Consider the following 140,308-nt stretch of genomic DNA (forward strand, 5'->3'; position numbering starts at 1 on the left):
GATAACACGCTGTTTTTCAGTTTATGCTAATTAGCGGGAAATATTCCCAGAAGACTTTTTATGGTCCCAGAGGCTTTTTTGTAGAGCACCCTAGCATACACCTGTGTGAGAAATTTCAAGTCAATCGGAGTTACGGCGTGCGGGGCGTGGCCTCTCAAAGTTCTTTCAGTCGGGACTTCATTACAGCGCCCCCTAGCGGAAATTCAAAAAACTGTATAATAGCACACCCCGTGGGGTGGGGACGCACGTTGTGCGAAATTTTTGCATGTCTGCGTGTAACGGTGTGGGAGGAGAAGCAGCTAGAAAATGTGAGGAAGAATAAGAAGTCAGAAGAAGAAGAAGAAGAACTAGAAATCCCGCGGAGATTTGGAAAGTACGGGCCGCCCCCGCGCGAATCGGGGAAGGGAAAAAATCGCGGCCGACCCCCGCGGTCCCAGAGGCTTTACCGTAGAGCGACGCGAGCCGCGCGCGTCCGACGAACGACGAGTCGATCGGAGTCGGGGGGAAAGGGGCGTGGCCCGGCAAACATTGCGTCGGCGAATGACGGTTTTCGCATTCGTGGCGCCCCCCGCGGGTTGACCTCGACGAGCTTAGAGGGCCACGCCACCGCACGTCTTCCGCACGTATCCTGCGAGTTTCACGACGATAGGACCTACGGCCAACGAGTTATGGCCAATTTGTAATTAAGCCCCGCCCCATGCGTAAACGTTTTAGTCAATGGCGGCCATGTTTTCCAAGCTATCCTACTGATATTTTTCGGAGACGTGCGTCACAGTCCCCCGGGGCTTCGTGAGACGTTTGGTGTCGATAGAGTAAATCTGGAAAAAGTAGTGGTTAAAACCCTGTATTTCAGTTTATGCTAATTAGCCGAAAATATTTCCAGGTTGACTTTTATGGTCCAAGAGGCTTTTTTTTAGAGCACCCTATCATACAGCTGTGTGAGAAATTTCAAGTCAATCGGACTTACGGCGTGCGGGGCGCGGCCTCTCAAACTTTTTCAGTCGGGGCTTAATAACAGCGCCCCCTAGCGGAATTTCAAAAAACTGTATAATAGCACACCCCGCGGGGTAGGGGCGCACGTTCAGTGAAAATTTTGAATGTCTAAGTGAAACGGTGTGGGAGGAGAAGGAGCTAGAAACTTTCTTCAGTCAGGGATTAAGAACAGCGCCCCCTAGCGGAAATTAAAAAAAAATTCCTCGGAGCGAAATTGTAGAGCACCATGAGCTGTACATGTGTAATCAATTTCAAGTCAATCGGAGTCGGGTGACTTTTGTGGCGCCCCCTATGGGTTAATCGCGATAAGCTTCGAGGGACATATTACCACATGACTTCTGCACACACCCAGCAAGTTTGATGATGATAGGACCTATGGTTAAGGAGTTATGGCCAATTTGTGGATAGGCCCCGCCCCTGTGGCGCCCCCTACGGGTTAATCGCGATAAGCTTCGAGGGACATGCTACCACATGACTTCTGCACATACCCAGCAAGTTTGATGATGATAGGACCTATGGTTAAGGAGTTATGGCCAACGTGTTATTATGCCCCGCCCATTTGTGGCGCCCCCTTTGGGTTAATCTCGATAAGCTTCGATGGTCATGCTACCACATGACTTCTGCACATACCCAGCAAGTTTCATGATGATAGGACCTATGGTTAAGGAGTTAGGGCCAACGTGTTATTAAGCCCCGCCCATTGGTGGCGCCCCCTATGGGTTGATCTCGATAAGCTTCGATGGACATGCAACCACATGACTTCTGCACATACCCAGCAAGTTTGATGATGATAGGACCTACGGTTAAGGAGTTATGGCCAACGTGTTATTAAGCCCCACCCATTTGTGGCGCCCCCTTTGGGTTAATCTCGATATGTTTCGATGGACATGCTACCACATGACTTCTGCACATACCCAGCAAGTTTCATGATGATAGGACGTATGGTTAAGGAGTTATGGCCAACGTGTTATTATGCCCCGCCCCTGCGTAAACGTTTTGGTCAATGGCGGCCATGTTTTTCAAGTTGTCCTACTAATCTTTTACGGGTATGTTTATTGTAGTCCCCCGGGGCTTCACGAGAAATTTGGTGTTGATACAGTCAAATTTCCGAAAGTTGTGGATAACACGCTGTTTTTCAGTTTATGCTAATTAGCCGAAAATATTCCCAGAACACTTTTTATGGTCCAAGAGGCTTTTTTGTAGAGCACCCTAACATACACCTGTGTGAGAAATTTCAAGTCAATCGGAGTTACGGTGTGCGGGGCGTGGCCTCTCAAACTTTTTTCAGTCGGGACTTCATAACAGCGCCCCCTAGCGGAAATTCAAAAAACTGTATAATAGCACACCCCGGGGGGTGGGGACGCACGTTGTGCGAAATTTTGGCATGTCTGCGTGTAACGGTGTGGGAGGAGAAGCAGCTAGAAATTTGGGGAAGAATAAGAAGTCAGAAGAAGAACTAGAAATCCCGCGGAGATTTGGAAAGTACGGGCCGCCCCCGCGCGAATCGGGGAAGGGAAAAAATCGCGGCCGACCCCCGCGGTCCCAGAGGCTTTACCGTAGAGCGACGCGGGCCGCGCGCGTCCGACAAACGACGAGTCGATCGGAGTCGGGGGGAAAGGGGCGTGGCCCGGCAAACATTGCGTCGGCGAATGACGGTTTTCGCATTCGTGGCGCCCCCTGTGGGTTAACCTCGACGAGCTTAGAGGGACATGCTACCGCGTGTCTTCCGCACGTATCCTGCGAGTTTCGCGACGATAGGACCTACGGGCAACGAGTTACGGCCAATTTGTAATTAAGCCCCGCCCCTGCGTAAACGTTTTAGTCAATGACGGCCATGTTTTCCAAGCTATCCTACTGATATTTTTCGCAGACGTGCGTCACAGTCCCCCGGGCCTTCGTGAGAAATTTGGTGTCGATAGAGTAAAACTGGAAAAAGTTGTGGTTAAAACCCTGTTTTTCAGTGTATGCTAATTAGCCGAAAATATTTCCAGGTTGACTTTTATGGTCCAAGAGGCTTTTTTGTAGATCACCGTAACATACACCTGTGTGAGAAATTTCAAGTCAATCGGACTTACGGTGTGCGGGGCGTGGCCTCTCAAACTTTCTTCAGTCTGGGTTTAATTATAGCGCCCCCTAGCGGAAATTACAAAAAAATTCTGAGAGGCTATATTGTAGAGCACCATGACCTGTACATGTGCAATCAATTTCAAGTCAATCGGAGTCGGGTGACTTTTGTGGCGCCCCCTATGGGTTAATCGCGATAAGCTTCAAGGGACATGCTACTACATGACTTCTGCACATACCCAGCAAGTTTAATGATGATATGACCTATGGTTAAGGAGTTATGGCCAATTTGTGGATAGGCCCCGCCCCTGTGGCGCCCCCTATGGGTTAATCGCGATAAGCTTCGAGGGACATGCTACCACATGACTTCTGCACACACCCAGCGAGTTTGATGATGATAGGACCTACGGTTAAGGAGTTATGGCCAATTTGTGGATAGGCCCCGCCCCTGTGGCGCCCCCTATGGGTAAATCGCGATAAGCTTTGAAGGACATGCTACCACATGACTTCTGCACATACCCAGCAAGTTTCATGATGATAGGACCTATGGTTAAGGAGTTATGGCCAACGTGTTATTAAGCCCCGCCCATTTGTGGCGCCCCCTATGGGTTGATGTCGATAAGCTTCGATGGACATGCAACCACATGACTTCTGCACATACCCAGCAAGTTTGATGATGATAGGACCTACGGTTAAGGAGTTATGGCCAACGTGTTATTAAGCCCCGCCCATTTGTGGCGCCCCCTTTGGGTTAATCTCGATATGCTTCGATGGACATGCTACCACATGACTTCTGCACATACCCAGCAAGTTTCATGATGATAGGACCTATGGTTAAGGAGTTATGGCCAACGTGTTATTATGCCCCGCCCCTGCGTAAACGTTTTGGTCAATGGCGGCCATGTTTTTCAAGTTGTACTACTAATCTTTTACGGGTATGTTTATTGTAGTCCCCCGGGGCTTCACGAGAAATTTGGTGTCGATACAGTCAAATTGCAGAAAGTTGTGGATAACACCCTGTTTTTCACTTTATGCTAATTAGCGGGAAATATTTCCGAAGAATTTTTATGGTCCCAGAGGCTTTTTTGTAGAGCACCCTAACATACACCTGTGTGAGAAATTTCAAGTCAATCGGACTTACGGTGTGCGGGGCGTGGCCTCTCAAAGTTCTTTCAGTCGGGACTTCATTACAGCGCCCCCTAGCGGAAATCGGAAAAACTGTATAATAGCACACCCCGTGGGGTGGGGACGCACGTTGTGTGAAATTTTTGCGTTTCTACGTGCAACGGTGTGGGAGGAGAAGCAGCTAGAAATGTGAGGAAGAATAAAAAGAAGTAAAAAGAAGTAAGAATAAGTATGGTGGAGAGTAATAATTACGGGTCCCCTGTAAACAGTGGACCCGTACTTAACTAGAAATCCCGCGGAGATTTGGAAAGTACGGGCCGCCCCCGCGCGAATCGGGGAAGGAAAAAAATCACGGCCGACCCCCGCGGTCCCAGAGGCTTTACCGTAGAGCGACGCGGGCCGCGCACGTCCGACAAACGACGAGTCGATCGGAGTCGGGGGGAAAGGGGCGTGGCCCGGCAAACATCGCATCGGCGAATGACGGTTTTCGCATTTGTGGCGCCCCCTGTGGGTTAACCTCGACGAGCTTAGAGGGACACGCTACCACATGTCTTCCGCACGTATCCTGCGAGTTTCACGACGATAGGACCTACGGGCAACGAGTTATGGCCAATTTGTAATTAAGCCCCGCCCCTGCGTAAACGTTTTAGTCAATGGCGGCCATGTTTTCCAAGCTATCCTACTGATATTTTTCGCAGACGTGCGTCACAGTCCCCCGGGCCTTCGTGAGAAATTTGGTGTCGATAGAGTAAAACTGGAAAAAGTTGTGGTTAAAACCCTGTTTTTCAGTGTATGCTAATTAGCCGAAAATATTTCCAGGTTGACTTTTATGGTCCAAGAGGCTTTTTTGTAGATCACCGTAACATACACCTGTGTGAGAAATTTCAAGTCAATCGGACTTACGGTGTGCGGGGCGTGGCCTCTCAAACTTTCTTCAGTCTGGGTTTAATTATAGCGCCCCCTAGCGGAAATTACAAAAAAATTCTGAGAGGCTATATTGTAGAGCACCATGAGCTGTACATGTGCAATCAATTTCAAGTCAATCGGAGTCGGGTGACTTTTGTGGCGCCCCCTATGGGTTAATCGCGATAAGCTTCAAGGGACATGCTACTACATGACTTCTGCACATACCCAGCAAGTTTCATGATGATAGGACCTATGGTTAAGGAGTTATGGCCAATTTGTGGATAGGCCCCGCCCCTGTGGCGCCCCCTACGGGTTAATCGCGATAAGCTTCGAGGGACATGCTACCACATGACTTCTGCACTCACCCAGCAAGTTTGATGATGATAGAACCTATTGTTAAGGAGTTATAGCCAATTTGTGGATAGGCCCCGCCCCTGTGGCGCCCCCTATGGTTAAATCGCGATAAACTTAGAATGACATACTACTACATGACTTCTGCACATACCCAGCAAGTTTGATGATGATAGGACCTACGGTTAAGGAGTTATGGCCATCGTGTTATTAAGCCCCGCCCATTGGTGGCGCCCCCTATGGGTTGATCTCGAAAAGCTTCGATGGACATGCAACCACATGACTTCTGCACATACCCAGCAAGTTTGATGATGATAGGACCTACGGTTAAGGAGTTATGGCCAACGTGTTATGAAGCCCCGCCCATTTGTGGCGCCCCCTTTGGGTTAATCTCGATATACTTCGATGGACATGCTACCACATGACTTCTGCACATACCCAGCAAGTTTCATGATGATAGGACCTATGGTTAAGGAGTTATGGCCAACGTGTTATTATGCCCCGCCCCTGCATAAACGTTTTGGTCAATGGCGGCCATGTTTTTCAAGTTGTCCTACTAATCTTTTACGGGTATGTTTATTGTAGTCCCCCGGGGCTTCACAAGAAATTTGGTGTTGATACAGTGAAATTGCAGAAAGTTCTGGATAACACGCTGTTTTTCACTTTATGCTAATTAGCGGGAAATATTCCCTGAAGAATTTTTATGGTCCCAGAGGCTTTTTTGTAGAGCACCCTAACATACACCTGTGTGAGAAATTTCAAGTCAATCGGAGTTACGGCGTGCGGGGCGTGGCCTCTCAAAGTTCTTTCAGTCGGGACTTCATTACAGCGCCCCCTAGCGGAATTCGGAAAAACTGTATAATAGCTCACCCCGGGGGGTGGGGACGCACGTTGTGTGAAATTTTTGCATGTCTGCGTGTAACGGTGTAGGAGGAGAAGCAGCTAGAAATTTGAGGCAGAATAAGAAGTCAGAAGTCAGAAGTCAGAAGAAGAATAAGTATGGTGGAGAGTAATAATTACGGATCCCCAGTTACACTGGGGACCCGTACTTAATAAGTATGGTGGAGAGTAATAATTACGGGCCCTCAATGCTTGAGTGCCCGTACTTAATAAGTATGGTGGAGAGTAATAATTACGGGCCCTCAATGCTTGAGTGCCCGTACTTAATAAGTATGGTGGAGAGTAATAATTACGGATCCCCAGTTACACTGGGGACCCGTACTTAATAATAATATAACATAATATAATACACTTTCTTCTGCAGGCCTGTGATGATTCCAAGATTGCTTGGAGAACTCAAACGTTGCCATACACTTGGTAATCCTGTAACATGTTTGAAGAAAATTGGGATTGATTAGTATCTAAAATGATTCTCTTTTGCTGTCCATCTTTTACAAGAACAAATATATTCAGCAGGCCTTTGGTTCAGTAACAGCAATTTCATGTTGTTAATAACGGAAGATGGAGACATAATTTGGTTAATTTAGCAGCCTTGCTATGTTTGTAAACTTTGTGTGTGTTACGTATTGCCATGTGTTTTGTCTGTGTGCACTGATGAGCTCAGGTGTGCTGAGCCACTCAATTGAAGTCAGTGTCAGTGAGTCAGGGGCTGTGTCTTGATTCAGGGGTTGCGGTCTTGGAACCGGCCTCGTAGGCTGCATTTAAAGACCGATTGCGTCATAGCGGCGCGCAAAGGCTGTCCCGTTTGCAAGGCTCCTTGCAAGGCTCCTCATATGCGGTCGTGAAATGCAGCCTTCGTTTCACGGTTTTGAAGCAGTTTTGAAGGCTGCATCAGATGTATCCTTCGTGGCCCAACATATCCCATGATTCATTGCGTTTTTTTCAGAGATTGCATAAAATAAAATAAGAAATAACAAAACAGCAACGTGTTGCTCCATCTTCTTAACTTTTATCTTCCTTTCTTTTTTTCTTGTACTTTTTTTTCTTTTCGTCTGGTAGACAACTTATTTTTCTTTTTTCCTCCGCTGACAGGGCTGTCTCCGTTGGCAGCAATCAGGGTTGCTAGGCAGCACAGGAGCGGCGAGTCGTCACGCAAGGTAACGGCTTGTTACGTAAACCGGAAATGCTCGTAAACGGAGACCTGCGGAGACCGTCTCGTTTAACAAGGCTCGTTGGCCTTAAAACCGGCCTTAAAATCGGCCTTCATAGGCTATAGCCTTCATAGACCGCGAGACTGCGTCCTACCAAGTGCGTGGTCTCTGAATCAAGACACAGCCAGAGTGTCAGTGTCACACCCCCTGCATTAGTGCAATCACTTTAGGCAGCTGGTTAATGTCATAAGATACCATTAAGTATTCAAACAATTGTTTCCCATTCTTCCTTCAATCCACATGACATCAATTGATACTCCCAGGTCCACATCGGGACGAAACAGTGTGCTCTAATCTTTTGAACGCATCACATTAGAAGAGCTCAGAACAAAGTTACATGTGTATCGTATGCAGAGGGTGATATCCCTTTAGCTGGAATTTGATTATTTATTGCTCGTCCCCCCCCCCCCTTATTCACATATTCATCAACATAATTGGGAAACATGAGATAACCTACTCTTTTCCAGAGTGGACATTCAATGGCAAAAGTCTTCAATTTACATCTGATTTGGGCCTTACCACTCAGCACAGCACTACTAACCTCGGGCCTGACAGATAGAGGAGGTCTCCGGTTACTACATCAAACAATATGGAAAAGAATCCGATAAGTAATGTAAATGAAACACAACTGTTTGTCAACACATCATTGTTGGTAAAACTTACTTCTTCGGGGATGGAAAGCGTTGTTTGTCGATTTGGGTGTTTGACCACTTTACGGCAGTGGTGTTGTTTCTGTAGGTGGAGGGTATCACATAATATAATTTATTTATACTTAATATACAAGTGTGATAGAGGAATATGGACAAGCACTAAAAATAGCCAACACTGAGGTTTGCAGTAATGACTTGGTTTTTGCAATGGTAAAGGGTATTATAATAATTGATAGTTTTAAATGGCGTCTGGCATTACTTCCCATGATACCTTGAAAATATGAATCTGAAAAGTAAACAAGAGGCTCTTAATCTTGAGATTGAAAGTAAATGTTTACTCCTGGGTTTTCTTACCGGGATAACCTGTTCCAAATGGACCTCCTGAATAGAAAGCACAGTGTTACTATGACAGTATGTCTTCTGTATTTTTCCAGTTTGTAAAACAGGCAGTCAGCTGACATACCGTTTTTCCGGCCTCGGGGGTCCCTCCATGTCGCGCTGGTGTCTCCTGGACATTTGAATGAAGATATATTATTTTAAGTACCGTAAAACAAGGTTAAAGGGCTGTACACACATTATAGCTCATCATTGATCTCATCTTGTATGAAATGAGATGAGAGCAACTACAGAAAATGAGTCAGTTTTTAGTTAAGCTTACCTGGACAATCTATCCCATAGTGATCTCCTGTGAAAGTGGATTAGAAATGTACAATCATATCCATTCAAGTGTACTGCGCAAAAAAATAATCTCACTTTCCGTAGAAATAGTCTGCTGATACATCACATCCCCCTTCACCACTTTGACCTTCTCCCTGTTGTGTGCCATTTTTACTATTGCTGATTTATGTATTTAATGTCCATGACATTTTTTAAGGGGGGGATTAGTTCTCCCATCCTGATCCTCCATGCTCTTTGGTTTTTATGGAACTCCTTCAAGGAGCAGGGGTTTGACCGCTTCATCTAAGTGCATACAGACACCATTTTTTTAAATATAATTTCCTTGATTTAAGTGCCTTCATTACTTGCATACCTTTTCTCTGGTCGAGGTGGTGGTCTCAGGGAGTCGTCGGAAGAGTGCTTCCTATATTTAAGGAAATAAATGTAAACATTGGCTACTTAACATTCTACTATAAACAACTAATAGAATTGACAGTAATTGCCCATTTTGAATTGACATGCATTTACTCCACCTTCTCCTAATGATGACCACTCCAAACACGGCAGCTAGGATGACTACAACCAGGACTGCGACTGGAATGACGACTGGGAGAGAGCTTCTCAGCTGGTACATCCAGGATCCTGGTGATGTAGGAACAAATGAGGCTCATGCTAACTATACAAAACTCTTTACATGACATGATTGCAAGACAGATACAGAACAGATCAGTTTGAGCGCTAACCCTTCACAGTCAGCTGGACTGTGCTGGCTTGTTGCTTGCCACGCCAGGAAATGGCAGTGCAGGTTAGACTTCTGACCCCGTCTCCTTTAGCGACCATGAAAGTGATGGCGGAGGTTGTTTCCCAGATGCCTTTTGGTGTCCAGGTGTACGAGACATTACTGGTGACTATAGGTACACTCCATGAGAACACCGGAGGATGTGATGAACATGTGTGCATTACGGAACAGGAGACAGAAATCGTTGAGCCGGCATCAACTTCCGCTGGAACTGTTGTCATCACTGGTTTTTCTGGGGATGCTGAAAAACACAAATCATAATAGTTGTGTTGATAAGAAAGAAAACTGCTAGTGGGCCTTTAGTGTGTAACACATATTTGAGTATTGTTGCCACACCTTTCATAACAATAAATATGCAGCTATTGTTGAATCTGTATTTTTCTTTTCCTTTCTCTGCATGGAAACAGAAGGGTCCATTGTCGAAGGGCTTGATGCCGTCAATCTCTAGAGAGCAGTTTCCCTCATTCAGATCGCCTACTATTCTGGTGCGGTCCTTGAAATGGTCAAGTACATGGCTCCGGCCATTATGGTAGATAACACCACCCTTTTTTTTGGACCAGATGCCACGTGTGAGAGGCACATCGCCCTGATACTGGAAGCTGCAAGGAAGCACCACACAGGAGCCGGTCAGGGCGTTGAATCTGAAAGGGACCTCAGCTGCCAGAACATTGAACGCTGTAAAAAGAGAAACAAGTCATGATGGGTTGCCTGTAGGCTTTATGTACGCATATGTGTTAACCTGTGACAAAACATGGCAGCAAGATGAGATTTGGGAGAAATTAAAAAAGTACACCCACTGTCGTTCTCATGTGGATCGATTGGTTTTTCATATTCTGGAGAAAAAAAATTCAAAAGGTGATTACAAAATAAATATTTTTCAAATGCTGTCTCAGCAATAAAGGCCTATTTTATTTCTGTCTGATGAGAATTATATTAGAAGGTTGAATCAACCTTCTTATATTGATACAATGAAACCACTTTCATATTTGTCCAAGGTAAAGCCAACAGCTTGGTAGTGTAGATTAGTTTAGCACAAACACTGGAATGAGTCATGAAAAGCTAGCCTGGGGCTTTTTTTCACTTGTATTTAAAATTACCTAGCATCTAAAACTCACTAGCTTACACGTTAGGCCTATATCCTGTCCCTTTAATCCACTTAAACAAATGTCTAAAAACAGCCATTTAAAATGTTTTGTGCTGGGCTTTTCCTTGGCTCTGGGCAATTGCCAGGCAACCAGTTGAGACTCCAGGAAGTTATTCGTGTTAGAAATATTACAGTGACCCCCAGTTAAATTGTTGTTTTTGCACTATACATGATAATGAGTGAGCTATAGAGGTATCAGAAGGCAGATTTTGTTAGCTAGATCCAGGCTAACTGTTTCCTTTATGTTTTCAGTCTCTGTGCTAAGCTAAGCGAACCAGCTGCTCTCTCTAGCCTTACATTGATGCGACAGAAATGAGAGTGGTATCGATCATTCTTTCTTACTGTCTTCAAGGGATATGGGGAAATTTCTCCTTTGAGTGACATGAACTCACTTTGAATATGAAGGGTTTCAAAGTCTGAGGTCTCCCCAGTGAGAAATTGAGCAGTGCAGGTCAAAGATTTTCCGTCATCCTCAAGAGACCCAATAAAGGTTAGATTTGACACTGTGTTATAGGTATCTGTGACAATCATTTGGGTGTGTAATGAGTGCTGCATGTCTTTGTAGTTCCACACAAAGGTTGGTACATTTTTCTTGCACTTGTAGGAAACGGAGCAGATGACACTCTGTGCAACACCCTCTGTTGCCTGGTCTGGTCGCTTAGTCATCTTGATATCTTCATTCGGACCTATGAGCAACAATCGGATACACAGTAAATTTTGAAGTGTTAAAACAACACTAAAAGAGTTAAATTTAACACCATTTCCGAGTGTATTTGGTCCCACTCAGAATTGGAGTTAAATTAACTCTCTTCAAAGTGTTACAATTTTAGAGTTAAATTAACTCAAAATAGAGTTAAAAATACACTGTATTGTGTTATTTAAAGCCTTATAGAGTACTTTCTACACCCCGTCTTTTAACTACCGAAATTGACACCAACACTAGGAGGCATTCTACTCCAGCTGTTGTTATATTAACTCAGATAGAGTTAATGGAGTTTGACACTGCATATTTAACACTGGGGAATTTACTGTGTAGTGAGGCTCGAATCCAAGCAGGAGGCTTAACACAGTTTCACATTTTACTCACATTCAACATTCAGCCTGAGCTCTCTTGTGGCTTTCTGACCCCCATGGTAGCTTACAGAACACTTCACAATCTGGTCCTCCTCTTTTACAGTCCAAGTTCGCTCTACTCTCCTTTCCCAAATCCCATCAGATACCAGAGTGTCAATAATGTTGTCTTTTCCAGGTATACCGTCTAGGGTCAGGATTGGCGGAAGAGAGATACATGTGTGCTGCACATTGCAGGACACTGTGCTCTGCTCTCCCACCCTGGGGATAACAATGATGTCCATTTTCGGTTCCTGTGCATGGTCTATGAAATCAAAGCAAGAATAATAATTTAGTAATACATTTTTGGCAGTTGGGTTGAATTGATAAAAAAGGGGAGTGAATACAACTAGGTACATACCTAAAACAATAAGTTGAGAGGTTTTATCATAAAACGAGTGACCGAAGGTGTGGTAGGAGGCAATAGGATTCTCATCTATCCATGGGTACAGTCTGTCCTGGTTGTGCGACATCTCCAGCCTCTCGATTTTAAGACTACAGTTCATGTCCCTGACAGATCCAATCCTCCTAGTTATCCCATTAAACTTGCTAACAACTGTCTGCCTTTCGTCAAATACAGGTGGGTATCCATTGCTCTGGAACAAGTACCATATAACACGAAGGTAAGCAGGCTGAGGTTTACTGTAGGTGAATTGGCAAGGAATGATGATACATGAGCCTCTCATGCCTGTAATGCTGCTAGGGGTGGTGAAGGACCAACCACGAGAGAGCATATTCCCTGTGAAAAGAAGACACATTTCAATCAAAGTTGCTGACCATTTCAAACAGTAGTCCTTATCCTTTCTGGCTCATGAGCCTGTAAATGTCTACTTTATCAAAAAGAAGCAATGTCTACTTGTGAAACCAGGTTATCCCCTTGCATTTGCAATGACAGAGGGCCAATTTGGGGTAGCGCTAACAGATTGTGAACACAACACAGCCTTTATTCAATTCATTTGAGCAATTTTCAAATCTCTTTTGACAGTATAATGGGTTTTTGAAACTGTTTTGCTGAAAACGATTTAAGAGTAACTTGGAAATAGGAAGTAGTGGTACCTTGCACAAAAAACAGAAGTGAGAAAAGACACTGCAGTACCAACAGAGGGTTGAAAAAAGGGTCAGAAACAAAACTGACATCAATTATATATATTATTTGTTTTCTCCAGTTATGCAAAATAGGATTGTAAAGTAGATGAAGGGCACATTCAGTTCTGGCATATGACTGTTCTAGCCGCTTTCCCACCAAAATAGAGTAGGGTGGTTATTTGTTATATGAATATTATTATTATCTCTACTCACTCTTTACACGTAGGGTAATGCTCACTTCCTGTCTCTGTCCCCCAGTGAATCGTGCATAGCATGTCAGAGATTGTCCATGGTCATTAGCAGATGCTGTGAAGGTCAACGTGGAGTCAGTCCTCCATTGAGCATTTCCATTCTTGTTGGTATTACTGGAGGATGGCATGCTACCATAGTTCCATGTGAGGGTTGGTATATGTTGTGAGCATGTGTATGAGGCAGTGCAGGTTACTTGGCTTGCCTGCCCCTCAAGGAATTCGATTGATGTAGGTCGGATAGCCAAGGGTAAAAAGGAGCCTGGGACATACAGTAAATCATATTTGTTAACATTTCTAGGTCAGCCAAAAAGAAAAAAACTTATTTTCTTTCTTGCATCACGTACATTCTGCATTGAAGCTTTTAGAGGCTTTTGCAGTAAGACCCCCATGGTGTCGGACGGAGCACTCCACGGTTTGTTGGTCTCTCACTATGTTCAATGTGGTCGTCAAGGTGGTCTTGGATGTGCCATCATACATTGAGCCATGAGTTAGACTGTGGCTTTGCAGTGGGATGTTGAGGCTCAGAGTGGGCGCTTGGGTGGGACAGGTGTGATAAACAGTGCATTGCACTGTCACGGACTTTCCAACCTTCATGTTTCCAGAGATCATAATATCTGGTTCCTCTGCCTTGTCTTCACAAAGGAAATGTGAAGAATTATGAATATGAATATTCATCCATCTAAAAATGTGTCCTTTTTAGACTAACCCTGATGACTTACCCACTACTTCAATTGTTACAGTTTTATCATAGAATTTGTAGGTGCTTTTTCCAACATTCTCTGGATCTACCCAGGGGTAAATCCTCTGTCTGTGGTGAGACCACATCAATGGGTAGATTTGAAGACTGCAGTCTTTGCCGTATTGAGAAGTGGGTCTATATCTGCGTGTTTTCCCTTTAAATATGTCAATGACCCAATCTGAGTGCCAGTTGTCATAAACCAAAGGATATCCTTTGTTCACATACTGGTACCAAACCACACGATCTGGTCTGGTCGGTGGATACTGATAGTAGTCAAAACGGCAAGGGATGACAAGGCAGGAGCCCACCAAACCTTTAATATTGCTTGGCATCTCTACATGCCAAGCTCTGGAACTGCAGAAAATGTATCCTGCAAGAGGACCAATATAGAAAAAAAAGGTCAAAATGTGGAATGGAAAAGAAGAAGAAAATGCTAGGTCAGTGTATAATGTTTGATTAACAAAGATTGAGTGGTACAAACTTGCAGTACCTAGAATACAGAAGTTCCGTAGAAAATGGTTAAATCCAAACATCTTGTAGATGGTATCACATCCCTAAAATATATGTGAAATGAACATCCAAGTATATTACATTGAAATGTACACCCATACATAAAATAAAAACCTAACACATCTGTAATTTCTCATAATTTTTTCATATTTATCAGACATCAGACACTCTATAAAATTCAAATTCTCCCATGAACAGTCTTAAAAAAACAGATTTATTTGATTTGCACATTTTAAGGTTAAAGGATCAAGCAATATCATTTCCATAAAGTTGGGGTACTAACTTATAGTTTAGATTTAAAGACTCACCAAAAAAAAAGGGTGAAGCAGCAGAGGCCAACACTTTCTCTCTTGTATGTTTTAAGACTGAAAAGGTCACCTTTCCAGGCTCCTGAGGGTTAATGCCTTATCTATTCGGGTGGACTATCGCTAGAGCAGGGGTTTTCAAAGTGTGAGAGAGTGAGCCCCCCCTCAGAGAACAAATTTCAGCTGTACCCCCCCCCCCCCCCCAAAAAAAGTTCTAAACCCCTGTGTGTTTTGAAAAATCTTTTAATTATTTTACACATTTTAAACAACTTTGTTCCTATTTTACACATTTTAAACACATTCTGTGTTTTGCTTTTTTTTAAATACATTTGAACATCTTAATCAATTAGTTTAATCCTGCTTCCTTTAAGCATGGATAGTAGTGACTGAGTGTGCACCGGAGTGAGAAAGATAGGCAGACAGGCTTGCCCAAATGATTGACTATTGTTAAATGTCCTTCACACACCCAGTGTTTTTTTGCTAGTGCCTCCAATGCCTCCAACAAATAGAAGCTATTGAAGAAAGACAAAGAATTTTCCATAAAAATATTAATTTAAAATAAAATATTATGCAGGGTCCTCTGGGTTGGGCTTGGAGCTCTATTTCTTTAACGAGACATATTTCTCTGTAATATAGTGAATGCATTTAAATGCAGTGAGAGGAACGAAGCAGAAGAACTCTTGTCCAGCTATCTTTATTTCCACAGACAAGGCTGAAATAGGCTATCTGATTCAATTATTGGGCTATTAACTATCTAGACCAAAAACATTGTATTACTTTTTTTGTATGATCACTTACATTTGCTTAGTATGATGTTAATATCAAAAACACAAACTGCATTTTTCACATATTAATCCGGGCCCCCCCTGCCATAACTACGCGCCCCACAGTTTGAAGACCACTGCTTTAGAGGCCTCACCCATATTTGAAGTCTTCTTGTTGAATAGTCAACCAGAACACCAAAGCCTTTTTGTAAAGAAGCAGTCCAAATATCATGTTATTTTATATATACTGATTAAAAATGACTAACAAACAAAATAACAGTGTCTTTCTGCTTCATGTTGTGAAAAAAATTTCATTTTGAATCTTTTATGTAATTGTATATTTTTTATTAAACCTAAATTTAGAAACACTGGCAGAAAAGGAAGTGAAACAATCATATGCATGCTAACAATACCAAACATAATACGAACAGACTTCATAATGAAATACATGATACATTTCAAGAAATAAATCCCAGAAATGTCAGATGTCAAGACAACCTAAGCACTTTTCTAAACAAACAGCATTATGTTGTTCCTAGAAGGCTAAACAGCTCAACTAAAGATTTGAATATTCTAAACCAACACAGATATTTAAGCAACATGCACAAGCTGTTTTCTGAACTTAAAAATGTCTACACTGTTTCAGATTTCTGATAAAAAATTTGTCATTTGAAGAAAAAAAACATGACATGACAAAGATACATTCATCTTTTTCTTAATTAATTAATTTTAGTTTAAGTATATAAACTAAGTATTAAAACAATGTATTTATAGATCAGAATGGCTTACCCATATAGCGTTGAATCTGTATGAGTTATTTATCAGCTTTGAAGAAAGTCACTCAACGCACATCTTTTTCAGAAACTTCCCCTTAAAATTTGGGCGGGGGGTGGAATTTACCACCCTCCAACGAACATTGACCTTCAGACCAAATTATTCTTAAAATACATCAAATCTACAATAAAATCAACAGACTTTATAATGGGTTTATACATATTGCTAACAAATAGACCACATGCAAGTTTACAAATACCCCTGGGGGAAAGTCTCATTTACAGGAGTAGCCTATACCATGTCTTTGGTTTTTCAGCTGTAGGCTTTTACCATTATAAAGACATTTGTTTATTTTTCTGTGAACAATACTGTGCAACTCTACGGTGGTGGCGCTGAGCATTCACCAAAAAAAAAAAAAAAAAAAATGTCACCGCTAATGTAGCCGTTAGCACACTCAGGATCTCGTAATTACGAGAAAAGATCTTGTAATTACGAGAAAAGATCTCGTAATTATGAGATAAGGATCAAATTTACAAGGGCAGAACCAAATATATTTTGCTAGATGAATAGAGCCTGACCATGGTCATGCATAGCAAAACTGCAATCATCAGGTGCACCTTATAGGCAACAAATGAACATTAAGAGGGTGATTAGATTTGTGGTTTGGCTTTGATGGATGTCTATTTGGAAGGTAGGCTTATGTTCTTTTTCATAGGTTTCCATAGATGCTGAGGTCCGCAGTGTTTGTGTAAACACAGTCCTCATAGTCCTGTGGGGGATAAAGGTCGTTATTGTCACATATGTTGATAGTGCATGTGTACTGTATGCAATAAGTTATTGGCAATTCAATAAATACCTCTTTGAAATTGCTGGATTTAGGCTGGCTAGAAAAAAATAATTGACATAATATAATGAATGTAATACTATTTAGTACTATAATATAGTATATTTTATATATATTGGCTGGGCAGGTTCAAGAAGAACAAGCCAATTACCTCTTGGGAGATGGAAAACGAGGCTTAGAGATTTTCTGGTGGGCACCGGATTCTGAATGCGCATTATTGGGCCTGTGAATTAAAAGTCATGTCACTTCACATGTGGGAAGACAATAATTAGCTACTTAAAGCTGGGGTATATGATTTGGGGAGAAAATAGCAGTTGGGATAGAGATTCGAATCCAAATACCTCAACCGATACACTTGTTCTCTTTGGTCCCTCCCCTAAGGTCCCTCCCTGACACGCTCTACACCAACAATGTCGGTGCCAAAGTGAATGAACAGTCCCAACAGCCAATAAGAACGGAGAATCGTAGCCTCGCTCTGATTGGTCAAAGTGTACAGCTCATGTACACTTTGACCAATCAGAAATCATATACCCCAGCTTTAAAGGTGCAGGCAGTCAGGCTGGTTCTAGACAGTTAGATTAGGGTGGGCGGGTAGAAATTTAAGGTGGGCACACTGGGCAAAGAGACCGAATAATTTTTTTGCGTAGAATTGTGTAGAACACAATATGCAAATAAACTTTGAGTGTTGCTGTGTGGGAGATTTGATTCTTGCATGTTTTTTTTCCAAAATGTTTATGAATAACATATAATATACATTATATACAACATAATGTATATATTTTTTTTAATCGCAGTATTAACTGTAGGCAGCCTGAGCTGATAGAAGAGAAAACTTTGGGACTGGGCAACCTGGATTTTTTTTTCTGTAATATAATGAATTCATTTAAATGCTGTGAGAGGAACGAAGCAGAAGAACTCTGTTGTCCAGTTATCTTTTTTTCCACGGACGAGGCTGAAATAGCCTATAGACTATACACAGTGCATGGGCAACTGAGGGCAGCCCCATTTTCAAATATTTTTAAATAAACTCAATACACACTGTGCATGCCATGGACTTGAACTTGAACGTGACGTGATCAGTTAACCTCGGATTACCTCCCAGATTAACTGATTCAATCATTAAGCTATTAACTATCTACTAAAACATTGTATTCCTTTTATTGCATGATAATTTACATTTACATAATATGATGTTGATATCAAACACACAAACTAAAAAAATAACTAAATAAAAAAAAAAATTGGGGGGGCCCCCTGGCAGTCGGGACCCTAAGCAACCGCTCATTTCGCTTATGCCTCGGGCCGGCTCTGCTGACCAGTGAGCACTATAAGCGGGTGGGTAACTTGGAGGCACCCAATAATACAATTAGAAGCAATGCATGGTAATGGTATATTCTTTAGTATTAATTAATTGTCTGAATTTCATTTGACATTTTCTTGGACAGCGAATGAACAGGTCCGTCCGATAGTGGGTCTGGACTTCCACCTAAAAAAAAAATAGTAAAAAATGTAATTGGGTGGGCACGGCCCACCCTGGCCCCTTGCTACCGCCGGCCCTGCAGTCAGTGATTCTGGAGAATGCTTGTTGTTGAAATCACTTTTTTTGTTCTGCTACCTGTCCGTACCCTTCTGTTATGGAGAAATAGTATATCATGTAAACAAATCATTAACATTCTCAAATGTTGAATTTGATATGAAGACCAAACTGTGTTTGACCTGTGAGAACAACCAGATAATGAAAATACTTGGAACGCTTATAGCTATAAATGTTTTTCATGTCTTACTTCGAAAATCTGCTCCAAATAGACCTTCTGTGCAGAAAAGAAGAACAGAAACTATGCAAATGTTGTGAGGCATATAAATAAATACATTCACCATGCATATACATGGAACATTTTCATCTCCATTTAGTGATCTATGCAAAGCTGCAGTAAGGAGAGTTAGAGTTAAAACCCTCAAAATGCCTCTTACCTTTCAGCAGAATGAGATGGCTGTGGGGGGCCGTCAGAACGAATCCTGAAAATTACAGAGATTAAATTATCAGTAAAATTAAAAGCTACTACGATAACTAAGTTAATAGGTATTCTTGCCAACTGTCCACAATGAGACAGAAACAATTCAAATAACGTTTCTCACCTCCGTGACAGCCTGGACAGGCGGTTCCACATGCTAAAGATTAAAGAGAATTGCAATATGTTAATGAAGGACAACATTTTAATCATACGATATCAGTGCAGCGATATGAAATAAATCAGCTTTCAAAAACAATTTTACCTGCCATCCCCACTTTGGAGTTCTGCGATGCGTCTCCTTCAGCAGATAGAAAACAATGTTGTTTTATTGAGGAGCACATGCATTGCACACGTGTTCAAAAATGGTGCAAGAAAACATGTTTTTTTATGCTCACGATTGTTACAACTTGTCTGTTGTGCTGTGTCGATCAGTTAACGTCATCATACTGAGTTACTCACTTGTATTTTTTCACCATGAAAATGCAGAAAACGGCAAAGATCAAAGCGGTGCCAATCCCCACCACTGTGGGAATGATAATGTGGCTATAGTCTTCTGTACCTGCAAATTATAATGCACGAACACTATTGATATATTTCAAAATAAAGGACATCCTCAAAATTCAACACTAAAGTTTGAAGATCTCACGTTTTACATAGAGTGTCATTGTATTAGAAGACTTCTTCTGTCCATTAAATTGTGATGCGCAGGTGACGTCGGTGTGGTCATCCTTAGCCGTGGGAATCAGTGTCAGGATGGACTGTACCTCCCAGTTTCCAGGGTGAATTTCTCTGCGGACCTCAGTGATCTCTTCCGCTGTGCCCCTACTCCATGTCAGTGTAGGCACATGGGTTGGGCAGGTATGGGTGACTGAACAGGTGACAATGAAGGGACGTCCTTCATTGGCTGTTTTTAGGTGAGTCATTTCAGGATTCGGAGGATCAGCTATAATTGAAAGAAGGCCAACAGAAAGTAGGTAAAAAGGCAAGTCATTTAATGTAAAGAATTGGAATAGATTTATGAAATCTTGGTAAATGTGTGACATACGGAGCATTTTCAGCTCTACGCAATCCTCGACGAAGGAGAACTTGTCAGCGGTGGATGTGTCAGTCTCTGTACGTGCTAGTTCAATCCGGAAACAGAAAGGGCCATTGTCATGATCTTTAATTTCAGTGATTTCTAAGGTGCAGTTGTTCTGACCCAGAAGTCCCAACAGGCGTGTGCGGCCCCTAAAGCTTTCCAAGACCCTCGTTTGGTCCTCGTAATAGATGAGTTGATCCCTGTCATTTGAACGATGCCACATCCCTCGGAGTCTGGAGGTGGGCAGGGTTTCTTTAGGATGGCTGAATGAGCAGGGTAACACAACACAGGAAGTAACCAGGGCGTCAAGGCTCTTTACCACATTGGCTTTCCATTCTCCACCAAACACAGGGCTGCTAATACCTGCAAGAGGAACGTGTAAGAGGCAACGAAAGAAATGAATACTCTCTGATTGGTTTAAAATAAAAGATTAACTAGGATGTAGTTAATGATACAGGAAACAAAGATGTGATTTTATTACCTGTCAAAAGTAGACAGAATACCATCATCTTCCCGTCTTTTCCCATTTTTTTCTGAGGTTTTGTTGTTCAAATACACTGGGATGTTCAAGTGAAGCTAATTGAATAAAAATATCAAATTAAGCAATTATTTCTACATGCAAACAACAAGACAGTTGTGAAAGAGGAACTACTTCAAATAGCACAACACTTCACATTTATGAGTCATTCACAGTAAAGGCTGTTTCACAATGGAGCCTTTTGTCTCGTCTGCTAATGCATTCTCAACGGAGAGACGAGCGGGCAGAGAGAAGGCGCAGCGTTCTGTCTGTTATACAGCAACTACTGGCATTATACTGTCCTAATGCAATAACCACTACCCTCTTGTTTTCCCTTTCCTACCTATGATAAGGGGCGCAGAGTAATGAAAATCTGTAAAAAGATTTTCATTGCTCTGTAACATGTGCAATGACAAATTAAAGCTGATTCTTGATTCTTGATTCAAACAACACCTAGTAGGCCTACAGTCACTTTTATTTAAGACTTAATCACAAAAGGTTAACATCATTTGTTGCATATATCAATTTCTCTCTCTCCTTTTCTTTCCAATGACTATTTAAACAACGTCACACAGTTTGAAGAAACAAGTCACCTCATTTAGAAAAACAATGATAATCACTATAATAATCCTATAGTCTGGCCTTTATCAAACCAAAATCAGAATGTAATCTCCATTATTCATGAGCCCTATTACTATTAAAGTTCAAATTGAATATTTCAAAGAAAATGTTGTAAACCACATTTATCATATAGGCCTTTTTTCCATAATTAGGTAATGTAGCATTACTAAAATCATACCTGTTTTGGTTGCTGTGGCTGATTAGAGCTGTCTGTTTCCACCAAAAATACCTCCTTGAGAATGATGGCGTGTGGGGGGCTATTCTACAGTTAAGTTGATAAAAAGCTCTAGAGGCAACTGAAAAAACTGCAGGCCAAATTAGAAAGCAATGTTTTTTTTTTCTCTCTGTGTTACTTCTTAGTTATGTTCTTGGTATGAGTGTTAGGGTGTATTCACACATGGAAAGTCCGTTAGTTCACTTGCTTTGGTCCAGAACAAATAGAATTTAGATTTTTTTATTTGGTGTGGTCCACTTTCATATTGCCCCTTTTGCAAGTGCACCAGCATTACGAAGCAAAACCACACGTGATCTGAGATCATTCATTCATTGTACAGACATTCTGGGGTGGAGAGAAGCAGGAAGAACAAAGTAAAAACTGCAAATTTATCATTGATATAATATGGTTTTAAAATAATAAAGAGGCCTACATCTAGCCTATAAATAAAGAAGAAAAACATCAAATTATTGTTGTTTCATATGGTTATGATATGTGATTAAGCTGTGTATCAGCTTGGTGTCAGTTCGGCGCAGTTCAGCTCCAAACTGACACGGGGATAGTATTGACGGTCCCGTTGGGAAGAAAAATAAAAACACACACTTCATGCAAAGCGCAGCGTGAACCTGTTGGCACTGTAGGCTACGGGAGACGCTCCTCTCCATCTGATCGCTGAACACATCAGCATGTGTACGCGTCATTATCAACTGTAATATTTTCGCTCGGGGCTCCCGGTCAAACCACAACTAATCTTCCTAACAATGGCGACAACAACACTATCCCATAATGTGAAGCTGACGGCGATTTATTAAAAAAGAAAAGAAAGAAAAGGCGCAGTGCTTCCTGCAATTGGGTCGGATCGAGTCCAGCCAAATTCACACCACAAATGAACTGCAGCGGAGTGCGTTTTGAAGCGCATCGAGACTACCTCTTCAGCTGGGTCTCGGAGCGTTTGTTTGGTCCGCCCCCGAGTGCGATTGATGTATTCACACATGTCTGAAAGATGCGCACCGAAGGCAGGAGTGCACCTGAGTTCGTTTCAACCGAACTAAACATGGCATGTGTGAATACACCCTTATATACATTGCTTATGTTTTCATGACTGATTAAGTTTGCATAAATATGAACTTTCCGGGGCTGACAGAAGAAAAAAAAAATTATAAAAAGAATTAGCAATGTACCCAATATGGTAACACTTTATATCAAGGTACCCCTATTCACCATTAACTAGCTGCTGATTTGTATGCATATAGTGGCACATTTGCTCTTAATTAGTCATAAGAAATCACTTATTAATGGCATATTCTGTGTGACATTGTTCTACATCTACTTGGCCGTTACATTTTCTCTTAATTACCTCCTAATTACTGGTTATAAATAGAAAGTAGGACGTTGTTGTACATACATTACAATCTTAATAAGCTTTGCTCAGTATGTGTTTAATAAGGTGGTAGTACCACAAGAAAGAATTCTCCCTTCATTTACACTTAATATGGTCTATTCTTACCTAGTCTGGCATGACCACTTCCGCCAGCGTCTATTCGCTTGCGTCGAAAAGCTACGCAGCCCTGACGCAGCCCCCTCCTTTTCCGGTTGCTGGCTTTCCCCTATTGTGATCCCCCTCAAATTCGGAAACAATTCGCTCACAGTCAACCCGTGTGCTTATGTGCAGCGCTCTCTCTCTCACACACAGACACGCACACACACACACAGGGTGTGAGAAGTCACATTACTGTAGACAGAAATAAAGTGTGGCGATACTTCGGGATAATAATATTGGCGGCGGCGGTCCGGGATGCATCCTAGCTTAGCCTAGCTGTCCAACTTCATTGTACAACTACCCCCGGGCAGAAATACCCTCATAAACTCTGGAAAATGAAGCGTGGGGGTTTGAATTGAGCACCGGACCTTATAACCAGCTAGATTAAGATCCGCCGTTCCCTTTCTTTGGTGAATTAGGGACTATGCAGCGGTGTTTTAGCGACGGGGAAAGATTCCAACGGCTTCCACTATCACCTAGCAACTCTTACGGCTACTTGCTGCAGTTGGTGTAGCGCTCACAACGTCAAAACCCTGTTCTGCCTGTAAACAGACGGACTACGGCTCTGACTACAGCGATAGGAGGTGGTGACATAAGTTCTCGAATGCTAAAAATTCTACTCGACCGCCGTAGCCGTCCTCTCAACCGCCGATGATAATGTTACCAGAGATAACACTACGTGGGTGGCTAGTTAACTCCGGTTAAGTTATCCCGTGAGCTCCTCGGGGGCTAAAGTGTATGGTGTCTTGACATGCTGGTTAGAAAGCAACACACTAAGTATATTCCTTTTGTCTTTAATAGTTTTTGTGTGGCGTTTGCGGGTTTAGCCATTTCTCTGACAGTCTCTGGACGTGAAGACGTTCCATCAAAATAAGTCCCCCCCCCGGCACTATTTTGCAGGACACCGCTGCTGCTTCCCGGGGTTAGCCCCGCCCTAGATGATTGTGATTGGTTTAAACAAATACAAACAGGCTAGCCCAGTTTCCCCCGGTTTCCCCACCCGAATAGACGGCTCTAAACAGAGTGCTTCCAGACCCTACTACTTGCTGTAGTTTGGTCTGGCTTTGCGAGACTAATTCTTACCTAACAAGACCTATAAGTACAAGGGTTAACAGTGTCCAACTAACACTAATAAAGTGTGTATACCACATAACATGTTCCCCGTTCTAAGGTGAGTTCTTGTTCATAACTAGTTCACTATAATTTTTGAACTTTTTAACCCGCATAGGTTCCCTATTCTAAAGTGGACTCCTCTTTACACTTCATAAATCCATTTTAACACAACTACTGCCATTAATGTGATGAAACAAGTGATGCGTTACACCTGACGGCATGAGAGAGAAGAGACTGTGAGAGGGAACAGAAGGGTGATTTAAGAAGCTGTCTCCTCTACGGATGAACCTCTGACTGTAAATGTCCAGCAGGGACGAAAGGCTATTCTGTCTAGTCTCTGTCTCTCCAACCATGACTCAATGCAGTATACGTGAGGATGCTTTCCATGGTGCCACGGTAGAAGACACTCATGGCTAGAGTATGTATGGAAGTCTGCCTTTTTCAGTCAGCGAAGGAGATGGAGGCGCTATTGGGCCTTTGTGACGACAGCAGTGGTTGTGATCACTAGAGGTTGTCAGCCAGATGACATCCTAGGAACTTGGTGCTTTGAACCATTGAACTCTCTCAACAACAGAACTAGGGATGAACAATGGAGGGTGGTTCATAACGATCTCTTTTGTCTGTATTTAGACTGACGGTATAAGGGAATATGTCAGCTGCTCCACCTCATTCCTGTACGCTGACTCATCCACGTTGCCTGAGGCCTATTACCACTATAGCCTCGTCACAGGGAACTGTATGACGTGATGAGTGTTGTAACGTGCAGTGGTTGACGGCACTGGATAATTTAAAGAATGCCATGCTGTAAAAAACTCCTTTCATCTCTCTTTCATAATGTTAACACTTGGTATTGTTATGTTGCTCAGCAATAATGCCCACCATTTTTTATATCTTACTAAGAGACTGTTTTATCAAAATAAGATGCAAAATCTCAAAATAATAACATTTATGATAAACAACCAAATGTTGAAAAAAAGAGCCACAAAACTTGGCATCTATCGGCGTGACAAGAAGCCCACCACACATCTCGTACATCTCTGCTGGTCCCGTCCCAGGATTTAACAGCTAAGCCTGGAGCATCCAAACATACAGGAATGCTTTCGGCCATTTACCATCTTCCTCTCTCTCTCCTCTTAGCTGTTTTTTCAGGTGCAATTTTTCCTTTCCAAAGTTGGTGTATCTGTGCGTGTGTGAGCTCAGGTTACCAGTGAATAGTTGTATGTACAAGTTGTACCTGCAGTTAGTATGTATGAATACAAGTAAGCATGAACGAGTAGACATTTATAAGTATTCAACTGTTAACTATAGGCTATACGGCACGCGTCAGAACACCATACATATTGGCTAATGGAAAGCCGCTACAGAGGGGTTATCACAACCAGCCTGCGATAGAGGTCGCTGCTAAGATTACATTCCCTCTCACCTCAAGACTAACTATAATTCAGTGACTAGTTATGTACTTTTTTTCTTTTAACACATTTAGCCAAAAAGTCGTTTCACATGTCCAGGCATGTGATAGCTATTTCTAGTTTGTTAAGATTGATACGATCTATGCTTGTATTTACATATACAATACTAACATCTCCTTTTCTGTTCTCCTTTTTCTACAGTGCACTCAGAATCTGAAGGTGAACAGTGAAAAAGAGAACTTCACAGAAATATGTCCCCTGCATGTTTTCTTCCCCAAAATATATATATTGTGATGTGCAGGTGACGTCGGTCACCTGCACATCAATATATTATATATTATATAATATATTGATGTGAACTAAGGGGAATGTGCATGTTTATAATATATTCCCCAGAACTAAGGGGAATGTGCATGTTTACCAAGATAAATATAAGAACAAATGTAAAACAAAGATGTATATCGGTACAAGGAGTAAACATGTGGAATGTCTTGGATGAAGAAATTAAAACGTGTGACACGGTACAAAGATTTAAAAAAATATTGAAAAAGAAGATGCTTAACAAATATAAAAGTGAGGCATGAATGGCACTGTGAATATGTATTGTGGATGTATTTTGTCTTGTGTCATAACTTTACATGTAATATGTTTAACATATACAGGAATTAATTATAGCAATAATATTTACAATAACTATCAAACAAATTATTAAAAACAAATATATATATATAATAATTAAATAAGATCCTGAGGGACCAACGAGAAATTGAATAAATAAACATAATGTAAAAAGGGTAGGCGCAATATGCTAAGGCTTCAGCCTACACCTTTTCGATCAATACTATTTATAAGAAATTAATATATAAATTACGATGACAATTTTGTGTTATTTTGTGTGTTTTTTATTATTTTATTTTTTAACTTGTGTAAGTGATGTTGTGAATATGTTTTGATCGAAATAAATTAACTAAAAAAAAAAAAAAAAAAAATGCTCAACTTTATTTTTGTCTAAAAGAGGCTAAAATGCCCTGGAGAGCTGTCAAATTAAAATTCTGTGGGATTGCTACTTCTACGTTTGAATTGAAGTTCATAAATTATTGGTTACTGCAGCATTAAAAGTCAAACACAAAAGAGTACTTGGATTAGATGTGTATTTTCTTGTTCTTTCAGAAAATCAAAGGATAGCAGAAGAAGTAAAAAAGTTTGATATGAATCTACTGTAATTGTGTACATGTTTCTTTTAATCGACAACCAGCCCTTCAGTTTTTTTTGTGAATGTGAACACTCTGTACATTACATTTTGACTAGTGCTCAATATGTTCATCATTGCTTGATTGATAATGCTTGGAAATGCTGTGTGAGTGAGGGCTATATCACAATTCAACAATCTGAGCTATATTTTTGATTCAACTTTGATCAAGTAAAGCATAAGTAAGGGGGCTCAGTGACTGTAGGTGGAGCAAAATATGAAGCACACTCACCAACCAAGTCAGAGATTTCTTTATTTTTGTACAATGGCATGTTAAAGACTATATTTAGTTTTTGTTTGTTTTTTTACACTAAGGATGTGCTGACTGCACAAGAGTGGCTAAAGACCTTGAAGGGTGTGATACAGGGTGTGGATACAAACTCATTAACATAAAATTGATTGTTCAAGCTGAAGCATGTCAGCGGCTGCAAGGTCTGTGAGACACGCTCCTGATTAGATTTAAATGACAATCACTTATCAGTAACATCTGATACAGCCAATTCGGTTACAGTGATGCACATTTCATCCAACAAAAGTAATGTGTATGCAGAGTTGTAACTACAGGGAATTTTTCTCCAGATGATCCTAGAGATTCAGGGGCTGAGGGTGACATTAGTTAATTAGTCTCCTCATGAAAACCTACTTTCAGTCTTCTCTTTTAACAGAAGGCAGAAAAACAGTAGCATAGGGGTTACAAAAAAAAATGTTCCACCCCAATTTCAAAGCGTATAGTTGCTCGAGTGACACGATCCACCTCATGGGATCCTCAGCATGTAATTAAGTCACAGCTCCACGAGCGAGACACCACATTGAGCAGGAGGAGGAGGATACATTAACTGAAAGGTTTTGAAAAATGCTGCGTTATATGGTTTTCTCAGATGAAATTGGCCTCACTGTAACCAAGTTTGCCCTGTCAGATGATACTGATAAGTGATTGTTATTGAAATCATTGAATCACAAGATAGTCTCAGTGTAAAAAACTTAAAGACATGGCTACAACATGCTATAGCCAGATATATGGATGTGAAGTTATTCTGTTTCTATCCCCTGTTTCTCTACTCCCTTCAATTAATTTAGTCTTGAGCACCACCATCTGGCCGACATGACTGAATGAGCAGTGAGCCCGTTTGTAAAACAAAAACAAAAACCAACACCCATGACAGCATAGTCTTTTACATGCCATTGCATAAAACTAAAGCTATCTCTGACTTGGCTGGTGTATCTGCCTCATATTGTACTCCAGCTAAAAGGTAGTTTAAACCAAACATATAGCTCAGATTGTTGAATTTTGTTGACATTTGAGCATAGCCTTCACTCACACAGGAAGAAAAACATTGGAACATACTCTCCACTGAGGATGAAAAAGGCATTACCAATCAAGTCATGAAGAACATCAGACAGAGCACGAATCAAAATGTACAGTGTTCACATTTACACCAACAGGAAATGGTGGGTGTTGATTGAAAGAAAAATATATGATATATTGAGATGGAAAAATTCATCGGGGATTTGAATAGCTTGAGAATAATCATAATATTAACAGACACAAGGTTTCATTGGATTATGTTTAACTGCTGCCTGCAGGCCTTTAGTTGACACACAACTTATTCCTTATCGTATGCACTTTATATTTACTCAGTACACCAACAGTACAAAGATAAAACCTGGAAGGCCTTACAAGAAACACATACAAGTAACACTCTCAACGTGAGGAGATGTATACATTCTTTGATTGAGTGTTTGTGACTGAATGGATTTCACAATGGTTGATTGAGTTGACTGCTAAATACATACTGATTGTGAGATCCATTCATCAACAGTGTTATTGTTACTGCTGTGTTTAATCTCATCCACAGTGCTACTGTTAAATGTTCCTTTGATGACAGACAAGATCAGGCCTCGTCCGGTCTTTAAAATGGGGTGAGCCTGAGCTCGTCTCATTCAACATTGAAAATTCATCAGGAGGGACACCACTCAACTGTGACCTGCCAGGGTAACCAGGTAAAACAAAACTATTACAATCAGTTTAGAATTATTATATTATTCCGTAATGTGTAATTATTAAAAGTCATTCATTGGTACATTTTCTGATTTTTGATTCACAGATTCGCTCATCACATATCCCCGAACTTCTGATTCAAATTCATTTCCTGTCATGGGAAACTCAGCAGCCACCGGCTTCGGTACTCCTAACCCCAAGACACTGTCCTGGGGCAGGCAGAAACAGGACACGGTCAAACATCAGGACTTGACACAACGCGAACAGAAGCTATGGAAAGCTCAAGGAAAGCAAAGGTTTTCTGCCAAAAGGGTCAACTGCACTCCCAGCATCCGCTACATGGACTTTGTCACCCAAGGGAGCGACAGCTTTTATCCAAACGGGGGTGGAAAGATGAACCTTGCTTTTGTTGGAGACCAGGGTCCATGCATGAGAAGATAATTTGTTTTTTTACTGTGAACAATTAAGTCAACACAAGCAACTCTGCGAGAAGATCCTCTCAGTTGTCATGTGAAGAGGGGTTACCACAACCAGCCTGCGATAGAGGGTCGCTGCTGAGATCACATTCTCTCTCACCTCAAGACTGTAGGTGTGAACTCATGAACAGGAAGCGGGGGCTCAGTGTTAGCCTCAATTCAAATGAGATAGCTTTAGTCTTTTTTAGTGAAAAGGATGCCAGGAAGAAAATGTTTCCCATTGTTGTTTTTGCATTGTGTGTGACCTAATCAAATAGATTTTGAAAATTTGTTTTTGAGAATATTTAGACTTCAGGCAAATATCTGCAAAGGAAAACCACATCTCTCTACCTGTCTATCTCTCTACACACACAGCGTAAGGTACGGTGAATATAATTTTTAGTAGGACATTTGCTTAGTTTTATCATTAACTGAACTCCTACATACCATGTTGTTTGAAATAAATGTGTATGCTTTAACAGTTAAGCAGAGTTAGAGGGATCTTTTGCTAATTTTCAACGAGTTTACATGTGATTGCTTTCAATCAAATCGTGCTGTTGGGGAAAATATTTCATCTTTCCATAATGTGGATTTTATGACATTGTTTCAAAGTGTGTTGTCAAGGTATTTTGAAGTGTTTTCCATGACACCAATACACTCTGTAACTGGGTCAATGACGTGACGCCCATTTTTTTGTGTCCCTAAGGTTAAATTAAATTTGAAAATGTGGAAACAAAAAAAAAGCTTACACATTACTTTAACACATTCATTTCTAGAGACCCTATTCAAAAGTGTTTGGGTTTTATTCAATTTTGAGAGAATATTTGGAGATAAAAGGCAAAAATGTCTAAGTGGTGTAACCGTCAAAACTTTGTACCACAAAATGTAACTTGCTTAAATACAGGGAATTTCTCAATATAACATCCTATAAACTATTTTGGCATTATCCTAAAATGGAGGTCATTATGAGTATATACATTTTATTTAGATATAACTTTCATATTTGTTCTAATAATTTGGGGAATCTCATCAGACGAGCCAACGTCCTGAATTGTCAAGTGGTGTAACCATCATTCAAGATGCCATTTTGTTCAAATCTATAAGAACATTAAAGGACCCCTGATGAACATGACTGCTGCATTCCAAAGTTAAGAGCTCTCCAAGAAATATAAGATATTTGCACTTTTAGGGTATGTCAAGTATCATTTGGGTTACATGTCAAATGGTGTAACCCAAATAAAACGTTGAAAAAATATTTTATTCATAAATAGTATTATTTGTTTTAAGAATTATATTTGATTTATTCACATCAAGACCATGTCCTCAGATATGAGTCCATGATAATGCCTGTCAAAATAGATTTTTAGTCGAAATGTCAAATGGTGTAACCGGTTACACCATTTGACTAATTTGACAAACATCTCGGTGTTTGTCCAATTTTTTCAAAAATCACTAGTTTATGATACTGGGTTGAAATTAAATATGAGATCAATTACTTTTTTAAACCAGTTTTAGGTTATTATTGTTTGTATCTTCTAAAACAGTTGATATTTACACAACTTTATCACCAAAGCTAGGTACGGCTAGGATAAAATCATTAAGTGGCATGATTTTGTGATGTTTTAATTCATGCTTATCTTCAATGCATATTTGTATATCATTCCTTTTCATTTTATTGTCACATAATTTCATAATACATGAATAAATTATATATATGAAGCATGTGAACAGTGACACCTCCCCCTCCATTACTGCCTTTAAATCAAGGCTCAAAACCCATCTGTACACCCTGGCTTTCCCTCCCCATTAGCTATCTGACTTCTACACTACTGTATATGTTTGTGTGTGGAAGTCCGGGTTATATGTATTTTGTACTTTTATCTTTATTTTATTTTTATTTATTTTTTTTATTTTTTTTTCTATTGTTGTTGTTATTTTACCTTCATGTTGGCACATGTTGGCCTACTGAATGCACTATGTACAGCACTTTGGTCAGTGAAAACTGTTATAAATGTGCTTTTATAAATACATTTTACTTACTTACTTACTTACTTACTTACTTACTTACTTACTTACTTACTTACTTACTTACTTACTTACTTACTTACTTACTTACCTAATGTGGAAGGATGAAGAGCAGCTTTAAATACCTAGAACTCCAACAATTTGTGAATAGTAGAAAATGTTAATCAAATTTAGGCTGCAGAATTGAGCCACTTTGTCTACAATAGATGCCACATTCAAAAGAGGAAACAAGACAATTACCTTGCAAAAAGAGGACAGGAAAGATAGTTTTCATGAACATGAACAAGCGTGCACTCACACTCACATGTGCTACTGCAAGCTTTTTCTTAAATGTAGATTGTCAGATCACAAGGCATAACGTCAACCAAATAATACCTTGCTTTCAGATAGATATAACTAAATATAAATTCACTGTTTAAAAGGGAATGCAGGAGCAGGACCCTTAACATACATGAATCTCCTAGTCTCTTCTACCCATCCACCTAGCTCTTTCTCACAAACAAACATAGACACACTTAAACGCACAAACACACAATTTGTTAAGACTTTTTGTTGTTGAATGAATTTTTTCCATAAATACAATCAAATGAGTTCCACCCTAGAACATTTTTGTCATCCATGGAGATCTTTATTTAAGAGTGTTTTCTTTAGGTTTAAGAGCATATCATTACAAAATCTGAATGTGTAAACAATAAGTCATGCTCTTGAACCAGAAGACCACACTCGTGAATAAAGATAGAATAATTACTCCATAGTCACCTTAATGGTATTTGTTGACCAATGTTTTAAATACATGAAAACAAAATCCAATGGCAAGTCCAAACACAGTAACTATCTTGACTGTAGTGCCTGATTTCAGTGTTGTTTTTTCTACTTTTTGGCTGTAGAAGCAACACCGTCAAGTGGTGTAACTGGTTTGTGTCAAATGGTGTAACCAGTATTTTTCCTAAATAAATCAAAATGTACCTGTAAATTAATGTAGGCCAGAATTGATTACTCTTCTTAATTGTATTAAATAATTTTTAACACTTTTAACACGATTGGTCAACAATTATTTAGAAAACAAGATGTTTCCAGCTAACGTCCTGCTCAAAATTGCAAAAACGCATAAAATTTAGATTTAGGGGTTATCCAAATAAAATATTTTTTCATGTGATATTTTGAAATGGAAGTTATTATTCTTATGAGTTACATTCATATTACACTATGGTGGACAAAATAATGAATATTTCTTATTCTTTTGTGGTTACACCATTTGACATTGTCAAGTCCATTTGGGCCTACTTTTAGTAGAAAATTGTGTAAATCCCATTTCCCATGAAATAAAACTAACAGAAACACGAAATTTATATTTGAACTTGATTCAAGGATGCTTTTAAAATATACTTTTGAAAGATTTTCAAAATAACCATCATGACAACCCTTATTCGTCATTGACCCAACTAACATGTTACCATGCTTGTAAGAACAATACATTTGACATTTCCAGCTAGTACGGTTTTGGCCTCTTGATTTATTTTAAGTGCGACATATGGGTCATTGTTGCTGCCACATTTGAAATGACCACAATGGAGTTTTTGATGTTTTCTCTGAGGCTTGGACACAATTTTTCCTCTAACAAAAGAGCAAAAACAATCACGTACGGCCAGTGCAAATACTGAACTGGAAAACATGATAGTGGATGACACCAATATACTGTCATTCATTCACAAATGATTTAAAAAAGTGACACCCCCATAGTTAAGTGAATTAGAAAATAAATAAGCCTTTTTACAGCCTATGTGTTTCAGTCGTCATTGGTTCCAAAGTGACAGTAACTTCTCCCATCTACTCAGCAGAGTGAGTTCACACAAACAAATGGCCCATTAGCAGTGTTAAAAGCACTTTCAGCATTTCAATGTGGCTGTGATGCTCTATCGATACAACCCAAATATCAAAGGGGCAACGAGTGGGATTGTGAATCCGGGCTTGATGGGCGGTGGCGATGAGCTGAGGTGGTTTACATGCCTTACAAAAATAAAATTGGAGAAGTTGTGACTACTAAAATAAAACAAATTCTTCCTGAATATAAGCACACGGAAACTAGGTTATCAGGATGGCACACATAATAAAGCCAAGGGATTGAGAATACTATTGAATTGGTATGAGCTGGAGCAGTGCTTTTCTGTCTGGTTATTTGTTGTTTGATGGTTTTGGTTCATCTGCTCCCATTATTTTGTTATTATTTTGTCCAAAAGCTTTAATTTGTTTTTTGTTTTTCTCCAACAAGCTCAACATCATGGACACTGATGGATGCAAACTGGATATTTATTTTCTGTGAATAATGTATAAAAATATCATGGGGTAGGACCAGAAAAGCATTCAACTTCTTCCTATCCCTCTGGAACATTAATTATATTATTTAAGTCATGTATTTGTTGCTGAGGATCCCATTTGTTTGTTTTTATTTTATTTATTTCCTTTTGTATTTCTTATACATTTTATTTTGTGTTTGTATTATTGTAACATGTTCAATGAATTGACTTGAAAAAGAACAGAGATGACATTTTAAACAAAATTTAAAAAATTGAATGAGCTGAATAGACACTTTCTTCCCCTTTTTTTGGGGATTGGATTATTTGCAGTTAAACCTGAATATGATACAGCTTAGGAGAGACAAGTTTAGAGCACAAGGAATGGTTCACAAAAGAAGAATAAAAAAATGATAATGAATGATGATTTATATGCTGGACTTCCCCAATGTATGACCAATGGTGACCGTGTGGTGTATTAAAAGTGGAATGGAAACTAGACAATTCATAACTGTCCTGAGGGAAATGCCAGTTGCACAGCACAAGCCTTGAAGATTTGCCACTTCATTTGCAGGTCCAACCCTGAGAGTACGAGATGGATTCTTTAAAATGGCCACTGTTTTTTGTGTGCCTCTGCTTTGAAGGTATGATACACTCTCCACATGGTATATCCAGCCATAGTCTTTTACTGCTCAAAGGAAATTCAAATAAACATTTTGTTGTTTGTCTTCTATTTTGTGCAAGAAAACTCTGCTTCTCGCTTTCACATTTTCTTCTTCATATTAATTACAGTTGTTCAAGCTGAAGACTCATCTTGGACCGCTGAGATGCCCTCTTCAGTTCATGGTCTCCTTGGATCCTGCGTGGTGATTCCCTGTACATTTAACTACCCAGATCCGGGGAAGGTTGTCAGTGATTTCACTCGGATATGGATCAATGGGACACATGAGCTCATCTATCACCCCGTGGAGTCAAAAATAATGCAGCAGTATCGGAATCGGACAGAGCTGCTTGGAGATGTCACGCAGAGGAGTTGTTCACTGAAGATTGATCCCCTTCAAAAAATTGACCAAGGGCCATTTCATTTCAGGATTGAAATTGCAAACTATGAAAAGTTTTCTTACATAAAGAGCACAGCCTCCATCACAGTGATCAGTAAGTCATAAAAACAACTTTCAACAAAGGGTCTTTGACAGTAGCAGTTTAATAGTCTTTACACAGAAGTTCATTTGTTCCCATGTTGTTTTCCTGTTAACATTCCCCATTTGAAACATTAGTACAGCCTTCTTGACACCAGTCATTTGTGCAGATCAACAATAGGAACATTTAGAAAATCAGTGATTTTGTTACTTTTCAAGTTATTGACTTCGATTGTGTCCTTCTCATGTGATATTATGTTTGCACAAGGAGTTGTCTTATCTTTGAAAAGCTGAATTTGTAAGAATAACCTCAGAGGTAATCTATGCTTCGACTGTTGTCAACAACTGTCCAATTCCTAGTTCCTCATTTGTGCTATCATAACTGCTTGCCCCCCTCTCGCTCTAAATAGCTTCGAATAACAGTTTCATTTCTCCTGAAAGAGGTTTGATGTTAAAGTCGTAAGCACTTCAACATTTTCTGCAACATCTGTCCTAGAACTTGAAATCAAACTGAAAACTGCAATGTGTTCTCAATTGGTTTTGGGGGGGAAATGCCTTTGTACAAACAACCCAGAGCTGTCGTAGAAAAATCAAGTCGATGCAACCTACTGAATAAAACAGGAAACTTATATCTTTCTGTAGGCTACATTTACCCCAAATTCCTCTGTGACATAGTTCAGTAGCCAGTTCCTGTGTCACGTTTGCTAAGGTTCTATCATTCAGGCTTGAGGCTTGATTCTTTTATACATTTTTGTCAATTAAAGTGATTTAAAAATTCTTACAAATCAAAATAAGACAGGGAGCCCTGTCATTGCATTGAGCAGCCCAGTAGACTAAAACGCTAAGAGCCATCCCTTCCTTGCAATACTTGACCTTTTCCTGTTGTCACAGGTGAACCCAATGCCGTCAGCCTCTCTGTGAAAGAGGAAGTAGTGGAGGGCCAAACTGTGACTGCGTCCTGCTCCGTGTCTCACTCCTGCCCCGCCTCTCCTCCTGTCTTCACCTGGAGTCGCTCTGGAAGGGAACATGTCCAGCCACAGCAGCTTCAGGATGGCCAGTGGAAAGCCACATCTACTCTGACCTTTTACCCTACCAGCGCTGATCACAACAAGCCATTACAATGCACCGTCACCTACAGGGGAGGAAAGCAGCAGAACAAGGCCAAGGTGCTCAAAGTGAAATGTAAGTTCAAATGGCAGTGGTGATAATAAAAGCTGAGCACTTTGTAATCTAGTCTTACTGCACTCTACAAGGGAACAAGTTACTACCACCTGGCGGCTATAGGCTACGTCCCAGTGGATGTGAGCATACAATTACTAGCTCAATGAACAGCTATGCCCAAGAATGTCTCACCTTTTAGAATAACTATTTTAAAGAGTATAACATGTCTGTAAAGTTGTTTGTTTCCATGCAGACACCCCAGTGAAAGTGCACGTTGAGTTCAAGTCAGATGTAAAGGAGGGAGAAGCTGTGCAACTGAAATGCTCCAGTGATGCCAACCCTCCTGCCAGCAGCTATGAGTGGCATAATGAAACTGGTGCTAGGCTGCATCAGGGTAATGTCTACAGGCTGCTAAATGTCTCTAGACACACAGGAGCCCTGTACTGTACTGCCATCAATACAGTGGGCCGAGGCAAATCAAGCCCTGTGCACCTCAATGTATTACGTAAGTCAATCAAATCAAAGAAATGTTTAGAATTTGTGGATTTGTATACGGAAGTATAATCATAATAAACTCATAATGATATGTCTTGTACTTACAGATGCTCCTGAGATAAAGGCCGTCTCTTCCTGCTCGTCCGAGGCATATATGGTGAAGTGTGTGTGCATTGCAGAGTCCAAGCCTCCCAGCATGGTCTATTTTGTGCTTTCTGACAGAGTACTGCCAGGAACCAAGGTGGAGAAACATGGCTCCGTCACCATCGGGACACTGCAGGCAGAGTTTGGATCTTCTGAGTTTGTCTCCTGTTTGGCAAACAACACGCAGGGCATCGCCAAACTCACACTCTCTGTGCCTGCTTATAGTGAGGATGTTTTTAGAATTTCGAGAATGCGTGACATGCATGGAGCATATTTATATGGGCAGTTGGCATGGTTTATATATATTTTTTTTCTTCTTCTTCAAATGACTCCACATGTTTTCTATTGTAACAGATAAGATGCACTACCTTTATATTGCCATCGTCATCGCAGCAATTGTGATTTTGGTGATCATTTTAACAGTAGTGGGAGTTAAGAAATGGTAAGTAGTCACAGAAAACGTTTCCTGACATTGTAATAATATTCTGTTTATCTATTAACTTACCTGTCTTTAACAATAGCATTTGAATGTGACTGTTAAAAGACATTTAAAAGGGTTGTAGATGTTTCACATTGCGTGTGGACAATAGGAGCAAAGGTAAACCTATTTATAGGGCATCACTGGGTTTCAGTGGTTGTGGTAAGTTTCAAAAATGTCTTTCCCATGGTTGTATAAAAATATGCATTATTCTGCCAGTAGGGGGAGGTCTGGAGATGTGCAAACATCTCACATGAGCACCGGGAAGTTAGCCAAAGATGTGAAGCTTCCTCAGTATGCTGCAACAAAAAGGTTGAAGTTATTCTCTAAATTTGAAATTATAGTTTCCCCATGACGTAAAATAACACAATGAAGCTTATCTTGCATTCATTGCATGTGTTTATGTGGTGAATGTAGTAAAAAACAAACAAATAAAACAACACATTTGTTTTCTGAATTCTCAGAAAGGAGAAGAACAATGATGATGCACAATGCCCTAACCTTTACGCCCAGGACCATGTATATGGCAACATGGAGGTTTGTACAGTTTCATTAATTCATAATTTCCTTATTTCCACGTACAAAAGAGCAGAATGAGTTTATTTTTTTCCTGTACAGAATGACTGGGATGATGCAATATACGCCAATGTGTAACATGAAAAAGAACATTGCCGACCTCACCAGAAGAACAGCTGCAGTCCCTCTGCGAGTTGTCTTACTCGCATTCATTATCTGTCTTCTGTAACTCACATGTATGAAAGAAGCTATTCATCCAAAAATAATTGTACAATACGTTCACTTTTGTTTGCAGTTATTGTTAGAATGTTTCCTTGCTGCTTCTCTGCTGAACTATGTATATATAAATATACAGGAGGCTATCCAATAACCAAACATAGGCCTACTGCTGCACATCTTAGTGTGCTTTTTGAATTTCCTCTTTAGTCAACATGATTGTTTTGTCAGAGCGAATGATAAGAACATAGCTGTTAATGTTTTGAAATGCCTGTTTCCTGCTGCATTACAAATTAAGTGCAGCTAAAATGTTGAACATGTCATACACTTCTGTAAAACATCCTTGCTGAGCTGTAACAGCAGAGCAGAACAACACAGATTCATTTAATTTACTGCATTTGCCGCCCCAAAACATTTGTAGAACCATAACTCTTATACATTATGACTTAATGAGTTTAAGAAAGTTTATACTCAAACTGCATTTGTTCGTATAAACACAGTGCAGCATAACTTTGAGTTCATGTCAACAGATTCTATTCACTCATTATTCAACAACGACAATAAGAGAGGAAAAGTTATTTTGTGTACTTTGGTCAATGTGTAAAAAGCCTTCTGCGCCATCAAAGTGTGATGATGGTAAATTGACGGTAAGGTTATCTGAGGTGATAAGAATACTGAATGAAACACAGACACACCCAACACAAACAGATACATCCTGCCTCAACCCAAGGATTTATTGCAGAGCTGTTGTATCAATGGTTTAAGCTGTTTACTCAACAAAAATGAACCTAAAAAGAAACACTTACCTACAGAGGGTTACGTCACCAAAAAAAATGAAACAACGTGTAGAAGTAGGCCTACAGATCCAAAACCAGCACATTCTCTCTACTTTGGCAACATTTAAAAGATGACATATTGAGCACCTTGCGTCTCATAGAATGATAATGTCAAAAACATATTTGAAAATAATATCCAACCCTTGCCAAAAACAAACGTAAGGAATCAGATCTTATGTTTGCTTTTCCTCGCTAAACAACAGTAACTTTTCAGGTAGCTTTCTTACTTCAAACAGTGTTCCAGGGAACACATTTTCCTGTGAAGAAAGTTTGTTTATTCAGTTATGAGAATATATCTTACAAAATGTTCACTTCCCTGACACCCTTTAATTGCAATATTCCTAAAATTTTGATTTAATTTTTAAATCCGCAGCAAATATGAAAACATCTTAGCAAAGTGCTTATTGATTTTTTTTTTATATTTATGAGCAACCCACAGTTTATTAGAAGACTTTCCTTTGACTGTAGATATTGTGAAGGAAACTTAGTAGTTAGTTTGTCTGATAATTTGTTTTGGTTTAGCTTATATTTACAGGATTGCTGCATTTATTACACATCACGAACGACTGATTTTACACACAATCATACACAAATCATATTCAAAGTGTATTTTTGGCAATGCTCTTAAGTGCGGGCTTCTTTTACCGTTTCACCCTCCTGTTTTTAGACTTTAAACACACAAAACAATTACTGTAACACAAATGAAGTTAGATTTCAGTTTTATTCAATGTTAATTAGATACAATTACAAAAGTCACACATTTCTGTGAAGTGAATCTGCTCTGATAACACATGATATATCAGGTGGTGAATAAGTGATTATAAAAGTGACACAGATTAAACTGTTATTTCTGGTCTTTGTGCATTAAAATGATCTGTTTGTCTTAACTGAATGATTGCGTTTCTTCAGAAATTACGTTTGATTTACTTTTGGTCCAACATTGTCACATCCTACCACAGCAGGGTAACATTTCTCCTTCAGCTATCAACATCTGTACGGAGAGTGGCACATTAAAGAACAGATTTAATACGTGTTGCCATATGGGACGTGAATAATTCATTGACCATGCAGACTATTAAGGTGATTCATTGAGTTTGAAGGAGGTCATGGCCGTCTTCCCTCCTCTGTACTGCGCTGTGCAGTTTAAGGGATTCTTGAAGTCGCTGGGTCGTGGGGCAAATACCAGGGTCGACCTGGTTTCCCACATGAATGTGGTCAGCTTCTTTAAGCGGAGTGTGATGATTCCGGCGCGCGTCCAGATGATTTTAGGCTGAATGCTTGGGCAGGTGTGAGCCACAGAGCAGCTGGCGGTCACTTTTTCATCCTCATTCACCACGGCCATAGTTGGAGCCTGAGGTATGCCTGCAGAGTTCAAAGATGACAGCAAACATGACATACATGCATGACTCTCGTACAATAAATCAAATATTGTTGACAAACATGATAGTACATTGCTGTAAAAAACAATTAAAATAACTTGTACTGTGAAACTCACGTGTAATATTAATGGTCACCGGTTTATTTGTGTAGGAGAAGCTTTTGTATTGCGGCATTTCAATCCTGAAGTAGAAAGGGCCAACATCAGTCTTCTTGAGGCCATCAATCAGCACGGTGCAGTTGCGTGCCGGCAGTTCTCCCAAAAACTGGGTTCGTTTTTTGTAGTCCGGTGACAGTTTCCATTTGGGGAGACTGGATGCGATGATCTTTTCCCCTTTCTTCCAGAATCCTCTGAATCTGTTGTAGTTCTTCTTGGCTCTGGGAATGGGGTAGGAGAATTTGCAGGGAATAACCACACAGGAGCCCAGCAGGGCGGGAATCCTCGTTGGCACAGTCAGCGTCCATAGGGGGTTAGGGGGCTTAGGTTTAGGAGGATTAGGAGGGTTAGACTGGACTTCATGCATCACTAAAAAAAAATGAAAAAAAGAAAGAGCATTGATTTCCCATTCAGTGTAAGATAAACTTTGACAGTTTCATTCAACAGTACTTTTGCTTGAAGACTCACCATGCAACAACAGGAAGCAAAGCCACAACTTCGCCTCCATCACTGATGACAACTTTAAAGTGTAAAAAAAAGCAAGAAGCAGAAAGCCAATGAAAAACATATCAAAACTGTATTTCTGTTGTTGTAGTTTCGCATGCATAACAATTGTTTACTCACCCTTGAGTCCTTTTAATGAATGAATGAATGTGCGTTCTCCTGTGTCGCTTGTTACAATTGTGCACTGTCTAAAGATTCCATATTTATAGTCCAGCTTCACCCTCTAAAAATGAAAATGTTACCATTTGTTTTGCAGAGAGCTGAGGTCATCATGTGAGTGAGTGTGCATACAGAAACCGAGGACGCAGACGTTATTACAATATGTAACAACCTTCTCGGGGCTTGTCCTCAGTTTAAGACATTACATCTGTTACTTTTTTTAAGGGACATATGAAAACAGAAAGAATTCCACAGAACACTGAGTTCCAGTTATACACAAAAGCTACAGTTTGCCTCGCTGTGATGACAAAAACATGAGATAAATTGAGTTGAGTCAGCAAAAGAAGCGGTGTGTGGGGTCAAGACAACCATCACATGATATCAAGTTTAAACTAAACACCCTTGTGTTTGCTAATCTGGGCCATCCGGTCTGCAATAGAGGAAACTTGTGGGGAGATGAAAGTGGTAGTGAAATGTAGTTATCTTGTATAATTCTGTAAAAGTTTGCACATGTTGTTCAGGGAAATGAAAACTATATTTCTGAGAGACAAGGATGCAACCATTGCAATATGGGGCTTGGATACAGTTAGAGTGATATATTGTTTTAAAGTATGGCCTAAGCATGTGTTTGGTTAAGTCTATCACATTAGTGAAATTACACTTTATGGATGCATGATAAACAAACTCCACACTTGGAAATAGTTAAACCCTGACAGAGACAAACCGTGGGAATACAAAGTTCTCTCAACTATAATGATAAGCCAGTTCCCAGTATGCAGGACACTGACACAACCAAGGTCGACACAGTTTTATGTCTCAGGCTCCTTTGTTGACTGTAACTTGTCCTCCAAAGCTTGTTTACACAAACACATCAGTGAATAGATTACATTTTTTACCACAATAATGATATTTAGAATATTGTGTCAAGATTATGATCATGTGACACTGAAGAAATCACTCAGACTCGTTCTCAAACAGTCATTCAATTTTAACTTATAAATGTTCTCTATATAGAGCTCTATATAGGAGCTCCACTGCTGTATTTATTGCAATGGCAGAAACTGGCCAACAGTTAGATTCAGTGGTACATGTGCATGGCTAGTCAAATACTGTTTACTGTATTAAATCAATTTAACAAAATAACTACTCTTGACATTCTTCAATGATTTTATTTTCTATACACAATACAAACATGTGACGTGCAAAATCAGACACAGAGTGCTATTAGCTTTCAAATACAAATGCATCTAACACAGCCCTCATTCCACACTCCTTACGTCCCTAGTCTGGTACATTCACTGACAGAGGAATTAAACTAAGAAAATGCAAGAAAGAATACCTTTCAAGATTTTCGGTTTCATTAACTTCCCCCTTTTTTTCTTCTTTTTCTTACCACAGGCATTTACACAGATGGCTACTATAGTTGATTTAAGTTGTATATACTGGTTTCACTGCTGGGTATTCACTGTAAATAGAGGAGTAAGCACTGTAAATACCTGAGAACAAGCAATGACATACACCTAGCCTTTTACTTTTGGTACAGTAATTACATTAAAGTGAAGACAAAAACCAAAGTTTCAGATGCAGCACAAGAAGTGAATTGGCAAACATATTGAGAAAGACAAGAAAAAACACAATGTATGATTTCATTAAAATATGAATTCCACAGATAATAGAACTCTATTGTGAAACCGATGATTTGCCAAATTCTTGAAATCCTCACTCAATGGTATAATACAGTACATTGGCAACAGTTTTACGCCTCAGTATTTGTCGTACAACATACAAACAATGATAAGAAGTACCAGGGAAGGCAATATGACATTTTATTTTGACGAGCTTTGTTGTATTTGAATAGGTTTAGGCTTACTATCATCCCTTTTGGTTATGACATTTCTTATCAGCTACATTGGCAGTGCCAGACTTTGCTTTATGTTTAATTATCAAAAATATTATTAACATTTCTTTCCTTAAATTATGACATTTAAATTTGTTCTCAAATGGTGGCAGGATTGGCTCTTCACCCTTGCTCCTATTTGAGTCTTTCTGTACAACAGGAAGAGGTCTCTTCATGATGAAGATTCACTAATGAATGATACCAGTGACCATTTTATCTGAAACAACAATTGTTTTAATAAATAAGGAACCAAGCAGGTACAGTATATGTTTTGCAACACCGTTCCTGTCTGCCTTTCACAGTTTTTTGCAACGATTAATGAAGAACAAGTGTAACTCTGATGTTCTTCAAGTCCAAATGATGAGTGAGAAAGACCTTTTCCACTTTTACGAATAATCCACATTTCCATATATATTGTCTGTGTTATCCATTCTTTGATGCATCTGACTAGTAGGGACCTGCAAAGACAAAAAGGTTGTGTTACATTAGAGGCATCCTGTGGAGTTTTAAACCTCTAAAAGAGCTATGGAGCTGTTTTTAGGAGTGACTCCCTGTTTTGTGTGTGTAATGTATATGTGATGACATGATAAAGGGCCCATCTAAGGTTAGCTTTAGTTGTCAAAAGAGAGATGTGACTTATCAGTTGTTCCTGTCTTAATCACCATCTGGCTAGGATATCAAAACACAATAGAGTACGGGTATTATACCTCCATGTTGGCATAGACCGGTTCATCAATGGCCTTCTGCTGAGGAAAAGGCTTGTCGTCATGATTTTTGCCAGGTGCTTCTCTGAAAAGACAAATGGATTTCAGAGCCACGACGTGTCTGATGGAAGAACTGTTTTGGCTGGAGTCAAGAGTGTTCACAAACATCTTCATACAGTATGTACAGAAATAAACTACTGAACTTTAAACTTAATTTAATACTCATACAAATACACAGTAATGATTGTATCAAGAAACATACCTTTTTGCTCCTCTGAAAGATGCAAAATACCCAGATGCCTCCCTGGTAAAAGGTTGTGACCTGTGAAAAGTGGTCATTGCAATGAGGTGTGCTACAAATTGTGATTATATTTAAAATGCTATTTAAAATGTCTTAATAAATGGTATTTTCCCCACATCACATGATTGGCTGCCAAAATAGACACGGATCCTTCATGAAACAAACATAATAACACAATTACTAAATGAGCAAAACGTGTAGTTACCTTTTGCGTTTTATGCAAAAGACAATTCCCATGACAGATATGATGATCAGAAGGGCAGCAATTGGTACAAAGATGCCAATATACATTGATGTCGAAGTCTTCGACTGCTTCGCACCCTCTGTGAAGAAAATTAAGATTGCCATGATCAGATCTTTTCAATGGAGAAAACTGATTTAATCAATCAATCAATCAATCAATCAATCAATCAATCAATCAATCAATCAATCAATCAATCAATCAATCAATCAATCAATCAATCAATCAATCAATCAGATTTAAAAACAATTATATTGATTGATTGAAAACTGATTTAGAGATTTTGTGTCGTATTAAATATTAGTCTTTTAAGTCTGTTAAGAACTTACGTGTTGTTGGTTCATAAGTGGTCATTCTAATATCTGAAAAACAAATCAGTGTGTGAGAGTTTTAATTATAGTTACAATTTACTTTGTTCTTTGTCATAACGTAATATGCAGCCTTGTAGCAAACTGAGGAACACATAAGCAAACTCAATACATGTGAATGAGATAGTAAACAAAGAAGAGGTTATACCTGGGTTAAGAGTGACTGGCTTAACACCTGGCCACATGGGAGAAACACATGCAGTGTTGATTACATTTCTCATGACTCAAACATATAAACATGATTAGAATATTGCTTCCAATGTTTTCCTGAATTTCTTACCAGACAGTGAAATGGAGACAAATTCTTCCCTGAAACTGAAGTTGTCAGTCTTTCCGATAACTCTCACATAGATCCTTGGTTCATTGTCGGTGATGTTTCGTATCTGGAGGGAGCAGTTTCCATTGGCTTTAGATCCAATGGGCATGGTGCGTCCTCTGTACTTCTCGATCACAAAAGACTCATTCGTGTGAGAGACAAAGGCATTCCGGTCTTTGTCATAGGTGTTAAATTTACTTTTCTCTCGCTTTTTCCAGTAAACTTGAACAGGTCCAGTACATTCTTCGGGCGGACAGGTAAACGAACATGGTATGGTCACGGTTGAGCCCAATGATGTATCAATTTTTCTTGTGACATTGATACTCCACTTTTGACCTGCGTGTTGAAAACCAAAGCAGAGTTTTTATGTGTTCAAGTGCACACTTCATGAGAGAAAAAGCAAAACAAACACATCTATACAATTTGCCACCAACCCTCTGAATGATAGGCCAGGATAAGTGTGAGATAGAGAACAATCAGGCCCGACAGCTTCATCTGATCAAAGAAAGACATTATGAGGTTAACCGATATGATCATGAAATCTTAAGAGTGAATTCAGTTTTACATGCAATGCCTATCACATCTGGTAGTTTACATACAACAAGGTCTTGTAGATAAACTGCCTGTAATCCACTGCGTTAAGTAAATACTCACTTTGAGAGGGACCCTGAAGTGGTTGTAGCTTTGTTGTGCTTTGTGTAGATCTAATGAGTCTTAACACTGATGTGAAATTCTTGGGTGTGTTTCCTGTTGCTCAGTTGCAGTGAATCGAGGGAAAAAGAAAAGGGAAGTTAAAACAGCAAAGGCCAACACAGACCACAGTATTACATTTATGTGCTGTCTATAGGGGATATCATTTTACTTGTATAGCCGTTAGTATACATTCTCACCTCTCTGAGACACCAACAGCTCTTCTTGACAGTTTTAAAAAACGCTCAGAAGTGTGAAAATGCAAAGGAAAGTCACATTATGGTAGTCAGTAAGTGTTACACTGCTCAGAGAGATGCGTTGTCCAACCGCTGTGTACAAATAGTAAACTGTAAGCTATAGCTGAACAACTTAAGTACGTGTTCTTGCTCGGATTTAAAAATGGCCTGAGTAGGGGAAACACTTTGAAGCAGGAAGAATGAACAGTGATCAGCAACCCTTCAAACATACAACAAGCTTTGTTATAAGACTTAAAGAAATGTGGGCCTTTCTTTTAACACGTTTCACACAGGGTTTTTTATGCAAAGTCTCCTGCTGCTAAGAATGCCACTGCTGTTCCATTTGTAAAGATTATGGATCACACAGATTACAATTAGCTATCAAGTCAATACTGTATGTTTGGCTCAAAATAACAAATTTGCCTCAAAGGTTTTTACAGTTTGTACATACAGACAGACCTACAGATGATACCTTTTATCATAAGGCCTTTGACTAGAAATCGAAAGCTCACAAACTGCATGGTGATTCAATTCAATATTTTGCATATTCATCCATGGCAGATTAAACACAAGTAAAGTGTTGGGCCACCACCTGCCGTCAGAACAGCTTCATTGCTCCTTGGCATTGATTCTCCAATTTTCTGCAACTCTACTGGAGGGATTTCCCCTTTTTCTAGAAACTGTTCCTGGGTTTCTCATTTTGTTCATCTTAAACTATATCAGCACAAGCATTATAGTTTTGAAATGTATTACAAAGAATGGCCTATACAAAAATGCTTCTTAATATACTATCCAAATGCTTCTCTAATGCAATAATACTCTTTATAATAATAGGCCTTACAAATAAATAATTACATCATAACAGTGTCTATGTTTCTTATCACTCGATGATAGTGATACACGTTGTTCAGGGAAACCTTTGGTGCTTGATGCTGTTAAAAACCGCTAGGTGGAGCAATACATGCTCACAAAACCAATGTGAACTTTGTCCTCCACCTGGAATGTTTGGGTCAAATTCAGATCTCAAGGTGCAGTCATGTGACTCCCGGATGGCTGAGCGAGAGACAACGGCGCTTGACATGTTTTTTTTCCTGAATCGATTCATTTGAGTCTGTTGGGAGTTTTAAGTCTCAGCAACACTGCGCGCACAGCACAGCGATAGGTGAAGCCAGCTGTGTGTTGTTGAGGGAGCTGTAGCCCGTAGGAGGATGCCAGTTGCTTTAGTGTCTGTCGATGCGCCCTGGATGCGGAGCGACAATCGAGCTCTTCCTCACCTGTGCGTGGTGTGTGATCGCTAATACAGCTGGCACACATGGAGGGTCTGAATACCGGGAGTCCACGGCAGATAGCGGGAGAAGGGACGAGCCCCTCGGACAGTCAACAACAGCCAGATGTCCGCTTCCAGGGGCGAGTAGCAGCGGTCAGCTCTCCTGCTCTGGCCGCCGCGCGTCTCACCTTACCCGGGGTCATGGACGCAGAGGGGAGGGTCGACGAGTCCAGACTGAGGATGCATATTTTCAAAAACGGTAGATCTATCTATCTATCTATCTATCTATCTATCTATCTATCTATCTATCTATCTATCTATCTATCTATCTATCTATCTATCTATCTATCTATCTATCTATCTATCTATCTATCTGTCTATCTGTCTATCTGTCTATCTGTCTATCTGTCTATCTGTCTGTCTGTCTGTCTGTCTGTCTGTCTTTCTGTCTGTCAAGACCATTTAATAATGTAACCTTTTATGTAGCCTAACCTATAGACTGCAGGCCCGGTTCTCTTTAATGTAATTATTATTATATTAGGCCTACTTGTAGTTGGCCTACTCTACTTTTTACGTTAAAGGTGCACTATGCATTTTCTGAGGAGGGGGAATTGTTTACATTCACAGAGCCTGCAGTTAGTTTAGCCAGCAAAACATATTTTCTCTTCATGTAGGCTAATTATTGGTATTGCATAATTCTCTCATCATAAATCAAGACTAACTTATTTTGAGGAACCTGGAAGCAAATGTAGGCCTATAGAATAGAATATAACTGTAAACCAAACTGTGGGCCCTGCTGCTGTAAACAATAACAGTGAAACAGTAACTTTTCCGGAAGCTTTCTAACTTCAAACAATGTTCGGAAAGTTTGTTTATTCAGTTTTGAGAATATTTCTTAGCAAAGCTTCCCTTCTCTGACACACCTAAAGTTACATAGTGCACATCTGAGTACAGCCTATACTTCCTATATACATACAACGTAAATGCTGAATAGACCCTATAGGCCTACTGTCTGCGTACCCACTCCTGTCCAATACATTGCATTGTGTTGTTGGCCTGTGAACGGGCCTAAAATAATCCATATAATTCCCATTTAAAAGTGCAAATCCTTTTCTAATCCCTCAAAATTCATGTTAAAAAGATTGTACACATGTTTTGAGTGGGCCTAATGTTGATCTGAACAAAACAAATAAAAGTACAAAAGCATTACAGTCTGATATGTTCTCATTAGTCCAAAAGGTGTCACTTATTCTGCATTTACTCATAAAGGAGATTCATCTTTTCAAATCTGAATCTCTGACTGTGAATTGTGGTCATTCCTGCAGACCAAGAGGAAGTCAAGTGATGCTTTGCTTTCGGGCGTGAGCCACAATCAGGCTATTCTCTAAACATTGCATTTCACATCGGACCCCCTCTGGCAAAGAAGCGTGACTACTGAGATAGAACAACAGATTCCAAGAAGGGGAATGAAATCACATGGGATTCGACCGTCAAAAAAATGTGTTCAGTGAAGTGTGTGAAGCAGGATGGATAGTGTTTGGATATTTTTTTTCACCAGTACATATACAGTATCTGTTAAAACAGTATTTTGTCAATCAACAGGTCCTGGCACTGTCTTAGCAAACAGATTGGCTTTTTTGTGTGTCATTGAAAGTTTCTTAAATGTAAGCTGTACACAGACACAGTAGGAGTTCTCTCTGGATTGATACATCACTCTGAATCCATCATCTACGAGCAGGAATGTGGAAACTCACCCTCCTTCTCTGTGGTCTTTTTGACCTTTGTGCACATTCCATCCCTACACACATGGAGACTTGAAAGATTAAAGAAACCTGTGGAGCAAAACATTACATAAGACATCTCAAATCCTTGTCTCAAATCCCAGTGCAATCAGGGTAAAGTTCATCAAATTTTGGACTGGATTGGTTTCTACAGATTCCCTATTTGTGCACATTATTTAAAGGTGGAGGCAGCAGTTCTGGAAAATTATTGTTGTCAAAACATTTGTTGTAAAAATCTGAAAAATCTCCTCACGTTCCCCTACTTGTACGTACTGTTAGTGCGCTGAGAAAAGATCCAGTGTTAATACACTGCCTAGGCTCTGCAAACGGGCATGTTGCTAGCTCCGGTTGGCCCCCTTAGTTTACATACCCTTTGATTACATACACGTTTACAGAGCATAGGCTGTGTGTTAACACCAGTTTTTTTCCCAACGCACACAGTAACAATAGAACAAGTAGCGGATTATGAGGTGATTTCCACTGATTTTAACAAAAGGTGATTTCGTCATCAATAATTTTTCAGAATCCACCTTTAAACCAGGGTTTGTTTTGATCCTGTGGCGATAGGTTTGGCTGAATGACACTAGTTGAAATGACCTCTTGGTTAGCCAGATATGTATAGACCGCCGTCACTGATCAAACTGTTTTGAATCCCTGTCCAGGTGGCGTGCCTCCCTCTGAGCGTGGCCTGGTGTGGCGCTTCCTGTTTGGGATGTACCCGTGCAGCTCCACAGCGTTAGAGCGCTCTCTGCTGCAGGAGCAGTTGCTGGTACGTTACCGGGTCATGAAGACAAAGTGGCAGCAGTTTGTTCCCTCGGCTGTCCGCTTGCACCTCAACGGCACTGACGGTAAGAGTGCCACACATGCACAACCTCTGGCGCCATGAACAAAGTCGTACGGCTCTCAACTGTGTTCATCTTTTTTTTTCTCATGTGGCCAACTTTGATGACATGATCCTATCTCCAGCTGAGTTGGTAGCAGCAGTCAGGTACTTTGACCAGAGGCAGGAACTGGCCCATCAACAAAACCAGTCCGAGGAGGTCAGTGACAGACTGGCTTTCTTGGAGCTTCAGGCACAGGTTAGTTAAATCTATGTTAGAATATGATTTCATTGTGATTATTGATAGGGGTGGAACACTGTACAAGCCCATTGGGCTTTGTTCCCTCCTTGCACCATTAATTGTTAATGTGTGCTAAATAAATAAACTAAACTAGTAGTACTATTCAATTCTTTATATTTTACATGATATCCTTTCTATTTGATTTACACCTCTGTTTTTTCTATTCAATGCATATCTGATTTGGTTCCATTACATACGTTTCCTTTGGTTTTGTCTGGGTGAAGAGAAAATATGTAGTGTTTAAAGTGGGATGGCCTGGGGCGCTCCGGTGGCGTAGTGGATAGAGCGCGTACCATATTGGCTCCAGCCTTCGTTGCAGTGATCGCGGGTTCGAATCTGAGCCGTGGACCTTTACTGCAGGTCATCCCCCCTCTCTCTCTGTCTCCCCATTTCAACTCTGTACTATCTAATAAAAATAAAAATAAAAGCTTGAAAATGCCAAAAAACAAAAACAAAAATCTTTAAAGTGGGATGGCCTAAGTGTGTTTAGTGAAGTTGCAAAACAGGATTGGACAGTGTTAAACAAACTGTTCATGTCGTAATACATGTTGAGCACGTCTGTCTGAAGAGTGACGGGAACTTTGGAACAGCCGATAGGTTGGCACATTCAGTCAGTGATACTTGACATGCAGCCTTAACTGAGTGATAACCTAAACAAACTGTGCACACTAGTTTACAAATCAATTTTGCCTTATCAAGTGCAAGAACACGATTTATAGAGTATTTAAAGGGAATCATTCATATGTATGAACTCCACTAAATATGTTAATACTTGGATCAGAATCTAGAGGTGTCAAATATATTTGTCTCTACATTCCCTTCCTGTCACCAGATCTTGTTTGAGCGGGTCACATTCGACCAACAGGAGCTGCGGGAAGCCATACGAATCATTGACAAGGATGTTCCGAGAACTAACAGAGACCTGAGTTTTTATCAGTAAGTGACTGTGAACCATTGTTGTGTCGTGTTGTTGTCATACAAAAACACGACACAACATAAACACATAAACACACAAGTCAACAGATAGAGTTTGAAATTTGATTGCTAACCCTTGACATGAGTTTTGTGAGAGTAAACATCCAGACTTTGATTTTTAAGCAGCTAAAAAGGGATCATTCGCTTCATTTGACGTGGCAAAGGAAAACAAAAAATATGTATTGACTGTGGTAAATCAGCTTTAATTTATTGTTGTAAGACTGTAATACCAAGTGCCACAATTAACTCTTAAGGACACATCGAATTTTGGACTTTAAAATAAACAAGGAACATGACATATTATTGCACAGCACTTACTCAGGTCGTTCATGCTATGTTTTCACCTGGATTAGGTTGTTAAGCTTATAGTCCAGGCAAAATAGCGTTTTTCATAGAATAAATTGTAAAAGAATTTTTTTCAGCTCAGATAATTTCTATGAGGTGTCCAGAACAACATACTAAAAGTCCTAAGAAATCCTAGTAGGGGAAATATGTTTAATTCTCATCAATCCGAGATGTGTGCCAATAAGGCGAGACACCAATAAATCCCAATGGGGCTATTTTTTTCCTTTAGTCCTATCAAAATGAAACTTTACACAATGAAAGTATCCATGAAAATTTAAATGTTTTGTATTACAAGTTTCTTTGAAAATGTATTTTAATATGCAAATGAGCTATACACTAATCGTACACGCCCAAAATAAACCCAAATAGGCTTAATTTTTTCCTTTACTCCTACCACAATAAAACTTTACATAGTAAAAGTATACTTGAAAAGTAAAACATTTTGTATTACAAGTTTCTTTTTAAATGAATTTGAATATGCACATGAGCTCCACACTTATTGAATATCCAATCATCGTACTGCCAATGGGTGATGGCGATGCTGCTTTTAGACTGGCCTCTAACCTGAAAAACTGCCTGGCTTACTTATAACAGGTGCCTCTCATGAATTAGATTCCCCCCCCCCCCCCCCCCCAGCTAGTGTCATTTTTTACTTTTTTCAGTGCCATTCCCTTTCCAATGCCAAATAGACGAGACGTAGAATCACAGCCTGAAATGGCATGGAGAAAGAGGAGATTGTCACACACCTTGGGACCAATTAACTCGCCTTTTGGAATTTTATTTATTTTGACTATCATTAATTAATTTTTATCAATACCAGTATTTTTTATATGAAATAACAGATTTTTGTTTATCAATTCCACATTTTTCTTTACCGGAAATCAATTGTTAAAACTGATAAAAAATTAATTATTTGACAACTTTTGTATGTGCAAAAGTTTGTGAACCCTGAGCTGCATTGTTTAAATGGAGCAGGTAAACACAATCAGGTGGGCCAAATTGAGTGATGAAATGGACCAATGTAATGAGAGATCTTTAGGGAAGTAATTGGGCGGCACCAGATAAAACAGAGATTAAACCAGGTCAGTGTAGGCCCACGAAAGTGAACCCATACAGATTAGACATGCCAAAAGGGAAAGACAATCTCAGAGGATCTCAGGAAGAGAGATGTGATGTTGCACATTTGTCTGGGGACAGCTATACATTAATTTATTTGGTTCTTGTGCCATAAACAGCTTGTGTGCATTCAGATCAGTATGATGCAACAAGAGTACTAACAAGTCTGTGTCATCACCTACTGAGACTGTGTCTTTTGTTCTGGCACAGGCAATGGCAGTTTGGACAATGAGCACATCTGCATCGTGCTTTGCATGGTTTGTGATACACCATTTTTTGTCTTACAAGTTTCTTTGAAAATTAATTTTAATATGCAAATGAGCTATGCACTAATCAAATATAGGCTACCCAAAATATATCTGCATAGGCTTAATTTTTACCTTTACTCCTACCACATTAAAACTTTACACAATGAAAGTCTACATGAAAAGTAAAACATTTGTATTAGAAGTTAACTTATATTGGTCAAGGCTTTCCAGAAGGGGTTGGTCGAACGTCAGAACAGGGGTCACATCATACTGCAGAGCTTGAGTTGCCACAAACCTCAATGTTGAGTATATGCAGGATTCATCACTGGGATCAAGATCAATCATTGGAAGTAATGTTACTGAAGCTCTCCCAGGGTGTTCATCTAGAAGATGCAGGATCTGCATCATACCAGACCATGATGGCCTTTGAGAGTGAAGGAGTAGGGATGTCTTCCACAAAACATCCAGCTGTAATGTTTTGTTATCTGCTGGCAACAGAGCCAGTGGCTGATACACAATAGGTTCACGTATAGGAGGAATCATAAAGTACTGAATGTGTATGCAACCAACCGTAGCAATATCTGCAGCAGTCACTTGGATCTTTAAAGGAAAAAATGAAGCCTATGCGGATATATTTTGGGTAGCCTATATTTGATTAGAGTATAGCTCATTTGCATATTAAAATTCATTTTCAAAGAAACTTGTAAGATAAAAATGGTGTATAACAAACCATGCAAAGCACGATGCAGATGTGCTCATTGTCCAAACTGCCATTGCCTCTGCCAGAACAAAAGACACAGTCTCAGTAGGTGATGACACAGACTTGTTAGTACTCTTGTTGCATCATGCTGATCTGAATGCACACAAGCTGTTTCTGGCACCAGAACCAAAGAAAGCAACAAAAACAAGACGGATATGGTGCATAAAGTAGACAAAGGAGTTACTTGGTCCCAAGGTGTGTGACAATCTCCTCTTTCTCCTTCTTTTCGCCATTTCAGGCTGTGATTCTACATCTCGTCTATTTGGCATAGGAAAGGGAATGGCACTAGCCTGGAACTCCAGACCTGCCACTAGGCGCTGGCAAATTAAATGTGCTGCGCCTGTTGGTCTGGGCACTCTCCATTGAAGCTCATTAAATATGTCAAGAAATCCTGAGCTGCGTTTTAATTGGTTCTATCTGATATGGGCGGGCCAGAGCCCTATGTATGGTGCTCTGGGGCCTCGACCCTTTACAATTTGGAAGACGGCACGCAAATCTTTCATTAGCAAGTAAGAGGAATGTTCTGTTTTGCTGACCGACCGCGGCAAAAGTTCGATTTAACAGTTAACCCCGCTGTTCGCTAAACGAACGGGGCTTAATACGTCACATTGTTCATTGCTCTGATTGGATGTAGTGCCATCAAATTGCGTGCAGTGGTATTTGAAGAGACAAATCTAATTCATGAGAGGCACCTGTTATACCCCTGGCAGGTAAGCCAGGCAGTTTTTCAGGTTAGAGGCCAGTCTAAAAGCAGCATTGCCATCACCCATTGGCAGTACGATGATTGGATATTCAATAAGTGTGGAGCTCATGTGCATATTCAAATTCATTTAAAAAGAAACTTGTAATACAAAATGTTTTACTTTTCAAGTATACTTTTACTATGTAAAGTTTTATTGTGGTAGGAGTAAAGGAAAAAATTAAGCCTATTTGGGTTTATTTTGGGCGTGTACGATTAGTGTATAGCTCATTTGCATATTAAAATAAATTTCCAAAGAAACTTGTAATACAAAACATTTAAATTTTCATGGATACTTTCATTGTGTAAAGTTTCATTTTGATAGGAGTAAAGGAAAAAAATTGCCCCATTGGGATTTATTGGTGTCTCGCCTTATTGGCACACATCTCGGATTGATGAGAATTAAACATATTTCCCCAACTAGGATTTCTTAGGACTTTTAGTATGTTGTTCTGGACACCTCATAGAAATTATCTGAGCTGAAAAAAATTCTTTTACAATTTATTCTATTTTTGGCCCCAAAATGCCTTACTTTGCCTGGCCTATTAGAGCTCATACGACTAGTGAGCGTAGTAGTGAGTTGCTTGAAGAAAAAAGAATACAAAGTATGGGCTCTGAATTTAGATAAATACAGAGGGGAGAAAACCGACCTAATTAGGATACTCTGCCGCTCAATGCTGAAGAACCACTCAGACTGTTTTTCTTATATACACGTTGAAAGTATGTTGGTCCAAAACAGAATTAATACATATACGGTTAAAATAGATAATGGTTCAAATTAATAAATGACATATAATATTATATAATAAATACATTATCTCACCTGTCTTATGAATATAAATGCTTGCAAAACATCATAGCCTATAATAGTAGACATATAATAGTAACAGTAGAGGCGTGTCCTTATTCAATATATCATTTATGTCTCTGCAGGGGGGAAGGTTCAGGCAGTCTGTTGGTGCTGAGAGACATTCTCATCACTTACGCTGCTTTTCATCCAGGTATTCTAAAATCAGCCCATCATCGCAGGTTTTAAGGCCAGGACACACCGGCCCGATAATCGCCGTCGGAGAGTCTGGAAAGGGCGGGGACACAAATCTGTTTGGTGTGTGCCGTGACGTCGGTCGTCGTAGATGTCGTCGGGCTCCTTTTGTTGTTCAATCGGCGGCGGGCAGTCTTTCAGTTGGAGCAATTTGATTGGTGGAGGGCTAGCGAATCAGTGATGCCCGGAAGTGAGGCGGGTAGCACAAACAGCTAACAACAGTCAGCCATTGTTTTAATGTGTTTGTTTGTTTCGTTCAGCGAGTACCCACATGCATCAATCATTGTTGACTGCTCGACACCATGCTCGACACTCTCTGCTAAAAATGGTGCTCTTTATTGTCCATAAATATAAATACGTATTTCTATCTATGTTTATGGTCTAGAGAGTTGTCCCATCATTTCCGGCTTCCGTATTTTTTTGGGCCACAATACAGATTAGCGCCGCTTGCTGTAATGGAGACATTACGTCCCGCACAAGCGCAAGCGCAGAGCGTACGGGAAGTCAGTAGTCGGCTCGGTGTGTTCTTGGCACTTTTTTGGCCTCGACGGGCAGACTGGAGCTGCCTGAAATGGCAGACTCCATTTTTGGGTAGTCGGACCGGTGTGTCCTGGCCTTAATGACTCTGACCAGACCACACATCATTAGGGGCTAACCGTCTTTTTTTGTTTGTTTGTTTTGTTCACAACTTGCATTCATTGTTGATCCAGAGGTCAGTTATGCCCAAGGAATGAATGACCTGTGTAGCAGGTTCCTGGAGGTTCTTGACTCTGAAGTGGACACTTTCTGGAGTTTCTCCTGCTACATGGAGAAATTCTCCAAGGACTTCATGGCTGACGGTCTCCACAGTAAAATAAGTGAGATTACCTAAAAGAAATGCAACTTCATGTACATGTTCTCCTTTCCAACATGTTCATTTCTCCTTTCCAACATCATTTTGTTCTCTAAATGAAATTGCAAGAGAGATTCAGGACCTCTAGTGGTACAAGAGAAAATATGTCCAGAGAAAAAGCATAGCTCAGCAGTAGTGTATAAGCATGTGGAATTAAAGTTGTGTTTACCGTCTTTTAGAGTTGGAGGCAGCCCTGTTGAAGGAACTGGACCCTCCGCTTTATGCCCATTTGGTCACAGACAGCATGGAGAGCTTTGCCTTCTGCCACAGGTAGATCTGCATATATATCTTTGGATTTCTGCTCCTGATTTTATGGTATGAATATGCGTTTTGGGAATTCAGCATGCCCATTTTCTTTGACTGTGTCGTCTTTCCCTAAAGGTGGCTGCTGCTGGGTTTCCAAAGGGAATTTGAACAGAGCGACGCACTACGATTGTTTGAGATCCTGAGCTGTGACCACTTGGAGCTTATCTCCCAACAAGTAACCCAAGCCCGTTATCGGGAAAGGCTGGCCCATAAATACAGCACAGGTGAAACCCAGAACTCCAGTTTAACATAATAAATAAGGTGGAATGTAATGTGATTTAGTTTACTCTGTAAAATGGCTGACGTTAATATAGAGATATGTCTTCGCATTGTTATGTTTGCAGAGGACCATTCAGAGCCAGAGCTGCAGGCTCTAAACACTGACTTCACGTTTGAGCTTTTCATCTGTGCGGCCATCCTTTTAGAGAACAGAGAGTCTTTGCTGCGGTGTCGAGATGATGTACAACTCATCCAGTTTACTAGCAGGTTTGTCTGTACACTAAGACATGAAAATATTATCACATAATATCACAAAATTCAGTTTTTTGGTAATGATGAAGGTGTTGGATAAACCTTTGCCTTTTTGTTGCAGCCTTCAGGGAACACTGGATCTGAACAGCACGCTGAAGAAAGCAGAGTACCATTTGTACAACTACTGCAAGCGCTGTGCCTGGGATTGCATGGATGGACACTTCAGTTCACACAAAAGCAAAGAAGAGGACTTTCTTTATCAACTCCGGTGTTTACTTGTTTTAAAGTGATAGCTACTATTTAAATACCTATGGTCAAATAATCTTTTGAAACTGTAATTTATAACATATAATCCATATTTGGAGATTTTAGGGCACGTATCTTTTTGTCTAAGTGTTTTATTTCTGAGGGAAACACATGAATGTAACGATAGCTGCTTACCTTGAGTTTGATTAGGTACCGCTGAGGCATACATGTATAGTTTTTATTGTATGACCAACATTAACTGTGCATCATTTCTGTTGCTCTCCCGAAATTCCATGAATATGCATAGCTCAACTCAATACCTTAGAAACTCAGAAGGGTTCGCTTTTCCGGGTTCTGCAATATTCCCTAGCTACTTGACAGGCGTGTGTGAATACTACGATGTGGTGTGTGGCAACAGGTGGTGTCCGTAAAGAACCACAGTTATATTTAATACTACGTGGCCTATGTGTCAGAGGGGTCCATGTAACAAGAATAGACGCCTGGTGTTTGAGCTCTGGCAGAGGGAACACGCAGTACGGGGCAGGAAAGCTTACTGCACAACTGTGTCTTAAAGAGAGAATTAAAGTTAACACTACAATATAAATTATCTGAAATGTTATACCTCAATAAAACTACTGAGTTGAGTTGAGCAATGTTGTGTGGACAAGATTCATTTTCAGGTTTCCTATACTGTATGTCTCACATTATACAGAAGGTAATGTTTTGAATCAAAGACCCCCCATCCCCTAAACTGGGATATAAAAAGTAAGACACCCCATTTGAAACATAAATGCTAAATAGGTTATACACATTTTGACTTGTGTAACTTTATTCTCTCCTTTATCCCAATACTACCATTTAATGTATTCATGCATAAAGCCCATATGCTCGACAGCAAGTGTAAAAGGACTGAAGTTGTATCTTTTACACAAAGAGTGCCTCACCGTTTTTGAAGTGAAAGGCTGTGAATAGATTTTCAGAATTGTTACAAAGTATTTTGAAAAAAAGTAACACTGTACTTTTAAATGTCCTATCCATGTGGGTAATGTGAACACTATTTTCAGAAAATACTGTTTCATCACAGAGCAATGCTCCAGTAATAATAGAAACATGTTTGTTTAAGGTGTCAAATCAAAGCCTTCGACATATTACGTTAGGCTTTTTTCTTTTGCTTAGCAGATGGTTATATACACGTAGTTAACACAACTGCAAGCTTTCTTTCAAGGAAATCCAGTCAATGAGTAGGGACACACACGGGCCTAGAACTTTCCTTGGTGGAGTCATCTGACACCCTGATTGATGGGCTCTCCTTGCACAGTGCTCTATAAACACCGGAGAGCAGAGACACTCGCCCTCTTAGTCTGCCTGCCAGGAGAGGGAAAGGAGTGCTGGATAAAAGTTTTGCGTACTAGAACATCTGACGGCGCAAGGTAACCCCTTCTACAAGAAGCATTGCACTGAGCCTGGCTTCATAGTCTGTCTTGCTTGCTGATTTTAAAAGCTTAACTGCCAAATGTTAAACAAGGTATTTCCAAGTGAGTGAAGCTGGCATGGTTTCTGTCAAACACTGGCATGGCAAGCTGAAGCATAATCACCAAGAAAAAAGCAAACGGTACAGTGACTCCAGCAGACAAAATTATTCAAATTATTATCTTCCATCGTCACAACAGCGTCAGTTGGGGATGTAATCTTGCCTCTTATGAATCACATCAACCAAAGGAAACTAGTGAATTGCATTAACTTTACATTATGGAATGAATGTAATACAAAACTCTTCCATATTTGTGATGCTTTTTCACATGCAATGGACTTTCTGTATTCAAGTTTCAAATGTAGGCTTAGGACAGGCAGTGAAGCAACGGCAATGAGTCAACACTTTCAGCTCTGTATTACACAACTGGATAACAAGTGATAATTCAATAGTCAGCAGTTGAAGAAGTTCTGGGACAGGAAGAAAGTCTCAACTGTCACCCTTTAGGCATACAGATAAAAAAAAGACCATCTTAGAATCTTTCATATTTAAACAAGGCAGTTTTGTGCCCTGGGATTTGGTGGAATATTTTACTGGTTGTTTGTGATTATCTCTGCTTTGAATATTTTTTATTCCCTGCCTCAGTCTGCTGGTTTCCCCGTGCTACAAGAGGCCTTTGTTCTTCACTTATCAAATGTGTTGCTATGTATACTGCACCTCAAAGCTGTACTTTTCCATGTCTATTTTTTTGTTGCCCTTTTTTATAATACAAACCAGGCATTCATTGATAAAAGTCTCTCTTAATTTTAAGCAACCTTCCATTCATTCCCATGTAGATCCACTGATATCTATCACAGTAACTGTAAGCTATTTGGAGCCAGCTGTCGGAAAATAGACACACTGATGATCACTATTCCAGGATCAGTACATCACATTTCACCAGCACGACAGAGACACTGAAGTGTTATGTTGCTGAGGGAGTGGAAATTGAAGCAGTATGCAAAGGGAATGAAAGGGCAGTGTGAGTCTAGTCATTTAGTCTCGAGTGTCAGGAGGTGGTTTAAACCACTACACCATGGATGCCACTCCACCACTAACTGAGCCTCCAATGGCCGTGCATCTGGACTGGATGTACAGTAAATAACAAAAACAGGCTTCCCTTTGTAGGAACACCTTCAGTGGGTATATGCTGGTGTACATAGTATGCAGGTGCATACACTAAGTTATTTATACACTTTATTCTGTGATTATGAATCAGTGCTCTAGTCTGCCATTACTGTCCGAGTAAAAAGGGCTTCAATTACTAACATGTTTCTTTTTGTCTTCTATATAAGATGTCTAAAGGACCAGCAGTAGGCATTGACCTGGGCACCACATATTCTTGTGTGGGCATCTTCCAGCATGGCAAAGTGGAGATCATTGCCAACGACCAAGGAAACAGGACCACCCCCAGCTATGTGGCCTTCACGGACACAGAAAGATTGATTGGAGATGCTGCCAAGAACCAGGTGGCCATGAACCCATCCAACACTGTATTTGGTAAGGGCTGCAGCACCCAAAACTGGCTCAAAACACTAACCTAAAAATTGTATTCTCATTTTCCTCACCGTATTGTGTGTTTCTTTTTACATTTTAAAGTAAAAAACTCATAACCATTTTTAACTGTATATACACTGTGAACTTAACATATTATTCAGTGTATTGTATTTTCTGTTTAATCCCCTTCAGATGCTAAGCGTCTGATTGGTCGTAAATTTGACGATACTGTGGTGCAGTCTGACATGAAATACTGGCCCTTCAAGGTGGTGAATGACTCTACCAAACCCAAGGTGGAGGTTGAGTACAAGGGTGAGGTAAAGTCCTTCTACCCTGAGGAGATTTCCTCGATGGTCCTCGTCAAGATGAAGGAGATCTCTGAGGCTTATCTTGGCAAGGTAGATGACAATAAATAAGTGTTGAACACTTTGCTCCAAATGGCATGGGGTAATACCGTGTCATGCAGACAACATTGCAGCAATGACAAGCTGCAACTGTCCAGCAACTACTATTCACAACGCTAACACAAATGGTTATCTAAAAGCTAATACCTCAGAACCATAGCAAACACTCAACGACTCTAACCTTAGTTTTTAATTTTTGCAAGGCCCTGTTATATTTTAAAAAGAGGAATAGTTGGAACGCACAATGCTTTTTATTGACTCAAGGTCTTACTGTCTTTACAGCCCGTGAACAATGCAGTTATCACAGTTCCTGCTTACTTCAATGACTCCCAGCGCCAAGCCACTAAAGATGCCGGAACCATTTCTGGCCTGAATGTGCTGCGCATCATCAACGAACCGACTGCTGCAGCCATTGCTTACGGCCTGGACAAGAAGGTTACTAACTTATAACTTGTCTGAACCTCAAGCAGATTTTGGGATCCTATTAGTGTAATCATTCTTACTATTTATTTTAGGTTGGAGGTGAACGTAATGTCCTAATCTTTGACCTTGGAGGTGGTACATTCGATGTGTCAATCCTGACTATTGAAGATGGCATCTTTGAGGTCAAGTCCACAGCCGGTGACACTCACTTGGGCGGTGAGGACTTTGACAACCGCATGGTTAACCACTTCATTGGTGAGTTCAAGCGCAAGTTCAAAAAGGAGATCAACAACAACAAGCGAGCTGTGCGTCGTCTGCGCACAGCATGCGAGCGTGCCAAGCGCACCCTCTCTAGCAGCACCCAGGCCAGCATTGAGATCGATTCCCTCTACGAAGGAACAGATTTCTACACTTCCATCACCAGGGCCCGTTTTGAAGAGCTCAATGCCGACCTGTTCCGTGGAACCTTAGACCCCGTGGAGAAATCCCTGAGGGATGCCAAGATGGACAAGGGCCAGATCCATGACATTGTCCTGGTGGGGGGATCCACACGCATCCCAAAGATTCAAAAGCTGCTTCAGGACTTCTTCAATGGCCGTGACCTAAATAAGAGCATCAACCCTGACGAGGCTGTGGCCTATGGTGCAGGTGGGTCTCTCTACAACATTTAGGTTTCACACTTATATTATAGTCGTATTAGTATTCAAGTACAGAAGGCGCTGTTCCAAAATGAATAAGTGGCTTAAAGAAAAGCTATATTGTCATTATTGCATTATATTAACATTATCCTTTGGAAACTATTTACAGCTGTGCAGGCAGCCATCTTGGCTGGTGATAAGTCTGAGAACGTACAGGACCTGCTGCTGCTGGATGTCACGCCCCTATCCCTGGGAATCGAGACTGCTGGAGGAGTAATGACTGTTCTTATCAAAAGGAACACTACTATCCCCACCAAGCAAACCCAGACCTTTACCACCTACTCAGACAACCAACCTGGTGTGCTCATTCAGGTATAGAGCAAAGTACATTTCTTGAAATAAGTTCACTACCCATATCAGTGCTGTAATTAATCGTGGATGTATTCACTGACTGGTCAGAATTTGGGTTAATGTTTTTAGGTTTATGAAGGTGAGAGAGCCATGACCAAAGACAACAATATCCTGGGCAAATTTGAGCTAGTCGGTATCCCCCCGTCTCCCAGAGGTGTCCCTCAGATTGAGGTCACCTTTGACATTGATGCCAATGGCATTCTCAATGTGTCTGCAGTGGACAAAAGCACTGGAAAGGAGAACAAAATCACCATCACCAATGACAAAGGTAGATGACCATTTTACATATTTCTCAAATTGGGATGTTGCTCAAAAACTGAAAGAATGTCGTACATGAACAGAGAGAAAAAATGTAAAAACATTACACAGGTAATGAGCTGTGTATATTATTTCCCATTAGGGCGTCTGAGCAAGGAAGACATTGAAAAAATGGTGCAGGAGGCCGAGCAGTTCAAGGCTGAGGATGAGGTCCAGAGAGAAAAGGTCACAGCCAAGAACTCCCTGGAGTCTCTGGCCTTCAACATGAAGAGCACCGTGGAGGATGATAACCTCAAAGACAAGATCAGCCCTGAGGACAAAAAGACCATCCTAGACAAGTGTAACGAAGTCATATCCTGGCTGGACAAGAACCAGGTAAAATATCTGTTGACTGAACCATGAGCCTTGATTGCAGAAAGAGGTTATTCTATGGCTGACACTGTAAAAAGCAGAGAGGCAGCCTATTACTGTATATGTTCACATTGTATTAATATTTTGTGAAGCAATTTTCGCCACTCCCCTGTCACAATTAATTCTTCTTAATCCTTGTATGTTACCCAGACAGCAGAGAAGGAAGAGTATGATCATCATCAGAAAGAACTGGAGAAGGTGTCCAACCCCATCATGACCAAGCTATACCAGGGAGGTATGCCCGGGGGAATGCCAGGTGGGATGCCAGGAGGGATGCCTGGAGGAATGCCCGGCGGCTTCCCTGGTGGAGCTGGAGGCGGCTCCTCCTCTGGCCCAACCATTGAGGAGGTCGACTAAACACTGCTGACAGTATATTTATCTCAGATTCCAGCATACTCTTGCCTGAATAGAATACACATCCAATAAACATTTGATGGCAGGCTTATCTTGTTTGAAGTTATGCTAGAATGTTTCTCTCAAACCTTAAGATTTCAATATTTCACTAACTTGAGCAACACAATCTGGTACTTGTACTACAATATTCAGTCGCAGAGACTTGTATTAGTTTGTTATGGCTTCAAGATGATTTGCATGAAGGATAGAAATTAATCTCTAATTTGTGGTTTCTAAACAATAAATCAATAAGGGTCACCAATGGGATTCTGATGTGCCAAATGTATTGTGTGTTTCTTTTGATTCATTTTATTTAATAGCATTACATTTCTGAATCACTCATGTACAGTATTTTCATTATAATGAACGAGAAACAAAATGCACTACTTATAATGCCTTTCATTTGGGGATATAAAGCACATAGGATCTCAAAAGCCCACCTTCAGAAATCCAGGGAGCATGGCGGACTGGGGTTACCGTGTTTTTTACATTATTTCTGGGCTGCCAATGCTAGAGTCATGGTGTATTGGCAATTTACATATGAAGTCAGCCTTATGTTATGTGCTGGAAAAGTGATTGTGTCATTTTACATGTCTGTGCTTGTGTCATTTTGTTTTTGTGCTTATGTGTTGTATTTTTGTAACCGTCTCTTTTTAATGTTTCTTTTTTTCTTTTCTACCTGCCAGGGACAACAGGTGAAAATTAGCCTGCATGGCTAAATCTGGCACATTTACATGTTGAACTTTGGTGCTCATGATTATTAATGTGCGCTGTCCCTTAAAAATAAATAAATAAATAAATATTAGAACTGAAATGCCCCCCTGGATGGCCATTGAAAAAAGCCTGGCCCCAAAAAATTCTCTTACTGCCCTCCTTTTCTCTTCTCCCAGACCGCCTGCTTCCTTTAGAGGAGACCACTTTATTCTATCCAACGGTCAGAGAATTTGGAACCAAACTAGGAAGGCCTGCGAACTACCGAGCACGACCATACATGCCCCAATCTGGCATAACCATGCCTTCCCCCCATCGTTCACAGATTCAGCATTCAGAGATTGGAGCCGGAAGGGAATAGTAACAGTAGAGGACCTTTATATAAATGGTCACTTTGCTTCATTTGATCAGCTAGTATCAAAGTTTTCACTGTCGAAAGCTCAATTCTTCAGGTATCTACAGGTGAGGAATTATGTCAGACAAAATCTACCATCCTCTGAGTCCCTGCCCGCAGATGATCAATTGTCCAAAACTTTGCTAGGCTCACCAGAAGCTAAAAACCTGATTTCATCTTTTGTGGGAATATTTTTAGACCGGCAGGACAAATCCACTTTAAAAATAAAGCAAGCCTGGGAATAAGACTTAAACGACGATGTCTGGGAGGGAGCGCTAAAAAGCATAACATCCTGCTCTATAAACTCGAGGCTTCAGTTAATTCAATTTAAGGTCACACTTAGATTACACTATTCTAAGGTTAAACTGCATAACTTTTTCACAAATCTTTCACCTTTATGTAACAGGTGTAAGATTCCCGAGGGTACACTTGCTCACCACTTTTGGGAATGTCCAAATCTTTACAACTTTTGGTGTCTTGTATTTCAATGGTATTCTAATGTCTTAAATGTTTCTTTAACTCCTGATCCGGAAACCGCTCTGTTTGGACATTCCGCAGCCTTGGAAAAACTGGACCATAATGCTCACACAATCATGGTCTATGGCATGGTAATTGCTAAAATATGTATTTTAAAGCTGTGGAAATCGGACTTGGCCCCTCAATTTGACTCTTGGATGAGGGAACTGGTGGGCATCTTACATATTGAGAGGCTAAGATATGAGCTGTCCGGCAGCGCTCGTGGCTTCCTCGCAGTATGGGGCCCAGTGCTGCAGCACATCGGGGCCTGAAATGTATGCCCCCTTGCACCACCTGCAGTGGACATGAGAGGTTTGCCCCATTTATTTTTTATTTTTTTTCTGTGTGTGTATTTATAGCTTATTTTCTTAATCATCTTGTCTTATTTGCTTATTTAATTTTTATTTTATTTTTGTATTTCTTGTCTGTCTGTGTGTATTGTATGTGTCTACCGGTACTTATTTTGTCTTTTTGTCTGTATTAAAAAATAAAATAAAAATGCACTACTAGGGCATTTAATTTGTTTATTTGTTGTTAAAACCAGTTCCTGTAAACAGACCTGAAAGGTTTGATTGATATCTGTTGTTTCCTGTTATTAGCCCTGTACGGGAAATACACATATTACATTTTTTTTTCTTCAAACTTACCCGAGAAAAAGTGTGCTGCTGTCATGATCTGATAAAATAAGGAGAAGATTTTATCTACAGTATATGCTGCGTAGCCTGCATTCATTTCCTCTGAGGTGTAAGGTTTTAAACAAGGAAGCAAGCAAGAGTGAATGCTCAGCGCCACCGTAGAATATGGTGCACATGTTTCCTAAAAATTAATTCAACATACTATGGACTGTACAATTTCAGAAAACCAACGTTTTTTTTCTTTCAGAGAAATATCAAGGGGCAGTATATTTGCTTGCCCATGAAATAATTTAGCAACAATTTATTTGTCAAAAGCCATGGCCAATGTGCCTAAGAACAGGAGAAAACAAGCATAAGACTAGGTGGATGATGTTTCAGCTACACATTAAGTCATCACAGGTGCTTATTAACAGATGTTTTCACACACTTATCACAGCCAGTGGTGTGTGGTTGTGGTGTACCTGCCATATGGAGTGCTTCACATGAGACTCAGGGTCAAGGGAGTGCATGTGTCACGCATATAAATGCCGTGGTCCTGCTCGGAAGAGACACTCAGGAAAGTCTGTTTCCATCGAGACCCGGCCATGTTTTTGCTTGTCAGTTGTTTGGCTCTTGTGGCCTCCACACTGGGTGAGTGACTGGCAGTTTACTTGCAGGCATTCATCTCTTCATCTATCTGTGAAGGTGTGGTTGCTGTTGCGAGTATATTTTTAATCTTAAGGATTTAAACACCATAATACACACTAGACTAGCTGGTATATATCATGACACAAGCTGATAATTTTTCCATTGTGCGATTTGTCCTAAGGGTGTGGAACACCTGCTATCAGGCCCCAAGTGAAAGGGGACAACAAGATTGTCAATGGGCAGAATGCTGTTTCTGGGTCCTGGCCCTGGCAGGTTTCACTTCAGGTATTGCCAAAGTAACGCACCTACCACAATCTGCTACAATCCCAACCACCTGTGTAATTCAAATGGAAACAATTATTTAAAAGGATTGTATGTATGCACCTTCTCACTCCTAGGATGGTAGGGGATTCCACTTCTGTGGAGGATCCCTGATCAACCAGTACTGGGTTGTCACTGCTGCTCACTGCCGTGTTTCGTGAGTGATTATTGTTTGTCCTACATTAACAGGAGAAAAAAAACTCCAACCTTGCCTTCTCCGTGATCATTCTTGCCTATTTTTATTCTCTCCAGTCCTAGAAGTCATCGCGTTATCCTGGGAGAACATGATCGTCAGTCCAACAGTGAGCCAATTCAGGTCAAGTCCATTGCCAAGGTAAGTAACACAATAAAGTTCTAACAGCTTTTTCTTCAGAAAAATGTTAAGCTGACAGTCATACAAGCTGGCATTTTATTTGCTTATGATGTATTGTTCTTACCTCTACATCCAGGCTATCACTCACCCCTACTACAACAGCCAGAACTTCAACAATGACATCACCCTTCTGAGGCTGTCCTCCCCAGTGCAGATGACTTCCCGTGTGTCTCCTGTGTGCTTGGCCTCCTCCAGCCCCCCCACTGGAAACAGATGTGTCACCACTGGATGGGGCAAGACCGGCCAAACCTGTGAGTGAGAGGTTGTTTTCTAAGTCCTACATGCAGGGTAAATTACAAACAAACATACAGTATGCTCACACACGAATGAACAGTTTAATTTGCACAAACCTTTGCAGCCAGCCTCATCTCCTTTCTTCTTTATTCTCAGCAAGCCCACGCTACCTCCAGCAGGTTGCTCTGCCTATTCTCAGCCCTGAGCAGTGCAGGCAGTACTGGGGTTATAACAGAATCACTGACGCCATGATATGTGCTGGTGCTTCTGGAGTGTCCTCCTGTCAGGTAACAAACATTTCAAAGCCAGTTTCATTTCAAGTCAGTTATAAACTAAATGTTTAAAATGAACTACATTAGATACATACATACGTTGCACATTGTTGATAAATAACACATATAGGTCAATGTTTGGCATAATTTATTAAAAATAATTCCAGTTTGTTGATAATTGATTGATTCAATATTTGCAGACTACACAAAAGCAGTGTTTATAGTCCCACGCATTTAGTAAGCAAATAACTAATGCAATTGATAACTTCAACATTAAATAATGGGTTGTAAATAAATTGATAATGACATTTATTAAGACGGGTTCTCGTTTCTTGCTAGACAATGATGGCCTTGCCGCATTTTTCCTGTTTATTAGTTCATTTGAAGTGCAGGCTGCCCCACATCCTGTCAAAGGCTGCACAGAACACAAAGTCCCCGCAATGCATCATTATCAACCAAAAACTAAATCTTGATTCTAGGTGTTACTCAGTTCTATGAGCACATGCATGCCTTCAAAAGTCAATTAGAAATACATATTATATACTGTATGTTCTTCTCATTTTAGGGTGATTCTGGTGGCCCTCTGGTCTGTCAGAACAGTGGAGTGTGGTCCCTTGTGGGTATTGTGTCCTGGGGCACCTCTAACTGCAACGTGCGCACCCCAGCTGTGTATGCCCGTGTGTCATACCTGCGCAGCTGGATCGACCAGACTGTAGCCTCCAACTAATGCTATACACATGTGCATGTTTTCCCACACTTCATCATCCTGCTCCTCACTGTGATCAATGAGGGATTCTGTGCAGCATCAATATTAGCTGTCTTAAGGATGTTATCATGCATAAAAAATAACTTTAAAAAAACATTAGTATTGGTTTTATTTTTTAAATGTTTTTACATTCATATTTTGAGTTACTTCTATTTGATAGAGTAGCGGGCAACTTTCGGTAATCCACAGGGGGCTTGGAAAAACATATGTTTTAAATATAAGGAAATATACTACGAGTCCTGCAATAATTACCATCCAAATGAAACTTATTTCAACTTTTGTATAAACTGTGTCAGAGCGGTAATCATTCAGGACAGTTTTGTCCATTCCCTGTGCATTGCACTGTCTGATTGGCAGCTGCATGAAATGAGAAGGAGGAGTAATGAGAGAGAAGTAGTAAAGGCAGGACCAGATAGAGACAGATCAAATTGGTCCTCTAATTCACCAGACAAAATGAGTGCTGGTAAGATACTTTAACCTTATAATTGTATTGCATTCCTTTTTTCTCATTAGCAGAATGGAGATCTATAATTTATTTGTGAAATTAACTAAGATATCTATGCACATTTTTATTTTTAGACAATAGATGTTTTCTGATGAAAATATGAGTCAACAGGTTATTTGGTACAAATTATTTGTACTAATATTATAGTGGGATCTAATGTTGCTTTGACCATGTCCCATAATAGGAGCACAATGAGAGAAGATAGTAATACATGTCTTTTTTGCCCATTAGATAAAGATTCTACTGAAGGTCAACCAGATGGGCTTGAGCAGGTTTTCAAAAACGTGCAACTAGCATCCCTGATAATCTACTGTGTGATATTTATTGTTGGGATTGTGGGCAATGGATTGATCATCTACGTGACAGGCTTCAGTATGAAGAGAACAGTCAACTCAGTTTGGTTTCTCAACCTAGCCCTGGCTGACTTCCTCTTCACGGCCTCCCTGATTTTCGCGATTCTCTCGCTCTCTCAAGAGCACCAGTGGCAGTTTGGGAGATTCATGTGCAAGTTCTGCAATTTCGTGGGTGTTGTCAACATGTTTGCCAGCATCTTTCTTCTAGCAGCCATAAGTCTGGATCGCTGCGTGTCAGTCTGGGTGGTGGTGTGGGCACAAAACAAGCGCACCGTTCGCAAAGCTCAGATCACATGTGCTGTGATTTGGGTGACTGCTATGGTCTGCAGCATCCCTTATGCCACTTTCCGTGAGACTGTGCAGGATAGTGGAAAGACTTACTGTTATAATGACCACTCAGAGGAACAAAAGTTGATTCTCCACATTTTTCGCTTCGTTGTGGGCTTCCTCATCCCCTTCTTGGTAATATTGGTCGCTTATGTGGCAATAGGGGTGCGTGCACGTGCAGGCCGCATGCAGAGGACCAGAAGAAACAGACCCCTCAGAATAATTTTCTCCATCGTTCTTGCGTTCTTCATCTGCTGGTTACCATTCCATATTTGGACATTTATAGGAATGAAGGCTAAAAGCAAATATCTTGTTGAGGTTGTTCATATTGGAGGTACTTTGAGTGCCAGTCTGGCTTATCTAAACAGCTGCCTGAACCCCATTCTCTATGTTTTCATGTGTGATGAATTCCGGAAGAAGCTCAAGAAGTCCATATGCTTTGTCCTAGAGAGTGCCCTGGCAGAGGACCAACTGTCACAAGTGTCCTCTCGCTCTTTGTCATCACACTTTTCAAGGATTTCCCGCAAATCTGACCCTGCTGCACCATTAGAGGGGAAAGACCAAGACACCCCCTTAAACTTTGAAGAAAGCGCAGTGGTAATCACTGAGAGGGAGACACTGAGCACTGATTAACCTGCCACACCTGAGATGTCATGGAAATATAATGAATGCAAATTCAAAAATAACATGTGCTCAAAAAAGTTTTTGCTATGTAAAATTTGCTATGTGATTTTAATCATTTGTTTTAAATATTAAGTTCTTTGTGTAACAAATAAAAGCTAATTATTTTGCACCATCAAATTGTGACCTCCCACATATCAGATATCACCTGTTATTTATAATTCAATGAAGACAGGTTTTATGTTTTAGTGGATGTTTGGAAGTGTTTGATGCTCTTAACTTATTTATTCATGTTTATTGAAAGACCAATTATGCGTAGCTTCATCCATGGTACTACTGACGAGTGAAATTTAGCAACTAAGCTTTACAAGTTTTCAATTTAGTGAATACAAACTTAGTCCTAGTGTTGATGAGTCGTTATCTTCCTACTACACTACAAACACTGGTACACACTACTCACCAGTTTTTGCAAAATGAAACCCCTTGGTTAATAAAACCACTCTCAGACGACTTGAAAGGTCACAAATAAAAAACATCAGTTAAAGATAAGGTTATGAAAAACTATGAGTGGGAAACCTTGATTGCACTTATCATAGCATATCAGTTTTCTTTCTTTATCTCACTAAACACTTAGGTATTTGTTGTTCCAACACCTTCCGACAGCATTTAGGTTCCTGTAACTGCCTGCCACCAAGTCAGCAACATTACAGTGCAACTGAGACCTGTGCTCTATGGATGTGATTAATAACCGACACTTCACTTTAGACTACGTAATGTAATCACAGTTTAACCAAGACTCAGTGATGGTGAATATAACATGTTACCCATAGTGTTATCTCTTGTAGCCTTATTTAATCAATAAAGACACACCTATTTTAGTTTATCAGTTGCTGTGTTGTGCTGAGGTTAAGGAAGAAATTCAGAAAGTAGAGGAAACCACAATGGACTTTAATCAGTCTTGTTCTTGTGTTGCATGGACAAGTCACAGTGTCTATACAAATTCTACTCATAAGTTAATTTATTATGATGTCTACACCAGAATAGTTTTGAATGAAATAATAGTCCCATATCCAAACTGAAGGCATTCCAGCAAATACATTGATTTAAGGCTGAAGGTTCTGTAAATGCCTTCCTAGGAGTCTGATGGTGTGGATAGCAGGTGTACTCAAACACTGACTTCTCCACGCTCCACCATGGCTCCTTTCCAAAAGCATAGAGTCCATTCTGTGATGGAGAGCTACAAGCCAGTTAACGATCGTAGAGCTCCTTCATCTCCTTAAGGACCTTGATACTCTCGCTGTATCTCAGCTGGTTCTTGTTAGAGCACTCCTTCCATCTGGAAGAAAGACAACTATGGGTTAGCTCAGGTGATTCCAACCTTTTAGATGTCTGTGGTTTTTCCAAATATAAAATAGCAAAACACACTCATGTACACTGTATATCATAACCAGATCAGATGGTTTTGTAAAGTATGATTTTAGTTTCCTGTAAATGTAAATTACCTTTGTTATACAGTTTGAGAATTGAGAACTTCTCACTTTCTTATCCACCATGCTACAATTGTTAGCATATGGTATTTGAGAACAGTTGTGTACTCTTCTCCTGATAGCCCTGATTGTCTGTTTGCCAATTTAAACAAGAATGGAACACAAGGCTATAGAGTAAGAATGTAATAAATTATTCACTTTTGTCTGAAGTAGTAAAACAAGAAGTGGCCTTTTTGGCAAGCTCTGAGGAATTAGTGCTATTACATTTCTCACATGAGTCAGTGTAAAGCATTCACTTCCTGTGTGTATTACAGAACAGCAATTTCATAACGTTTTCTTAAGCAACAGGAAACACTGAATAGACCACATACGAAGAACACATTTAAAATTTCTATTGCCGTTCAGAACACAAAAAAGTTCTTTGGTAGCACTGTTAAATACTTGATGAACTATATACACAAGTAGTTGTTACATGTTGACCTTTGGGTGACAGCCTGACCTCAAGGGGGGTTGAAGACACTGGACAGTACATATGCTGATGATATGCTGTGAATGTGAATAATTATTTTCAACAAAAGAACAATTGTTTTTAAAAAGGAGAACATACTTTTGCCTTATCTTTTTCCAGCGTTCCATGTGGTCACCAATGAGAGAACCTGATACAGGAACTGAATCCGTTAACTGGGAAAAACGAAAATCATTAAGAGTTGGTTAGTTAAAGCTCATTAGTTACCTTTATTACAAATTAACTTGATGTAATAATAGAGGTGCTATAAAAACAATGAAAAAAAAATCTATTATAGGAAACCTTGGAAACAGTTGGTTTTTCAGTTTGTGGGATCCTGAGGTTGATGGGTTCACCAGAGGTGCTGACTGGACATGAGGTTGGAGGAGGGAGTCTGTACACATTCTGCCCTTTACCATTTATCATGTCTGTAACCTGGCAAAACAGAAAAAGAAAGAAATGTGGAAAAAGGAATGCAGTGGAACTTTTACCCAACGTGTTATGATGCCTCAAGAACAAGGAATAATGCTATCTTTAGACCTCAGAAATTGTTAATCTACACTGACTAAAGTCACTGCCCTCTGCAATAGGACTGCCCTGGTAAGGTAGTTTTACTTTATAATGTGGTAAAACACATAGATAGTGACAACACAGTTGACGATTTGACTACAGTCGATTTTCCACGTTTTTGTGAACACAGCACATCACTCTTCATTAGAAGTCGGTTATATTGCTTAGCCACAAGGAGTGGTGCTAGTGGCTTGTACAAGCCCAGTGTAACTGTGTCTCAGTACATTAATGTTTCTTTTATGCAAATAAAGGCTTTTGAGCCCAACAAAATTGCATTATATTACGTTTCAGTGTTCAGTGTGATAAAAGTGGTAGGGCCACACCTCTTCTTCTACCATGCTATGTTGGGGACTTGGGGAAGCAGCTGGCTCTCGAACAGAAGGATTGTTTCTCATCCAGGCACGACAGATGGGATAAAGCGGTGTGCTGGTGTTAAACTGAGCCAGATCCACACTGCGATCAAACAACTTGATAATGTAAGAATCTGGCAAATGGAGAAAGACAGAAGAGGAAGGCAAAGTGATCAGACAGTAAAAATGACAAACAACATAAGTATAAGTATAATTTTGTTCTTGCTGAATTATTTTCGAATGTAAGAATTATGATTACTTTGTCTATGTTGATTGCTCTCTGGTATGCCCTCATCCATCTCTTTTCGCTTCTTCCTCCGGTGCTGTGGAAATCGAGCTGATGGTCTGGAAAATTCAAAGCAAGGATGAGGAGGACGTTAAAGCATGTAATGATAAATTACGAACGTTACTTCTTTAAAGATCTATAATGTGTGTGCAGATGTGCAACTTGTCAATGTTAAAATTAATTGACAGGGTGGGACCCCCTTGTTCCCATCCACAATTAAAGACAAACAATTGTGTATACATGCTTTTGAACAACTGTCAGCACTTGTTGACCAATAGACTAAATTACTCTACACTTGCCTTTTTCCGGCAGATGATGGCGACAAATCCCTAGGGATAGCAAAGCAGAGGATGAAACCAAGAAAAAAGCTTCTGCACTTTATATTTAATGTTGATTATTTTTTACACCAGCTACAGTATAACACACATTTATCAAATTCAACAAATACACAACAAAAATCATTGATCCATACTTGCTCAAAGAGTCCGCAGATATTTTTCCAGCATCGCCCTCATTTTCCTCCCTGTTCAATATACAATAATATTAGTTTGACTTGAAGGTTGTCATATAATTAGATACATTTCAATTATTAATAGACTGTTAACTGACCTTTCATTTTCAGTTTTTTCTACCAGTCCCTTTAACACAGCATCCAATCTGCTGCGTGCACCAGCCCCCTCCAAATCTGCGGAAGTTAAGTAGTTGTATTTTTATAGCCTAGTAGTAGGAATTTGCATCAGGGATTTTAACAATCTGTACAGATTATGATGACACCCAATGGATGTTTTCGAAAAATCATTCCTCTTACCTGGCCTTTCCGTCTTGATCTTGACGTGGTGCATTATCTCCACCTTTCTAGGTATAGTGAGTAAAGCACACACCGAGTTTTACACCACTTGTTCGCTGTCAATAACCTAAATGCACAGTGTCTTCGGGCTGAAGACGACCTCTGACTGATGCTGTTTCAACAAAGCTTACGTTGGACTGCTACAGGACGTTGTTTGCTAACGTTAACGATAGCTTGTTAGCTGCAGGTTAGCTGCGGTTACTGTTAGACCGTTTACTACTAGCTAGCCAAAGTAGACACAATAAGCCAAACTTTATCTACTTGTATCTATTAAAGACTAGCTGAATAACAACTACAATTGGCGGTTTCCATACATTCACAAGTAATATACTGTAGAATATCCTTTCTTTTCTTATAACGGACGGTAGTGATTACAAGCTCAAATTGCCGTTGCTAACTTAGCTTATTTTTGAGCCTTAGCAGACTTTCCTCTTCCGCGCGCTGCCGAGTTCCTATAAAATGATTGGCGCTTGTCAAGCAACGTTCTTCTACGTGATTGGCTACATTTTATGTCCGTCATATATAACTCGATGCCCATTGGCTGTGTGGCTATTAGTAAATAACGATCGGCATAAACAGTGAACTTTCTACTGGATTCAGCGATACGCTTATATGTGTCAAAACAAGAGCAAAGTTATTATGCTTTCAGTTTCAAAGTTGGATTTGTTGGGTGAATATATCTTCAAAATACCTTATCTAGCAACTGAATTTGGTTTGCGTTTGATTCCATGGTAGGCTAACTTTCTTTGTGGACATGCCAAGTCAACTCTCGTTTGTTCATTGTCTTAGTTATTTACTATAGTAGAACTTCGGTAACCCAGGCTGTCAGTCAGTCAGTCAGACATGCCGACCCAGCAAAACATTTTTGTCAAAGAGCTTAGTTAGGACCAGCAGAAATCAGACCCGCTCTGAAGGAACCTATGCTGGGCATCCTTACGTGTGTGCCAGTATGAATCACCACCTGTGAAGCTCATTGTCTGTAATGAAATCCGGGTAAGATCTACATGTGACATTTCTGTAGTAGCCTACCCTCAAGCCTGTGTACAGTTGATGAAATATGTGTTTTTGTTTCTTTCGTTTTGACAGTAGGCCTGTGTTCACAAAGCAGGATCCCTTCCAACCAGCATCTAGAGGGGGGAAGGCCCACTACCTTACATCCCGAAACCAGTCCCTGTCCAAGAAAAAGAAGAAAATTGTATGTTTAACGTAAACGTTACATATAGGCTACTGAAAGACATATGATTCTAATGGTTCTACCTTAAGTCCCTTCAAACACCCATTATCAATCTTTGTTTTCAGACTTTGAGTCCTGTACGTTCAGAACAGCGATCCAGTCCACAGCTAAAAACTGTGTGCCCACACAGCCAACAGCTGTTTGAGAATCGTGATCAAGTATTTGCCACCACAGATGAGCAATCTGATTTTGTAGAGTCCTGGCCCTACACTGAATGTGGATCTTCTCCTGCCAGCACCACGCCTTCATCTTACATGGACAAACACAAACCATCCACCATTTCTTCAGAGCCAGGATATCAGCAGGATTCAGTTCTGGCAAAGTATGCTTTAGTTCATAGACCCATGATGATTCCCTGAAACGTAGCAAACATACCCATACTCTAAGTTATCCCCTTTTTAATAGAGCTGTAACAAAGAGAAGTTGCAATATCTAAGACTTTAACATGACAGTGTCGGTACTGTGATATGAAGACTTGAAAATAAAGAAACCAGTCAGTGGTTCTTTTATGTTGTTATTTGAATCACTGCTTTTAACCAGCACTGAATTTTGCTCTCCCAGGTACATAGAGCGCTTTCGTCATGGTCAACCACAGAGTCGAGAGGAGCGCCAACAGACGGCTTCTGCCATTGGAGAGAAGCAGCTTCCATTTTGGTGGATGTCACCCTCAGCTTTACCCCTCAGTTCAACACCAACTAAAACAACTGACGAAGGTAGATTCTCACTCATTGCTGACTTATTATTCTTTAATTTAGGGTTTATTAGAAGTTAAAGCTCACACATTTCAAGGGAGAAATACATTTTCCTGGTAAAAGCTTTGTGTGAAATCTATTTCTCTGAACAGATGACCACAGACCTGCCATTTTCAGTAGAGCTGGACAGCGTCGACTTGACAGATCCCTTTCCCCATGCAGAGGATCCCTCAGTGTGAGTACATTTGGGGGATTACTGGGAATGAGCATCAGAATAGCCTGTTATTCTATTACTCTATTCTACGCTGCTTAATTGAAATAATAGGTTTAGCATTTGTAGGATAAACGTATTCGGAAATTTAGTTATTTCTTTAAAAAAGTTTTTTTTTGTGTTTGCTGTCAAATAGATTATTGGGTCTGTTCTGCAGTCACCCTACCCTTGTTTATGCCAGGTTTATCTGAGTGCCCACAAAGCAAAGTGTCTGCCGGAGAGACTTCTTATTCCAACTTAGTGTGCCTATAAATATTAGCATTTCCACACCACACCACGTGCTTATTTGGAAACATCTGTGTTTACGTAACACAAGGGAAGCCATTGTTTCTGCAACCTTATTTGATACACATATTGCATGTTCAGCCTGCCTGTGTCATCCTCACACAATCATAAGAGTCATATAGTTGTAAGCAAATTTGTCATTGTCCTTACCCAAATGCTGCAAATTTCATCTTCGAGTTTTCTTTATATACACAGTATTGTGAGTGTTTTTAGTGAAATAATATATAAGAGTGTGGCTTATAGAGCTTCTTGCTTGTTCTTTTATTTCTCAGAATTTGTCAGACACTTACCAGGGTGAATTTGAGGACACAGACATACTCCTCCTTCAAGGAAGGGCCAACAGACTTCTGCTGAGAGAGTATTAAAAACCAGCACGTAACATTAATGACAAAGACTTCTTTCTTTCAATGGTAAGTAACTTTTTCTCTCTCACAGTGACTGTGCACTGGGTGATGGATCTGTCCATGTCAGCTCAGACGGCCTGGGATGCTCAGATTTCTCCTCAACAGTCAGCGTAGATGAGCCAGTGCGAAGACCTTTGATCTCATGTTCAACAAAATCTACTGCTGGTAAGGCAAGACTGTGGAGTAACATAACTTTTGAGATGGACTATTTTCCCACTGTTTCCTTCCCATTTAAACTTGATTCTGTTCCTCCTCATGCAAGTTGCAGTAAAGGATCATTATTCTGTTTTTCATGCTTATTATTTTTGCACCATACCACTGCGTCAGTGTAATTGTGCAGTGCGTTTTCTTAACATTTACAGCCAAGGCCGTCTCAGACTCAATTCAAGCTTGGTCCTCTCAAAAAGCCTATGTCGTTCCTTCTCTGGTGCCTCCCGCACGCCCGGAAGAGGACATCTTGTTCCAGTGGCGTTTGAGGAGAAAGATTGAGCAGGCCAGGGAGGGGCCCCAGTCTGTGCAACACTCCAGTCATCACAGCCCCACATTTAGCTGGCAGGCCCCCAGTTCAAGCCATGCATTAGCCGATGGACAGGCTTACAAGGTTAGAGTCATACGTGTTTGAAGTTTACTCCATATTTACTCCATAAACATTTATTTACTAATCATTATACTTCCCTATTTCTTGCATTGTTTACAGCAACAGCTGAGTATTCAACCTCCTGAATTCTCACAGAAGGCTACACATCCACACATATCCGCTCCCCAGCCAGAAACCACCGAAGCCCACCGATCATGTCCTCCGGCTTTAGGTCCATCTCCCTTCCCTGCCTTTGTTGCCTCTAGTTCTTCAGTCTCTCAAGCCCAGACTGTTGCCCATGTTCCTGCCCACATGCATTTACTCTGTGATGTCTTGCCCTGTCCCGAGAAGCAACACGCAAACGTTTCACAGACTACAGATGGGTCTCAGACCAAAGTTGTCCATAAAAAGACCCAAGTGGATACCTTCACTGATGAGCCTATTCGTGAACATATTCTATCCCCTCTGCTTGCGTCGTCCGGAGTTATCCGAGGAGAGGGGCCTAGTCACCACAAAAGAACTGAAAGGAACACGAAAGAGAGAGCACCGACAAAAGAGTCAGAGAAGAGTGAGAAGAAGACGGCAGCGTCCCTCAGAAAGCAGAAGAAATCCCCAAGGTCAAGTATTGAAACATGCACAAAGTGAACAAAAGTCAAGTCTGAATGCTTAAAGCCCCTTTAAAACCAACTATGTAATTTGGGGAGTTAGTTGCATGATAGTTAGATTCTGAAAAGTGTAAGCCATATTTAACAATCCAAAATAAAGATATCGGTATTTAAGTTTTTACAGAAATTCGGTTTAGATGAGGTGGGCTAGGCTCTGGTCCTTATGACACATTAAGTATTTTGAACCAACCACGGCTGTTCTCTGCCCGAACATTATATTAAAACATGACTATTGACTTGGAGACCTTTTGATATGGCCACGCCTGCACAATCCTGTCGTTCTAGACATTAGAAAAGCTGTGTTTTGACAACGTTTTAAAAGATTTAAGAACATTTTTATAGTTTTGTAAACCAACGTTGATGTCATATATTGATTTTTACTATTTTAGACCAGGTTTCCAGAGGCTTTAATATACTTTAATATATTCTACTATACCTTTTTGTTGCAGATATACTGTGGATAAAGAACATGCTGATGGCCATGGCCCTACAAACAGGAGTTCTTCACTTCATAGAGTTCCCAAAAAGGTCACACCCCGGGCAGAGCAGCAGCAGCAGCAACAACAACAACAACAACAGGAGGGAAGCCAGGAGTTTTCCAGTGGGAGGTGTACTGGCGATCATGCACCGCCTCCTTCTCCAATCCACAGTGCCTTAGGACAGGTCAGCACATACACACGCTTCAAAGGTTTTTACCCACCTGACCAGCTCTCACGTTACTGTTTTGCCTGCCGTCATAATAACCTGATAACTTGGCAGCAGTATGTGTGAAGAACTAAAATATATCAGTGTGTCACTTCTCCAAATCCAGTAGTTTACAAGTGTATATAAAGCTCAAAGTTGCTATCTGTTTGCAAGCTGATTATCAAATCAAATCCCTCCATGTTGTCTTCCGAAGATGGACTGTGTGTCAGATACTTTTAAATCATTAGAAAATATTCTGGTGTTCATTTCTAAACATGGTAGAATAACATGGGGACATTTTTTTTTAAATGCAACAAGTGCAATGTATGTAATTTTGGTAATCGAGAGCTGCATTAACTAGTAGTGTATTCGCATTGGGTCTTTTCAGGTAGTGTCAGAGGTCCTGTTCCCTACGTCTGATCCCTCCCCCACACAAAGGCCTCCTGTCTCATTACTTTCTCCTGTTCGCAATGCCACTGCACTTCCACGATGTTCATCTCCTCCGTACGATGCACACAACTCTATGGAAGTAATTTCGCAGCTGCTGCAGGAGGCAGATGGTGAGCTTAAGGCAGCAAAGAGCACCAACCTTCACCCCTCAGTCAATTGTTGGGAATGTGGGGTGTCACACGTATAGCTTCTGCTCGCAACATTCCCCAAACATGTTTTTTTTTTGTGCATGCAGTTAGTATGTGAAGCTGTTAACATTGTGGTCCATATTGCTGTGGTCATGAATGTATGTATACTGCTTCTTACAGTTATATTATAAATTAATTACATTTTCAATGTATGCTCATAGCACACAGCTGAAAATATTCAATTTCCTTGGCCACTCACTACTATTTAAAGTTCTGTTTTTTCCTTTCTCAGATTCCGATGAAAAAGAGTTTGAAGATGACCCTTTATTACAAGTCCTTCGTAAACAGAGACAATGGGTAAAGGAGCAGATCAGGTAAATGAACAACATTTTAAATTAAATTGCTCAGCAAGGCAAATTTATTGGAATACCTAGAAGGATGCTAACCTTAAAATCTTATATGTATTTCTTTATAATGTTATTGGAATCGTCTAAACATAGCATCCCAGATTCCAGAAAAAAATATCTACTTTGTTTCATTTTAGTGAAGTGGACTCCATGTTGGATGACTTCTTGGACGAGCAACAATAGCAACATACTTGAACACTGGAGTGAGACATGTCATGAGATCACTTATTTTTTATTTATTTAAATTTTATAAAGAAATAAAGTTCTTTTTGTACTTTTTTGAATAAACATTTCCACATTAAAAAGTTTGGAGTCTCTGTGACTCATTAATCACAATACAGTGCATTTAACAAAGAAATATAAAGCAAACTGAACGCAGAATATTTACAAAGACTGGTTCCTTGAAAGATTATGTAAGATTGATGAGTTGTAGCAGAGCAGTATATACAAACCTAAGAGCAGGGAATAATGCAACAGTGCCAGGAACAGAACTAATATGTGTTTTGGCACACACTGTGATGCTGTGACTGGAGGAGCCAGCAGTTGTCCTTTTTCGCGGTTTTATAAAGGCTCCTGTTGCTTTTGGTTTAGCGTTATGTTATTCATTTGATAAGGTCAGGATTCTGGCGTGCTAGGTTTGCAGCATGGGTGCAGATATGATGAGTATGCCTTCCGGAGAGACCGCTGACGCCAAAGCCAGAGTGTCCACTCCCTTTGGGATTCGGTAACGTCGGTTGAACTGACGTGTTGTGAAACCTGGACCATCCTTCTAAAATAAACACATGAATTATAGTTTAGAGGAGAACACAATTTCTAACTTATGTGCTGAACCAAAAAGTACAGAAATGTCCCTGTGGGAATACTGACCTTTTGTTCTTCGTGCTTTCCTTGCACCTCAACAAAGTCTCCTATCACTTTGACCAACAGGTCCTGTGGATTGAAGTCCTTTACATCAACTTGAACTGTAAAACCGCTGTCATCACATTTAACCTGCCAACATGATTGAAAATATGATGTTATGCTTTGTAGAAATCAAATACCTTACACAGCAACTAGCCATAAAATCCCTATTTGCCTCAATAAATGGACAATCTTAAGAATATATGAGCTCAAAGGTTCATTCTCGACCTCGGAAACAGTAGTTTGATGAAAATATTCTTCTTCTTACTATTAATGGAGGTCCTGGGAAAGTGTTGTATGCGCTTCATTAAGCGGAGAATATCTCAACTGTTATAGACTAATATGACCCCAGTGAACAACGTGGGATGTGTGACAAAATCTCTATCCGGGGCGAAAGTCCTGAAAATGACCACAACAGGTTACACTAGTATCACACTACGTGGTGAATGGGACTTTTTTTTCCTTTATAGATATCCTCATACTTTTACCAGATTAATCTTCATATTGTGAGAAATACTTTTTGTATTACACTTAGTCTAAAACATTTAATAAAATATGCAAATTAGCGGGGGAGTGCAGTGTGTTCGCACCTTAACCTGTTGTGGTCATTTTCAGGACTTTCGCCCCGGATAGAGATTTTGTCACACATCCCACGTTGTTCACTGGGGTATATTCTCCGTTAAATGAAGCGCATACAAAACTTTCCCAGGACCTAGACTAGCCTATATAGCCTTATTTATATTTCATTTACTGAAGAATAAAGTAAAGGATGCAATTGAAAGCTCCTGAGTGGACCTTGAATCAATAATTATTTTGTTTGTGCATCATGCAGTTCTATTGAGCAAAAGCAAATGCAATCAACTGTTTTTTTTTTTTTTGCAATAGGCCACACAATACAGTCACTTGAAATTCCTTACCTCTGTTGAGCTGGTATTTACAATCTCTGGAAGGAGTAGCGTTGGGGACCAGTTATATTGTCCATGAGTCTGTGGAATAAGAGGTGGCAAAACCTTATCCCATGGGATCCCATCAGCCGACAGAGTGGTTGGCAGCATAAAGTCCATTTCTAATAAGATAGGAAAAAAGTAGTTGACTTGATTAAAAGTTTAGTCTGGCCGCTTCTCAGGCTACAAAGCATACAACTCTGGACACAACTTACCTCTTTTTCAAATTCCCAGATCAATAGTGTGCAGAGGGACAGGACAGCCCCTGTTCAACAGTTTCTGTGAGGTCCAAGAGGCGGTACAGAGATGGCGAACTGATGCGACAGTCTGTCTGACTCCTGAGCTCTACTCCTTCTCGGTGTTGCACGTCACTGGCTGCTGTTGTGGTTGTGTGTGTGTCTATGATTTATATGGAGTTGTATAAGGTGGGAATTCACCGTGGGGCACCTTGCTTGTTACGTTCTGGACTAATGTCTACCCTTGGGTGTTCTTCTGGCAGGGCCGTAAAGGATGAAGGATGCATTGTTTAGGGGGCATGACGCAGCTGTCGCAGGCTTATAGGCAATTAACGTGCTACAACGACCAATGTTGTGGCTAAAGTGTATTTGTGGGTTGTTTGCAGCACCGATACGAACCGGAACGTTGGAACGTCCGGTTGTAGAATACGAGCTGTTACGAAATATATGCTTAAGGTCGGTTGTCAGGAAGACCTATCCAAAAATAAGTTCAAAAGAAGATGTTGTTGACACTCGTGAACCGACAGACAGTGACAGCAGGGACGCCCCCAAACACATGCCAGAGCACGTGCACTGCCAATAAAGCCTCTTTCTCCCCCATCCATCACCCTCACTGCTAGGAACTTTTACTAGAGTAATAGTAGCAATACCCGAATAAAAAAGTATCCCATCACAAATAAAATTCATACATTTTTTTAAGTAAAAGTAGCCTACAGAAGCCACAATAAAAAGTATTTAGAAGTATAAAGACTAACTAGAGTTTTTCCTATGGGTGTCTTATTTAATTGTATTCCGTTACTGTATTATTATTTGCATACTACTGTTGCAATTGTAAGTAGCATTATAATCTAGTTTGTAGTTGTTGAAACTGATTTCAATGACTTCTTTACATATTGCTGGTTATATTAAACTGTAAAAAACAAATATGCTTGTTGAATGTTTTTAGATGCATTATTCATCAGTGAGAAGTAAAAAGGTACAATATTGACCTTTGAAATTTTGTGAAATATAAAGTTCCTTTAAATGAAAGGGTCTCAAAGTACTTGGGTGAATGTAGGTCTACTTAGTTACTTTCCAGCACTTGCCTTAGTATAAACATACATGATATACAACACATTTAGAAAAACAAAGTACAAAGTCCATAAAAGGATTACTTATAATTCCCTCCCCATAAATCTGTTTTTATTAAGTGACTCCCTGCTGGCGAGAAGTACTGATCGTCGTGCTGATACATCTGACTTGTTCTTGGCAGTTTATAGCAGGCACATGTTGCCCCTGTTAGTAATGTGGAACCTGTCACCTAAGCTTTGACTGGTGTGACTAAAAATGGCCCTGATTATGTTCTGACTCACATAGGACGAAAGGGAAGTGAGCACATTTAGAGGGATGAAGTTATTTTGGTTTCACAACAGGCGCCAGTGACTGACATTAGGGGTCTTCTGTAACAATGCAAAATATTAGGAGTGAGTATGGATAAAATTGTTCGCAGATGAGTCACCAAACTAAAAAGTCCAAACAGATTCATAGGTCCTAAACGGGATAATGACAAAGCAACATAAATGGAGTAAAAACATAACAACTTGGAAACATTATGGATATTTTTTTATTCGTCATTCTCATTCATTAACAAGTATATAAAATTGTGTGCACAATTGCACACAAATACAAATTTTAAGTCAAGAAAAAAAAGGAGTTTGTTGAATCTGTTGGTCAATTTCCTAAACAATATGAATCCAGCTCCATCATTAGATAACGTTAGATGCTGTGACATTTAACATTGTCTGCAATACACAATGCATTATCCTGCTGTAAAACAAACAACTTTCTCAAATGCCTTGGCAAGCAGACCAAAAAAAAACATGAATTTTCCAAGCCTACATCATTTGTATTATGAAGACATTATCTTTTGGATTACTGTTAACTGTATTCAGCCAATGTAGCTCCAGAGATCAGAACAATCACCAAAGTATTTCACTGTAAAAGAGGAGAATTTTTTTGGTCCATTATAGTGGATCATTAGTTACTTTCAAAAGATCAAAGAAGTCATGGAATGCCAAGTGGGATTGTGAAGGAGAGGTAATCTCCTACCTCCCCCCACTCTGCTCTGTAGTTCTGGAAAATACTTATCCATGTGGCGAGTACTGCCACCCATAATAGCAACCCCAGTCCTGACCGCTTCACATCTAGATGGAAAATACACAACAGACAATTATTTGGTATTAAAACAATACTCATGATGCACTGGCTTTGCCAAAAGATGTATTTGAAAAATATACTACATAGATTGTCATAACTGTCTTAATTTCGGATTTGAAATGACTGTCATCTCCCCCGAAATGTGTGACACACATGTTGTAATACTTTGCACACGAAGTGGATGGGCAATGTTGACCACATTAATATTGTGATTATTTGCACATATTTCTTTTTTAAATTAATATGTCCAATATGACCATATACACCAAATAATTCAAAATTGAATATGGAGTTGGTCATTCTTTTTTGTGTGTTTCCCCAAAGCATCATGCTTATGTCAAAAAAGCATGTGTTCTATATATTTTGGATCACATATTTATGTATACAAGAATAATAACTACTATATAGAATAATAAATAATTTTCACTCCTCCATTGGTCGTTGGAAAGCATTTAAACAACTTTCTTCTTCAACAAAAAAAAGTCATCCCTTCTCCAGGATTTAAGATAACTTAAAAAAAATCCTGAATTTCATCCCAGCAGTTTGCCCATGATAGAACAAATTAACACATATTCTGTTCCATCATGTTTACATAATTTAAAACATTTCAATTCAGGTTTTAAGAACAAACTTTGTCAAATATATTGACTGAATTAAAAAAAAATTAGTTCACAGCATAACTACTGGGGTAATGTAAACATGAACGTTAAATTCATTCATTCATTCATTTTCCTTTATTTTACGGTATGGTTTGCAAATACATATATTTTTAAATCAAGATTAAATAAAGCTGCAGTAACAATAAACATTTTTTTTTAGCAATGCTGAAACTTACAGGTTTTGATCTGGAGCTGTTCAGTGTAGTCTGGCTTTACAAAGGCCTCCCGAAAAAACCAGACAACATTGACCAGCCACAAGAATGGGAGAAATGCAAAGCCACCTGGGAAAAGACATAGCTAATTAGATAATTCTGTTTTAGGCAATGCTTCACAAGATGCCACACACACACCTCATTAGGGAAATATAGATGTTTATTATGGAAACAGGTACTTGCATATCTATTTATTTATTTTTATATGGGTTCTTGTCACGATTTTCAGCATTCTTACCTAAATAATATTTCCTGCATAGACCGAGTTTTTCCTCATTGGGCATTCGCTCCAGGTTCATCTTGAGTATGGATCCTGCTTTAGAAAGACAAATGAGTTAGTGTAGTGCAACTTTTACGACAAAGGTGATGCTGGTTAGGAGGTGACGTTGGGGTAAAGTAATCTCGTGAAAAATCAGTGAATACAATTGCCTTTAATAAAACAGCCCCCTGGTGCCCGTTTATCTGGTCTACATTGTCAGATGACTTGAAATAATTCACCTCAGGCTATGGTTAGCATTTTGTTAGCTTAGCAGTGTATCATTAGGTTTTTCCGTCTGCTCAAAACAGCCGCAACGGTAACTTAGATCGGTCTCCAGACTATGGACGAATATTTATCAGAGACTATAATATATTTAATTACTGTGAGGGTTTACCTGTTATCTGTGTGAGGCCGAAAAAGTCAACAAAAGAATCGTCGCCAGCGAGCAAAATAGAAAAAAAACTCACAACACTACTTCCTCCTCCTCCCTTTCTGAATCGCATTCTTCTTCGTTTTATTATGGCGAGCCCAAGCTGACTGCAGCGCATACCGCCACCTGGCGTTTTAAGGACTCCAAGTGCTTTCCTAACAATATGTTATGATGGACCGACATATTTTAATTTTAATTTTAATTTTAATTTTAATTTTAATTTTAATTTTAATTTTAATTTTAATTTTAATTTTAATTTTAATTTTAATTTTAATTTTAATTTACAGGTACTATCTAACCCAGGGGTCTCCAAACTTTTTTCACTGAGGGCCACATACAGAAAAATCTACGAAGGGCCGGGCCACTTTGCAAAAATAACACATTTATCAGGACATGTAGCTGCTCTGATGTTTAGTTTCATAGTGTCTTCGTAAATTGTAATCCTTCTTCGCGGCAACACTTTCCTTGCACATTAAACAGACACATTCCCCCTCTTGTTTATATGTAAATGATACACCCAGTGTTTTCTGCCTTTGCGTCTAATGTCCAGCAGGGTGAAAATAGTATCCAGCCGAGGTCCCGACCCTCCTAGGAGGGTCCGGGGGTATGCTTGTATTAGCTTTAGTCAATTCATTCTGCAAAAATATTCCTTCTTTTACATGGACTGAAACTTGACAAAACAATTGACTTGCTGAACATTTCTGCTTCCTCCGCCTAAGTTTCTTATGATGACATAGAGATGCATAGTGCCATAGTTGTACTGCAATGTGTAGAGCTAGGGCACCACATAATGGATGCAATGCACCTGATCATCAATAGACTGTCAGTTCTGCAATAGCCTATTGTTTCTCTTTATTATCGCTACATTGCATTACATTTAAGCCAATGAATATTATTTGTCAGTGCTCGATGTAATGTTGAGTTTGGATGAAACTATTTTAAAGAAAGGCCAAAACAACTTTAAGATGTGCTGATGTATTTGAACATACATGGCACATGTATTATGTGGTATAATAGATTTAAAAAAAACTATTATTATTATATTGTATTGTGAAACAGTTTGAGCTGCATTTCTTGAATGAACAGTCCCATACAAATACAATGCATTATTTATTTTATTTTATTTATACAGCATGCCAAATACCTTAGGATTTTACCATAGGCTAGGATACATCTTAACATAAACCAGAAATTAACCATGTTTGCATTAAATCCATGAAGTACCTGTATGGAGCCGGATAACAAGTCTGCAATGTAATGTGTTGACATTACTGAATGGACGAATGTAGAGTTGACGTCGTCTGCTATCACCACCAGGGGTCGATACATTTTCCCCTCCCAATGCAGCCACACCGAAAAAAAACTCACCTTCCCTTGCAGCATTGCGGCTCCCCCCTCCCATCTCGCGCCTTCCCTCTTGTCTCTCCTCGCTCGAGCTGCTGCTGCTAGCCGTCGGTGTGTGTGTTGTTGTTGAAGCAATGATGGCGGCAGCGGGATGCGGATCAGCAACCGCGGCTGCCGTAGGAGGCCAAGGTGGAACCGCTACGGCCAGAGGTCGTTTCCCCGGTCGGCCTTGGTCGTCACGCAGTCGTTTGCGCTCCGAGAAGCGGTGGCAACTCGGACGATCAGGCTTAGAAGCTGATGATGTGACTAACGGAGGGCCAAGGCCCGCAAACCTGGGAGTATCTTTAAACGATGACCAGAGTCACTTGCGCTTGCTCGGCATAGAGGCGAGCCACCAGATCGTTGGTCAGGCTGGATACAGCTCTAGTGGGAGTGAAGAGGTGAGGTCCCAAACCGAACCAGGAGTTAGTACCTTTCTTTTATTTTCTAACATTTTGTGTTATCGTTAAATGTGCGTGAGTGAGTGCTGTCCGCAGCAATGTGACTGGTTAGTGCCATGGAGAAATGTCAACATCCCTTCGCTGGGCTAACGTTAGCTTTAGCTTCAAGCTAGTTAGGCTAACGCTACATGCTAAGTGATATTAGCACAGTGCAGCTTTCCATGACATTTAATGAACAGTCGCAACACAAAACACTTCAACAAGGCAGAAGACGAGTTAAAGTGACATAGGAATACTTCCCCAAATTGCTCTGGTGTAGGTTAAAATATAAGCAGGTGAGAACACGAGTGGAATGTGTTTTTAAAAACCCAGCGAGTGAGTACGCCAATTTGTAAACAGAGATCGCTATTATTTCATCTGTGGCCCGCTCGGCATCGGGCCACAGTAGCAGCTAACTGAAAGTAGCGAACACAAAGAACGGGAAGGCTAGCTGCTAACTGCTCTGTTTTCATACTATGTGCAGATGCGGGCAGAGTTGCCTGCTTAATTATGTTTAACAAGATAGCTCACACACATTTTGCAGGGTCGTACTTATAAGTATTATTAAGTCTAAAGCAAGTGCGTTCTTATTCTTCATATTGTTACGTTTTAATTTTAGCTAGATAGTTTTTCTGCAGAATGAAGTGGGCTTAAAATGCTTTCGGCTAACTGCTAGCTAATTCTGCCAAGCACGACAGGTTTAAATGGTGGTGAAGTGTGTTTCAGTGCCACTTGTGCACACCGAAATATCCCTACTAATACACACAGGGTCGTTTAATCCGTAGTCTTAAAAAGCGGGACTGTTTGTAGGCTTTCATGTCTCAAACTGAAGGCTTGAGGTAGATGCATAGTACTTGGAGGGAATCGTTACTACTACTGACCCACCTTTCCCTGCAGGAGTTTTGTGTGGGCGTTCGCCCTGAATAATCCAGTGCAATTTAAACAAAGGCTGTAGAGTTCAGGCAGTGTTTCCCCAAATAATTAAACGCCTTTCACATTGTTTATAGTGCAGGTCTTATTCACGTTTAATGTACTACATCAGCTCAGATGAGATTAATTAAAATACATGGCTTGAATGTGGAAATAAGTGAAAGCAATTGTCCTGTCAATTGTCTGTCATTGTGATTATTGTTCATAAGTCTGAGCAAAATTATTTTTGTTGTTGCTTTACATAACCGCTTGTTCAATACGCTAAGATAAAACGTACATTGTCAAATTAGTTGTTTTGACAAAATCATTATGTGTACATTATTTACATTGACTCGATAATTTTTCAGTTTCAGTACATCTACTCGGTCTGTGCAGTCAGTGGATTTAGTGCCATGTACCAGAATTTAAAATGAATGCCATAAACTTAACCCTTTAGTTATTGTTTTTTCTGAGGCTTTGACAGCTTCCAGCAGAGTGGTATTAAATGGCTTCAAGTGTTAATTACCCGTGTTTATTTTTTCAAGGGAGACAACTTCAGAGGATTTGAAGCTGAGAGAAAGGGATCGAAAGGACCTGTATGGTCGCGACAAAACCCTTCCAAAGGTAAAGAAAATCCTATTACTGCATCACATGACATATTTTATGTAGTTTATGAACAGCACACAAGCTCAAGTGTGAATTAAGCATGCAACACAGTTTTACACTCAGTGGAAGAACCATAGCCTATATTTCTTGGTTAATTTTGTTATTCTATTTTTATAGGTGATGCTGTCAACACAAAATCTAAACGTCAAAATGAGAAGCTACCACTCAAACCGGCAGCAGTGGAGGGAGCAATTACCACACATGATCCTGCAAAAGATGCTAAATCTTTGGAGGAAATACACAGCTTGTCTCCTGAAGTGGAGTCCGAAAAGGATAGCAGGCAAGGTTCGAAAGGAAAAAACACTACGGACCGACAGTCCACTAAAAGCGGAGCCTCTTCAGCAGCACCAAGGATTACTATAAAGTTGGTGGCCAAAAAGAAAATGAGGACCGTGAAGGAGCCTCATAAAAAATCTGTGAGGAAAATGAAGATAAAAGGAGTTCAGGATCAGCCTCGAGCCGAGGACAGTCAGGGCGACCAGATTTCAAGTGCTCACGTCAAATTAAAAACAGAACCACAGGACGATAAACATGGCACAGAAGATAAGGGCGGGGAGACTGTACCTGTTAGAAGGCGTGGGAGATCTGCTTCAAAGATGGAGCCTGTCTGCCAAACAAGCGCCAAAGTTGCGGTTGATGACCAAATATCAAAAGACAGGAAATCAGCCGATCAGTTTGACACTGTAAAGGAGAGTGGGTCTGTGGAGCAAAAAACAAATGCAAAGACATTAAAGCATAAGGAAATTTTGATGGAGCAAGGTTCGGAAGTAAATCAAGTAGCGACTCGTAGGAGCAATAGGGTCAATAACCCACCCTCTAAAAGAGTCTCAGACAGTCCAACTGAACCCGAAAGTCTGAGTAAAAGTGATGCCATACTGCCAGAGTCAAAGCCAGAAGTTTTTCAAACAGTGGAGGCCAAACCAGCGGCGAGAAGTGACGGACGGAGGCAAAGCAAGAGGCTGAATAGGGAGGTTACAGTGCCAGAAACCCATGGTCCATCATCCACAGAGACTGATACTTTAGCTTTACAATCCAGTGATCCTTTGAAAAGCGAGACGATGAAGGTCCCAAGTTTCAGGTTGTTTAAGATCAGAAACCCCAAATATGATGCACAAGCAAGTGGAAAGAGCCGCAACCCAGAAAGAAAAAAACGGAAGAAAAAACGGAAAAAATTTGTGTGGAGTTTAACAGTGGTGAAGGGAGAAACTCAGACACGGGGTGCTGAAGACACTGTCAAAGTAACAGAGAAGACTGTGAGTGAAGTAGATCAGTACACTCTTTCTGACAACAGTGTCAACACTATTTTGAAGGGGGTGGATGAAAAATCAAAACCTGATGCCAGAGAAAAGAGTGAAACCATGGATAATAAAGACAAGGGTTCCCAAGACACGGTTGAAGTGTCACTTGAGGAAAAGTCCTCTTTACAGGTGGAAGGTGAAGTGGAAAATGTAAATGAAGCGCCTCCGCAAGAAATGACTAGAACGGATTTCGGGAAAGTTGTCCCACCACTTCAGATCAAAAAGGTCTCCTCTCCTGGTAAACATAAAAGCTCCAAGCCATCCTTTTTAATTCAGCAAGTCAGTCCCGTGCCTGAAAAGCAAGAAGATGTTCTGACAGATCTAAGTGAAGTTAATGAGGATAAACCAGCATGTCTGGATACTGAAGTCATGCCAACTAGGACTCTGAGGAGGAGGACATCAACCCTCGATTCACCGCAGAAAAAGACTGTCAGTCAAAAGCCAGTGACTCAGAAACGGAAGCTTAGAACGAGTCCACAGGACGAAGAGACTGCGCAGGTGTCTGTTGAAGATTATTCTCAGGCTTCAACTAAAGATGCCCCCATTGGTCTTCCTATTAACACCAGTCAGGTTTTGATTGAGGAACCCTCACAGGTGACCACTGTCAACTCCACTGAAGCTCCTGAAAAGGATTCCTTAAAGATATCTGACGATCCCTCACATGTGCCAGGTGAAGATCCTCCACAGAAGGTGGAGAATGAGGTTGAAACAGTGATCAAAGAGGCAAAACCATTGCATGTGCCTTCCAAACCCAAAAGATGTAGGAATAATAAGCTAGGGAAAAAGAAGTCTGTACAAAGGAAGAAGGCTGTTGTCTCTCCTGAAACGGCTGTCCACACAGCGTTTGCTACAGTGGAAGCAACTATCACAGAGTCAGTGCTGAGGCATGATACACAGCCTTTAGTAACAGAGGCAGGTCAGTCAGAGCCTAAGGATTGCACCCAGTCTGAAGCAAAACAGGACACTGTCACAGTGGAAGAAGAGCAGACACTGCCATCCGTGAAAGAGGAAACAGAAATTCTGTTGATAGATAGTCAGCAATCTCTGGCATCAGAAAGTCAAGCAAGTGATTCAAAAACACAGTGCCTAGAAAAGAAATCCCACAAAAAAGGAAAAAAGAGGCGTAAAAGTTTGATCGGGCAGCGCCAGAAACACAAGCCCAGGAACACAGACGGGAAGTTTGCTCCGCTTACATTTTCTGGATATAGTGATGAAATTGATGAGGAAGATAGCGACGTTTCCATCCCATTGGCATCCATCACCGCGGCCCCAAGATCCAAACTCATTGGTGTACATAAAAAGCACAAAAAGAGACAGTCAGGCCTTCAATTTATTGGGTCTAAAAGGCCAAAATCGCAAGCTAAACTTATTTCTAAGCTGATTGAAATGGAGCTTGACAACGATAGTGTAAAGCAGGAAGAAACAGACACTTTAGTCGATGGGGGACAGGCAGATGTTGTCGAAGCCCAGCCAAGTAAATCAAAGTTTGTGAAAAACATAAAGCACTTCATTATGCCTGTTGTAAGTGCCAGATCCTCACGGGTGATCAAGACCCCGCAGAGGTTTATGGATGATGCTGGAATGTCTGTATTGCCGCGAAGAAACTCCCCCAAGAAGGGTTTCCAACTGGGCTTACCAATGCGTCCGGTAAAGAGGCGAGATGATGGGATGGAAAGGGCCATTTCCCCTATTCTGCCACTTGACGAGGTGGACATATTGAGTGAGGCTCAATTGGATGTTGATTTGTTTTCAGCTCAGGACCTTGATGATGACATTGATATCGCTGACAGCCTATTTTCTGAGTGTGGAAGTGGCAAAACTAAAAAAAAGAGGTCTCTTCTGAAGAACTCGAGTTTGAAGTGGCATTTGCCAGAGGACCCAAGCGAGGAAATGTACACACTGGACAAAATTCCAGAGACGAAATGTGAGGACCTGTTTTTATCTGCACTTGTTGATAAGCCCACAGTGCTATCAAGAGACCTACTGGATGATCAGAAAAAGAAAAGTTCCTCAAAGTTAAATAAACAAACGGCTCAGCTCAAGATTTATCAAAGGCTGAAGAAGGCACACCTGGGACTTCCCAAAAGCAAAATCACCACCGAGATGGACAGCATGAGTAAACCTCCTCCGCCTCCAGTTGATTTAGCAGAAGGACTCGATGATGAAGCCATGAGCATAAGCCTGAGGCAGCGCAATACAAACGCAGCAAAGGACAAATCCAAGCTCAAGATAGAAGACCTCGATTCACCTGGAGTGGTTAGAAAGGTTTCGGTGTGTGTTGGTAATATGAACTCCAAATCCCTAGTGTTTAAGCACGGCGAAGATGCCGATTTAGCAGGGAAAGACACCATCCAATTTCATTCAGGTAAATGATAAAATTATTTTAAAAAAATCATAATTTATTGTGAAGCTAAGAACATTTGCTTCATTGCTTTGTATCTACCAAATTTTGCAATGCGTTACTTTATATCCACAGGAGTGCTGCATTCACAACAGAACTCAGGCGTTGGTGAAGGCGATTATCTCGGATCTTCGGAGAAGGGAGCTTCACAACGAGCACGCCTCACTGGTGCAAATAAAAGAATGTTCAATCTCCTCAGGAAAGCCAAGGTCCAGCTCATTAAAATTGACCAACAGAAACAGCTGAAGTCATCTGGGGTAAGGTCATGATCACCCGAAGCACATGGTCTTTCATTTTAGACTAACATTGAATACATTATATGTATTAGTCCTGTCATAGATGTGGAAAAGCTAGTATAAACAAGCGTTTTGAATGATTCCAGGTGATTTTGTAGTTACCTGGTATTGACACATTTTTCTCTATGCAACCTGTAGCTGTTGTCTGGCCCGACTGGTGCCAGGTCTCGAGATGTGACCTCTAAGAGACAAAAGAGGAAGCAGAGGGCCCAGCTAGCTGCTGATGTCCCAGTCAAGACAGAGCCACCTCAAGGACAAGTAAGTATACAAATCAATAGACCTGAGGCGGAAATCAATCCAAGTAAAAAAAGAAATCTGGTTTTGGTTTTGACTAATGTTAATTGTTGTTTATATGTAGTAGACACATAGTATAAGAAAACACATTCTGTTCAGTGTGAGTCATACCTGGGAAAAAAAGAGCCGCTTGTCTACTCCAGCATTTATACATCAGTGCATAAGTTGTTATACATAATATTTATTTACTTTTTCCATTTTTTTTTAGCCACAGCTCATCTCCCCGCTGTGCCAGGAGTTTCGTAGAGCAGGAGGTCCACGTATCAAGCACGTGTGTCGTGCTGCGTCTGTGGTGCTGGGGCAGCCTCGAGCCTTGATACCAGATGATGTTCCTCGACTTAGCGCCTTGCCTCTGCATGAACGAACCGGCATCTCACCCTCAGACATCACTAAAGGTAGATGTTGACGCATTGGCAGGCTTGTCTGAATAATAGTTCTCCAGACATCCTCATAAATAGTAGTAAAGATTATTATTTTTATTTTTTCTCAGACAGATCCACTTAATCCGAAACATTTGATTAATGAAATATTGTAATATACGAATTGTTATAACCATGCTCCTCAAGTATTTTTTTTATACAACAGCTTATAATTTTTATGTATCTGATTTTGTATTTTGGTCCTTTCATTCTTTAAAGGCAAACAAATTACCTCTACAGTATATTGAGTCCTATGAGTCTTTACAGTTTAATTGATAAAGAATGGCTAAATGCTCAAATGTACTGCTACAACCTTCTTGTAAATCATCATAACAGAGATTTGATGTAACACAAGCTATTTGGATAATTTGTAATTGTGTGTAATATAATTTACTTATTGTCAATGTCCAAACTAAAATTTGTGCCACCAAACTATTTGCTACTGCAACCATAACCTAAAAGGTGAACACCATTGACTAACTGCAGAATGCCCATTGCTGTTCCAGATATCGGGTCTCACTCTGAATCAGACAGTCCCGGGATGTCCGATGCAAAGGTCACCAAGGTCAAGAAACCGTCAAATTTTGTGAAACGGAAAGGACTGGGGCCGTTTGGGTATCGCTCTCGGAGGTGTGGCGAATGCAAAGGCTGCAACCACGAGGACGATTGTGGCAATTGCATGAACTGCCTTGACAAGCCCAAGTTTGGTGGGCCTAATACCAAACGGCAGTGTTGTGTGTAAGTTGACCTATTCATAATGCCTTGTTGTAGAGGAGTTCATCACTGTTTTAAAATAATAACTAAGAATCTGTTTGTTTTCTTGCTTTTTTTACCACAAGGTATAAGAGATGTGATCAGATTGAAGAGCGAAAAGCACGCAGGCTAAGTGGAAGAAATGCACCCAAAGGTAATTTCTCATTTGCTTGCAAGCTTTGTCATATGTCCATAACATTCCACGTCAGCTACAACTTCTTTCTTTCTTTAAGGTTCCTCTAAGCGACGGCGATCCTCTTTAAGCGGGGGTCATTCCAGTAATGACGAAGGGAATGACTTTGCTGCCGACTCGCCATCTGGTCTCCACGGTGACAGCCAGAGTCCGTCGGTAAGGAAGCAGCCAAAGCGTGTTGTGAAACCCCGTGTCTACTTTGACCTGGTTGACTACGACTCCGATATCGATGTCAAAGCTCTTCAAAATTTGGTCTCGCCCAGGAAAAGGGGCTCAGGACCCCGTTTCAGTCAAGGTGAGTTAACTCTCAGGAACCAAACGAGATTGATGCTTTTTTCAGGTTCATTCAACTATCGTCTTACATATAATGTAGGCCTGCAGTCTTTGTAAACATTTACAGATTTTTCTTGGGGGTATTAGGAGCATCAAGTCTTGTGATTAATGACATTTTGTACTTTTTTCCTGGCCTCTACAGACTTTGTGTCATTGGAGGGATTCCTTGGAGACATTTCAGATGATGAGGTCAGGCACCGGAAGTCCAGCTCACACCGTGTAACACCTGGCCGACGTAAATCTGAGAAGGTGGGTCATTTCCTCGTCGGCTTACACAACTCTTTTGTGGCAGTTTTGTTTGGTGTTTGATCTGTTCTGCCACACTATCTGTCTATGCTGGGCAAGAGTTTCAAAAAGGTCTTCTGGCCAGCATTGGCACGCTGTGTTGATCCATCACAATTAAAAACATATTGTCACGGTTCCATTGCTCAACCTGCCAATTTTGCCTCAGAGAACATGCCAAATGCTGTTGTGTGTGTTTAGTGCCAGCTTTTGGCATGGTGTAGCAGAGAAACCCCCCTCATTCCTTCCGGTTCTGAGACATGCTGTCTATTTCTGTTGTTGTCTTTTTTTCTGAAAATATACTGTATGTCTGCTTGCTTTTGGCTTGTAGTTCCAGTTCTTGTTCAGCCACTTCTCAACTAAGCCGGTGTATAATGCTGTTGGGCCTTCCACATAGTTGTAATTTATTAGTGCTTATTGCAATTCAAATATGGCTGTTCAGTAGCATCAATTGGCTGTATGTTCTGTCACATGAAATGTGAGAAAGACTTATCCTTTACTTATGCAGATGTGTTTAGGACTCTTTTTTAGGTTTTTATTTTTGATGTTGGACTCCTATAGAGCAGCTAGACAGAATCGACCACATTGCAAACTCTAGATCAGTGGTGTCAAACATACGGCCCGCGGGCCGCATCCGGCCCGCGAGATGATTTAATCCGGCCCGCGACTTGTAGAGCACACATTTATGAGCATTTTAAAAAAAAAGTAAGTCTCTAGCCCATTCCTGTGAGGAGATATGAATTTTTAAAGAAATAACCAAAATGCTCACTCCAGCCGCTAGGGGGCAGCCTAAATAAAAAAAAAGCACATTTTAGCAACGTGGTAAATGGCAATCTTGCTTCACCGCTATTAATGTTTCCTCCAGTGCTTTATGGCAAAGTAAAAACCAAAAAAATAAAAAATAAATAAAACAATTTTTATTTTTAGTGCTGAACAATTAATGTACTAGCAAGCGCGATGTGTCCGCGGCTCTGCACGTGCGAAACGAGCAGGAGCATGCTAGTGTAGGCCTACAAGATTTATTTCCTAATTTTCCATGCTGCTTTATTTTTATGTTTTAAATTGGGAAAAACGAATTCCAAAACAACCAATAACCTCTGTATTTAAAAATAAATCAAAACAGTAGAAGTTGCACTTTTATTAAATTTTATTTTGTACTGTCTGCATGTTTGCACAAAATGTGTCCCTGTACATATAGTAAACAAAATTGGACAACTGTAACGTCAGTGCCTGTTGTATTTGTGTATTCAAATAAACAGTTGTTTATTTCATTAGTGCGTATTGGCATCTTTGAGCAAAATACCCCCCAAATTTTTGCTGCGGCGCTGCGCGCCGCACCTCCTATTCCCGTGGCCTGCAGCAACCTTTACTAAGACATTTCCTGGGGAGTACAGAGATCCCTTGTGATCCGTGATAATGTAGGTTACAAATGTAGACTGAGTGATAAAGCATATTACTGAAAAACAAAGCTAGAGATTTGGAGTTGATGTACGTTATTTTGCCATTATTGTACTGGTCCGGCCCACTTGAGATCAGAGAGGCTGTATGTGGCCCTCGAACCAAAATGAGTTTGACACCCCTGCTCTAGATCTTCTGGAAAAATCCTCTTGTACACTTTCAGGCTTCAATGAGAACTTTGGTATTTGTACTATTGGACATGGTAACAACATTTATAGGTCAGAAAAGCATAATATGTCCCCTTTAATTGCATGTAGTGGGGGTGTCACTTTTCATCATCCCTGATGCCCATTCTAAGTCGTAGTTAAAAGCAAGTTGTTCTAGCACTTTTATTGTAGCTGTTATTAACCACACATGATGGTTGCTTCTCAGTGTCCTTTGGAGCAGACTCCTCCCAGTGTCCTGGCTGCCCTGGCCCATGGATTTGAGGAGAGAGATGTTGAGTCCTCTAAACCTACTTTCAAAATCAGGGTTGACTTCAAGGTAGGTCACTTGTTACAGTATCACAATATAGTCTAATATAAAAATAGGTTTCTGTAACCATTTTATAATATTATTTTTGCCCACTAGGGCTCACTGTTTAGAGCTTAATTCAAAAATTAATATTCTTCATGACTTTTGAACGTACAATCTTAACCCCCTCATAGTTAGTAGGTAGTTCCACTAATGATCCATCAACATGATCTCAATGGTGATTTGTGATTTATTTTTTCAGGAGGACTGCACGTTGGACAACGTCTGGAATATGGGTGGTTTAAGTATACTGACCTCTGCGCCGCCCATGCCGCCCTATGTCTGCCTCCTATGTTCTAGTAAAGGGCAACACGAGGTAACTACTTACAACATTTTGCTCTATTAAAATAGAGCAAAATGTTACTGACAAGGTTCCTACAGTTAGTTGTGTTATTGTAAAATAGAAATAATAAAATGCAGATGATGCATTTAAAAATTATGCACAGGATGTTTTTATGAGTTGAGGGTAGGGTTGCAAAATTCTGGGAATTTTCAAAGTTGGAAACTTTCCATGGGAATTAACGGGAATAAACGGGAATTTACAGAATTCAAAGCAGCCCAAATGCACTAAATTCTCCTAACTATGTTATTTCAGTCCTAGCAAACGTTCTAGACTGTAAAAAGCAGTTTTTTCAAATAGGTTTTATATTTATGAACATTTAATTTCAAATCAGATTTTTATTGAGACACCAAACTTGATATCATATATTGATTTTTACTAGACCAGGTTTACAGAGGCTTAAACTGTGATTTTAAATATAGTTGGGGAAAATATATTTTAGCATAATCTTGAATAAAACAACCACATTTTATTGCACATAGCACACATCCTACTGCATGGGTACTGAGGCCACGCCCCCTACATGCACTGTGCATTCCTCCATCACATGGGGGGGCATTTTACTTTATTTATTGAATGGTTGGGGTCAGACAGATGAGTAATATTTGACTAAAAATTCATATTTTGGTTGTTCAGTGAAATTATTGATTGTTCATAAAATAATCAAAACTTGATAAGGTTCTTCTTACAAATAAATCTGTTCAAATGTAATGTTTTTTAATTGTATTATTTTGCATGGATGTCTGCCTATGACCAAACATAGTGTTTAAATGTTTAGATTTATGTTGGGATATGAAAAAAAATCATTTAAACTACCGCCATTTAGTTAATTCCTATAATTTCCAATTTTGAATATTCCCAAAATTCCCGAGCGAAAGTTCTCGTGGAAAGTTTCCCGAAAGTTTCTGGAAATTTTCCCGGAAACTTTCCACCCCTTTGTAACCCTAGTTGAGGGCAATCTGAAATTCAACTGGTCATTTTTTTCTGTTGTGGTTTCTTTTTGCAGATGCTCTGTTGCCAAGTATGCTGTGAGCCCTTTCACCGGTTTTGCCTTGATCCAGCAGAGCGCCCCTCTGAGGACAACAAGGAAAACTGGTGCTGTCGCCGCTGTAAATTTTGCCATGTGTGCGGAAGGAAAAACAAGCAGTCAAAGGTGCAGTTTCTTAACTTGACTTGTTTTGCTCTCTTCTTACCTTAGTTTCTATATCTGTATGCCTTTTATGACATGATCTCAATATTTTGAGCCTACAACGATCATTTTGCACAATTGTTAGATTCCATACTGAAGTGAAATTTAAGCCAAGTACATGAAACAAACTTAAATGACATATTTCCATTGAGTGTTTCCAATTGCTGTCCAGGGATTTTACTTGTTGCGTCCTCTTCTTCTGCAGTGGTTAAATGGCACCGTACTAGAGAGTAATTAATTATTTTGATGCAAGTCAACTTCTTATATTCGCATAACTATAGTGGATGTAAACGCTCACTCAATTAAAATTTTTTGTTTTTTTTATCTGTAAATTTGGTTAAAAAAAGTGCAACATAGGGAGGGAAATATGGGTCTCATGTTGAGGCAAAAACACGAGCTGAGCAAAATGTTCAAACATTAAAATGTTGCATATTAATTAATTAAGCATCCTTTGACAGTGATTAACTTTGTTGAATCATACATTTTGCTTAAATTAGGGAGGCCTTCACCACAGTTTCAGAACAAGCTATTCAAAATATATATATATATATATATATATATATATATAGAGAGAGAGTCATGAAACATTGTAAATCAGAACGCACACATGCATAACCTTTTTGAAGATTTATTGATGGTCCTTTACCAAAGACTGTTTAATTTGAAAAAGCAGCCATCGAATAAAAACAAAATTGATTGAAGACTAAGTGCAGAGCCGGACACGAGAACATTTATTTGTCAGCCCTCATTGTTAGTTATTTTCAGTCAGTGAAAGTTAAACTTTCCATGTCTCCCTCAGACATTGTTGGAGTGTGATCGATGCCAGAACTGTTATCATGCTTCCTGTCTGGGACCAAACTATCCAAAACAAACCAAGAAGAAGAAAGCTTGGGTAGGTTCTCCTTTTTCAAAAAAACACAAAGTCATGTGTATTTACTATAAGCATGGTGAGGTTGGAATACAGTGATTGCTGGTCGTGATATAATGGTTTCTGTGCAGGTTTGTATGACATGCATCAGGTGTAAAAGTTGTGGTGTCACACCTGGGAAGAGTTGGGACACGGACTGGAACCACGACAAAGGACTCTGTCCAGACTGTTCAAAACTCAATGAACTGGGTGAGACTTCAACCTTCAGTGTATTTGGTGATCCGTCTGCTTTTTTTATCCTCTTCCAACATTACTGATCTATGTTGAGGCTGATCTTTGTCAATGCCTTTTTCTTTCATTAGGTAACTACTGTCCAATCTGCTTCAAGTGCTATGAGGACAATGACTACGACAGTCAGATGATGCAATGTGGCACCTGTAACCATTGGGTACATGCCAAGTGTGAGGATCTAACAGGTGAGTTTTATACTTTATCATTTTGGAATCAAAGTATAGGTAATAACTGATGGCATCAGAGCTTTGTCCTCATTATTACTGATGAAGCCATGTCAAACTTTATTACAAAAAAGTTCATCCTCAATTATTTTGAGGATTATTTGCATAACTTTAAAGCGCCTGCAATTACATTTAAGGCAACTAGAACCAACAGCTTATCTCAAACGTTCAAGATTACAGCTTTGAACAAAACATCTATTTAATAAAATGTATATAGCACTTCAAAGAAAAAAAGTCTACGGAAATCTAAAACCTGTTACTTATTGTTAGCTTTTGTTTGTCGAGCATGCATAAAAGCCATGTCTATATCACGTGCAGTAGGTGCTCTTGATATAGTGATAACATTTGAAGTATGTGTTTTCTATAAAATACAGAAAAAAAGGCTGTGATTTATTTGAACAGATTTAGGTTAAAAAATGCATTTCACTGTTAAATCCCTCACTCCTGTAATATTATTTCAGATGAGCTGTATGAGATCCTGTCCAGCTTGCCAGAGAGTGTGGTGTATTCATGCCGGCCGTGCAGTGTGACCCAGCCCAGTGCCTGGAGAGAGCTGCTCTACATTGAGCTCAGGGCTGGGGTGGAAAAAGTGTTAGCTTGCTTGCTTTCTTCCACCCTCACCCAGCACCTTGTTACTTGCTTACAGGTAAGAGACTAAGTTTTTTTATTTCATGTATCAAATATTCTGCGTGACAAACAAAGACATGATGTGATTATGTGAATGCCCCTACCAAAATGGCTTACTGTTCACTCTACCTATCTTTGGAATAGTACTGACGTAGAACTGAAACTTCATATACATCGTGTCAAATATGCTTTGGTTTCTGCTGCAGTGTGTAAAGTCGTCTGATCCTGATGGTGGCATGGAAGGACAACCGGCCTGTGACCTCCGAGCTGTAGGCAAGAAATTTGACAAAGGCCTTTATACCACGTTGGTGAGTACACAAACTCTTATTCAGTGGCTGAACACTACTTTCACTTTTGACCCATTGTGGTATGTGTTTTATTTTTTTAAGTGAAAAAATTGTTGCTAATTATTTGGGGCTTTATGGATATTAACTTGAAAACAAAGAATGTCACTATGCTTTGACAATTACACTGCCATTGGGCCTCAGCAAAAAGTCAGTAGGCCCATTTTGTTGTTACAAGGATTTCAAATACAATATGATGAGGAAACTCACATTGTTGCAGAGGAAAATACAGTACATAGCTCAGACCGCTGTCAATAACAACCATAGAGAGCTAATCCTCCAAAGGAAAGTCTAAGAATGGGCATGCGCACATGCTGTATAGAAGAAAGGCCTGTATTAATGTTACTTCATGCATGGCTTTTGGTTAAGGCATCATGCTGCAACCTATTAAATACTAAAGTAAAATTGTTTTGTTATAGAAAATGTTCCATGAAGATGTGGTTCAGGTGGTGCGAAAGAGGCTTGAGAAAGAGGAGAATCTTCCAGAGGAGAAGAGACCCACTGCCCTGGCACGCTCCTACTACTTAAAGGTATTTTTTGTTTGCTAATGGAAAAAAGGCTGCAATGTGAAGCTAATATTTTTTTAAATGTGCTGGTGAGTTGGCATTTATAATTGACTGGTATGTTTTTTCTCTCTAGCTTCTCGAGGAGGTATTTAATTGGTTCAACAGCCAAGACCCAAAGGTGTGGAACCCTTGTACCAAAGACTTTCCCATGTGAGTAATGGTTCCATTTACTTGTTTGTGTACAAGTAGATATTGATTTCAACGTTATTCCTTGCGTCCACAGTTCATGCCAAAAGTAATAAAGTGCATTCATTATTAAACATTCAAGTTCTATCTAGATAGTCCAACATAGATCGTAATCATGTATTTGGTGAACTGCATACTAAACTTAATTACAAGCACTTTTCTGTTTTTCTCCGACATAAAAATAAATATTTGTTGCCTTTTTGAACCTTGAATTATTTGTTACACAGGGGGATGCTATCCAATGCTGTTCATCCTCCTACAACGGAACATGTTTACTCCCAGTGGCAGAAGAGGGAGGAGCTCTTGTCCATGGCTCCGCTGGGGCTTCTGCAGGAGAAAAACAAACAGAGCTTACATGTGAAGGAAGAAGACACACTTTCTCTCATGTCTGCAGAGCCAACAAACCGAGACCACTACAAAACCAGCAGGCTCAAATTCAAAGGTAATGCCCTCAATTCAGGAGAGACTATAACAAATTTGGCAACTCAAAATAGTTTCAATCCTATTCAGTGTGTGGCCTTGTAAGTCCTAACTTTTCTGTGCATTTATAAAGGGAAAAGGGGCCGGCTTTCAAAAGCTGATTTAGACACTGGATGGTCTAAGGATGATGAGAGACAATGCTCTTTGTGCCAAAAATATGGAGACCTCAAACCCAATGTAAGTAATGCATTAAACATCGAAATAAACTATAGTTAAACAATAGTTAATTGTATATTGTAAATACTGTACATGCATCATTGATTGGTTACTGATGGGAGTTCACAAATTGCTTTGTGTTCTATAGGAAGCGGGCAGGTTGCTGTTCTTGGGCCAGAATGAGTGGGCACATGTCAACTGCTGTCTTTGGTCAGCTGAGGTGTTCGAGGAGGATAATGGCTCTCTACTACATGTACACAGTGCTGTCACAAGGGGACGCTTGATGGTTGGTTGTGAATCTACCTTATACATCGATTTACCTGTTAGTTTGACAATGTGTATTCCAGACAATATTATATATAAACTGAGATAGATGCAAACTTGTTAATAGTGTGGACATAAGAGAGTAAAAAAACAATAACAATAGATCAGTCAGGCTCTACCCATGAACAAATAGATTTTTCTGATAATTGATTGCTCTGTTGCCCCTCTTAGCGATGTGAACGCTGCAACCAGACAGGTGCCACAGTGGGCTGCTGCCTGTCATCTTGTCAAAGCAACTTTCACTTCATGTGCGCCCGCTCCCGTCACTGTGTTTTCCAAGACGACAAGAAGGTCTATTGCCACAAACACCGACATCTTATCAGTGGCAGGGTAAATTATGCTCTTCCAACTTTTCTCTCACTGTATCAGTTTAAAGAGTTGAAATTAGATTTTTGCTTGTAGTATGGTTATTATTAACTCATTTACCTTTTTCTACAGATGATAACTGGTCAAGAATTTGAAGTAAACCGCAGGGTTTATGTGGATTTTGAGGGAATCAGCCTCCGCAGAAAGTTCTTGACTGGCCTGGAACCTGAATTAATCAACGTGATGATTGGTATATGCCTTTCTTTTACAATCAATTGCATTCACTCATACAAGCTAATATTCAATCTAACAATTGATATCCAACTTTGTCACTACACAGGTTCCTTACAGATAGAGAAACTTGGTGTGCTAACTGAACTTTCAGCTAACAAAGGAAAACTGTGTCCTGTGGGTTTTCAGTAAGTTGCACTTCATGTTTTAAACTTAATTACAGGTAAATCATGTAAACAAATAAATCACATTTGCAACATGGAATGAAAAGCAACGTTTTTCCTTCCTTAGGTGTTCTCGTTGGTACTGGAGTACAGTTAATCCATTGCGGCGGTGCAAATATACATGTACTGTCCGGGAGGTCCGGCCGGTTGTCCCTGAGAATCTTGTTGAGGAGATGCCCGACCAAGGAGACCATCACACCATTGCTCACAGCCCCTGTCCACTGCCTGGTGAGTTTTGCCATTGAACTACTGCAGCACATGAGGAAGTCATTAACTGTAAAAAGATGGACAAAGACACACATTTTCATTAAATTTTTTTTTTTTTTAATCTTCAGAATCTGAAGCCCAAGAGACTGATATAACAGAACCCCAACCCCCAACCGAGGAAACATTTGTCCCAGTACATCCCTCTAAGACAGATCCTGGTGCAAGGCCAAAGATTCCCCAACCCAGGAGACCAGCTGGAGGAATGTCCCGACCTCTGCCATCTCCTGGTAAAATACACATTCATAACATCTTTTGGTTCAAGAATTATTTAAATTTACTCACAAAGAAATGTTGAGCTATTCAAAGTACACAAGTCTAAAACTGTGGATTCATTCTGATTTCTTTTTAGGACTGACCAAGTTGAAACCCCACCACATATTAACCATAAGTGATTTTGAGGAGACCCGACGGGTTCGTCGCCACAGCCCACACTCCCAGACAACGGGCACCCGCAGTCACATGTCCCCCCCTCATCTGGGACCTCCGACTGGACCAATCACCCTCCGTGCTGTAAAATCTTCTCTTCCCACTTCTCCACTGTTCCCACTTGGTGCTACAGACAACCTGATTAATCCTCCAGCGTCCCGCGCTGGAGGAGGTAGAAGTGCTTCCTCAGTCCGATGCCCTGGGAAAACAATGACCCACTGTACCTCGTCTTTTTTTCCTCAGTCTGCTTGGCAAGACAGCACGGGAAGCGTTCCCTCTCCAAGTCTGTCTTTCTCTACATCCGTACAGCATCTACCCAGAACTCGATTGTCATATGATCTGAGTCAGCCAGACTCAGTTGAAGTGCCGCACAATTTTTTAGCTTCACCTGAACCTGAAGATGTCTCTCCAGCAAATGGTACTTCACCCCAGGGGGACATAGACCAACAGAAGGGCAATGAAGAATTTACGTACAGTTCATTCAACAAAGATCCCAGCATGAGTCTGGGCCAAGAGATGAGGACGGAAATGGAGATTGAAGAGACACTCCTCAATGAAGGCGTGGCAATGAACTGTGGGGGCCAAATAGTGGTGGAAGGTGACGATCAGGAAGAATTCTGGGGAAGAACCCAAGAGGTACAAAAGAGGAAGACTCGCGTTGCCACCTTGCCACGGTCTGCAGCATCATCCAGGGGTGAGTTAGGAAACACTTCCTCTGATGATGATATGGAGCATTATTTTGACTTCTCGCGCACAATAGTCCGCTGCCCTGGATCAAAAGACCATTCCAAGTCTCCCTCCTCCCCTTCCTCGCGGCACATGGCTCAGCTGGATGGTGTAGATGACGGTACAGAGAGTGATGCAAGTATGTCAACCAACAATGATGCTCAGAAAGCTCAGAGTTCTAGTCAAGCCCAGATGCGAGCCAAAAGCCTTGACAAAACAAATGTCCCTGAATTGGAAACTTCAACCGACGCCAAGGCTGCTCAAACTTTGTCTCCTGGAGCATCATCCAAATACAAGCCCACAGTTTCTTCATCAGTCACCATCTCGGTAAATAGCAGAATAACTTCAGATAGTTCACCTCAAGACCTAAATGAGGACAGCATGGGATTGGTTTCTTCCCAAAGTTCCAGAAACTCTCCACTCAAAGAGCAATGCTCTGACATTTCATTAGTTAATCCGAAGACTGTGCTTGCTACTCCAGTTCCGTATGCTCTTCCTAACTTACTCACAAAGGGGCCTGATGCCCAGTATTCACAGGAGTTCAGGGTCAAGGGTTCAAGTTCAGGTTTTGCATCCGGACCATCTCTTGTTCTGGAGAGATGTGAATCTAATCCATGTTTAACTGAGATGGATTATTTGCTAGAAGACGCACAACTAAAGACCCAAGAGTCTAAGGCTTACAAAGCACTGAACTCAGAGCCTGGCAGCAGCCTCTTTGTAGCTTCAACCGAGGGTTCTACTGTGAACCACTCAACAGCTAATTCAATGGAACCCTCATTAGCAGATTCTGCTGATCGCAGTCAGGACAACCTGCTGGATCTTCTTCAGCCTTCCTCTTTAATGTCTTCAGATGTACTACCGCCCTCTCAAGGCCTTGTTGACTCTCTGCAGGCTTTCTCCTGCTTTCCAGGTTTTGGTCAGCCTCCTCTAACAAGTATCACGCTTCAGCCAGTAACGTCTTCACAAGAGTCAACAACCTTTCCATCCATGGAACCTTTGTCTACTCCGGTTGGAGACATGACGCAAACATTGCTAAATTTTTCCCCTCAAAACAACCCAGTGCTATCAGTTACATCGAGCACTTGTTTCCCAGCAGGATCTTGTGCTGTATCTCTGCCTATCTACTCCGCACAAACAAAGCCATTGGGTTCTACAGGCGTCACCATAGTTTCTTCATCTGCATCAATATCGTCTCTGTCTGAACTGTCAACACAGTGTTCGGCTGCTCCAACATCAGTCCAAACCACCTCTACTCCTGTGATCTTAAACGGTTACAGCTCTTCGTCTCTGCAGAAAGAAACTACATCTGGTCACACAATCTCTATCAACTTTTCCACAACCAGGCCAACTTTAGAACCTCAACAACCAGTGGTTCCCCAGGCTTTTCCCGGTCATGCTATTCTTACTGTGAAGGAGGTGGGAGGTCCAAATGTGGATCCGACACCACATGTCCTGCTGGTGAACCGTCTTGGACAGATCTTTGTGAAGAACCCAGAAAGCAACACTTTCCAGCTGCCCACTCCCAACTCCTCTTCCTACAACTGTGTCACTCAGATCGCCAGCCTTTTGCAAAGCAATGCACTGTCAGCCACACTAGCAGCAGCTGGTAATATGCCTGCTCCACCCCCCGGGGCCAACTTGGTAACAACAGTTCCCTCGCCGGTTACACCGACAGTTCAGAATCCAACTACAATAACACAGCTGCTCACGCACAATAGCAACGGTGCAGTGGCATCAGTTAATGTGAAGAAGCCTAAAAAGAATTCAAAAACACCAAAAGATGAAACTGTTCCAGAGTTGAAAAAAACTAAGAAAAAGGAGTCTGGGGCATCCAGAAAATCCAAGTCATCCAAGGCCCCAGCACCTCCTGCTTCGACAGCTGAGAATCCTCCAATGACTCCTGTTGAAAGTGCCCAAGCAATTATCAATCAAGCAATGGCGAGTAATTACACCCCCAAATGGAGTGGACATAGAACGCTAAGCCCTTCGTCACTGGTTTTGCCACCAGGCCTATTAATTGAACCGGAGCCTCCAGAGTCACCTCGCTGTCCGTCACCTACACAAACCCCAGCTCCTGCCCCCCGCTCTCGTACCCACGTACGCATGAAGAGAGTGTCTTCGCTTTCAGACCGTATCGTCACAAAGAAGTCTAAAGTTGACTTCCTACAGCCAGAGCCCATCAGAGAGGATGAAGACCGCCGCAAACCTATCTTTCCTAGCATCTCTAGCAGCAGGGCTTCAGGAGTACGCATCAAGACCCCAACGGTGAAAGGAGTACTAAACCTGGACGAGTTAAAGCAGGAGCATATAAGCGACTCTGATAGCTCAGGGTAAGAATTGACTCGTCTTAAATAGGGCTGCTGCCTTAGATTTGATGAAGCAAAGTTTATGCATATTTGCTTGGGAAACAATTGTATTATCAAAAACCTTTGATCAACTAATTGTTCAATTGACTAATCGTTGCAGATCTAATCTTAAATAGTAGATGTAACATGCTTGTTTGAAATGGACTTGTACCCACATTTCTGGAGTATACAAACAAAATAGTTGTTGGAGTTGTATAAGTGGAGCTTACTATGGTCTATCCTTTTGGGGGTGATAAGAGAACGTGAAAGAGATGTAAATAGTTGTGTTAACTTTTGAACTCTTTCTTTCTCAGGCAAGAACCTTGGGATGAACAAGGCCAACAGCATGCTTGGGAACCAGTGGGACACAGCACCCTGACTGACTGGAAGAAATACTCTGGTAGATTGAGTTTTAACTGTGTACATTTAAATGTTTCTGTTGATTGAAAAGTAATGCCTGAGTTCAACAATATCTGCCACATTCGGTATAACAGCAACTATTGGTGGTCACTTGAAGGTACAGTGTGTAGAATATAGAGGGTGGTGAAAAAAATCGATTCATGTAAAAATCGCGATTCTTATCTCCTGTGTTATTAAATCGATTAATAATTTGCCAAAATCTTTATTTCAAATACCATACATTTAGACTTTTTTATTATTTTTTGGAATATGTATTTTGCTGCCGCCGGTAATGTTCACTTGCCTTATAATAACATGCATTACAAGCTTCACATTAAAATAAACGTAAATGAAGATAAATAAGACATGGACTTTAATTTGCTTTCATGCCATAATTTGCCACAACGCCTCTTAGCACAAAGTAGACTGGAGTAGTTCCTGAAATCCTCTTTTGAACTGACTCCAGAAATCAATTTGAATCGGGAATTGTTTTGAATCAAAAATTGATTTTAAATTGAATCGTGACCTCAGGAATTGGAATCTAATCGAATCGTGGGATTCAAAAAGATTCACAGCCCTATTGGCATTTTTCAGAACAGATTTGTAATATAATATGCATACGTGTTTTGTTAGTGCAAGATCTCTTGAAAATAAAAATAAATGTATTACCTAAGAATGTTTTATACCTACATAGTCAGCAAGTTATACTTAAGTACTCCTATATTACACACTGTACCCTTTCAAATGGCTTCTATGTTCTGCTGAAATTGTGGGAATAACACTTAAGAAAAGCATGCAAGACTGACACTATAAATTGTGTTTTCTTAGGCGCTGCTTCCGCCTCAGATGATGAACCATCACTCTCTGACGAGGAGGAGGAATTTCCAACTAACAGAGACCAGCCACACTTAAGATTTGAGATAACCAGCGATGATGGTTTCAGTGTAGAGGCAGACAGTGTTGAGGGTAAGGCTAATATCACGTCAGAAATATTTCCCATAAAATACCTTAAATGATCTCATGTTCTCAAAATAATACGACTTTCTCAATTTGGTAATACTGTAGCATTTATGTTTATTGTGTTCACCTCATGACACCTAATCTTCCACTGTCCCCACAGTGGCTTGGAAAGCAGTGATAGACGGGGTGCGGGAGGCCCGAGCGATTGCAAGATTGAGACCTCTGACCTTTCAGAGGATCACTGGTGCCCATATGCTGGGTCTTGTCCATGATGCAGTGGTGTTCCTGTTGGAACAACTTCAAGGAGCCCAGCGCTGTCAACGCCACGCTTTCCGTTTCTTCAAACAGTTCAGCCAAGAGGATGACCTTCCTGTCAACCCTAGTGGCTGTGCCCGCTCTGAGTTTCACTTCAGGTATGTAGACCAATTACTGTTTCTGTCATTTTGATCAATTCTGATGTGTTGAAGCTATTCTCATTGTCTGGAAAAAGAGTGAGGGTGATACAGCATTGAAAATGATAAAAATGCGTGTGATGTATTGACCAGTATTTATCTTTTTGAATATACGATTTGATGTTTGCATACTTACCTGATATAATTTTCTCTATTGTGTTAACAGGAAGTCCACATTTGATATTTTTAACTTCCTGGCTTCTCAGCATAGACAGCTTCCTGATATTGGGCCTTATGATGATGAGGAAGATGAGGTGCTTTTAAAGTCCACAAGGTCAGAATTCTCTCATTTTGTTGCTTACAATGTAGTCTTAACACTTAAAAAATCACTTAATAAAAAAAAGTGTCCCTCAGACATTTTGCTTATTTTACAGCAAAGTAATTTTGAATTTTTTTTCCGCAATTTGATATTTAAACTTTTATATCCTCTTAGACGGGCGACTAGTCTGGAGTTGCCCATGGCCATGCGCTTCAGACATCTGGAAAGGACATCCAAGGAGGCTGTAGGCGTGTACAGGTCAGCACAAGACGTTTTCAAATTCTATGTCATGCGTGAACATATTCACTTCAAAAACCTTAAAATCACTGGTTATGATTTTTGAGGGATTCCTGGGAACAACAATGTTGGGTTTTAAAAGTGCGGGTAGAAACAACAAAGTTTTTGAAAACAAAGGACTTGTTTAGGTAGTTCCAAAAGTGACTAAAACAAGTAGTTGTAATCATGTTGTCTTTACAGTAAAGTTGGACTTACAGAAACCATGTGGTTACAAGAAGATTACAAAAAAAACGTATAACAAGTATGCCAGTATCTGCAGTCAATGTCTTCACAAATTTTCTGCAAACACAATTATCTGCCTGACATCTACAGTGTTGATGGCAAGTATTTCAATAGTGATATGCAATACTGCATTCCTGTCACATGATTTCTTTTAAAAAGCAAGTAACAAAAGGAGAGGGATGTTTGTCACCCATTATATTTCCGGTAAATGTATAAAAGAAACCTGCACTAAAAATCACCACGGAACCAAAACAATTTTCTGAGAAAATGTTTTAATCTGAATCTGGATCAGCATGACTGTAGTCCCGTTGATGAGGACCATTCATTTTGGAGAAAACTGTATTGGTATTATTTTTAACAAAAAGTGTTGTGAAACGAGGAGAAATTTGAAGCACATCAGATTAATGAGTTGAAATGTAATACTTTGCTGTAGTGCCATCTACAGGGGAAGCTACCAAGCTTTTCAGGATCAGGATTACACAAGTGCACATGCCATTAAGGTTAATCAATTGTAGTGCTTTCAAGATTTATGAAAGTTTATGACAAATGTTTTCATCCATGAAGGATCAAATTTGTAGAAGGTAATCTTTGGTGCGATATGCAGAGTCAGATATGTGGATCAAAACACAATGATGGACTCAAAGAAGGAAGAGCTGATCTAACCATCTGAGACTATTTCCTCATCCTTGTTTATAACCAGGCACAAATAATGGCTACAGCGTGACTTTACTGTCAATCACAGATCAGAGAAATCACAAGAAGATTACAGAGAAGCCGAATTTCTGAAGAAATGTGTTGTATGTTTGAGCCATTTTATACCTTAAATGGCAAATCATTTTTGGAAATTCACATCCAGAAGTTGACTTCCCCCCCCCCCCCTTTTTTTGCATATTGGATGAACTTTGTACACATACGTTGTTCATTGGCATGCTCCACCTATGTGTGGCCAATTAATATGTTAGCAGCAAAGGATTTGGCAGTAGATGATCTTACACTATAGTCTGGAAATATCAGTGTCTTCATGATTCATAAATAAAATGTACTTATAATCCGCAATATGGAAAGACTTCTTTTTTTCAGAGTTGGGACTTAATCTCATAAACTGTGCGTTGGCACTAATGTCTAAGTATTTTGGGTTCACCCATTCTTTTTTATGACAGTGGTCATTGATTTGAATTGAGTGAACAGCAGCGTCCTCTTTAAACAGTGTTAATCTCCATTTCTGATGCCTCACTGTTTATTTGTCGCTGACACTTTAACGCTGCAAAGAACTGGATGAGAGAGGAGAGCTGTGCTCACTATGAGCGTGCTGTGTGTGTTTGAGTGTGTACATAAAATCCTGTTACACACTGACAAAACAATCGTGTCTACACACCCAGTAATTTCAGGTGAACGGGTGAGACCAGGGAAAATATTCAGTCGCAACCCACAGATTTTTAGGCGAATGTGCGACCAAAACCGATGCACTCTGGAGCCATGTGTTAGCGACCTGAGCATGCCAGCAAATGCTCTTGTACAGTGCTGACTTTGGCTGTCTGTTGCAGGTCTGCTATCCATGGGCGCGGTCTGTTCTGCAAGAGAAACATCGAAGCAGGAGAGATGGTTATTGAATATGCAGGCATCGTCATCCGCTCAGTGCTCACTGACAAAAGGGAGAAGTACTACGATGGCAAGGTTGGTTGGGGTTCTTTTTCTTTGATAAGTTTAATTTTGATTTTGATGTAGGTCAGCTTTCTACAGTGATACAGGGTTAAAGTTGAGAATGGTTGAAAGGATGTATTAATCGTTTTGTGTTTTTGCCTTTGCAGGGCATTGGCTGTTACATGTTCCGCATTGATGACTTCGATGTGGTGGATGCTACCCTGCATGGCAACGCAGCGAGATTCATTAACCACTCCTGCGAACCTAACTGCTACTCACGGGTGATCAACGTGGAGGGCCGGAAGCATATTGTCATCTTTGCCCTTCGGAAGATCTACAGGGGAGAGGAGCTCACTTATGACTACAAGTTCCCCATTGAAGACGCCAGCAACAAACTCAACTGTAACTGTGGGGCGCGGCGATGTCGCCGCTACCTCAACTGAATAATCCCGCTTCTAAAAGGTGGAGGAACCTGTTTACTAGTAAGCCTTAAATTAAGGTGGCACTGGATCGGGCTTGGGGAGGCAGTGGACAGTCTGCACAGGGAGGGAATTAGCCACTATGTGACCGGTCAGGAGTGAGATGTGGTTTTATGGATTTGGATTAAAAGAAGAAGAGGACCTGCACAGAAAGTGAGTTAACTCTTGAAAACAGATTCTTTCCCTGATAGGTGTTCACAAGGTACTTCTGTTCTGTTCAACAGCTGTTCAAATCGTGGAGGAAGTGGTGTCAGGTGTTCATGACAACAGGATATTTCAAACCGGATATTTAAACTGTCGTTAGTTCCCTGATCTGTGTGGATGACACCAACAGAATTTCTTTGATACACACGTCAAGCCTTATCTGTTCGAATCATTGCTGAAGACCTATAACTAGGCTTTGAGAGATTCCTACTATGTTTTATTCATTTCTAGTGGAGGGGTTTGGTGGGAAGGGGGGGGGGGGGGGGTATGTATGTCTATAATACACTTTTAATCATGATTTCTCCATCCTCCAGTGATGGGAACGTATACGGCAGGTCTTGAGCCATACATTCACCCAAACCTTTATTTGTGTGTTTTATCTTACATTTAACACTTCTTCGCGTTGTTAATGTTTTCTTTTTAGATGTTTTTTTTGTAACAAAACAACCATGGTGCTAAGCTTTCGAAAAGGTCTTTAAAGTCTTTAATTCGACTAAAGTGTCCTGCAAATCAGGAATCATTTAGCTGTTTATTCACCCTGCTGAGACCATTTATCTTAAATGTATGCACTCAAGCAGTACTCTGAACGACGTGATTGGAATCTAGAACGTTTCTGCAGCACTCTTCACACTTGCTTACTCTCTTCCTGTGTTGAGTTTAAAATAGGTTATTGCAATGTAACAGTTTCAGTCCGTAACAAAATGTCATATTTATAAAGACAAAAATGTGTCTTTAAGACGTGCTTTTTTTTCCTCTGATGTACAGTTCATGTAGCAAACACTACCCAAGCCAAAAGTGAAGAGTTGTGGTGAATATCAGTTTTTTAAATATATATTTTATTACTCTCTTGGCAGATGCTCATCACCTATTGCAATAAGACTTTGCTGCCCTACAGTTGCACATAAATAACCATCAAGCATTCGAATAATCTTCATCTTTGTGAAACCTGCTACAGTAATTCTTGTGATCAGAAAGAGCACTGGTATAAAGCATCGCCACTGAGTGTGTGTGTGTATTCAGCTCCTGCTCCAGGCGCGTCGAGAACACCTACTTTCCAGGTGTTGCTGTCGCAGACAAACATTCAGTCTAAAATGGAGCGGAGAGAATGCACTCAGCACCTTTAAAATAATGTATAATGTTGTTCTTAGTCGATGTTCAGTGCTGTCATTGATTAGGCTAATCTTATTCACACACTGTTCAAATTGGTAGTTTGTTATATTTATTCATTTTTGATTTCTATTTTTTAATGGTAAAAGGTTGTGCTTTTGTATAAACGATGGCGGTCTAGTATATAAGAAGATCTCCCCATTTTGTATCCTTTGGTTTTGTTTTGTTTACAAATGATGTCCTTTGTTTCACTAATTTACTTGAATTTTCATTTGGGGGCAGTCTTGTCACGCATTCAAGCCTTTACGACAGAAATTGTTCTAAAGCAGGTATTTTTAAAGAATCATTTTAATTTTATTATTATTTTGTTATGGTAGATTACTGACTGTCTTAGAGTCTGCCACAGGAGTAAAGTGAGCACTGTTTTGCCTCCCCAAGCCCATGATCACCCCACTCGCCCTTTTCTCTTCAAACCTATTTGAGCAAATTTCCATCATGTTTTGTCTCCATCTTAATCCCCTTTCCTTCTTGCATGTCCAATCACTGGGATGGAGCCCAGATTAACTTGTGTCAATCACCTAGCTGACAACAAGGGCAAAGTCACTCCCAGCTCCTTGCAAGGATTCTACCTCAGCTGTTTACACAGATGTTTGGGAATACTGATGCAAAAAGAGAGGATGATAATTTATGAGTAGCTTGGTTTTAATGTCCTGCAGAGCTAGTGTGTGTGTGTGTTTATGTGTTAGTGAGTGCGTTTGATGGTCCTCTTGTATGTTTGTTTGCAATGAAGGATGCAAAGCACTAGTCAAAACCTTAAGTTATCATGGCCATCTCTCCCAGTATCTGTTAAGAAAGCTGTATGTTATATATACACACATATATATATGAAAAAATTGATATATATATATATATAGTAGGGTTATTTTAAAGTAAGTGTAAAAGACATAAAAATGAGAAAATATGTGATCTTTAAATTTACGTCTTTGTTACCATGTACAAATAAACCTTGAGTTTGTAAATATTTGTATACATATTTCTAAACCTGTTTAATTTTTCTATGCACTTTTTTTTATTTATAATGTTCTTTGCTTAATAAAGATGTGTTAAGATGTTTGAACAATTACATTTTTTTATTTGAAAAAGGGAGTAGGAAATAAACCACTCATGTGAAGCGATACATTGGAATAAATGCTACACTTCCATCTCATTCAGTCGGAGTTTGGTGAGGATGGCGATGGCGTCATTGCGCTCCATCTTTCTGAGTAGCTCGGCTAGGTGCCCTACTGTCCAGTCAGGGTGCCTGCTGGTGACCCCCTCCAACACAGCTCTCAGAGGGCTCTTATTGTCCTTCATCGAGTAGGTGTATGTAATCCAGGTAGAGGTGAAGGAGCAATACGATGCCAGATGTTTGGTGTTCTTTACTCCGTGGCTTTCCGGATCCAACAAAATCATCAGCTCTTCCAAAACATCCAGGTTGTCCAGCACTGTCTGTAAAGGTGCCGACAGGATGTTCGGACCTGCAGAAGGAAGATGTGATTTGGTAAGACGCATTCGATTTTCTTATTATGTTCACAGTTGATAATAGGTCCACTGATATTAATGACAGTGAACAATGTAATCATTCAAGCATAAGTACAGTAATCCTCTGAACAGCAGCCAGTCTACATTGGCATCTGTCTGGGGTCATTGAGCTCATTGGTACTGCTCCAGTGAAAGTAAATGTTTGAATAGGCTCCAAGGCTCGGCATGCAGACTGAGAGCAGATGCAGAAAAACATTTTTTTTAAAGTTCCAGGGAAAAGTCTGGTTCTCCAGCATGAACGTTTTCTGGCACGAACAAGGAGGGAGAGCTGATGGCTGATATCCCTAGATCTTAATAATTTCACAGGTCAGGATGTATAAAAATATATAAATAAAAAGCCTATGTCAGACGCTGACTCAAATGTAGGCCATTCATAGTGCATTTTAAAGGAATAGTTCAACATTTTTATACAGTTTAACATGGCTTTTTGGCCTCACTCTCCGGCTCAAGAAAAGGCGAAAGAAACCGTTCCTTAAAATACAACATGTATTACAACATGTATTACAACAACATGTACTATTACGTTAAGATAACAACAGTAATTTCCACTCACTCAGAACTTCCTCCAGATCATTGTTATCAGCTGGAGCGGATAGGGAGGAAAACTTTGCATTGCTGTTTGAAGGTCCTCTGCTGTAGCTCCTCAATGTTTCCCGACCTTGTGTTGAATCCAAGCATGGGAGAAGATAGTATCAATCTCACTTTTGCACAATGTAATGGTGTAGACTTCCTTCACTTGTTATGCTTACTTATCCACCTTTACTATCAATATGCAAACCTCTTTTCCGCTTTATGTAGATCACACAAAGACATATCACGACAAGCACGACAGAGATGACGATGGCAAATGGTACTGGCCCTGCAAACAAATGATAGTAAAAAAAATGAAGGTTCATTTTAGACTAAGAATTTAATGAGTTAATAACCAAATGTGTGTTTAACTTACATACAACATGACCTAGGGGGGCAACACTTGGTACAACACTTGCATTCAGTTTCAAGGTGGATCCTCCTCTGAATGTTGATGAAAAAACACAGGGTGAACTGTCCTGACTGTATTCTATTGAGGCTTTGTAATAGCAGGCACACACAAAAAAGGTCTAGTTAAACCAAATGCTTTGTGCAAACAAGACAATTGAACGAAACATGTTTACTGTCATATTCTTGATTTAGTAACCTATTGTTTTTTTTTTAATTCTAAGACTATTTAGTTTCCACTGCATGTAGTAGGCCTACAACATTGATCATATGAGAAAAACAGGCTGATGCTGAACAAAAGTAGGATTCATTATTTTAGAAAAAGCATACAGTTAATCAAAATCAAAATATAGACTAATTAATTTAAATAACTGTTTAAATATAGGCTACTGTTTAATATGCATATAGCCTATCATTTTTATTTAATTTTGTATTATAGGCCTACTTCTCCACACCTGCTTATACAAAACTAATTCTGATAACTGATGGCTTAGATAAAAACCACAACTCAATGACTCAAACCAAGAAAGTGGTGGGTTCATTTCCTCAAACCATGATGTCATAACATCATCCTGTATTTACCGTTAAAAGCACAAAATACTCTATTCTACATATTCTACATCAAATATAGTAGGCTATACATATATGGATCGCTCATAACTTATACGTTATATGGCTGAGACGCAGTGAGTCCCTGTAAAGAAAGAAAGGCTGAGAGACTGAATCCAAAACAGCATTACATGCGTAATGCGCAGAGAACCAACCAACGCACTGTGACTGGAACAATTGACTCGTTCCGCTTCTATGGATTGGTTACACAGACAGCGGTCGTCGGCAAATATAAAGCCACAATTGCAATGCTGCAATTTGATCAATGGATTCAGGGCAAATTCAGCTCCCCCGACTTTATCAAGTAGCCTATCCCTGGGCCGCCGGATCGTGTCAGACAAAACGTGGGCTTGATTTGTTTTGACGCTTCGAACGGTCGCATTTTCCCTGTGAAACATGTTCAATAGGCTACTTACATTGTGTCTAGGCACCCTGTGTCAGTAGTTGAGTTGCAGGGTCTCACACTCTTACACAGGGACGGAGAAGAGCTACAAGGCTGACAATAAGCGCTGCTGCCGTCATTAAACGTATTGTCTTTGCACTTTTTGTTGGGGCCTTCGTGTCTCCCTCCATCGTCATCATAGCCACAGTTGGGGGTAATTTCATATCCTATGTGAAAGATAACCACAATAATTTAGCCTAATATAATTTAATATTATATAATAGTAGAATATAATAACATACCTGGCTTAATTGTACCAATTGTACACGGCACACAAGTTGAAGAAGTCCGATCCCAGCGATCCAGATCAGAGCTGCATTTGGTTGAGTGCGCCATCTTCATATGAGCTCAGATTAAAATGTTCATGTCAAAAACTATTTAACCTCGATTTAGCGCCTCCCACTCTATTCTCCCACACATAAACTACAAAACACAGCCAGTGTCTTCTTCTTCTTCAAAAACTCGACGAATGTAGCCTATATTTCCATGTTGTATCTATAGACGACGCTGAAGTTGGCAGCTGATTCGCAGCAGCCGATTCGGCAGTTAAGGAAAAGTTAAGGGATTCTTAAGGAGCTGCGGAGCGACTGATTCTCCGTTGTTTAACCTCCTAAATTGCCGCGGTAAAGCCACATTAATTAGTCTAGATTATCTAAGAGAGTCTAACCATTCTTTAAAAACAGTTTACAATTGATGTAACCTTTATTAAGTTTGTTTAAAAGAAAGAGAGGAGAGATTTCACTGCTTTTTTTTTGCATCTGGACCACATTAGAACTGGTCCTGATTGAAAACTGCTGCACCTAGACTCTTCAAATCTGGACTAGAATATCACAGAGAGGCTATACATTATAGAAAACATAGTTTCTGATTTGTGAAACTTTTTTTCTATTTGTGAAAATGCAAAACATGCACATTTTAATTGTTTTTAGGGGTCTAGGCCGCATTAGAACTGGTCCTGATTGAAAACCACTGCACCTAGACTCTTCAAATCTGGACTAGATTATCACAGTGAGGCTACAGATTATAGAACACATCGTTTCTGATTTGTGAAACTTTCTTTCTATTTGTGAAAATGCATTAAAGGCACATGTCAACGCTTTTTTGGGGTCTAGACCGCATTAGAACTGGTCCTGATTGAAAACCACTACACCTAGACTCAACAAGAGAAAGAGCAGGCTGCAGCCTTCACAATCGACAGAGTTCCTGGGCATTTGTTTGGATGCCAAATCAGGAACTCTTTTTTTTCAGGCCGCCCTCAGGTCGTGCTTGTCCCAGTTTTGTTTGGGGGCCAGAGTGACCTGGAGATTCAGCCTCGACTCTTTGGGTTAATGGCAGCCACGGTGCACATCGTGTCCATGGCCCTTCTGAACATGCGCCCAGTGCAGCGTTGCCTCCTGAGCCTGGGTCTTTGTCCACAGAGAGATCTTCATGCCAGAGTGTTGGTTTCACGCAGACTGCACATAGCTCTCCGCTGGTGGGAGGAACCAGCCAATTTAGCACAGGGCAATGCAGTGGGGCCGGTGTTGCGTCGCCAGGTGGTGTCCGCCGACTTCTCCCTGGTAGGCTGGGGAGCCGTACACAAGGGTCAAGGCATCAGTGGCCAATGGCACAGACCCTGGTTGACACAGCACATCAATCAGTTAGAATTGCAGGCTATCCATTTAGCTCTTTTGTACTTCCTGCCAGAGCTGGAAAACCGCCATATACTGATAAGGACAGACAGAACAGCGGCAGCGGCATACATAAACAGGCAGGGGGGCCTGGGTTCCCCGCGCCTTTGCAGATGGGCTCAGATAATATGGGAGTGGGCGTATCCACGATTCAAGTCCCTCTGGGCGATGCACGTCCCGGGTCAGGTGAACCTTGCGGCGGATCGGCTCTCCACAGGGGGACCCCTCCCCGGGGAATGGAGACTGCATCCGGAGGTCGTGAGCGATATCTGGGAGTGCTTTGGTACAGCCACAGCCGATCTCTTCGCCTCGAGGGAGACAGCTCACTGTCCCCTCTTTTTCTCCATGAAAAGGGGCGATCCTCCCTTGGGCACGGATGCCATGGCACAACAGTGACCACAAGGCCTCCTGTATGCCTTCCCTCCCTTCACCCTCCTTCATACACTTCTACAGAGAGTTCAGGTGGAAGAGGTGAGCCTCATCCTGGTGGCCCCCAACTGGCCCCAGATGATCTGGTGCTCAGCGATTGCACCCCTCCTTCAGGGACACCCGTGGGAGCTCCCGGGTCGGCGGGACCTCCTGTCCCAGGTCCACGGGACTCTCTTTCATCCTTTTCCCCAGGGTCTCCGGCTTTGGGCCTGGCCCCTGAGAGGGCCGGGTTTCTAGCTATGGGGTTACCCCAGTCTGTGGTTAGCACTCTACAAGGAGCCCGGGCTCCATCAACGAGGGCGGCATACGCTTATCGTTGGGGAGGGTTTCAATCATGGTGCAATTCGAGACAGGTGGATCCCCTCGCCTGCACGGCCCATGACATTCTCCAGTTCCTCCAGGAAATGTTGGAGGTGGGAAAATCTCCCTTGACATTGAGGGGAATAGTGTCAGCCATAAAGGCAGCCCGTGTTGGACCTCGGAAGCTGGCAGAAGGCTGTTGCAACCTTATTGCTCAGTTTCTTAGAGGTACTCGTAGGGTTACTCCACATCGCAGAAGGCCAGCTGTCCCCCCATGGGATTTGGAGGTGGTGCTGTCGGCCTTGCAGAATGAGCCATTCGAGCCCCTGGATAGAACTAGGCTACAATGGCTTTCTCTCATGACAGCGTTTTTGCTCGCAATTGTGTCTGCCAAGAGAATGGAAGAGCTGCTTGCTAATACTTTTTCAAGTCCCTTTTTGACGTCATAGCAGTAGAGACGGAAGGAATCCTTATTTGTGGGGGCGATTTAAACGTTGTCATGAATCACAATATGGATACAACAAGTCTCAAGAGGACTAAAATGCCTTTAACAAGATTTGTCAATATGTCACTAGAGGAGATGGGGATGACAGATATATGGCGAAGTCTGCATCCTTTGGAAAAAGACTTTACGCACTATTCAGCTGCACATAAAGTTCATTCAAGGATAGACTATTTTCTACTGAATACAGCGGATAAAAACAGAGTGACGGAATGTGAAATAGGAGGGGCAGACGTGTCTGACCATAATCCACTCTATTTAAAAATATGTTTAAGTAACAGGAAACAAAATACTGTATGGAGATTGAATGTAGGAATATTGAACAATGAACAACGTAAAGAGAAGGTAAAAGCAGAAATAAAAAGGTACATAGAGGAAAATAACAATGGAGCAGTAGACCCAACAATATTATGGGATTCCATGAAGGTGGTGATAAGGGGGAAATTGATAGCGGAAACTGCCATGCAAAACGAATTCAATTGGAGTCATATAGAACGCATACTGAGAAACTGAGGGAATTAGAACAGGGATATTATCAAAGAACAGAAGATTCAAAGGTATATCAACAAATCAAGGAAGTAAAAAAAAAGATAAATGACATACGAGGTTGAAAAAAGGAACAAATTCTTTAAACAAAATTATTACGAAGCAGGCTCAAAGGCGACTAAATTGCTGGCGAAACGTATACGTAAACAACAAGCACTTAGTAGTATACATAAAATCAGAGATCCACATACAAGTGAATTAACAGATAAACCGGAGGATATAGAGAACATTTTTTGTGGATACTGCAAGGAACTATATACACAACCCACAACTGAATGTGAGGAGGAAAGGAAGCTATTTTCAAATTCTTTGGATTTACCATCAATTGGTAGTATACAAAATGAGACATTAACATCCAATATTACTATAGAAGAAGTGAAAGATGCAATAAAGACACAAAAAATAATAAATCCCCAGGTAGTGACGGATACCCAGCAGAGTGGTATAGGATGTTCGGGGAAGAGCTGACACCACTACTTTTGGCTTCTTTTAATTGGACTCTTCATAACAATAAAATACCTCCATCATGGGCTGAAGCCATTATAACCATCATACCAAAACCAGAAAGGGACAAGGAACACTGTCAGAACTATAGACCAATCTCATTATTAAATGTAGATTACAAAATATATACAACAATTATCACCAAACGATTGAATACTTTTATAACAGAACTGATCTTCCAAGTTCTGTTTTATAACAGAACTTGGAAGATCAAACAGGATTCTTTAAAGGACATCAAACACATGATACCATTAGAAGGGCCTTGCATATTGTAGATCAAGCACAAAAGAAAAAACAAAGTACTATATTAATAAGTATTGATGCAGAAAAGGCATTCGATTTGGTAAATTGGGAATTCTTATATAAAGTATTAGAACGATTTGGATTCAATAGTAAGTCAATACAGTGCATAAAGACATTATACCACCAGCCCACTGCTAGAATCAAAATAAATGGAAACCTAACTGACAAATTTAGTATACAGAGATCAACTCGGCAAGACTGTTGTTTATCACCCACCCTTTTTGCGCTTTTTATCGAACCTTTGGCACAAGCAGTACGCCAAAATAAAGAGCTTAAGGGAGTTATATTAAATGGCAAGGAACATAAAATAGGACTTTTCGCGGATGACGTCGTAGCCTTCCTTGAACAACCGAATAAATCACTACCTGTATTGATGAAACTGCTGGAAATGTACGGACACCTTTCGGGATATAAAGTAAATGTTTCAAAAACACAAATTTTAACACTTAACTACACCCCACCAAAGGAGATTCAGGAAGCATTCCACTTACGAAAACTTGGTGTTTTTGCCTTGTTTTATGCTTGTTAGGCGACCTTGAGTGCCCTGAAAGGCGCCATATAAAATAAATGCATTATTATTATTACTTAAATTGGAACCTAAAGAAAATTAAATATCTGGGAATTACCATCACAAAAGGATTATCTAAACTTTATAAAGCCAATTATGATAAAATAAGTCAGGAGATACAAAAAGACACGGAAAGATGGTCTACTTTACCACTAGATCTTAACTCAAGAATTGAGATTATCAAAATGAATGTACAACCAAGACTTCTTTATTTATTCCAGTCCCTACCAGTAGAAGTCCCCCAAACCCAATTTGTGACCTGGGACAGGATAATATCTCGGTTTATTTGGGGAGGCAAAAAACCAAGGGTTAGGTACGAAACTCTCCAGTTACCAAAAGATAAAGGAGGTATGGGTCTCCCAAAACTGAAAGAGTACTTCTACGCGGCCCAATTTAGGCATATTATATGCTGGTGTATGCCAGATTACACGGCTAAATGGAAAGACATGGAAATAGAATTTGTAAAATATCCCATCCAGAGCCTTATTGGAGATCAAGAAATATACAAAAGGATTAAAAACAATATAGATTCAATTACAACATTTACTCTTGAACTATGGTTTAGAGTTATTAAAAATTATAAGATAAAGAAAGAAACAAAAGTTCTTAGATGGGTAGCATTTGACAGTAATTTTAAACCAACTGAATATGATAAAGGATTCAAGCAGTGGGTAGACAAGGGAGTCATGGCATGGTGTACTTTAGAGAAGGATGGGGCACTGGAGAGTTTCCAAAACGTGAAAGATAAATATAGCTTGGATAAACAGGAATTCTACAGGTACCTATAACTAAGAGATTATTATAAAAAAGAAATCGAGATAGACCCCTCCACGGAAGTGAATGGTGTGATCCAAATTATAATGAATACATACAAAGGAAAGAATATAAGAATCATATCTGCTCTATATCAAACATTGACAACAACTAAACATTCAACTAAATACATAAAGGAAAAATGGGAATCAGAGTTTAATACGAAAATTTCGGATGATGATTGGCAAGACATGTGGAAAACACATCAGACAACCACTAATTCGCGGATATGGAGGGAGTTCTCTTGGAAAAATCTGGTCAGTTTTTTATCACGCCCAAGGTCAAGAGTAAGTATAATAACACAAATGTACCATGTTGGAGAGAGTGTGGAGTAAAGGATGCTGCAGACCACTCACACATATTTTGGAAATGTAATAAAGTATTTAAGTTTTGGGGAATTGTACATGAAACTGTACAAAAGATATTAGGTTACGATATTCCAATGAGCTATATGGTACTATACCTTTGTAATTTCAATTTTACCGAAGAGAGTATAAGAGTAAGAGATAAATATTTGATTAAAATACTACTGATAGCTAGTAAGAAGGCTATAACTAGGAAATGGGGTGAAGTGGAGCCTCCTTGTAAGAAAGAATGGATAGGCATAGTAGAAGAAATCTATGTAATGGAGAAACTGACACACCGCCTAAGACTACAACAAGCACAGCTTGAAGAAAAGTGGGGGAAATGGACAATATTCAGAACCAAAACCGGCGACGAGGAATATGAACAGGAACAAATGATTTAGATGAAGACACGAAGAAAAAAGAAGAACTGCTAGAAATCCCAAGCCAGACTTTCTGTTTTGTTTTTTGTTTACTGTATTATTTTTGACTGTGGACTGTCTATGTGCATTGTCCTGAAATAATAAAATTAAATAAAAATGTGAATTTTGAAATAAAAATTTAAGTGAAAAAAATGCATAGTTTGTGTTTCTCATATTTCCTTCTGAAACAGTAATCAGTTATTTAAAAAAAAACAATTGTGTGAGCAAACCTCTAGAAATTGTGAGCTGTTTATCCTTTAAATGGAATCTTGGGGAAAAGGACACACCAGATAATTAAACACTAAATTGAAAACAGCTGTGTGGGAGCTGTGTATCTCTATACTCACAACTAGAGAGAGATATTGGCTGCACATGTCAGGTTTATTTAGAGCACTGCAAAAATGAAGAGCAAGGTAGGGCCAACAAAACTTTTGTTTTCCTATGAAAATCGAGCGGTGATGGAGTCATGTCAATATTCATTTGTTCAACGATACATTTGCATGTGATGTTGAGTGATATGGCCACATGCTAATTATAGGGAGGATCCAGTGCCTTAACCCTCTTTGCTTTGTCTGTATGGTAAGTTTTCCAGTTAACTTTAACTTATTCAGTCTCTGCCTCTTTGTTGTATCCTGTATATTTTTCTCGATACTTTCATTATTATTTTTTTGTCATTTGGAACATTTCTTACAAAACGATTGTACCCTTGTGTAATAAAGATCCTGCTACAAACAAATTGTAAGTTTCAGTTGATAAATATTTAATGTTGATCCACCAGAAGGTTTCAATATACACACAATGACAGTTTTATTTGTATCAAGGTTGATTGAATGCAGTGTGTGATGTGTGTGGGGCTACATATACAGTATCCCAAAATGGAAAAGTACTGCGTTTGTGGTTTGCCAGTATGCGAGGTGCTTGTTTGGTTGTTGCATGTGTGCAGTGGGCTTACTGAAGAGGTTCACTAAAGGGGGAACTAAGTCATAAAGTTCCCCAGTGTTGTGATTCCAGTTGCTCAATGTCAGGGCTTCTGGAAAATGTTGTTGAATAAAATGTGAAGTTCTATGAAATTACTCTTCAATTTACTGGAAAAACTCTGGAAAATCCCAGGTAAAACTGTATGCCATGTTTTACACTCTACATACCAAACGATGTGTCCTGTAACTATTATGCAACAATCAGAGGATGCTGCCTCCCCACTGACAAAGACGTGACACTCACGTCCAGGGCTTTTAGGTTTTTTGTTTCATTCAATATAATTTAAAAACCTGAAAGATCCACGCAAACATTAGAAATGCCTGTTGCAATCTTGATATCTTACAATAATTTTGTGTTGTATACTAATGTTCAGTTTGAGAGATGTCATTTATTTAAAATGCTGTTTCTCTTAAAATGCTATTTTTGTTTTTTGTGTCCTATCTATCTATCTATCTATCTATCTATCTATCTATCTATCTATCTATCTATCTATCTATCTATCTATCTATCTATCTATCTATCTATCTATCTATCTATCTATCTATCTATCTATCTTTTATGCAATGGGTTTTTGCAGATGATGCTGGGACACTGACGACCGACCTGGCCGGGTTGCCGCCTGTGCAAGAGATTATGATTTCACTGATGATGTATCCCAGCTCATTCTAATATGAATCCCCTTTTGAATTTCAAAATTACTTTAAACAGGGCTCTATAGATAAAACTCTGAAGAATATATTGTATGAAAGTTCAAGTATGAGGAAAATATTATTGTGTTATGACAGTTGAGTGACTTTAACTTTATCAAAATCTGTGCTATAAAATAAATGTATACTACATGTTCTACCCTGGTTCTACCTTGGTCATCTTGAACAATATTCAATTACATTGTATATGTATGGCTTCTTGTCATTGCAATAATATTAATAATTAATTATAAGCTGTAAATTTGAGAATGTGGTCTTATGAGAAAGCTGTAAATGTGCACTTCATGGCTATTCCAAGATATTGTGCTAAAAGAATTACATCTGCATTTATACATTTTGAACAGCATGTTTTCACTTCATAGTCACATCTATGCTTTCCTTCTATGGAAGAAAAATGTGAAAAGGTCCCCCTGTGCTGTTTTTGTTAAGTTGACCCAAGCATTGTGAGTAAGCTTGTTTATTTGACGCATTAGCAGTCTAAAACATGCCATTATTATACATTAGAAACACATGTAAAATGAGTTAATCATTTCTACACCATACACAATAAGATAATGCTGTACAAATAACTTCAAACTTTCAATGGACATCTCAGTCATACAACTTGAGTGGTGCTTTTAGAGAGGTATGGCAGTTGCTAGATCACACTTGGTATTTATTTTTGAGACACATTTAACTCAGTTTATCCATGTCCTTGAACTGCAGCCAGTTGAGTTTGGCCGCCTTGCATCAGTGAGTGGCAAACACAGATTAAACACTACAGAAAGAATACAAAATAAGGAAAAGCTGGACTTTGTTGGTTCCTAGCTAAACAGACCTGGCTGCCTGCAAAAGCTCTGTTAGCTGTCCAATGACCAATGACCATGTATGTCACCCACAACATTCCTCATAGGCTATGTAATGTAAAAATAGTCTCCCTTAAACGTTTTATTCTTACCATATATGGGAATGGGCTAACAAGCTGTGGCAAAGCTCAAGGTCCGGAAACTGGAGAAAACTAACTCCCACCCTTTTTCTTTCTGTTTTTCTTTCGGTTATATACCAGGGCCGTAACAAAGCCACTATCTTCAATGATGAAAGTGACACATTTGAATCTGGATCAGTGAATTCAGACTGCTTATATGTTGCAGCACATAAAAAATTACTCTATTTGTCCCTCTGCAAATGTAATATCTTAGCCACTGGTCTCTTTTTGAAGGGGATGTGTTCGTGAGCACTAATACAGAGAAGAAATAAATTGTTACAGTGGTTCATCATTGGTTGCCCTCATGAGGGCGCTATAAATCTAAGTTGAAAAAGTCTATGCAAGCGGTCCAATAATGAATCTAAGAAGGAAAATGCCTGCCTCACTCTATGAGAGCTGTTGAAGTGGCTTTAATGCACACGTCCTTGACCTTTGTGTGTGTGTGTGTGTGTGTGTGTGTGTGTGTGTGTGTGTGTGTGACATGACATGTCATTGGACAGTATTGCTGTTCTATAGTTGTGAATGGTTTACAGAACAGTGTCTGTTTGAATAGAACCTAAATAAATATATATAGCCCATGTTTGTCCCTCTCATGAATTTTATTATAATAATTATAACTTTAAAAAAGTGGTCATTAAAGTACTCTTTTGTCTATTCAAACATCAACAAAAGAAACAATGCCTTGCTCTTTATTCAAATGTAGCCTAATTATAGGCCTACTAATAGATGAGGCACAAACTAAAGGAACTTGTGAGAACTTTATGTAGATTTAGGTGACTGTGTTGTGAAGCATGGATCAGATGTGTGAGGTGTACATGTAGGTGCTGTTGATGCTCCAGTCGGGGGGGAAGTCCTGCGTTGCGTGGCCTTTGACGTGTCTCTGCATGGCAACCAGGCTGTTGCAGAACTCCAGGCAAACCGTGCACTGGTAGGGCGCGGCCCCGCCGTGAGTCCGCAGGTGCTTGATCATGGCTGAGTAGTCACGGGAGCGCTGACCGCAGAGACGACACTCGAAGGGTTTCTCTCCTAGACGCAGAGACAGAAGAGATAACAGGGACAGGAAGGAAGAGACAACAGGGAGAAAGCGTCTGCTCACTTAAGAATGGGGCTCATAGCATACCCAATGGTGTAATGTAACTAACCAAATGTACTCCAGTACTGTGTCAGTTTAAATTTTTACTAAGGATGAACAAATACTTAAATCCACAGTGAAAATAACATGTATCAGGAGTTTATTTACAGCTACATACCCTGCTTTTACCTTTAACTTTAACTTTTAATACTTTAAGTACATTTCCTGATTATACTTACAGAAATATCTTGATACTTAAATATACTTAAAATCAGATGCTTGTGTACCTTTACTGAAGTAGTTTTGTAATAGGTGACTTGTAACTTGTAACAGACCCTTTTTTCCAGTAAGGTATCTACTCTTACTATGGTTTTCAGGTACTCTTTACACTTTAAGGCATTAAAAGTGTATTTATTGCTAGTGGGTCAGCATTTGTTAATTGTACTTACAGTATACTGCTACACTACTTGACTGCACTTTTTCTATTTTTTTTCCTACTTTGAGCTACTTTATTTAGGCCTATAACAAGGTCAACCAATCCTTGCAACTTTTAATGCAAATCTTCTAGGTCTCCATCCGAATCCTTTCATTATGACAAGACATCAACATTTTAATAAAATGTTTTGTTTTAGGGTGAGATTAAATCTAAAACCTGGATTGTTTCTTAAAATAATCAATGTTTAGCACCACAAATAATTTACGTAATATGCTTTGCATTGTTGCTAATATTTGTATAATTTCAAAACACATGGCATACTGTTTTGGCCACTGATTTCTATTTCCAGTGTCAGATTTGCAGAGATTATTTCATGAAACAGGTAATCCATTACAGTGAATATTTTGCACAATGTAACTGTTGGCAAAGCCATCATGCCATGGTAATACAGTTGTAAGGGCACCTACAAAAATAATGTGTCTTTCAAAGTGGTTAAAGCAGACATGTTCACTGTTCATCTATGGATTTTCTATGTCACGGAAGTTTCAAGTTTGCAAGTTTCATGTTTCTCTAAGGTGCGTTTCATAGTATTAAAATGAGTGGAAACTGTCATCTGCCTGGAGTTGGTCAACAACCTAAACACAAGAGTTTTCTTTGGAAGATGCTCAGCAAAGCTGCAAAGCCTGTGTGCAAAGGTGCAGGCACAGTCATAATCATTGGCTCTGAATTTGCCTTTGATATGGCTGGCTTTGGAAACAATTCCCATGAACTTGAACAACATGAGACCAATCTTAGTATTGTTATATTTTCCAGCTATTTAATACTGTATGATTGAATTTGTAAGTCAAAGTAGGCAAATGCATTTGCATGTATCTGCTCTGTTTGAATTTTGGACAAAAAAAACATAACATGTTAACAATGTTCATTTGGGATTATTTTATATTTATGTGAGCTTTTGATGTAATGGCCCACACTTATTAGCCTTCATTGTGAGTAGGCATATAGTCTTAGCTAGTCAAAAAGCAAAAATGACTTTTCAGAAACAACAAACCTATAAAGGTTACTCATAGTCATTTCTGCTCAGCAAAAACTATGAACAATCTGCATGCATACTCACAAATCACTTTTGTCCACATCTGAATATTAAACTGCATTCTTACCAGTGTGAACTCGGTGGTGTGTGTCCAGTTGATGTTTTAGACTAAACTTCTTGGGACAGTATTGGCACTGGTAGGGTTTTTCTCCTCTGTGTTCTTGTCGATTGGACTGTGGTTCATGCTGCTTCACTTTTCCTTTTCCGCAGTACCGACACCCTGCAGAGTTTTCACCTGTGCAGATTACAGGATGGGGGAAACAGCTAAATGTGCGAACATTGCCATAGGCCTGCAATGACATGTGGCCTGGCTGTTCACAAAAACACAGGGTACCAGGTACTGTGGATACATTTTCACACACAGCCAACACAGTAGTACATGTGAGTTTAAAAAACAAGAAATTCACCTATTTCGTCTGCCTTTATGCTATTTCTTTCACTCTTATATTGCTTGTAAATATTGTGTTTTATGTTTATTGTCATGATTCAGTCCTTATCTACAAATAAATTAAGGAGCAATGAGATCTGCAAAAATTATTAACAATTACCTTCAAAAAAGTTAACTGATTTTCAGCCAAGAGTGAGAGTGGCACTCAGGATAATGATACCACTAAGCTCTTGACATATTATGCCAATCATCAAAAATAGGTTTTTGCGTCAGCTTTAGAATTATAAATTAGTTAGACATCATTTCAATCACCTTTAAGAGGCAGTAGTCTATTTTTGGTCAGCATCCTGTTGCAAAACAATGCATTCAGTTTGTACAAGTTTACTTTCCTGTTGCTCTGCACACGTGTCCTGTCTGCTGCTAAATTTTCTTGTGATCATATTCTTTGAAAAGTGAAAAAGGTGTGATATCTGAGGTTAAGGTTGCAACTCTGAAGTCTTTCAGTACCTTTATATATTTAACGCTTTCTCAAGTAAAAACCTGGGCCTCGTAGTGTAGGCAGGATGCTGTGCTAAAAGGATGGGGGGCTGAAATAGGGGAAATTGAGAGAAAGAAAAAACCACAACAATGGAACACTCTCCACTCTTAACACAACCTACTAAGACCTGTTACCAATGTTTCCTGTCCAATATTTCTGTACAGTTCTCTGTTAAAAGGACCTAGCGTTTTATGAAGATGATGCATTACATGTCATTGCCGTCGTTTAAATACAGTAATAGCATTTCAGCAGAAAAGCAAAGGATCACAAAACATTGTTTACAAGCACGGAATGCATTTGCTTACATGCTTAATTAATAACATGTTTACAAACTGTTTCACCTTTGATGTAATTTTATATCAAAGAGAAGATTGTCAATAAGTGCTACAGTAGTATTTTTATACCTAAAACACGGCTTACTGTATTCAAGTTACTTGTAAAGCACTTTTACCATAGCCTAATCTCTTGAATAATGACCAGAATGTTCCATTGAGCAGAGATATTAAAGATCAGATAAACCATGTTTATCAACTTAAATGTACAAGATGAACTATACTCGCACAAATGCACACACACACACACACACACACACACACGCACGTAAGCACCCACACACACATTCCTATACCAGTAATTTTCTATAATAACTCAGTATACGTATATGATTTTGTTAGGCATAAGGGAAACCACTGCTGCGATGCAGTACATACTGTACATGTACATCTAGCTATATCTAGTAACCACACTACTGCTCCTGCTGCACCATGCTCTCAAAAACCACAACTCACTTTATCACTTTCCATTGCGTAGCTATGTAGCTGGAGTCTGTTGAGGTTAGGGGTCAGGGCAAGAACTGTTTTACCGTCATGTTAAAATGATCGGCTTTACACAGAATAACAATGGCTATAGCCATGATCAAACTGTGTGTACTGTGCTGTTCTGTGTTGTGATCCATAAAAAACAGCAAGTTTTCTGTTTGTCATTACCTTGTGGTGTGGAGGCTGACTCCTGGAGCACTGGATCATCAAGGAGGCTTGCACTGCAGTGTTGGCAGTCTTTAAGGCGCTCTGTGGTGGCTTTGGGAACCTCATGGTAACTTTGGAAAAAACATTTTCTCATGAGAAGTTGCAAAGAATTACACCTATCATACGTTTAAAAACAATAAAGAGGCTGTGTACTACATTTTTCCTCCAAACAGATGCGTTGCCGGAGCAATGCAAAGCAAGCAAAGGTCTCACATGAATATGATGTGTTATCACAGATTACATCCTTAAACACCCTCCTTCCTTCCTCTTCATCACCAACCACAAGATATTTATAGAGCTGGTTTGGGGTAAAAACTCGAATTTCATATAATTTTAATGTATAAGGAACCGGATAGAAGTGACACTGAAGAATTGCAATTACAACAAAATAAAATTGTCCCACAAAGACGCACTCATGTTGTGGTACATATGAGGCCCGTCTGAACACCGAAACTGCATTTCAGTGGGTGGAAAATCTGCAAAGGAGGGGAGAAATTTAGGGGGCTTCCCTTATAAAAACACTTTGTAACATTTTGTGGAACACTGCACATTATGCATTGAATTGAAAAAAATTAGGCATATCACCCAAAAACAAGGACGCGTGGGTTTCACACTTATCATTCAGAGTTACAACCAAGAAGGATTTGTTATAATCTAACTAATACAAGATACACCTATATTTATAATATATTGGTAAAGTTTAACTAGTATTTAAATGTGTAAGTACCTTTTGTGATTATGATTATATATTAAAAAGTATTTGACTAACTAGGACTGGCAGAGAAGGGTTAACAGGTGAAACTGCTCTAGTTGGAAAGTGCAGGAGGCTCGATCACACGCATCTACTCAAACAGCAGTGAGTCAGGTACGCTAGCTGTCACAAGGGAACATCTGAAATGACTCTTGATAGGAAAAATAGGGACACAATGACTGAAATTGTAAAAACACAACTTTCCAAAATCATGTCCGAGTGCTGACTTACCTCGACTCACAAGTTGGGGAGCTCCCGGTAAACGCTCTTTGCCTGGGTCTTTTTCGTTTTAGCAGGCCTTGCTTGATTATGCTCCCCATCCCTGTTGACCCAGCGTAAAGGTTTTGTGTATAACGTTGATGAAAGCCTGAGTAGCCCATCACAGAGCTTCGTAAATGGGATCCAAGTATGGGGAACATGTGGGGAGTGGAGAGGGAGAAGGGGTGTGCTACAGAGGGCTGGTTTGGGTAATGAATGGGGTGGGCTGCAATTAAGTTTGAATAGTTCTCTGCTATCCGCCTCAGGGTGCTCACAGAGTTCCACATCTCTGTTGGGAAGCTCCAGGGTGAACAGAACGAGGAAGTGCTGCTACCGGGCCTGGTTATAACACTGTCTCTGTTGTAGGATGGTGCTGACACAGGGGACAGCCTGGGCTTTTTTCTTGGGGACAGCGGGCGGTTGTGATTTTTGGCGGGATCAGAGGTCAAAAGGTTGTCCACGACATTGCTGTCCCTCGCCTCCTCCACAGGGGAAGGTGTCTTTCTGAGTTTTTGCGCTAGAACTGGACTTCCTTTTTGCCTTGGATTCGTCTCTTCTGCGCTCTTTTCGTCTTCTTCTTTGACATCTGTGCGTTGTTCTCTTCTGTGGGTGAGATTGTCCAGCTGTTTGCGGCACTGCTCCTCCAGCGGCTGCATCTCCAGCAGCTGAGCAGCCCTCAGTAGAAGGTGCAGGTCCTCAACCGTAACTTCCAGAGCATGTGTGTAGATGAAGTCCAGAACCTGCTGGAAGGTGCGGGGTGAGACACACTCCAGACTGCAGGTGACCGTATGTGGACTGTCTATGTCTGCTGCTTGGGCCAGCTGCTGTGCCAGTCTACTGCTAGCACAAGCCAGTACCAGCCGATGAGCCCTGAAGGTGTGACTCTTTACCAAGATGGTGGCATCACAGAGCGACCCCGAGCGACGTAAGGCATCTGCATGCTGCAGGAAGTGGATGTATTGTGTGTTGTTGATCCGGATCATTTTACTGAAGTTTGTAGAAATAAAATCAAAAAAGTCTGAGAAGAGAAAGTCAAAGGGAAGAAAGAAAGGAAAAAAAACAAGAACAAAATCAGAGATAAATCCCATCAGATTATGCCCACACTGTGAAAATCAGATTCATCTATGTGCGAGGTTGATACTAGGTATGTGACATTTCTAGAAATGCAAAATTGTAAGTAGGAAAATCGATCTGCACATTAACAGCAGGGATCGGCCTGTGATGAGCATATAACGTGTTTTTCTCTGTGGTTTGCACAATTTTTTTCCCATCCTTTCCAGACAGTATTACCTGTAATGAAAGTTGAGGGGGCAGAAGGTACCCCAGATTATTTCATTACTTTTTTCTTATATTGTGACATGTTGGTGCAATAGTGAGCTCGATTTTCAACCAGTTTATGAAAAAGTTATATATTTAGAATTTTTTTTCTTCATCAGACACAATTTTTAAATAGACTAGAATCCGAACCCGGGTCTGCTACGATGAGGGCAGAGTCTCTAGGGGGACGCTCTAACTACTGTGCCAAGAGTGTCCCCGTATGGATTTTCTTTTTTTAAATAAATAACCCACCAAACTATTTACAACTTCACAACCAGTATAGGTTTGACGCAATATATTTTTATCTGACTCTCAAATGTGCAGAGACACGTTTCTTAATCACAACCATGTCTGATATCGTGTCTGAATGTCTGGTTGATGTGTGGAAATGTTCTCAGTTTTGTGAAAGCTCTGATATTCGGCGCTCGCATACTCTAAAGCCACAAAGCCCGAACAGTATAGGCTATGTGAAACCATGACTAATGACTGTACACTGGAGTAAACATGAGTGAAGTTTGAACATCAACAACAATAAGACTGTATTTGGATACGATAAACATCAAATGCAAGAGTGTACGGGGGTGGAATATGTAAATATGGAAGTATATGTCACAGAAATATTTAGAATTTTACATCTAAAATTGAGAACACATGGATGAAAACGCCCAGACTGTATGTCGAAACTACCGGATGCCTGAGAAGTTCGCACATTCTGAAGTCTATAATGCACTTTTATGATTATACAGTGTGCGGTTGGTTTCTGCAGCAGAGGTCACAAGTACTGTGAGCTTTTTACAGCAACCCCCTTCGGTCCTCTGGTGGTGACTGTAAATGGAAAGTCTGTGTGAGACCAAATGACATTTAGTTGTCTCATTACTGGAATTTCTTTCTCGAAAATGCACATACATATATGCACACTCCTCAAATCTCTCTAACTACTGTATGTGTAGTTATTCACAGATGTATTTATCATTTTAAAGTTATTGAAAAATGTTGCACTAAAAAGGAAAGACGAAAAACATTTCTGAATGATGATCTTGTTCATTATTTAAACAGAGTGCCAGACATCAAACTCAAGGTTCAGTTTTGAATGATGTTTTTTTAGTAATTAAAGTTACAAAATGTGTAATGTTGAGTGCGCAGTGTTGAGACCACAGAGGGAAATGATCAAATCAAGCTGTATACCGTCAGTTCAGTAAGGCCCATCGTCTGCATATTCATTTCTTCCCCCGCATTAACGGCTGTCAAAAGCTCTGCACTATTTCATCCAAATGGTTTTATATTATACTATATTACCATTAAAGGTGCAGTGTGTAATATGACATCATCAAGAAAGTTCTACAAAGTTCTAGAATGCAACGCTCCCTGGGTAACCCCAACCCTTTTGAATAATAACAGAAGCTACAGTGGCCTTCAAGGACAAGAACAATTCTAAATTTTAAACAATGCACCTGATGACATTCCAACAATGACACTTTCAAGATGGCGGCACTAGGCCTTGGTCCAAGATATGCAGAAATATGGACATATATGAGACCCTTTCTAAGGGAAAAAATAATAATTAAAAAAAAAATTCAGCTATTATGCACTAAATTAAATGTACTTATGGATATTATAATTACTTTCTACAAAATCTGCTAGGAAATAAAACCCAAAATTCTACACACTGCAGGTTTAAGTATTCAATCATACATAGGCCAGTGTAGTGTCACAAATTTGACATTAAAATTGTTGCTGTGCAATATACAATTCATTTTTTAACAGGTCACAATAATAATAATAATAATAATAATAATAATAATAATAATAATAATAATAATAATAATAATAATAATAATAATAATAATAATAATAATAATACAAAGCAATTTTACTATGATGACAGAAATTTAGCAGGTGAATTCATATGGTGTTTCTACCATTTCATGATAAATAAATTATGTTAATTTATGTAAATTTGCAGACATTTTGAAAGTGGTGCATTGTGGAGTTGTTGTGTAATATGAAACCCGTCCATCCTAAGGGATGTTATCTTTGCATTTGCTGCGACAGTTCAGAAATGTTCCTGTCTTTCAGTGGCTAGTGCAGGGCCCGTCCATGAACTGAATGAAGTTTCAACTGTTTGTCAGATTGTATTTTTTCAAATGTTGGTGGCTGTCTTTCTACTCAATCTGATGTGAGGCCTGACATGCACGCCGTATAGTTTTCAATTATGCGCTGAGGTCACGCATTGTTGTCCTCATGACGCAGTTGGTGTGTAAATTGTATAATGTATATGTACCGTTATATAATGCTTCATGTTCATACCTACATTGTCCTTATCTTTTATCTCATCATCATACATTCGATTTTTCGTAATAAACTGGCTTGTGCAACAATCGTATTCCCCCTGATGCTGCTCTAATCTACAATGTACTCATTTTGAGTTGTGACACAGTTAGCAGGTCTCTGAGCTCCTTGCAGTCACAGTGTTATCTCGATGCTTACACAGGGGGAAACCATGCATGCATATGTCAGATCTACACATCCTTTAACAGGACATGATCTTATAGTCAGCCTTGCTGACAGCTCACATGTTAAGAACTGGAGTCACTAAAAAAAGCTGCCTAAACTCTAGGGCTCCATCAGAAGATCAATAGTGGCAGCAGGATTTGGTTGTGTCAGCAGATCACAGAAAATGCAGCCAAGAAGACCAAGTGTATTTGCTTGTGGTTTCAAGGATTTGAAACTTAAGTAACTGAAAGCTGTGTGAAGAGACACTTACCTGGCGTTTAGTGGAAAGTCTCCCTGGAGAATGATGAGCTACCTTGCAGCATGACTGTGAAGTGACTTGTCGAGTGACATGTCTGTCTGGGTACAGGTTTTGGTGATTTCCTCTTTTGTCATGACAGTCCCTCCTCTTCAACTTATGTCTCCCTTATTGGTTCATTGATTTTGGTGCTGAATGGTTTGCTTTATGCGATAAAAGATGGCGACTTTCTTCAAACAACGTACACCTGTTCTTTCCAAAATCTTATATGTTCATTTTGCTTGAAAAAGCCCAAAATTTTCTTTTTAAAATATTCTCCAATTGTTGCTCGGTATAGGCAACTGATATTGATATTGAACACATTATCGGAAACTGCAGTATATTTTCCGGCCTTTACTCAGAAAAACGGCGTTGGTAGTGGGTTGATGAAAGAAGACGCAGTTTGAGGCAGATGAGGAGGTCTCAGGAACAATTCTTTTATTTAAGCAACAAAACTCATCCTGCAGTCAAAACGAAGCCAATAAAAGGTTAAAGTGTTTGTAGCCAAAAAACTAATAGAGGTACATGCATAAAACCAAAGCTATGAAAAGTTCCTGTATACTAAAAGACCTGTCTCTTCCTGCATTGCGGTGGCTTTTAATCTGAAAATCTAAGTGAGCTGATTGGTCCTTAGGTCAGTAAGCTCCACCTCGCCTAACTCCTGATTGGTGGACCCTAACTAACTCCAACCTACGGTTTCAGAGGACTTCTGGTGTAATCATCACCTGAAGGTGCGATGCCATTTGGGGCCAGGAAGTCTGATTCAGTAACTTTAGGACAATCCCTTTAGCCAGGGGCCAATAAACTAGCTGTTAAATCTTAACCAAACTGTCCTAAATTGCCCCTACAAGACAGCCACCCCGGAGCCTCCCTTTGTGTGCATGCTGAGTAACCTACAGAAATCTCACCTATGGCTTCCCCCACTAAGCAATACACATTCCCCTCCTGGTCCCTACAGGATGAGACCAACTCTGTGTCGTGTCCTCCTGAAGCAGTATACCTTAATATAAAATGTTTAGTAACATAATACACTACAAAACTGAGAGAGGTTTAATTTGATTAAATTATAAAACCTTGTTTGTGTGTGTGTGTGTGTGTGTGTGTGTGTGTGTGTGTGTGTGTGGGTGTGTGTGTGTGTGTGTGTGTGTGTGTGTGTGTGTGTGTGTGTGTGTGTGTGTGTGTGTGGGTGGGGTGGGTGTGTGCATGCATGCGAGTTTAGGTGTGTGTGTGTGTGTGTGTGTGTGTGTCATTGAGAAACAGGGAGAGAAATGGGGACAGTGGTTAAAGAGACATTTGCTGTATACTTGTATATGCTGTACATGATTTCCTCCCCTCCAGCATCACTTGCTGGTCACTACATTAATAGGCCATTGTGAGCTGATACCAAAACCACATCAAAGACACTGATCCGTGACAGGAAACACACAGACAATAGCCCGGTGGTGAAGATATGTAGGGCTGTATAGGCCTCACTGAAACCTGCACCCTTGAAATAGAAATATCTACTTCGCCCTTTCGATATGGCAGACCTCAATGTGAAAACCTGTTCAAAAATAGGCCAACTGTAGAGAGATGGTCAGTTTAGCAGACCTCAATGGTTAAGTACATTATCAGTCCTTTGTTTGCCTTTAAAGCTTTAATCTGCCTTTATTTGGCCATTCAATTATTAATTTTCCAGATAAGTTATCTCTACAGTGTTGTACTGTGTTATTCTGTTTAATGTTAGGTCTTTTATTTTGTACATTATTTTAAGTATTCTTTTATAGTTATTTTGTCAAAAAGTAGCCCAATTCCCTGTTAACTGCTAATCACACTGCTGGATCATTGTCATACTATTTCAATTGACAGGACAAGAGCCTTCATAGACTTGCTTCCTGCAATACAGTCAAGTCTGAAGCACAGTCATTAATTAACTGTATATCTATAGTTGATTAATGGACACTTTGCCCCCACATGTCTCTGAGAATTTTGAAATGTTTTTTTATTTTTTTTAAGATATTTTTTTGGGCATTTTTATGCTTTATTGATAGTGTAGAGACGGAGTTGAAATGGGGCAGAGAGGGGAGTGACATGCAGAGGACGACCGCGGGCTGGAATTGAACCCGGGTCCGCTGCTGGCCGAGGCCCATGGGGGGGACGCCCTACCAACTGAGCTAAGGGCGCCCCCTGAAATGTATTTTTAATAAAAATATTTGCGTTGTTATACACACCTACATCTACATAATATGTAGATATATTTGGTGGACGGCGCCATATACCAGATCTAATGGGTGAGTGAATGTTGGACTTTAAATTGCCATGAGGCCACAAAGACAACAAAAACAAAAACATGATACAATCTAATGGAGAGAGGGATTGAGGATACATTTACTTTCTTTACTTACATTTAGAAAGAAAGAACATGTTTTGATTGCAAACTGAAACAAAAACTGAAAGTGCTCTCTGCTTTACCAACAACGTAAACTACCATAGGGGCACCTTAGCAGTACATGAGCCCCCCATTTCTTTCTTTCATCTGAAGGGATGCCCTGATCGGGACACTTCCATGCTTCAGTTCTGCCCCTAAGGTCATACCAGAGGAGCACCTGAGAGGCACATTTGAGTGTAACACTAATATTCACACCGATACATGGGGGCAATCAATATGCACGCATGGGCCTCCTGGCCATAGCTTTGCCGTACTTGTGTTCACGTGGATGAGGCTCCTTTTTCAAACACTTAACTCCTGCATTATGGTGGATTTTTATCCAACAATCTGTGCCTTTTCTGCATCAATTTATAGTGGTAATTAAGTTTTTCTGTGAAGGAAAATACATTATTCAGGTTCCTGGAGAAACAGCTATAATGGAATGTAAAGCAGTAAGGCTCTCAGGCATCCTTGACTGTGCAAAACTTTCTGCACATTCAAAACATATCACATGTTTTTTTTTTTTTTTTTTTTTTAGAAATCATGAAACTATTTATGACACTTTACATTGGTAATGAAATGCCAAACCACCATTGGAAATGACAAGGGTGGCTTTCAGCAGGTATCTTACCTTAGCTAGTTAGCTATATTGTAACTTAAGGCAAATGTTAGGAACCAGATAATGTTAGCATTTATCCTTAGACACTTGACACAACCAATCATCAATATGAGCATGCTATTCAGCCACATAGATAGGCCTTTCTACAGCCCTCATAAAAACGGATCTTTTCTTCGATGCAAGTTCATCAATTCATGGCTTAAAATCCTGAGCTGTGCAACTTTCAGCAGACATTCCTAAAATTAAGCTAAAGGAGTGTCCTAACCGTTGGGAGTGTGTGCGACATGCGGATACGACATGCAGAAAAAAAAAACAATAATTGTATTTTTTATCACCATAATTGATATGCGGGCTGGATCAAAGATTGAAACGGACCAGATTTTGGCCCGCTGGCCTTGAGTTTGACACATGTGCTATATTATATCTATAATCTCAGATGTTTGATTAGTAAGCTCTTATATCGGATAATAATAGTATGTACAGTATATTTTACCAGTCTCATTTTCCTCTGATAATCATAAATAAAAAAATTAAAGGAGCACCTTTAATAGAATTTTTTTTTGCCAACAAATATTTTCTTTTTAATTGCTTCCAAATAGCATATGTAGAAAAGTGAAAAATTAAGAATCAAACTGATCATATCAAGACAGAATTCAGGGGAATTAAGGCACACAAATGTTAAAGTGAATGCAGTTAGATTTCCTCTTCTGTGAACTACATTTAAAATATGTAGAATTTAAACACACTCCATTAATTGCTTTTTTCACCATCGATACCATATACTGGATGAAATGTATACAGTAGCTTACCATCCTTGATAACATGATGTCTTGTGTGCTCGTGTGAACATGTCATAGATAGATAAATGTTGACCTTAGGGGCTACTCTGCATACTGTGCGAACATCATCAAGTATTGCTCAAACCACTGGACAGTCATCTGTTCCCCCCTTAGAAATTATCATTATACCAACACTTAAATGTCATCTTGTGCTATATGCGAAGGACACAGCCATAGCTACCGAAGCACAGGGCTTCACCTGCCAGTAATATCAAGACCTGACAGTCGCCCCACAACACACTCATCAGCATCTGCTGTACCCCCCCCCCCCCCCTCCACCCCACTGTCAGATTAACAATCATCATTTGACACCCGACCATGCATCGATGCTGACTCACCAAGGTGTCTAACTGTGTGGGACATCTGAAGGAAATGCTTGTCAATGCACATTTTGCATTAGTGTGACCTTCAGCACCCACACGTCTCAAATGATTTTATAGAGCTTTTAATTCTCCAAGTGTGCAAGTCATGCGACCACATCTTTGTTCTACCTACCAAGGTTTTTTAATCTCTGCATACGGAGAGGTTTCATATCGTTGTTTTGTTGAATGAATCAAAGTGTTACCGAACCAAACAAAAGGCACACTCAAACTGCGATGTGACAAAAGGTCTGGGTTATAATGAGTCGTCTTACATTACCACAGTGGCGGTATGTGAGCAGTCGACTTCAGAGGAACCACTAGCAAGATGACTGGTGTGTGCTTGAAGCATCAATGACAAACAGTCACTGTACAGCCACAGAGCCTCTTCACGGTAATTTGGGTAAGCAGGACTACCCGTCAGTGTTGTGGTTAGGAACATGTGAACCTGTGCAGGGCTAGGGGCTGGGTCTTCTACACTTCTGCGTAAATTGTGGGTGAGGGAAGTGTGAAAGCCTTCCCACGCTAGTGAATGTCAGCTAAATTGGTACTCGGGAACCATGTCAAGGCAGCTTATCAGTTGGTATGTAGTATAGTGATGTTAATTAATGCTAATCACAGCCTATAGGACGCAACTATGATTTCCGTAAAGCTGTAATTTATTGAAAGATGAAAGGAAATAAAACACAGACACTCTCTCACCCACAGACACACACAACAGCTATAGACTATCATTACTCATTGCAATACAC

At 40.1% G+C, this 140,308-nt stretch overlaps 14 protein-coding genes across 15 annotated transcripts; 7 read left to right on the plus strand and 7 right to left on the minus strand.

The window, feature by feature from the left end:
* Positions 1-19,650: 19,650 nt before the first annotated feature.
* Positions 19,651-24,689, minus strand: LOC307259604 (myelin-associated glycoprotein-like; the record flags this gene model as incomplete). The annotated part of the gene is made up of 4 exons (XM_080039545.1): positions 19,651-19,754; positions 19,842-20,138; positions 20,241-20,636; positions 24,629-24,689. The coding sequence occupies 4 exons, from the start codon at positions 24,687-24,689 to the stop codon at positions 19,651-19,653; spliced, it is 858 nt and encodes a 285-aa protein (XP_079895671.1).
* Positions 24,690-34,233: 9,544 nt separating this feature from the next.
* LOC307259914 (B-cell receptor CD22) lies at positions 34,234-37,891 on the plus strand. Its single transcript, XM_080039992.1, has 9 exons — positions 34,234-34,350; positions 34,499-34,861; positions 35,737-36,027; positions 36,260-36,511; positions 36,609-36,869; positions 37,000-37,087; positions 37,343-37,435; positions 37,588-37,660; positions 37,742-37,891. Exons 1-9 carry the CDS (start codon positions 34,302-34,304, stop codon positions 37,775-37,777), a joined length of 1,506 nt encoding a protein of 501 aa, XP_079896118.1. The 5' UTR covers positions 34,234-34,301; the 3' UTR covers positions 37,778-37,891.
* A 5,057-nt stretch (positions 37,892-42,948) lies between these two features.
* LOC307260008 (uncharacterized protein) lies at positions 42,949-45,405 on the minus strand. The gene is made up of 9 exons (XM_080040108.1): positions 45,370-45,405; positions 45,150-45,210; positions 44,680-45,051; positions 44,548-44,574; positions 44,361-44,393; positions 43,996-44,113; positions 43,752-43,811; positions 43,493-43,574; positions 42,949-43,243 (listed from the first exon to the last, which is right to left on the minus strand). Exons 2-9 carry the CDS (start codon positions 45,208-45,210, stop codon positions 43,172-43,174), a joined length of 825 nt encoding a protein of 274 aa, XP_079896234.1. The 5' UTR covers positions 45,370-45,405; the 3' UTR covers positions 42,949-43,171.
* A 1,281-nt stretch (positions 45,406-46,686) lies between these two features.
* On the plus strand, positions 46,687-57,553 carry LOC307260184 (TBC1 domain family member 15). The gene is made up of 10 exons (XM_080040343.1): positions 46,687-47,167; positions 49,352-49,537; positions 49,656-49,768; positions 50,643-50,746; positions 54,927-54,994; positions 55,746-55,892; positions 56,107-56,197; positions 56,309-56,457; positions 56,578-56,719; positions 56,826-57,553. The coding sequence occupies exons 1-10, from the start codon at positions 46,954-46,956 to the stop codon at positions 56,992-56,994; spliced, it is 1,383 nt and encodes a 460-aa protein (XP_079896469.1). The 5' UTR covers positions 46,687-46,953; the 3' UTR covers positions 56,995-57,553.
* Positions 57,554-58,313: 760 nt separating this feature from the next.
* On the plus strand, positions 58,314-63,149 carry hsc70 (heat shock cognate 70). Its single transcript, XM_080038912.1, has 9 exons — positions 58,314-58,380; positions 59,756-59,960; positions 60,150-60,355; positions 60,644-60,796; positions 60,877-61,432; positions 61,592-61,794; positions 61,903-62,101; positions 62,234-62,466; positions 62,653-63,149. Exons 2-9 carry the CDS (start codon positions 59,756-59,758, stop codon positions 62,857-62,859), a joined length of 1,962 nt encoding a protein of 653 aa, XP_079895038.1. The 5' UTR covers positions 58,314-58,380; the 3' UTR covers positions 62,860-63,149.
* A 2,586-nt stretch (positions 63,150-65,735) lies between these two features.
* LOC307260058 (chymotrypsin-like protease CTRL-1) lies at positions 65,736-67,705 on the plus strand (the record flags this gene model as incomplete). Its single annotated transcript, XM_080040184.1, has 7 exons — positions 65,736-65,781; positions 65,960-66,063; positions 66,177-66,256; positions 66,352-66,433; positions 66,549-66,723; positions 66,863-66,993; positions 67,544-67,705. 7 exons carry the CDS (start codon positions 65,736-65,738, stop codon positions 67,703-67,705), a joined length of 780 nt encoding a protein of 259 aa, XP_079896310.1.
* Positions 67,706-68,184: 479 nt separating this feature from the next.
* Positions 68,185-69,646, plus strand: LOC307259572 (chemerin-like receptor 1). The gene is made up of 2 exons (XM_080039512.1): positions 68,185-68,207; positions 68,481-69,646. Exons 1-2 carry the CDS (start codon positions 68,198-68,200, stop codon positions 69,560-69,562), a joined length of 1,092 nt encoding a protein of 363 aa, XP_079895638.1. The 5' UTR covers positions 68,185-68,197; the 3' UTR covers positions 69,563-69,646.
* Positions 69,647-70,526: 880 nt separating this feature from the next.
* On the minus strand, positions 70,527-78,249 carry lin37 (lin-37 DREAM MuvB core complex component). The gene is made up of 10 exons (XM_080039157.1): positions 78,160-78,249; positions 73,557-73,603; positions 73,358-73,433; positions 73,221-73,271; positions 73,048-73,077; positions 72,722-72,807; positions 72,436-72,596; positions 71,846-71,977; positions 71,645-71,718; positions 70,527-70,886 (listed from the first exon to the last, which is right to left on the minus strand). Exons 1-10 carry the CDS (start codon positions 78,204-78,206, stop codon positions 70,799-70,801), a joined length of 792 nt encoding a protein of 263 aa, XP_079895283.1. The 5' UTR covers positions 78,207-78,249; the 3' UTR covers positions 70,527-70,798.
* On the plus strand, positions 74,218-79,661 carry proser3 (proline and serine rich 3). The gene is made up of 13 exons (XM_080039156.1): positions 74,218-74,588; positions 74,682-74,790; positions 74,895-75,151; positions 75,391-75,542; positions 75,674-75,756; positions 76,350-76,435; positions 76,513-76,646; positions 76,844-77,082; positions 77,179-77,675; positions 78,173-78,386; positions 78,796-78,967; positions 79,278-79,359; positions 79,530-79,661. The coding sequence occupies exons 1-13, from the start codon at positions 74,578-74,580 to the stop codon at positions 79,573-79,575; spliced, it is 2,082 nt and encodes a 693-aa protein (XP_079895282.1). The 5' UTR covers positions 74,218-74,577; the 3' UTR covers positions 79,576-79,661.
* hspb6 (heat shock protein, alpha-crystallin-related, b6) lies at positions 79,606-81,595 on the minus strand. Its single transcript, XM_080039160.1, has 4 exons — positions 81,452-81,595; positions 81,210-81,358; positions 80,260-80,382; positions 79,606-80,161 (listed from the first exon to the last, which is right to left on the minus strand). Exons 2-4 carry the CDS (start codon positions 81,354-81,356, stop codon positions 80,024-80,026), a joined length of 408 nt encoding a protein of 135 aa, XP_079895286.1. The 5' UTR covers positions 81,357-81,358; positions 81,452-81,595; the 3' UTR covers positions 79,606-80,023.
* A 1,462-nt stretch (positions 81,596-83,057) lies between these two features.
* Positions 83,058-85,281, minus strand: psenen (presenilin enhancer, gamma-secretase subunit). Of its 2 annotated transcripts, none has more exons than XM_080039090.1 (4): positions 85,193-85,281; positions 84,778-84,852; positions 84,504-84,608; positions 83,058-83,655 (listed from the first exon to the last, which is right to left on the minus strand). In XM_080039090.1, exons 2-4 carry the CDS (start codon positions 84,836-84,838, stop codon positions 83,516-83,518), a joined length of 306 nt encoding a protein of 101 aa, XP_079895216.1. In that variant the 5' UTR covers positions 84,839-84,852; positions 85,193-85,281; the 3' UTR covers positions 83,058-83,515. The 2 variants fall into 2 exon arrangements, with proteins under 2 accessions (XP_079895216.1, XP_079895217.1); XM_080039091.1 differs by having other exon boundaries at positions 84,778-84,855.
* A 1,422-nt stretch (positions 85,282-86,703) lies between these two features.
* On the plus strand, positions 86,704-112,104 carry kmt2bb (lysine (K)-specific methyltransferase 2Bb). Its single transcript, XM_080039864.1, has 36 exons — positions 86,704-87,036; positions 88,506-88,584; positions 88,744-92,289; positions 92,401-92,582; positions 92,760-92,879; positions 93,124-93,310; positions 93,841-94,072; positions 94,174-94,241; positions 94,321-94,575; positions 94,756-94,862; positions 96,726-96,836; positions 97,069-97,182; positions 98,213-98,359; positions 99,195-99,287; positions 99,395-99,512; positions 99,626-99,739; positions 100,240-100,424; positions 100,612-100,713; positions 101,169-101,279; positions 101,389-101,465; positions 101,729-101,943; positions 102,055-102,158; positions 102,286-102,423; positions 102,633-102,791; positions 102,900-103,017; positions 103,108-103,186; positions 103,290-103,450; positions 103,558-103,716; positions 103,839-106,971; positions 107,301-107,386; positions 108,214-108,351; positions 108,506-108,758; positions 108,964-109,071; positions 109,231-109,314; positions 111,120-111,249; positions 111,384-112,104. Exons 1-36 carry the CDS (start codon positions 86,707-86,709, stop codon positions 111,657-111,659), a joined length of 11,619 nt encoding a protein of 3,872 aa, XP_079895990.1. The 5' UTR covers positions 86,704-86,706; the 3' UTR covers positions 111,660-112,104.
* A 2,023-nt stretch (positions 112,105-114,127) lies between these two features.
* Positions 114,128-117,105, minus strand: igflr1 (IGF-like family receptor 1). Its single transcript, XM_080040104.1, has 6 exons — positions 116,859-117,105; positions 116,591-116,783; positions 115,534-115,601; positions 115,366-115,446; positions 115,141-115,245; positions 114,128-114,523 (listed from the first exon to the last, which is right to left on the minus strand). The coding sequence occupies exons 1-6, from the start codon at positions 116,956-116,958 to the stop codon at positions 114,198-114,200; spliced, it is 873 nt and encodes a 290-aa protein (XP_079896230.1). The 5' UTR covers positions 116,959-117,105; the 3' UTR covers positions 114,128-114,197.
* Positions 117,106-126,358: 9,253 nt separating this feature from the next.
* Positions 126,359-135,337, minus strand: zbtb32 (zinc finger and BTB domain containing 32). The gene is made up of 5 exons (XM_080039546.1): positions 135,309-135,337; positions 131,201-132,245; positions 130,180-130,289; positions 128,335-128,502; positions 126,359-126,692 (listed from the first exon to the last, which is right to left on the minus strand). The coding sequence occupies exons 2-5, from the start codon at positions 132,208-132,210 to the stop codon at positions 126,463-126,465; spliced, it is 1,518 nt and encodes a 505-aa protein (XP_079895672.1). The 5' UTR covers positions 132,211-132,245; positions 135,309-135,337; the 3' UTR covers positions 126,359-126,462.
* Positions 135,338-140,308: the final 4,971 nt, after the last annotated feature.

The sequence above is a fragment of the Ammodytes marinus genome (assembly GCF_949987685.1).
Source record: "Ammodytes marinus genome assembly, chromosome: 13".
NCBI lineage: Eukaryota > Metazoa > Chordata > Actinopteri > Uranoscopiformes > Ammodytidae > Ammodytes > Ammodytes marinus.

Bases quoted from the DNA above. Each gene is read 5' to 3' on its own strand.
- hspb6 (XM_080039160.1), bottom strand. From the start codon at position 81,356: ATGGACTTTATGCTGCCAACCACTCTGTCGGCTGATGGGATCCCATGG. The intron at 80,383-81,209 runs GTAAGGAATTTC...TCATGTTGGCAG, and splicing joins TAAATACCAGCTCAACAGAG to GTTAAATGTGATGACAGCGG. The intron at 80,162-80,259 runs GTCAGTATTCCC...TGTTTATTTTAG, and splicing joins GAAAGCACGAAGAACAAAAG to AAGGATGGTCCAGGTTTCAC.
- LOC307259914 (XM_080039992.1), top strand. From the start codon at position 34,302: ATGGATTCTTTAAAATGGCCACTGTTTTTTGTGTGCCTCTGCTTTGAA. The intron at 37,088-37,342 runs GTAAGTAGTCAC...TTATTCTGCCAG, and splicing joins GTAGTGGGAGTTAAGAAATG to TAGGGGGAGGTCTGGAGATG. The intron at 37,661-37,741 runs GTTTGTACAGTT...TTTCCTGTACAG, and splicing joins ATGTATATGGCAACATGGAG to AATGACTGGGATGATGCAAT.
- igflr1 (XM_080040104.1), bottom strand. From the start codon at position 116,958: ATGAAGATGGCGCACTCAACCAAATGCAGCTCTGATCTGGATCGCTGG. The intron at 115,602-116,590 runs GTAAGTAGCCTA...ATCAACATTCAG, and splicing joins ACAGGGTGCCTAGACACAAT to AGGAGGATCCACCTTGAAAC. The intron at 115,447-115,533 runs GTAAGTTAAACA...ATTTGTTTGCAG, and splicing joins CCCCCTAGGTCATGTTGTAT to GGCCAGTACCATTTGCCATC.
- hsc70 (XM_080038912.1), top strand. From the start codon at position 59,756: ATGTCTAAAGGACCAGCAGTAGGCATTGACCTGGGCACCACATATTCT. The intron at 60,797-60,876 runs GTTACTAACTTA...TATTTATTTTAG, and splicing joins CTTACGGCCTGGACAAGAAG to GTTGGAGGTGAACGTAATGT. The intron at 62,467-62,652 runs GTAAAATATCTG...TATGTTACCCAG, and splicing joins CCTGGCTGGACAAGAACCAG to ACAGCAGAGAAGGAAGAGTA.
- LOC307260008 (XM_080040108.1), bottom strand. From the start codon at position 45,210: ATGAAGCTGTCGGGCCTGATTGTTCTCTATCTCACACTTATCCTGGCC. The intron at 44,394-44,547 runs GTATAACCTCTT...TTTGTTTTTCAG, and splicing joins GCCAGTCACTCTTAACCCAG to ATATTAGAATGACCACTTAT. The intron at 43,575-43,751 runs GTATGTTTCTTG...TTGTCTTTTCAG, and splicing joins TCTTTCAGAGGAGCAAAAAG to AGAAGCACCTGGCAAAAATC.
- kmt2bb (XM_080039864.1), top strand. From the start codon at position 86,707: ATGATGGCGGCAGCGGGATGCGGATCAGCAACCGCGGCTGCCGTAGGA. The intron at 103,717-103,838 runs GTAAAATACACA...ATTTCTTTTTAG, and splicing joins CCGACCTCTGCCATCTCCTG to GACTGACCAAGTTGAAACCC. The intron at 108,759-108,963 runs GTATGTAGACCA...TTGTGTTAACAG, and splicing joins CGCTCTGAGTTTCACTTCAG to GAAGTCCACATTTGATATTT.
- zbtb32 (XM_080039546.1), bottom strand. From the start codon at position 132,210: ATGATCCGGATCAACAACACACAATACATCCACTTCCTGCAGCATGCA. The intron at 130,290-131,200 runs GTAAGTCAGCAC...TTTTTTCCAAAG, and splicing joins TCCCCAACTTGTGAGTCGAG to TTACCATGAGGTTCCCAAAG. The intron at 128,503-130,179 runs GTAATGACAAAC...TAATCTGCACAG, and splicing joins GTCAGCCTCCACACCACAAG to GTGAAAACTCTGCAGGGTGT.
- lin37 (XM_080039157.1), bottom strand. From the start codon at position 78,206: ATGGCCATCAGCATGTTCTTTATCCACAGTATATCTGCAACAAAAAG. The intron at 73,272-73,357 runs GTCAGTTAACAG...TATATTGAACAG, and splicing joins GAAAAAACTGAAAATGAAAG to GGAGGAAAATGAGGGCGATG. The intron at 72,808-73,047 runs GCAAGTGTAGAG...TGAATTTTCCAG, and splicing joins CCATCATCTGCCGGAAAAAG to ACCATCAGCTCGATTTCCAC.
- proser3 (XM_080039156.1), top strand. The intron at 74,791-74,894 runs GTATGTTTAACG...CTTTGTTTTCAG, and splicing joins CCAAGAAAAAGAAGAAAATT to ACTTTGAGTCCTGTACGTTC. The intron at 78,968-79,277 runs GTGAGCTTAAGG...TTCCTTTCTCAG, and splicing joins GCTGCTGCAGGAGGCAGATG to ATTCCGATGAAAAAGAGTTT.
- psenen (XM_080039090.1), bottom strand. From the start codon at position 84,838: ATGAACCTGGAGCGAATGCCCAATGAGGAAAAACTCGGTCTATGCAGG. The intron at 84,609-84,777 runs GTAAGAATGCTG...GTCTTTTCCCAG, and splicing joins ATGCAGGAAATATTATTTAG to GTGGCTTTGCATTTCTCCCA. The intron at 83,656-84,503 runs GTAAGTTTCAGC...TTTTCCATCTAG, and splicing joins ACAGCTCCAGATCAAAACCT to ATGTGAAGCGGTCAGGACTG.
- LOC307260184 (XM_080040343.1), top strand. From the start codon at position 46,954: ATGGAGGGTCTGAATACCGGGAGTCCACGGCAGATAGCGGGAGAAGGG. The intron at 49,769-50,642 runs GTTAGTTAAATC...TCCTGTCACCAG, and splicing joins TCTTGGAGCTTCAGGCACAG to ATCTTGTTTGAGCGGGTCAC. The intron at 56,198-56,308 runs GTAGATCTGCAT...CTTTCCCTAAAG, and splicing joins AGCTTTGCCTTCTGCCACAG to GTGGCTGCTGCTGGGTTTCC.